Here is a 144,179-nt window from a genome sequence, read left to right on the forward strand (position 1 = left end):
TAAGACTTGATAATAGTTTTGTTGTAGGCTTGGTGAGTAGGTTTATGGATGATCAACAAAGAAATATGATACAGAGAGCATATGTTACTACGATGTTGACTAGTGTGGTGATAGAGTTCATAGGAGAGGCACCACTGGCTACTACTTTAAGTTTTTTGATTCATCAATTTCCTAGTGTTCAAGGAAAGAATATGTTGTAGCACTTTCATCATGTGAAGTAGAATACACAGTTGGATTATATGTTGCATATAGAATTTTGAAGTAGTTAAAGATTGAGGTTAAGAAGCCAATTAAGCTACAAATTGTTAACCAGACAGCCATCAATCTAGTAAAGAATCTAGAAAAGAATCTAGTAAGATTGGATATTGCACAGGTTGCGGATATGTTAACCAAAGGGCTGAAGACCGGCAGATTTTTCACCTAAAGGAATGCATTAGATGTGTTTTAAACCAAATTAATAATACAAGATTGAATTCTGAAAGCATGTTGTTAGTTAATTCAATCCTAAACCAATTAGAAGTTAATTAAGTTGGTTGTTATGTGTTATAACTAACTTTGTGAATAGTTTACTAGCAATGGAAATTAGTTAAATTAGTTTTGAGAGATAGTCGACAAATAATGTGAACCATTTGTATGACATCTCAATTACATTGAATAAAATTCACTGTTTTCTTTCATTTTTTATCTTATACTTTCATCATCATTTCCTTCCTTATAGTGCAAGTAAGCATCGGCTCTAACGCCTATATCTTTTAAGTGTCAGAGATCGAGTAGCATTTTCCCGAGTTTTGTACATTTTAAACAATGTCAGGCCGAGCAAAAAATATTCAATGCATTGGTAAAGAGCAGTTCGTCTTCGTAGCTTCTTTCATCATTACAATTAAAAACAAAGATTATAATTTTATCCCTTACAATGGTAAATATGGGAAAGGAAATTGAAAAATTGCTGCAAACAAAACTGCTTTAGGCTATTTTATGAATGGTTTTTACACTGACAGGAAAAATATCTTCTATCCCTCAAATTTTGACGCTGGTTCAATTGATCATGTAACCACATTTTGAACATGTTAGTGTGAATGAACATCGGTATCTTCCTTCGCACGTTTCTAATTCTGGTAGAATTGGGGAGAGTCTTATTATCATTTTTATTTGACCTCACTGAAAGGTTAGCATCTTTCTTGACAAACAAGGCAATGAAGAAACCCTCTCCATGCTTGGCAGGATCTGTTCGAACCAGGTTTTCCGCTGCAAGATAAGAAAACAAGCAATATTAAAATCCACCAAAAACTATAGAACAGAAATAGACCAGTAACTGAATAATAATAATAATAATAATACTTACAGCCTTCAAAAACCGGAAGACCGCGACACTGCCACTCGGGGAAGGGCTTTGCCAGTTGGAACCCATACGACTCGGCTATAGGCAGAACAGATTTCACAACATCTTCATTCTCAATTTGGTTTATTGAACATGTACTGTATACAATTCTTTCCAAAGCTGGAACTGCCAAAGAAACTATTCTTTCAAGTATTGTATGGGAACAAAATAAAATAGAATTGACAATGAGTAACGAACTAACTCACAAAGGAAGGCATGCTCAAGAGCTTTTCTCTGAAAAGCTGCAAGCTTGTTCAATCTTTCTGTGTCGATATCACCTGCCGCTTTAGATGGAAGCAGATGGTCTAGTCTAGAAGCGGCAGTACCAGAACCAGAACAGGACGGATCTAAAAGAATAGCTTTTAACTGCAATGATAAGTCTGATATCAGTTACACACAAAACGAACTAGTGACGGTTCAATCTGGTAGACGAAGTAACAGGAAATATACTTTACCTTAGAATATGAAGGGTCCTTGGGATTTATGTTCAAGAAATCGTCATTGAGAACCTGTATGTCTGAACTTAGAGTTAAGTTAGAAGCATGGCAACACAAACTGAAAATTGATCGAAGAAATGGTATCAAAATTTATAGCGTGTTGCTCTGCTCGAGAGGCATCCCAGTACAGTGTGCAGAAAAAAGATATGAACTACCACTAGCATGTATGATTAAATAAAACCATCGTTTGTGATTATTGTAACATTGAATTAACTATTGTTTGAAAAGCATATTAATGTTATAGACATAATATTGGATACTAGAAGCTCCGGATAGCTTTATGGTGTCATTCAAGCGCTTAATCCTTTCCTTTTTCAGCTCACATGCTATAATCCTACCCTTTCTCTTCATAAGGGCGGCAAGGTGGACAGTTTTGTTGCCTGGTGCCGCGCATGCATCAAGAACCTTGAAATACATTTAAAGTGAAAAACTAATAAGGACCGAAGTAAAACATATTCTCATTATGTCCATTCAATTCTCAATTATGCCATAAATATTTCATGCTAACGTATTAACTAAAAGCAGTAGTGTTCAAAAGTAATACATTTTAGATGCCTTATAACTATGTAGCACCAACGCTTCAAATTGAAGGCGTTTCATAGCCCCGACATGATAATAACGCGTCAAGTAACATACAATCACTTCCATTTTCACAATTATTACTAGTTTCTATGTGTCAATTGTTCATCATTACAATTGCTTAAAAGCAATTTACATTTATTATCCTAAATTTCCAATAGCATGATTAGTAATCTCAAAAGGAACCAATCCATATGATAAAACAATATATTGATCAATGAATAAATATGTGTGTTTAATCATTAAAGTTTAGTCTCGACTCTCGAAGTGCAAGTGGTTTGACTACCATACTAGTCCTGGTTTTCTTTCTACTCAGTTGACATACCTCTTATTTGATTACCAAACAACTATGAAAAAACTAGAAAGACATAAAAAGAAAGTACTCCACAATGTATCCATTAACCATATACTACCAAAAGCAAGATACAGCAAACTTTTTTAATAAGAACTATTTTTTGGGGAAATTCAAACAAAATGAACATGTGGCAGGTTGCAGGTTGCAGTGTAATAAAGCTCTAGACCCAGAATAATCAAGAAATTAGACAGTAAAAGATGATGTTTACAAGGGTTATGAGGATCTAAAGTGGAGAATACCTATGAAATATATTATCTTAAATCAGATCTATATATAATCATACGTAATAATGTAGCAATAACTCACCTCCCATCCAGGTTCAGGGCTAAGAGCCGGTGCCACCATTGAACTCGCCTTACCCTAAGTTAATGAATAACAAACACCAAGAACTGCCGTCAGTAAATTTCTTAAATAGAAAAAATCAGTTTTTTAGTCGCTTAAGATCTTTATATAGATAAAGGAACAAAGGAGGGTCGATTCCTACTTGCAGAAATATGCTTCCGTTCTTGACAAGAGGATGATCATGTAAATCAGTTCCTGGAGGGAGTACTAACAAGTCAGGCAGTAAATCATCCTTTTGAACCTAGTTGCCACATCAAAAACATAATCTCATCAAACAAAATGTAGAGCACTAATTTGAATCAAGGACGGACACTCTCAGAGGCTTTTTTAAATTCATTTCCGTAAAGAAAAATAACAATGTAACGTGCAATATGATAATCAGAAATACTTTGACAAAAATACCGAGTATTTTTTCTGAAGTTCAACTAAGGCAGAATCAACATCCAGTTTAAGTGTATTCACACGAACATTTCGAGATACAGAAACATCTGCATAAGAAAATTTCAAACAATATACCAGTCATTATGACAGTAGAGCAGTAAACCAGAAACTAAAACAAATAAAGAATAATAACCTTTGAAAAAACATCCATTGAGAAATGATAAAGTATCAAATTCAAAAAATTATCGAACTCACAATTAACAAAGTACGAACGGTAAAGAGAGAAGACTAACCAGGAACCTCTTGTAGAGCAAACAACTCTTTAACGGTCGTCACATTCTTCCGTGACAAAACCTTTTTCAGATGTAAATGTAGCGGATCCTTGTGGCGCATGAGGTACTTCTCTGCATCACCAACCAGTGGAACTCCCTACAACAACCAAACCTCATTCACACTACAAAATTTACTAATGCTGAGGAAGGCAGTTCAATATCTGAAAGTAAGATTCCTTAGAAGCTACGGCGGAAATTCAATTTACTGACCTGACCGAAAAGGATATCATAGACAATAATATAAACCAACTCTTGTTGCTTCTACGAAACCAAATGTATATGAGATTGTTAATATTGTGTTATAAACTTATCAAACAATTAAACAAAATGTGAACAGATTCAGAGTTAATGCAGTTATTTATTACCTTCCACTTGGTGTTGAGAATAGAAGCCGCTTTCAAAACATCATTGATAATGGGAAGATCTGAGAATGCAAAGAAAACGAATGAACAACATAATTGTAAGAAATGAAAGAGAAAAAGTGAGATAGTTACGTTTGAGGGTTTGACAGATGAGAGCGAATGTGGCTTTCTTGTTTCTGACGGAAGGATGATAAACGAGGGTTTTGATGGAAGCAAGAGCACGGCGGTTAGCGTCTCCTTCGAGGACGGTTCTCAGTATTTTTGCGGCTTCTCTCCGTGCGAAGTACGCGGACCTCTCTGCGCCTTTCAATTTGGCCGTTTTTACTTCGTTTTCTTCTTTGCCGGCGGCGGCGGCGGCGGCGACATTCTTCTTGTTATTATGAGGCTTTCTGATTCGCATCGCAGGGTTTAGGGGTTTTGGTTTAGCTCAGCTTATGGAACACTTGCACACGAATGCTGTATCTGTTTCGTGATAATCGTAATATGTTGTGTTTTCACTCACCATGACTAATTATTTTTAAATGTTTTACTCTGTTATTTTGATGTTAATATAATTTTATGTCATATAATTTTAATTTTTTTTTAGTAAGGGAGAGGATCGAAGTCCAGAAATCAAGAAATTCCGAAATTATTTTGATATGATGATATATTTTTAGCGTATTTTAAGAAACTCTTCTAAATATAATTAGGAATCTTATCAAAAAAAATTTATGTTCTCTCGAATTCGTCATGCAACTTTATTTTGTTAATAGTATTTTATGATATTTTCAACTTGAAGAAAAATTTTATTTAGGCTATCCACTATCTAACTTAAAAATCATTAAATTTTTTCAAACCACTCATTGATATAACGGGGTGGTTATTCTACTTCTTCTAAAATTAGAGTGTCTAATATGAATTGGTATTAGATTTGGCCAAATCCAACTAAACCGGCTCACGTTACACCTATCTTTTACATTGGTTACTTAAATAAAATATTCTACCAACTTTTGTTTTATGATGTTATGGATTTTTTTTAAATAAAAGACCATAAATTTTATATTCATCTATCTTTCAATTAGGATTTTTAAATTTCTAATATTTATTATTCCTTTAGTTTCGAAATGAGTAATTTTTTAACGGATTAAATATGTTTTTAGTCTCTATAAAATGATCACTTTTAATTTTTAGTTCTATAAAAAAAATATTGACTTTTAATTCTTATAAAATTATTTTTTCACGAAGTTTTAATCTCGTTACAGAGACTAAAACTGCGTGCAAAAGTAATTTTATAAGGACTAAAAATCAATATTTTTTTTATAGAGACTAAAAGTTAAAATTAAAATATTTATAGGAAAAAACATATTTAACTTTTTTTAACAAATAAATATTAATTATTTTAAATACATTAAAAAAGTTAATTTAATAAAAATTTATTCTTTTGACAACTCTATTGTAATTTTTATTTTGCGTGCAACTGCATCAAATGACATTCATTATAAAATAGAGGAAGTATTTCCATGAGGATTTTTTCGAACTCCTATTTATTTAGTGGGTCTCTTTGTTGCATAGGATGAGTTTGATTTGGTGAAAAATATAAAATTGGACAGCATAACTCCAATTGTACAAGTTGTGCGGTGTTTAATTTTAAAAGTGTTCACAATATTGGACAAAATTAAGAATAAGGGAACAAAATTTGAAATTATTTTTTCCGCTTATTTGATACTCCTAATATGTTCACACACACAAATGTGATCAATGATATTGTTTGAATTGTCTAATATTCATTAAACATCTTACAAGCTAAAAAAAAGTTACCAAATACCTTCAAGAGAGAACGCCATTGCTAGAGGCTGACAACGAATTCAAAAATCTCTCTGATAAATCTTCGCCCGACAAATCTAAAAGGTAATTATTCTGGGCCCAACAAATGCCCAAAGTCAAAGCCTAATTCGATGTAAGTCCAATCCAAACAACCCAGTGTGTGAAAGCCAACACACATGATATTCAAGGTACATTTTTATGATTTCCATTTTTGTATTACATTCATCTTAAATTCTATCTAACTTCGTCAGTCTAGTGCTAACCTTGCAGGACCATCCCACATCATCGCATGGGAGACCAACACCATCAGTTTAGGATCTCTCACCATCGATATACACCTATTATGACTCCACCTAAACAGCCCCCGTTCCTTTATGAGGTCCTATCGGGATAGGTAGGCCCAGCCCAAGCCTTCCCCTCCCTCCATAAGACCCTATTTATCTTTCCCGCTCAGAAAGAGAAGAAAGGGTTTTTTTTATCTTCTTTCATATGAATGGCCCTATCTTGTATCGAAAGGTTTTTCGTGCTATACACCACGTTGAGATAGACCAACCGCCTATGTACCATACCAATTTTTATACCCCTGAAAGGGAGGTCCTCCTTATGATGCTATAACGCAATAATATTATCCATACTTCACTCCACTCTTTTTATATATAATTTAGCCCATTTAAACATTTTAATAAAATTTACCACATATTCTTTCTTTTATTTTTAATTCATAATATATTTAACATATATAGTGCGGAAAAATAATTATTTTAATTCATTTTGATGATTAAGAAAATTGTAAATGCGGGTTTAAATAGAGTCACAACAATAATTTATACAATCAATCTATGCCAAACAACCATGGACTAATTATTTCATATAGATGCTTAAATAACTAGGAAGGAAATAAGTAATGTTGCATCAGTACATGACAAAATTGCATGATTCTGTCTGAAATCCAAAATCTTTTGCATTATTTTACATTCCCCCTCAACTTGGATGATAGATGACTATCATTCCCAAATTGGTTCTAATGTCTTCAAATGTGCTTTTGGAAATTTGTCTTGTCCCCAAGATTTGATCTTGGGAGTATCCAGTAATGCTTAAAAGCTTTTATTATATTAAACTCTCAAAATTCCTTATACAAGAAAAAAAGGAAGTTTCAGGCAAAATTCCAACCAAACAATGAACAACGGAGAGAAACGGTTAGTCTTCCTTCCAAACACGAACTTGCGGAGATAAGTAGTTTGTCTTCTTCCAAATAGTGGATTAAAGCAATTAGTCTTCTTTCAAAACAATTGATTTAATCGATTAGTCTTATTTCCAAACAACAATTTGAAGTCCCCGAGCTAAAATGAGATTTTTTACGGACTTATCTCGAACCAATGTGAGCTTTTGAGTTGGGTTGAACTCACGAATTGAATGAGGTTTTGACTAGGCTCACCACGAACTAAGATGAAATTTTAAACCAGGCTTATCTTGAACTACAGTGAGATTTTAAGTTAGGCAGAACTCACAAACCGTTGATATTTTTAATCAGACTAATCTCGAATCGAAGTAAGCTTTTAAATTGGGCTGAGTTGACGAACCAAACTGACGACTTAGAACTTAAATCCCTAAACCATAGCTTTTAAAGGGTTTAGATTTGAACTTAAACAAACACTCCCTTGTGGATAAATTATTCAACCAAGACAAAATACTCCTTGGTGAATTTACAACAATGCCTTTTCCAATATACAAAAAATCTTCACTAAACAAAAAGACTTTCTTCAAGCACTACATGTAAAATTATGTGAGAGAAAGTTGATAATATTTTAGAGATAGAGAGATAGTGAGGAGTGAAATAGAATGCTCACGTTTCTAGATATGAAATTGTGAAGGGAAAAGCCTTTTTATAGGCTAGATGTTTCTACAAAAAAGGAAATTTTCATGGGTCAAAATTAATGTGGCAATCGATTGGCACACTTTTTCCAATCGATTGGAAGCTCCAAAAATAAATGATTATGAAAGTTTAAAAGGGATAAAGGATACAAAGACACAGTTTTTCATTAAGACTCTCTCACAAATGTTTAAGAATAGCTTTTGCACTAACCCATCATTTGGTACGAGTGCCAATCGTTTGGACAATACAATTTTTGTCCAAAATCATTCTTAAAGTTCCTAATTCAACTTGCACTACTCAAAGACATTTTTAGGGATTATTTTCTTAAGAAATAGAGGCTTAAAATTTTTTTAGTGTGTGGGTGTTATAGCTAAACAACTTTACGAAAAATTCCTTGTGGTCCCTTAACTCAAGGAATTTTTCGTAAAGTTGTTGCAACACAAGGAATACTTCAAAAAATTTCATATTGATCCTTTAACTATTCAAAGAGTATCATGTTGGTCCCTTTTAACTAATTAGCAACGAAAAAACTCACAAATTTGTCGCAAATATGATAAAAATGACCAAAATGGTACCTTTTGAAGATGTAAGGGACCAATATGAAAATTTTTGAAGTCAAGGGACCAAAATGAACTTCGAGGTTAATATACAGGACCAAAAAGAATATTTTGCCAAAAATATAATTCAAACATTTATTAAAAAAATTATGTGCAACTAACTTTTTAAATTGATGGATGGGGACCGTAACACGAAATATTATCACCTTAAAACTATCAAGAGACGACGCCATAATAAGATTCTTATGTTGAAAGAAGAGCATGGTTAATGGGAAGAGGACAATGATCAACTTGAATACATGGTTAACGAGTATTTCAAAAAGATGTTTGAGTTTAAGGATACAAGTAAGAATTAGAAGCAAACTAACATCAATTTCCCTTGGATTGAGGAGGAGGATTCCTTGTGTATGGCGTCTCAATTCATAGAAGGGGAGATCCATAAGGCAATTTTCTCGATGAGCCCATGGAAAGCTCCTGGCCTAGATGGTTATCATGTCGTTTTTTTTACCAAAACTCTTAAGGTACAATTGGAAACAAGGTTGTAGACATCTGTTTAATTCCAAAAGTTAACCATCCTTAAAATATGTCTCACTTATGTCGGATATCTCTTTGCAATACTTTCTATAAAGTGGCTAGTAGAGTGGTGGTCAACAGATTAAAGGATCATATGTCAAACTTGATTTCTCCAAATCAGTCTGGGTTTGTACTAGGGAGGGTTATTCAAGATAACATCATCATAGCAGATGAAGTCCTCCATAACATAAACAAAAATGAAAGGGAAGAAAGGAGGCTCTGTGATAAAGGTTGACTTATCTAAAGCTTACGAAAAATTAAGTTGGGACTTCATCTGGCGCACGCTCACTGAGATAAATATTCCTGAAAAGTTGATAAATGTTATCATGCATGCATGGTATCACTAATGTGAATTGGAAAGGTGCAAGAAATGCCTACTTTCGTCTTCAATGTGGTATTCGACAGGAATATCCCATTTCTCCCTATATTTATGTGTTATGCATGGAAAACTGTCTCATCTCATTGCAGTAAATGAAGGAGATTGGAGAAACAAATATTCTTATTTTTGGGGAGGCTACAGAGAAACAAATGACGTGTCTTTAAGTATTCTCCAAACCTTCTGCACCATGTTGTGGCAGAAAGTCAACAACGAGAAAACTAGCATCATTTTTCTAACAATGCATGTAACTAGAGCTACAAAGAACAAACTCATTCAGATGTGAAACTTTAAAGTTGTTAATCACCTTGGAAAATATTTTTGAGTGCCTATTAATGGGAAAGCTCTCAGGAAACATGATTATAATACAACATTTATCAAATTTCAGCAAAGCTTGCGGTTTAGAAAGCCAATCACCTCTCCTTTGCGGGTCATGTTACCTTGGTTAAAAGTGTAATGAAAGCCATTCTTGTCTAAACTCATGCATATGAAATTCATGGTCTCAAAAGAAGCTTCATTTTGGGAGACACAGAGAACAACAGGAAATATCATGCAGTTAGTTAGGAGAAAACCACTAATCCAAAAGAAGAAAGTGGCCTGGGGCTACTAAAACTTGATAACATGAACAAAGCTTGTATTATGAAATTGGGGTGGAAATTGCATCATAAACCTGATGAATTTGTGGCGCAAGGTTTTAAAAGGCAAATATAATCATTATACTTCTCTAGATTAACCTAATCATAAAGGTACTGATTGAAGCTTATGGAAAGGTATTAAGAAGATGGATCCCCACCTTCTCTCGACTGGAAGTTGGAGCTTTGGTGATGAGAGGAAGATTGATTCATGGAAAGATAGTTGGTTGGCGCCGAGAGTTTCAATAGAAGAAATGGGCATTCAAATTCCTTATAATCTTACAAGCATCAAACTATGCGATCCGGTTAATACTAATGGAGAATGGAATTGCCAGATTTTTCAAGGATGGATGCTAAATGATATTCAATGCAAAATTCAAGCTTGCATTCCATCAAGAGATCACTATGGAGAAGATGAGTTCATCACCTTAGGCACCGGTGCTGGAGATTACTGAATCAAAGCTGTGTATGAATCTCTTTGTTTAACCATAAATGGTAGAAGTGACATTATGTGGAAGACTATTTGGAAGCTTAATGTTCCAGAGCGTATTTGACATTTTATTTGGTTGCTTGCTCAAGACAGATTACTCACCAATCTAAACAAGAATAGAATGGGGACTAGCGATGATATATGCCAGATTTGTGGTAGGAGTGTGGAGTCAACCATGCATGCCTTTAGAGATTGCCCTTATGCCATGCAAATTTGGACAAACAAATTTCTTTCGGGTATTACTAACAATTTTTTGCAGGTTGACTTAACAGACAGGGTTAATCTCAACCTTAGAACTTATGACAAGGATGATAGCAGTTGGAGTGAGTTTTGGGCAGTGGCTTGTCACTGCATATGGTCGTGGAGGAACAAAGAAGCTCATGACGATAATTTCAACTGACCTCTCAATATGGCTCAACATATTTCACAGACATTCAAGGAATACGCAACTACCATAAATCAGAATAGAGTAGTTGCTAAGGTGGATAAATCATTGGTTATGATCTGTTGGAAACCTCCCCAAAATAATTATGTAAAGCTCAACAATGATGAAGCTTGCAGGGATTTGCTTAAAGCTATGTGTGGTGGTGTACTTAGAGATGCTAATGGAAGTTGGATAGGCGGGTTTTCCAAGAATATTGGCAACTGTGGGGCTTTTGTCGCAGAACTTTGGGGTGTTTTTGAAGGTCTCAAATATACCCACGGGTTAAGGATTAGAAAGGTGGAACTCAATGTGGACTCCGTGGAAATGGTGGAATCTCTTAGGAAATGTGTCTCTGAGAGCCTCTGAGGTCATATGTTGTTACAACAAATTAGAAGGATGATTGAGCTTCATGAGGATGTGCAAATTGTTCATACCTATAGAGAAGCAAACAAACGTGATGATGTCTTGGCAAATGAAGGCTGCTACTTAAGCCTCAGTTGTATATTTTTTTTTACAATGAGGCCTAGAGTCATCTTAGATCTTTGTTAGTTGATGACTCCATGAGAATCTCCTCCCCTAAATTAATTCATATGTAATCTATTTTTCTTACGGGCTTCGGCCCTCTCTCTTTTAAAAAAAATTAAATCCTTTCAAATCATATATTTTTTTTAGTTTAATGGAGATGCGTTGTTCAATAAGAATATATCACTCTGCCAAGTAATTTTAAAATTTCAATATAATTTGCTAGAATGCATGATCGTCGTTGGTTGACAGTGCAATTTATAATATCAATACATCATTTTTTTTCGTATTTTTTTATAAATAAAGTTTTGTGAGAATAATATTTTATAAAAAAATTAAATAAAAAATCATAATAATATTATAATTAAATAATCTACAACGAGTTGGAAATCAAAATCTCACACACTTATATGTGAATTTTTAATAGTTATTATATTATCAATCTACACATTAATCTATAATGTAAATAAATTAAAAGCTATGGTTCGAATAAACGCAGAAATCAGCATCACCATTGACTTGCAATTCCTGGTAGTGATAAGTCTAACCACGAGACTTGTTGCCTTGCCCCCATTAACATTTAACAACAAAATATCGTACCTTTGCTACAATATTTAAAACCACTTGAAAGTCTTCCATTAGTCTTTCCAACCATGCCCCACCCTCACGCCTTGCTCTATCTATCATACTTTTATTCCCACTCATTATTTTGTATATATATCAAAGACCCCTCGAAGTTTCCTTATATAGTTCCTAGGAAATTTACCATGAAGCTGCATCATCATTAAACTAAACCTATACAGTTTTATATTTATGTATATATATATACATACCATGATGTTTTTTTTTCTTAACTGTATACCAAAAAAAAATATGACAGATAAAAATCCATATTCACCTGATGACAGTGATTTCACCAACCTGTGGCCTTTGGAGCTTTCTGAGTACTTGAAATTCGACGATGATGAATGGCCAGATGATAATCCAGAGCCATTTTTTGCCGAACATGTTACCAACCAAGATAATGAATTAGTAGCTGATTTTGGAGGAAGTGGTAGCCGAATTGAAGGGCCAGCTTCTTCGAGCAGTGAACGTGAGAAGAAGGAAGTTAAAGATAAAGTTGCATTCAGAATAAAGTCAGAGGTTGAAATTCTTGATGATGGATTCAAGTGGAGGAAGTATGGAAAGAAGATGGTTAAAAACAGCCCTAATCCGAGGTTACTTGTAAACATTAGAACTTTTTATTTTCTATATTTTTTATGAGTAAAATAGTTGCTTCAAAATATTGAGAATTTGTAATTTGATTACAGGAACTATTATAAATGTTCTAAAGATGGATGCCATGTGAAGAAGAGAGTTGAGAGAGATGTGGAAGATCCGAGTTATGTGATAACAACCTATGAAGGCACACATACACATCCAAGTTTTCTCTAGAAGAACTTTTAGCATATTCATGGGGCCATAGCTAGCCACTAGTAGTTGTCTTAATTTAAGTCTTCTTTTTGGATTTTGGATGAAGTAAGTGATGTTTGCATGAGTAGTTTGAGTCATGAAAAACAACCACTTGTATTTGGTGTCAAAAATAGGTGTGTATCTAATATATATTGGATGTCTATTTATCACTATCCAAAAAAGTATTGTGTGATATAGTTATAAAGATGTTACTAATATTGAATGGAACTTAAATATAATTGACTAATGATGAAAGTTTTAAGAATTAGTGAAAGATTTTATCTCATTGAATGTTCATAAAGATATAGATGTATAATATAAAAATTGTCAAACAAAATATATTTGACATTCAGTGAGAAGAATTGGGTGATTTGTTGATTGGTATCATGAAGTAGAAAATGAGAATGATGTGTTTATCATGAAGCAAGAAGGAGATTGGAGATTTTAAAAAATTTTAGGGATGAACACGACCAACAATTGGTTGAGCAGAAAGAAATAATTGAAGCATAAAATCAAAGTACTAAAGCACAAAACCAGATTATTGATGATTTAAAATACACCCACTTATTTTTATGAAGGTGTGTTTTAGCAAGATTTAACTAAAAAATAGTTAAATACACCTTAAGATGCATGTTGCTAAAATAGACGTTCATAAAAATCAAGTGGGTCTATGTTAACAAATCTTATATATATATATATATATATATATATATATATATATATATATATATATATATATATATATATATATATATATATATATATATATATATATATATATAGTTACGGGTTTGGGTGGAAAGTTGTAGAAAAATTGTAGTAAAAATATATTTTATGTATTTTGTTATAGGTTCGAGTTTGGGTGCGGGTTTGGATAGTGTGAAACTCGCACCCGACCCGTTGTCATCCCTAATAGGAAAAACCCTCGTCCACTGCTTTATCATACTCGTAAGTCAAATAAATATTCTCAATGCAAGGTGCAGGTTTTGAAGACTTTCTTAAGCCTCCTTCATATATGCCTCGAGCTCCTCCACTCTTTCACAAGAAAGACCCTATAATTAGTTCGTCCCAATAAGGAGAGCTTCAATTGTAGGTAGTGACACTTGAACAGAAATCAAAGCCTCGTCCTATTTCATTATCTTTTGTACAAGCAACTTAAAAGTTATCATTGCAGCTTCCATTTCTATCAAAGAAGTATAAATCTCATTAAGCTTCTCTAGATACCAATCGCCATCGATGGTAAATTCTCGAACATATACTTACGTGTTTTTCCTTTCAAACTCGACCAGAGATAAAGAATTCTCCATGACCGGCTCCACCAAAATCCATGACAAAAAAAGCCCGACAGATATACTAAGCCAAGTTTGATAATTCCTCTTCGCGGGGAACCTCATTCAAAATGGTGAAGTAGGAATAATCTTCCTCTGAAATAGAAGCTAGGATATCTTTTGCAGTATGTGTGTCGAGGCAAGCTAAGAAAACAAGAAGCAAAATATTCTAGGCTGAAGTTAAACCTTGTAGAGAACTTTATCTCCTTCGAGTCCCCCCCCCCCCCCCAAGCTCTGGTGAGAACCAGTTAATAGTCTCCCTTCCCCAAGAACTTCGAATTTAAGGTTGAAGACCAAATTTTCTCCTCCCTTGACCGCGATGAACTTGGATTACCATCTATTGCGACCTTAATATATGAATCCTAGATTTCTAATGGTGTTAAGGATGGAGAGATTTGTATCATTGACCCATAAGAATCCCCCCAATCATGAATTAACCCAAGGGACGGGGTGTTTGAGATGTCAATCAAAAGGAAACGACACAGGAAGCCATTTCATCTCTCGAATTATTTCTTCACACTTTGTTGAATCTATACAATCAACAATAGAGTTGTTATGAAATATAATGTGCAAGTAAGCAATTAAGAAGAGTTAAGCACTTATAACACTCACCAAAAATGGCCTTCATATCATATTTTATGATGGTATCCACCAATAGGCGAGTCTTGGTGAATTGTTTCAGCCGCTTCTTTGAAGTTGCGGTTGAGAGAGTGTTGTCATCCACATAATCCAATCCCTTGAAAAAAGCAATTGATTTACTTTTTACGTAAAACTCTTCCTGGGACAGGTCTTCTTTCTTGTAGATGTAATACCCATTTCCCATCAGGTAGTGGCTCTGACTTCATATCTTACGAAATAGATCCATACATTTATAACCTGGATCAGTTTCTATCCTATAAACCTTAACATGAGATTCTTCTTTGGGGGGATAACTAAAAGAACCGGTCCTTGAAATTCTTCACATTATTAGAACAATCGTTGAAAATCTTGGTAACCTGCCTTAAAGAAAACAAACCTTGACTGTAGACAATATTTATCATGTTGTTATGAGCCTTGCAATTGTGAAAGAAGAGAGACAAGACCGACACACCCCCTAATACTCACACTAATGCTGAAAAACGTTGATGAATACTTAGCATACCCGGTTAAGTTATGAATGAGAAATAAATAGATGGTTTAAGACGTCAACTTCAAGTTTGTTGAAAGGAAGGTTGAAGCCCATGGAGGATAAGAAACATTCATAAAAAGGGATGACACGGTTATCATATTTACAACATATCCTCTTATGTTATGTCCAGTGTCAACACCCCTTATTCAGATGGAAGACCTACTGTAGCAAAATTATGATTAAGACCCTTATAAGCAAAGACATATGCAATTTCTATTAGCTTTGGTTCCACCCAGTCGACAGAAACATCCATGTTCGCCTTTCGACATATGGTAGACGCAATCTCCATAACAAAGAACTTCCCAAATGAATAAGTGAACAAATTCAAGCGCAAGTGAAAATAGACCTATCAAAGAATCAACAAAAAGAAGCCTATGAGAATGTTAAAAGCACCTTTCCCCTTCAAAAAATGTTATTAAGCAAAATTGCCTCCTTGAACATCATTACATTATTTCCCAAAAAAACCCTAAGTAAAGCGATAAGAAAAATAAGAAGAGGAAAGCAAATGTTACCACAAGGATGACGAGACTAGAGGTAAAGTAAGGAGGAAAATGTAGGAAGTTCTATGTTCTCCATATAACAAAAGAGTAGAAAGTGTCAAACTAAGATACTTTTATAAGTACTCTTAATACGAAGAAGTAACATGATCTCTTACAACCGAAGAGAGAGAACACACTTCCAACGGTCCATATTTTCTTGAAGATTATTTCAGATACTCAAATTTCTTAGGATCAGAAGTCATCATTAGTAACAGAGGAATGGGCACAAATCAAGGGCTCGAAATGAAACAACATATATAATAGGTATCACATTTAATATAAAAATTCCCAATGATAGTGATGTCCCATCAAGACTCTTCACTTGATTTAAGCGAGAACAAGCCTGGGAATATAATCAACAAAATTGTTGCTCTGCAAAGCAGGGGCAAGGGCTTGGGAAAAACTGTTTTGGGACACCCATAAGGCTTAATAAGGGAAGCCCAAAAGCGAATGTTAAAAGGAAATCACACACGGGACAGGGGAACCTATGATCCTCTTGGTAACTAACGATCTCATCTCTTTAAGCATCATATACCATCTAGATCAATCAGATAGTTGGTCACGTAACATGTCACGTTCTACACAAACGATTTTAATTTTCCCCATTATATAATAGGAAGAGCGCATTATTTTACAAGTAATTCAAATTCATCTCCATTACACACTACTTCACATCTTCTCTCTGACTTGGGCGTTGAGTGCTAACCTTGCAGGTACTCTCTCATGCCGTACATGAAAGCTCAGAGCACCGTCTCAAAGGTTCGATCTCACCTATTCATCTCCCATTTTTGGTTCTCTTGCGGAACAAATCACAATAAAAAACAAACAAAAATTGTGTCTTGCACAATCAAGACTAAAAATCACGGTGAAGGAAAACACTAAAAGAGCGAAACACGCAACAAGAGCAAAACACGTTACAATGGCAACCAAGACTATGAAAATGGATCCGCTACAATCGGCTTTTCGTTGCATTCAAATAGTTACGATGTTATAAGTCGTTCGATCTTGATCGCAATGTTAAGAAAAAATAATGTGTCAGATTTTGATTAGTTCAATCTTAATCAAACAATCAAACAACTTTTGACACGAGAATCTATTAATGCAATAGATTTTGAGTACAACAAATCAAAATACCCAACATTATATAATGTTGATCAACCATACCAAACTCATACATGTCAATTAATTTGGTTTAATACTTTTAGTTATATTTCATCCTATAAATAATAATTACAGCATTTGCATTAATATGAGCATTAATCAAGAGAACAACTCAATTCCTAATCTCTCTCACCTATTCTAGAAATTTGATATACATAATTATAAATTGATACTATATCCTAATTTATATTAATTTTAAATCTATTTCCTATTTCACAAAATAAAAGATAAGGTTTATTAAAAATAAATAAAAAGATAAGTCTTCGGAAACCATGACTACCACCACGTGTCTCTGATAATTCTTACCACATTCACGCAAAAATCTCACACAGACACAAAAACAAGTGTGGTGTGGTGGTTGGAACTTTCATGGAAAAGATGGAAGGGATGATGCAACTACCGTACAACACAACAGTGAAGCTGATGCTTGGTTCACTCGAACGCAACCTGCTTCCTGACGCCGTCATCAGAAGACTCACACGCTTGCTTTTGGCCACTCGCCTTCGATCTTCTTACAAGCCTTCTTCTGAACTTCAGCTCTCTGATCTTCTCCAGTTTGTACATTGTACTTCTCTTTCTTATATTTGACCTTACGATTATTTCATATATATATAAGCATGATCTTGTTTTTATGTATACTGTTTGATATGATATGATAATCTTTCAGCTTTACAAGAGATGCCTATTGCAGTTAGTACTGATAAGGCGAAATCTCAACATTATGAATTACCAACCTCTTTCTTTAAGCTTGTTCTTGGAAACAATCTCAAATACAGGTACTTCTCAGTATGATTATAGATTCATATAGTATATGTTAGATGAATGGTATGGTATTATGGTATGTAGTACTAGTAGCCTTGTTAGTTGATATAGTTAACTTCATAGAAGCTATAAGCTGTTTTCATAAGCTATTCTGAAAAGCTTGTGGAAATAAAAGCTGAAAGCAGTTTATAGACTATAGGTTTAAATATGTGCATATAAGTTATAACCTTGTGATTTGTGTGAGATTCTGATGTGTGAACTGGTGCAGTTCTTGTTATTTCTCTTCTGCCTCGAAGACGCTGGAAGATGCTGAAGAAGAAATGTTGAAACTGTATTGCGAGAGATCTAATCTGAAAGATGGTCATAGGGTTCTTGATGTTGGATGTGGTTGGGGTTCGCTGACTTTATACATTGCCAAGAATTACAGTAATTCTAGGGTTACAGGAATCTGCAATTCCACTACTCAAAAAGCTTTTATCGAGGAGAAATGCGTGTATGTTTTTTGATATACTGTTATCATTTGCTTCGGGCTAGTTTATGATTATTTAATCAAACAGATGAATCTTGTTGCATGACATCAAAATCACTTTGTTGAATTGCTCTCTTGTCAGGGAGCTGCAGCTGCAAAATGTGGATATCGTCGTTGCGGACATTAGCACGTTTGAAATGGAAGCTTCTTATGACAGAATATTTTCCATAGAAATGTTTGAGGTTAGAGTTTGTTGGTAAACTATCTGCATTGAAGCTGTGTTTCATTGAATTTGATTTAAGATTTAACCTTGTCACAGCATATGAAGAACTATAAAGATCTTCTCAACAAGATATCCAAATGGATGAAAGAGGATGGTCTTTTATTTGTTCATCATTTCTGCCACAAAGCATTTGCCTACCACTTTGAGGTAAACTTCATATTTTGTCAGTTATTTTTGCTTGTGCTATTAGTCGATACCTTAATAACAGTACTCGAGTTCTCAAAGATACTAGTTATTTGATTACTGCTACTTATACATAAAGGACAAAAATGACGATGATTGGATTACGCGCTACTTCTTTACTGGAGGAACTATGCCTGCAGCAAATCTACTTCTTTATTTCCAAGTAAGCTTATATGACCTTGTTTGCACCAGCTTCGTTCTGTAATGCCTTTATATCGCCGTGATTTTGCTAACTGGTAATTGAATTCTTTGGTGATGTCTAAAGGATGATGTTACTGTCGTCAACCATTGGCTTGTAAATGGAAAACACTACGCGCAGACCAGGTTGGAATATGCTACACTGTCCAATAAGTTACACTCTCCAATAAGTCATACTTCATCAATAGTTTATTTGTTTACTAAACAAGATTTAACTGTATTAGTGAAGCATAAACGAATTTATTTTGCAGTGAAGAGTGGCTCAAAAGAATGGATAAGAACATGGCTTCCATCAAGCCAATTATGGAATCAACATACGGCAAAGATTCGGCGACTAAATGGACTGTTTACTGGAGAACATTTTTCATAGCTGTAGCAGAACTTTTTGGATACAATAATGGTGAAGAATGGATGGTTGTACACTTTCTTTTCAAAAAGAAATAAAGAAAGTCAAAACCACTCCTCTCTTGATTTGCGAAATGAGTCCAGATTGAGCTAGAGAGAAAGCGAAAGAAACTTTTCAACGAGGCTGCGTGCTTGAATAATTCTTGTTTTTATTGATAAACCAGTTTGATTTGGTTGTCTGCCTTTTTTTTTATTGTCAGAGTGAAATCTTCTCTAGGGAAATAGATAGCAGAAATCAATAATAAAAGACATTTGTAGTTGAAACAGAACTCGAATGGAAAAAAAAAAAACATTTTAGTATGGTTGATGATGCATGAGCATGACACAAAATTGCAAGTAAAATCAAGAAGAATCCATTTTAATGATTGAGTTGACTCATGTGGAATCATTCAAACTTGCACAAAATTGCAAATCAATAGTAGTTAAACAATCAATTCTAAAAACAAAGTTTAAATTTGCTCCCAATTGCCGCTTGTCAAAATGACATGGTTGCTAAGAAAACTGAAAACTTAGCTTGACATGGAGTTTTATGCCGGGGCTTTTGATTGAAAACATGGGGGAAGTGAAAATCAACGTAAACAAATATCTGTTTCAATGTTAACTCACCACCGACAATTTTGTCATGAACTCCAAGATTATTTTGAACTATCAATCTGTTTGTGATTGTAACTGTGAATTGTTGACTGACTAAATTCAGAGTTTGTACATACCTACACTATATTTAAAAAGTTGTCTCCTTTACAAGTTGTTTGTTCATGGAATAACTATGAGTCATGTTTTGTAACACGGTATACCACGGCAACCGTCCATTGCTTTTATCACAGATTTTGAGAAGCTGGTAAGTGTAGCTCTGTCTCACCGCAATTTTCTACCGAGATTTTAATGTTTTTCAAACAACTGCTTAAAATATGTATTGGAAAATCAATTTTACAAGTAACTGAATTTGAGAAAGGATCTATAATTTAAACAAAACAATGTTACAAATTATAAATACTACAAAATTGATGAGTGAAAATAGAACAATTTTCTTTGTGTCATTACATCAAACATGTGATATGCTGCTTATCTTCCAAGTTACTGAGGCGCAACAGCACTATCTTGAACAACCTTTTCACCTTCCAATATACGAATCATACGTTTATCTTCTAAATGCTCCTGTCATAATAATTAACATAAAAGTTATGATGAAAAACTGAAAGAATAAAAGTGGTAATCACAAAGGACTTACAGAAAGGCAAGCTCTGTAATTTTGCCACTCAGAGACGCATTCTTCTTTGTCATACTGACCCTTGACGAACTTCTCCGTATACCACCTTCAGAAACGAAATTAGGGTTTAATGGAAAAGACACAAACTATGGAAAAAGAGAGTTTTTTTAATCGAATTAAACCTGTGGAAGCAATTGTGGTATGCGTCTCTGAGAAGGGCACAGGGAGAGGTTGAAGGCTTGGAGCCTTTCTTCTCTCTCATGGACGAAACAACCGCGTCTTACGGCGGAGCATACAACAACTGAGTACACCTGTGAATCTGTGATGATGATTTAATATTATTTTTTAGTAGAAATAGAGGTTGTTCATTCTACCATTTTCTTCTTCTTTTTCTTTATTTGTTCTATCGTGTATATTAAAAGAAAAGAGTACTATATGTTATTTATTCAACAATCAAACCTCAGATGAAAATGAGTTTTTAAACATCCAAAATTTGAACGGTCACAAAGAGAGATTAATGATGGGGAGATAATTAGAATTATTCATAGGTTTGTTTCGTACATCTCAAGTGTCTGTGTGGATGACAATAATCTAGAGTAATCTATGTAGGTGTGAGTTAAAAATGACAATGATGTTAAAGACATAATGTCTGCACCAAATGATATTGTTTTGAATGTTACAATCACTTAGTTATTTTGCAGTGTTAATTGTTTATTTATTGTTTCGGTTGTTTTTTAGACACATTAGTGTTTATTGTGTTATAACGAAAAAGTTGTTATGAATATTAAATTCGAAGGTTACAAAAAATTTAACAACATAATTTAATCTCATCTAGAACTTGTACTGACATTGGGACAATGTTTTCGAGTGTGATTAGGAAGACCACATATTCCACACAATTTTTTCATTTTGTCAATAGAATTCATTTCGGTTCTAATTCTTGTGTTGGTGGAGCGACCTTTTTTGTTCCTTCTCATATTTTAATTGAGGTAAATTATGTCTGATTGATATGGAGGCCAATAGTCCTCTCTAGCTAACACTGGGAAGCTATTATTGTAGATATCGAATAAGTTTATGATCTTATAAACGTAACATAGTTGCAACAATGGGTCTTGACGAACATTGGAACATGTCTCAAAGACATGGGAACAACGCATACGAAAGGTTAGAAACTTTATGTTGTCGCAGAAATATTTATTTATTTCCACTCGATAGTATCCCATTGGCCGCCCCTCATTGTGTTCCTTTGTCTCATCGACCATAAAGTTATAATTGTGACAGTCAAATGTCTAACATGATATGAAGCAACTTTACTAGTTTCCTCCATAAATTTCTTGCAGTTTTCACGGAATAAATGCCATAATTATAACTGTGCTCCATTTTTTTACCTCTAGTAGCAAACAGTGATCAGTGATCACAACCTATAGTAGGTTGCTCTCACTAGTGCAATTATTGGTAGGTTTATGGTGCCTTTAATGACGTCGTTCATCGATTCCACAAGATTTGTTGTCATGTACTCATGTGGCCCCATCGACGTCCTTCACCAAATACCCTTGTCCATTTCTCCACTGAAATATTATCCACACATTTTAATGCCTTCGTATTTGATAATCTTATTTCCTCATGGTAATGCATGAATTATGGTTGGTTTAAAGCATACTAATGTTCATAACTTTTTTTTGAAGATTTCTTTGTTTTCCCGTATGAAGTTTTGTGCAGCGTGTCTTATGCAATATACTTGCGTAGAAGAAGGATTTTGCTAACCATTAGACGGATTATTTTACGTGCTCTCAATAGATGCATGTCTATCTAAAACCAAACATATAGGGTTGTGAAGCGACGTGTGTTTTGAGATTCCTTAGAAAGAATCCAACCTATACCAGTCTCACCTTTCACTAAAGCAAATGCAGTTGGAAATGTATTATTGTTTTCGTCTTGTGAAACTGCCACTAGTAATGTTCCCTTGTATTTCTCATACAACCGTGTTCCATAAACTTGAATAATATGTTTGTAGAATGCAAAACGTTTGATGCACGGTTGAAACACCCATGATAAAATATGGAATAGTCTACTTCCATTAACACAAGTTCCGTCATGCCTATATGCTGGCAGTGTCTCCATAATTACAACTGTACCACGAACATATTTATGAAGTGCTAACAAGTGTTATGGAAGTTCATTGTAAGATTTTTTTCCAATTGCCATATACATGTTCAACTGCCTTAGTTCTTGCAATCCATGCTTTCATGTATGATGAAGTGTAGTTGAATCGTGTAACGATATGAGAGATTATTGTGCTCACTTTTACAGATGGGCCTATGCCTTCAAAATGCAAAATATAATGGCATATTAATTGAGAGCATAGTTTACAATGATCTTATCAAAGAATGGTGGTATTGCAATTGTGAGATGGATCCATCGAATTTATCTTCCAATAATCACTTCTGGTATGACACTATCAACCAAAACATGAAAAGCTCGTTAGGACAAAGTATCACATGTTGACATGCATCTGTGCGATCTACAGTATAATCATAAGAATTTTTCGTGAGAAACTTTTTTATAGCTTGCACGCATTTTGATTTTGTGCAGTATTAGTTTCCCGCTTTTAACACACCCTCTAATTATTGAGAAAAATTGTCGAATAGACCTGAGGATGACACATCTTCATTCAAATTCAAGTTAGTCATGTGGTGAGGAGGACAATAAACATAAATTAAATGTGATGCCTTATTGATTTACATGTTTAGATGGATTGTGTGCAGTGTTCTTGCACGTCGCAAAAAATCCATCATATGATCAACATGTTTCTCACTTTCTTCTTCCTCATCGTCAACGACATCAACTTCATCTTGTTTCAACATTTGAGATTGATCAAATATCTGGGATTAATCTAATACTTGGGATTCCGAAAAAAATTGGGATTGTTGATATTGATTGAGTAAAATACACAACTCAATATAGTCGAACATATAATGTTCATGTATTTAAACACATGCTTTGAACATCTTCATCGTCTCATAAATAGAGGAATTTTGTCAACCCCTATATATAGAGGAATTTTGTCACCCCCTATATATATTTTGAAAACTGAAATATATATTATTGTTGTAAAATAATTTTGTTTTATTTTAAAAAATATCTCTTTCTTATAAAAATAATAAACTCTTTTTGCTAAAATAATTTTGTTTTTCTCATTTATATTTTGAACACAAAATTGTGCGTACCGCACTAGTATCCGTACGAACGCACAAGTATGTATACCAGAATCTCTGTGAACCCATAGGTTATTACATTTTTTATACAATTAAAAAAATAAAAATAAAAATATTTTAAATAATGTATGAATTCAATCACGGGCAAAATGTATTTATTTATGTTACTGTTGTTTACTTATACAATTAGAATAATATTTTCAAATACTATGTTATTAGTTGATTTATAAAACTAAATGATCGCGTAAATATTATTATAAATAATGTCAAAACAAATTCAATATTGACATACAGCAAAATATACAGTTGAAATAAATATTTGTATATATGGAAGAATTATATTTATGCTCCAAATATAAATAAAAATATGTTTTTATTTAAAAAAGTATAATAAACTTTGTCGGTAAAATAATTTAAGTTTTTTTTTTCATTCTTATTACATTTTAAAAATATATGCGCGTAACATATCAGTACCCGTATGAATGCACATGTATTCAGACTATAATCCGTGTGAACTCAAGGGTTCTGATATTTTGTATAATTAAAAATATATATATATATTTTAAATAATGTATGAATCCAAACACGAGAAAAATGAGTATTTATTTATGTTACTAATACTATTTTCAAATACTATGTTATTAGTTGATTTATAAAAATAAATGATTGCATATATATTATTATAAATAATGTCAAAACAAATTTAATATTTACATACGGGAAAATATACGGTTGATCTAAATATTTATATATATGGAAAAACTGTATTTATGCTGCAAATAAAAATAAAAATATGTTTTTATTTTAAGAATAATAAACTTTCTTGGTAAAATAATTTAAGCTTTCCGATTTTTAATTCTTATTACATTTTAAAAAGAAATACACGTAACACAACAGTATCCTGCGAATGCACGGGTATTTAGACCATAATCCGCCCGAACACACGGGTTCCGCTATTTTACGTAAATTTAAAAAAAAAATAAAAATAAAAAATATTTAAAATAATATATGAATCTAAAAATGGAAAAAATGAGTATTTTTTAATTATTTATGTTACTAATATTTTTATTTTATTTTGTTTAATTTAAGATATTATATTTTTTTAAATAATATATGAGAAATTAAAATATATATTATTAATGTATAACAATCATTTTTATTTTAAAAATAATAAATTACTTTAGTAAAATAATTTTGTTTTTTAATTATATTTTAAAAACAGCGCGAATGAACAAATGAGTTACGATCACAAAGTAAGATTGTTCAAAAATTGATTACCTCAGCTGTATCAACTTCACCACCATAGATTAGGATCCTCTCTATTTCTCTCTCTCTCTCGATTTTCTCCATTATTATAATTTTGTATATAAATAGCACGTATTTTCATGACATATGACATTTATTTCACATTTATTTAATTTTATATACTCAAAACTATAGTAATCGAGTCTTCCATTTCTTTTAAGAAATGGAGAGGATCTCTACCCCACCTCCATCCATCTTCGATTCAATATCTCAATATAACTATTTTCAATCAATTTTTAACTCAAACTACAATAATCTACTACTATAATAAGAAATTTGAAACCCCATCTAATTACATACTAATCCTAAAGTAATCCATGGATTAATCAATTTTTAGGGTTAAAAACGTCATTACGAGATTTTTAAATTTTAATAAATTCATTTAGTCAATATTAATCATTTTTATTCAAATTAATCATTAAAATTTATGTTCCATCATTAAGATTCACGTGCCCATCAGAATATGAATACAAAATTAACCCTATCAACAACTCCCCAATTCAATAAAATGCACGTTCCAAAGAAAAAACTCTCATGCTTGCTGCTCTGCACATTCAACGAGGCGGCTAAATTCAATTCTTTTTGTTGAAGGCTGTGCAAGTAATCCATTGATATTCCAACCTATTGATTCATTACTATTGAATGCAATTGTTGCATTGGAAATACATCAAAAATCTTTGGAGTCCCCATTCATTCAACCTATTGATTCATTACTATTGTTCCTACTAATTATTTCTTCTATTTTTCTTCCACGACCTTTCAAATTTTCATCATTCATTCTTATCTACCACGACTATTTCGTTCTCCATTTTCACTGTTCTTTGCAACGACTTTTTCATTGTTCTCTGTCCTTCACCTTTCTTTGTTCTATGCAATGACAATCAACCGTGCAACGATTAATTCAACATTCGATTTATTCTTCACTTCACTGTTCGTTATACTCCGTCTCTTCACCATCGTCGTATCTTTTCGACGGTCCTCTATTTACCATTACTTCGACAATCTTCGATAAAGGTAAGCTATGAAACACACAAATTATTAAATTTGTTTCATTCGTTTGGTCTTTATCTGTTTAATTTTTATAATACAATAATTTTGTGTGGTGGTGTTTTTTGTTGTTATGAAATGCACTTTAGATGTTTGATAATATGTCTGCATTATTTTTATGGTCTTTTTAAGCTAAATTTATCATATATTGTTATGGATCGTTAACTAAAGTTTAAATCATGTTTAAACTCCTATATAGTTCTTAATTTGTGAATGACATCAAATTGATTCTATAGTGAGAAAGCAAAGATGCTCAAGCTGATTTTTTTTAAATCTGAGCCTTAATTTTTCATTAGATGTTTTAAATTTTAAATTTTCAAGTTAAGCTTAATATGTTCTTGCTTAATCCTAAGGCTGCACAGGAGCATACCAAGAACCCGGGGCTGATGGACAAGATCAAAAAGACGTGTGTGGTATTGGGGAACCCTTAAGAGTAATTTCTCGACTATGCACCTTCAATATATTCTACAAAACTTTAACCTATATATAACTTTCTGTAACTTTTTTATCCTCATAGATATTTGAGATCATGTTGAGGTTTATGAAATTCTAATTTTTTTTATTTTGTTTTTGTTTTTGAAGTTCGTTGTTGAACATGGAGACGAATAAATTGGTTGCTGTTAAGAAGATAGTGAATAATTTCCATAATCACATGCATATGGAGCATACTATTTGATTTGTATTTGGAGTTTAAATTTGCTTTCTGCATCTTCTTTTTCATCGTCATTCATACATCTACCATTGTGCCATGCCGTCAATCATACAAATCCTATCCAAGGTATTCATCCTTGCCCTCAATCAAACAAATTGTGTCGTCCAATAAACAAACCCTCAACAAACAAACCTTATCCAAGGTATTTCGTCGTGTTGTCCAACAAACAAACCCTATCTAAGGTATCTTTCTTCCAATTAGTTTGTTTATCCAAGGATTATTTATTTTGCAGAGTTTTTGTTTTGTAAATTGTTGAAGATAATGTCAAATTTATTGTGCCTGAAGAGAGGGATTTTCTTCAGACCTTTTTGTTCACCTAAATTTAATTAATGTTGTGAGCTCTTTCTGTCACAAAATGCAAAGTTGTGTCACCTGAACTCCTCATTAGCCCATATTATCTAACATATGTGAATTACTATGCTTTTGTGTCCTTCATCACCCATACATGATAAAGTATTACCATTATGGGGTTTGAGATCAATATGTCTGAAATGCCAATTCGAAAGAAAAGTAGTTGAATCTACGGATACCGTCATTCAAAAGTTTTGTCAATTTAAGTCATCTGATACTTTTGATTTTTTGATGTGTATTTAATAAACATCATTTTGTTATAAATGAGTTTGAGTTGAAGTAATATATGTTTGAATGTTTTTAATCTTAATGTAAATTTGATGGGAGACTAATTTTCATATACTGTCATGAAGTGTATATACAGTGAATGAAGAGGCTTATTTGAATGGACTTCAACACTTTGAGCCGTATTTAGAAGATCTCGAGATTACAGCCATTTGTGCCTTCCTGGAATTACAGGCTCTTGGAATGAACTCCTCTTTTTAATTCTACTCACAATATACAAATTTTATAGCTTCTGTAAATTATTAATATCGGATATGGTTTTAATTTTATGGTACAAAGACATTTTTTTGCCTAATTAGGTATGCAGTTGCAGTAACTAACGATAGAATGTCATTACATGATAAAGGTTGCTGCTACTCAATAACAAAATACTCAAATCGTTATAGTGATTTCTATAGTTGGATACATCAGTAAACTTTTATTTTGAATTTGGTATCTTCTGACTGAACACTTTTATTTATTTAGTAGGATTGTGACAATGAGTAAGAATTGTTCTATAACAATAAAATAAAGTTATCTCTTCTTAAAAATAGAAGTTATAATATGTGAACACTAACCAATTTCAACACCGTATGTTCACCATACACTATTCTCTCTATTATAAAATGTGTTGTAATTTATATCTATATTGGCAACAACTTGCTATGTCATATAATAAGTTATGACTTAAACCAAATAGAGTAAAAAAGTAACCTTAAAGATAATTTGGTTTAAAGACAACGGATGTGCTTATTTATTTGTATTTAATCTCAAAGTTGCTCATTCCATCATGTTTGATGTGTTTCTATTTTGTATTGTGTTTACTTCTTGATATGTTTTCTTCCTTTTATTGTTGTTACATGATTGGATGGGGACCGAGTTCTGTCGAGATTGTGGAAGCACTTTGCAGGATGACAGCTTCGAAGGTGGTTCGATGGTAGCACTCTAACAATCAACTGTGGTTTTTACGACAACATCCTAACAGTCTACAGGGGTCAGGATGATGGCATGTATATTTATTTTAATTTTAATATTTATATAAACAAAGGAACATTGTATAGTTAATGAATCAATCAAGTTTGGAACCATATTCAAGTATGTGTATAAGTGCTTAAGCTAAAGCCAAAGTGTGTTTATAATTAAGCTTTATGTTGGATTTGCTTAAAATTTGGTACCTAACATGATGGAGTGAATTGACATGTTTTGTATTTGATTCTCACTTTATTTTTTTCAAATTTATATTTGTTTGTCTACATACTGTTACATTTGTTTTGCTTCTTAAATGGTTCAATATATATTTTCAATTTTTTTTATTAAATAGTTTGTGTGGAGCAAAAGTAAGTGGTTGACATCATCACAGTTTAATGAATAAGCAAACCAGTTGTCTTTTCTCCGGTCTATGAAAAAATGAAAGTGATTAAATGCAACAGAGTGGGTTGGTTGTTAGTAGAGAAAATACATTATCATGCTGTTTAAAGATGCTTTTTTTAGAGTTCGTGGAAGTTGAATGAAAATCATACTCTCGATGTTAGTTTACGTGAATGATATTGTATCTAAATTCCGAGTTCATAATAGGACTATCGCAAGTGCTGGAACATATGCCAATAATTTTTGTGTCGTTTCTGCAATATGAAAAAGAAAAGTAATAATCCATGCGACCGTAGCATGAGACGGGACTGTAATGACGGAATTCAAAGGCCTTTCATTAAAGTAAACCACTGATTATATTGTACATGAGCGCACATCAAACCAGTTCTATTCGTTTGATTATTATGTCTGCTGCAGGTGAAGTTGCAATGTCTTATAATACAACATGTATCTTTAAGAAATGTGCTACTGGAGATGGCTATTCTGAAGTTGCAATTTGATAAGATATTAAAATTGAGTTATTTAGACACTCTTCTAATTTCTAAACTTAATTTGCTGTGACATTTTTTGTTGATGATTCATGTATGTTTATATCATACATATATGTATTTACTTCTGATTATAATAAGGAATTACTGCATAAAATATTTGGATGTAAATCTCATTGTTCATTTCATTTGTTAAACAGTAAATATATACATATTGAAGGAGGTTGTCGTGAATTGTAATCAATGTAGGAACAAGTAACAAATTGGGAAAAGAAAAATCACACAAGTATGAAAAAAAAAAGGAAGAGATGAATGGCCATAATTTTGTTAAGGAAAAGGGGATGGATTTTATGATTCTTTTAAAGGTAGTAAAAATATAAGGATGTAATTCATGCATCACAAGCAGCTTTTGAGTCAGCTGCATTATGTTGCAACTAGAGCTGTCAAATAAGCCCAATTTTCCAAAGCCCCAATTTTTTAGCCCCACTAAAGCCCTAGTTTATTAAGCCCTTTATTAATGAGAAATTTTTTAGGCCCCATAATTTTAGGCCCCTTAATTAATATGTTATTTTTGGGCCCTATTGAGGGGCCTTATTTTGTTTCAAAAATTTCATTTCTAGTTTCAATATGGATTATCATCATCATCATCATATCATCATATCATACTAAATTATAATTTTAGAAGTTCTTCCACCAAAATTTTCCGCCAATTTTTTTAATAAATATAAATAATTAAATTAATTAAATGAATTAAAAACTCCCACTATTTCAAAAACACTTTCTTAATTATTATAATCAATTTAAAAACTGATTCAAATTATGTATTTTGTTTTCATAACTTCGTGAAAAAATCGATCCCACTAAAGAAACAACTATGGTTTATATGTTGCTGCCTTAATTTTTTTTATGTTCTTCTATTATTTAAAAATTACTTTTATTTTTTCCGAAATTTAATTTAGTTTTATAATTTTTTTCAATAGAAATAAACCGTCAGCTTTTATTTAACTTTTGGTGTCTAATTTGAGGTCAAGCAATTGATATTTTGAAGCACTAGCAGTTAATTTTTTAATAACAAAAAATTACTTTTATTTTATTAAAAAAATTTAATTTTTTATAAAAATTTTCAAAATTTGAAATGGATCATCGGTTTTTATCGATCTGTATAATATTTAGTTATTATTATAAACAAAATTTATATATTAGAATGAATGTCACCATCATGTGAATAAATCAAAGAAAATCAAGGTAAATCTTTCACGTTGAATTTGTCAGAAAAAGAATGAATGTCACCATCATGTGAATAAATCAAAGAAAATCAAGGTAAAATGAACTAAACACAAAATATATTTATTGATTCATTTATTCTTTTTTAAAATATAAAATGAAAACTAATTAAGTAGTATTCAAGAAAGCATTGCCAAATATGCTTATTTATTTATTTAAATATCTTCAAGATATTTAAATACATATGGAAGAGAATATACGCATGGCCCTATGTAATAAAGATAAACAATTCTTGAAATACTGAAATGAATTACTAGTAGATGATAACTTAACAAGTAGATGCTTTAAAATATAATCGTGTTTGAAATTTTTCAATGATTCAAGAATTCAACTTGAATTAAGATTTTATTTGATTTGGGGCCTAATGGCCCTCTTTTAAATTTTGGGGCCTTTTAAGTTTGGGCCCTATGTGTTTAAGGGCCTATTATTTTTAAATTTTTTTTAGGCCCCATTATTATGGGGCTGGGGCTCAAATTAATTGGTCCCATAAATTGACACCTCTAGTTGCAACTGCTGCTAGAGCAACATTAAAACTTGCAAGATAGCAAGATGTTGATGCTGATGAGGAATAAGAAAGCTGGAGAGTTAGAGAAAGCATGTTTTAAATTCAAATTCAGATGCTGGTGAGATTGTTGATTTAGTGGATGAAGAAATTAAGCTTGATTCTATTGGTATTAAGAGTGGATGATTTAATTTTTGCAAGATAGATAAGCATGTAATTGCCTCAATAATTAATTTTTTGTTTCGTAAGTTATCCTTGCAAAATTTTGTGTATTTTGGTTCCTATGAACAATATGGTTAGTATTTTTTTTTATAAATAAATTAAATTGATTATTATTACATATTAATCATGCTTCATTCAAATAAATTTTAATTATATTTATTCAAATAATTTGTAACTTCACTAATTTATTTTATTATTTTTTATAACTTTACTAATTTGTAACATTTTTTTTATTAATGTGTATATCTTTTATATATATTTCTTAACAATTAATATACTATATTTATTTACTATTTCTAACGACATTGTGCGATTTGTGGCGTACAGATAGATGATAATTTAATTCTTTTTGCATTTTATATACATTTTTAACCATCAGTTTACTATATTAATTTACTATTTATAACGACATTGTACGAACCGTGCGAACGCACGGGTAAATGATTTCTTAATTATTTATTTTATTTTTCTACTAAAATATACATTTTTCGACGGGACAAAGCTATTTAATCTGTATATATTTTATTTACATTTTAAACATCATTATATTATATTTATTTACTATTGATAGATGACTACTTAATTATTTCCTTTATTTTTATATGTACATATTAACCTATAACTAATATTTTTGAAAAAAAATAAATCTATTAAATATATCAAAAATTTTATTTGAAATAAGTGAGATTTTAAATGTTTATAATAAAATAGGGGTATGAGTGACATTTGGATAAAAAAAATTTAATACCGGTTACCAAATCAAATACATATAATCACATATATTATATTTATTTATTATTTATAACATTGCGCAATCTGTGTGTTCGCACGGGTAGATGACTACTCATGGTAGATATGTAACGTTATTGTATGATGCGTGTGAACGCACAGGTAGATGACTACTTAATTATTTCATTTATTTTTTATACTAAAAAATATATTTCTAACTATATTAAATTAATATTTATATAATTATTATAATTTCAAATGTTTTTTATTCGTGTATCTTTTATATATATTTATTAGGGGTGGCAAAATGGGCCGCCCGCCCCGCCTTATGCCCGCCAAAAAATGAGCGGGGCGGGCATGCCCGCCAAGTAAAATGGACATAAAAGTCATGCCCGCCCCGCCAAGATGGCGGGTTGGCGGGCGGCGGGCTTACCCGCCTATTTTTATTTATATTTTTTTAATAGATTAATAGGTTTTTTTTACCTTTTAATTAAACTTTTCCCTTATTTTTTAAAACAATTTTTTATAAAAGCAACTTTTTAACAAATTTACTTAAAAAAATATTACATATATTTATAAATAAATGTATAAAATAAACCATCAAGAATTAAAATTACTAGAATTAACTAAAAAAAGAGTGAATTTTGGAGGAGAGGCGGGTTTTGGCGGGCGGCAGGTATGGCGGGCGGCGGGTTTTTGCGGGGCGAACTTTGGCGAGCCGCGGGCCTAAAATCCCAACCCAACCCGCCATTTTTTGGCGGGTGACGGGCTGACCCGGCAGGCCACAGCCCGTTTTGCCACCCCTAATATTTATTATCCATTGTTATATATTTATTTATTATTTATATAGACTTTGCGTGTGACCCGTGCGAACGCACGGGTCCTTACTAGTTTCAACAAGGAAGCGTATGGATCCATTTTTAACTCAAACAAAAAAAGTTACCTTTTTATTCAAAAAAAAAAAAACTTCATATTAATGGAAGAAATGAAGATCCAACCTGGAAGAAATCAGAAGGAAGAAGTAACTGGAGGGAGGGAAAAGTGTACATCTCCTCCACCTTTGAAATTTTCCCCTTTCTTGATTTTAATAATTTTGTGTGGCTAAGACTACACTAGATTTTCACTTCATGGGAGAAAATCCCTTCCCTGAGACGGGGCCATATAACAGCCATTGTTTTAGTCAATTGTTTGACTCAATTCCAATTATCAAACGGAAGTATGGAACAAATTCATTCATCTGTGTTCAAACATGGAACAATTCAAACGACAACCTCGTCTTCCCAAGTTCGCTGTTCCAAACCGTTACGACATTAGGCTTAAACCTGACCTCATCGAATGCCGTTTCTCCGGTTCCGTCGCCGTCGATATCGACATCATCACCGCTACTCATTTCATCGTTCTCAATGCCGCTGAACTCACTATCGCTAACGACACCGTTTCATTCACCAGCCACGATTCCTCTAAGGTACTACTATCATTTCTCAACTCTTGAGTTTTTCTGTTACTATTATTTTTTTTTTCTGATTTAGGATTGATGAATGTCTATGTTGTAGGTTTTCAAACCTTCAAAAGTTGAATTGTTTGATGATGATGAAATTCTCGTCTTGGAGTTTCCAGAGGAAATACCTATTGGATTGGGTCTATTGAATATTCAGTTTGATGGAATATTGAATGATGGAATGAAAGGTTTTTTCAGAAGGTAACTCTTTTTTTTAGCTTTTCATTGCTTGATTTCAAAGTTCCACTAACAAGTTGAAAGCAAAATGATTTTCGGGATTGATGCTTCAGCTGGCATTGCATTTGATCACTGATTCATAAAAAGTTTCCAAAATGCATATTGGACATGCTTATATATGCAGCAAATACGAGCATAATGGTGAGAAGAGGAATATGGCAGTTACACAGTTTGAACCAGCTGATGCCAGAAGATGCTTTCCTTGTTGGGATGAACCTGCTTGCAAGGTTTATATCTATTCCCCTACTTTTCCCTTTTTAATTGACCTTTTGTTAAGCACACAACTAGAAAATATTCAAATAATAAGCTTCTTTTAGGTTCATGGCTTTGGTGGCAAGACCGTAACATTCTAGCTAACTGTATCTAATGATGATGAATGCCTTGAGGTTTGGATAACTATTCATTGTGATTAATATTGCAGGCCACTTTCAAGCTCACATTGGACGTGCCTTCCGACCTTGTTGCTCTCTCCAACATGCCTGTTGCTGAAGAAAAAATTGATAACAATCTCAAAACTGTTTCATATCAAGAATCACCAATCATGTCAACATATTTAGTTGCTGTCGTCGTAGGTTTGTTTGATTATGTGGAAGATCATACTCCCGATGGTAAAGTCATGTTTGCCATGCACATTTTACTTATTGCCCTTATTTTTTAGTTCTGACTTTACCTTTTCTTCTCGAATTCAACATCTCTACAGGGGTCAAAGTCCGAGTGTATTGTCAATTTGGTAAGGCAAACCAAGGGAAATTTGCACTTGATGTTGCTGTGAAAACTTTGGGACTATACAAGGAGTAAGCATTACAATCCTTTGGTTTTCTAGCAGGAATTTATCTATCACAAAAATTTCTGGATTTTATTTATTTTCAATTCCATTAATCCACCACCTTGTCGCGGGAAAATTGGGGTCTCGAGTGACAACTACTTTGCAAAAGAAGTGTAACCCAAAAAGAAGAGAAAAATTGAAACAAGACCTAGTAACAGGCAGATGAGACATGCCAAGCTACTTAAATACTCCACCAAGCATCCCATACTAATTGTCTGAGACTTAGGTACCTCATAATACCCAAGTATCCATCATACCACTACCCCTGAGAGCTCACGTCACGTCCCGGTTGCTGCATTTTAATTAGCCTTTCCGAGTCAGCCCCACCGTAGGTGCCCTTTCTAAGCCACTGACAATCAGCTCTGATACCAAAAGATATGTATCCAAGTATTAGGGGAACCCTCCCTAAAAATCTAGCTATCAAGGGGAAGAGCCAATCAAGCCACTTAAATACTCCACTAAGCATCTCATACTACTCAACGTGGGACTTGGCCACCCCATAATACCCAAGTCCCTATCAGTTTCCAGGGACAGTTTGGTTACTATCCTTTCATTACAAGTTTATGGCATACAACATCCTTTTTTGTTACGATTGGCTTCCAAAGCACCACTATCCACCCCCAAAGACTAACAGCCCTAATATTAATGGGAAAAATCCTTATCATGTAAACCTTTTTTATACATCCGTCAAGCCTTTTCGTGGTTGTTTATAAAGTCTTTCTACTTCCATATGACAATGCTATCCTTCATATATTAGGTTTGCAAGTGGGTAATGGTGGGTTATATATGTTAATCTTCATTTCATCTGCTCGTATTATCTATCATTCATTAGTCAATTAACTGTGATATTGAACAGTTACTTCGACACTCCTTACACCTTGCCAAAATTGGATATGATTGCAATACCTGATTTTGCTGTTGGAGCCATGGAGAATTATGGTTTGGTTACAGGTCGGGAGACTGATTTACTCTTTGATGATCAGCATTCTTCTGTTGCTAACAAACAGTGGGTAGTTTTCTTTCATAAAATTGTTTATGACTTGGTAGCTTAAGTTCCCCAATCTCAAATTCTAAACCAGTCTTTGTTATTAATAACCGGATGATAGAAAATATTTCTTACATTCTTTGGTTGCTTTTAAGGTTGTAGTTGTTGTAGCTCATGAACTAGCACATCAATGGTTTGGCAATCTTGTTACAATGGAGTGGTGGACCCATTTATGGCTGAATGAGGGTTTTGCAACATGGGTGAGTGTTGAACCCATTTTTGGTGCTTTCTAATTTTTGTATTTTATCTATAACTAATTGACAGTTTTCTTCTGCTCTTTCGTCTTATTCTTTTGGTGTGGTCAGGTGAGTTATTTAGCAGCTGATGGCTTGTTTCCTGAGTGGAAAATATGGTCTCAATTTCTCCATGAAAGTGAGGCGGGTCTTAGACTGGACGGGCTTGCCGGATCCCACCCAATTGAGGTAATCTCTAGTTTCAGTTTTTCACGGGTTCAGTCTGCCCCTATTAAGTGATTTGTCTCACTTTATCAGTATCTTATCTGGGATTTCACGCAGATTAATTTTGCATGCAATGCGTTATATACCATTGATTATATATTGTCTGTCTATTTTAATCTTCGTAAACTAATTTTGCAGGTGGAGGTAAATCATTTTCGCGAGATTGATGAGATATTTGATGCAATAAGCTATAAAAAAGGTGCATCTGTTATTAGGATGCTGCAAAGCTATCTTGGTGCTGAAAGCTTTCAGGTTGATACTTTGCCTTCTTACCACTTTCATATAAAACTTTATTTTCGATGCCAAATTTTATGGAATGAGAATTGAGAGCCCACAGTGAACTGCTCATATGGGGATGATAAATTATACTCCCTTTGTTCCTTTTAGTTGTTGTTTTAAGGTTTTTTTGCACATACCAATAAATTTTTTAATGGATTTTTTATAATACCTTAAACTATGTATTATCTCATTTTGCTTATATGTCTATGATAAATAGTTAAGGATATTGTAGACAAAATAATAGTTAATGTTGCATTGAACTTTGAAAATGACAACTAAATAGGAAGAATCTTTTTTCTAAAAAAGTGATATTTTGAAAGGAACTAGGGAGTATCACTATTCACAGCATAAGTAAAATATTGTTGCCAGTTTTTAGATTTTTCTCTCAATTTTGATTTTTCACTATGCATGGAGTGGGTTTACTAGGTAGGTTGCACAGTGTAGTTGGCAGGGCATCTTTTATGTATTCATATGCGGATGTAACAGAATTTGTGTATGGTACTAAATTATGTATAAACTAGAATATGGCCAAGCCACGTTATATATTGCACTTTTTGTGATTAAATTCTATGCATGTCCTTTTTATGTAAACAGAGGTCACTGGCTTTATATATAAAAAGGCATGCTTGTTCAAATGCTAAAACTGAGGATCTATGGGCTGCACTTGAGGAAGGATCTGGTGAACCTGTGAATAAGTTAATGGCCACATGGACTAAGCAACAAGGATATCCTGTTGTATCCGTTAAAGTCAATAATCAGAATTTGGAGTTTGATCAGGTATCATTGCATCCAACCTTTTCATTAGTTCCTTGTCGTGATTCTTTTCAGAGAGAAAACCCTTTATGTGTATTGTAACTTGGGAGCCTTGTATGTTTACTGGCAGTCACAATTCTTGTCAAGTGGTGCTCAAGGGGAAGGCCAATGGATTGTTCCAATAACACTATGCTTTGGCTCATATGATGTCCGCAAAAATTTCCTCTTCCAAACAAAATCTGAAACACGTGATGTTAAAGAGTTACTCGGTTCCCCGATTTCTGAAGACAACAAATCTTGGATTAAACTTAATGTGGAGCAGGCTGGTTTCTACAGGGTGAAATATGATGAGCTGCTTGCTGCTAAACTTAGATATGCAATAGAGAGAAAATTATTATCTCCATCAGATCGGTTTGGTAAATTAGATAATCTCTTGACAATTTAGTTCCAATGCTATAAGAGGAAAATATTGAGTTACTACTTCGACAGGAATTTTGGATGATACATATGCACTTTGTATGGCTCGCAAAGAATCATTGACCTCCTTGCTTAACTTGATGGCAGCTTATAGGGAGGAAGATGATTATACTGTGCTCTCTAATCTGTTATCTGTAATGCTATCTTCCCATTATTACTCATTAATTACATAGGTTATTTATTGGATCTAATTTCAATTCTTTTGTTTTATAGATAAGTCAAAAAGTTGAACGTATTGCAGCAGATGCAGTTCCAGCCTTACTAGATTATTTCAAACAGTTTCTTATCAATATTCTCCAGTACTCTGCAGAGTAAGTTGGATTTTATTGCAGTTAATGGTTTTTTTAGGAACTTGAGTATTTCTGCTACAACATTCCTGTTTATATTGCTTTGCAGGAGGCTTGGTTGGGATCTTAAACCAGGAGATACTCATGATAACGCGTTGTTGAGAGGAGAAATTTTGACTTCCCTTGCTAAATTTGGACATGATCTGACACTGGATGAAGCAAGCAAGCGATTCCAGGCTTTCTTAGAAGACAGAAATACTCCACTTCTTCCACCTGATATAAGAAGGGTTCGCTGGAGCATCATTTGAAATTTTGAACGCGGGAAATCTTATGGATTTTTCATTTGATGACTTTTTTTAATGTCGGCAGGCAGTTTATGTGGCTGTAATGAAACGGGCAACCAAATCTAACCGGTCGGGTTATGAATCACTTCTGAAAGTATACAGAGAAACTGTCCTAAGTGCGGAGAAAACGCGTATTCTGGGTATTGAAATATCTTCAACGAAGGCATAACACGGTATTTCTAGGTCTAGATACTAATATTTTCTATGCTTGTAGGCTCGCTGTCTTCTTCATCTGATCCAGACCTAATTCTTGAAGTTCTTAACTTTATGTTATCTTCGGAGGTATGTATCTAACTTTAAGATATTATTTGAACTCATAATACATAATTACATAATACATTTGGCATATTATCATATTATTAGTTTGGAGATTGATATAATGTCATGCGTGGATAAGGTTCAAATTCAAGATGCTCCTCATGGACTCGGTGTCAATCGGGAAGGAAGAGATGTGGTTTGGGCATGGCTTAAGGTATAAATAACACATAAAAGTACTGCAGTTGTCATTTGGAGTGTGAAATACGAAGAATAGAAATGAGAATACGTTGAACAGAAATGAAGTATACTACATATTTTGGTATAATTTTATCACTATTAGATTCCTTTTAAGGTTTAGGAAATTGATCATTGGATAAAGTTTAGTTTCGTTGTTGCTATTTGGAGAAAACTTAATCGTAGAACTAGTTTAAATACTTCCTTAAATCCTTTGCCAAGATTTCCTGTCATCTGTCATAGTTTATCTCTAAACCTAAAGAACATGCTAAGATTTTGGAGAAAAAAAACTGATGGAGATTATGATGTTTATTATCTGTTAACCGTTCTTCCTTTTTATCTTCATGTCTTACTGTTCTTTAATTTTATACAGGAAAATTGGGAACACATTTCAAAAACTTATGGTTCTGGATTCTTAATAACTCGCTTTGTCAGTGCAACTGTCTCACCGGTTTGTCCCGCCTTTATCTATTTTCTTTTTCCATTGGTTTCTTAGCAAGCTTGACACCCCCTAATTCCATTGTTTTTCTTGTTTTCTGTTGGTGCAGTTTGCTTCCCTTGAGAAGGCGAAGGAAGTAGAAGAATTCTTTGATAGCCATCCTATGCCCACCATTGTTAGAACTTTAAAGCAGAGCCTCGAGCGAGTTAATATAAATGCAAACTGGGTTCAGAGTGTTCAAAATGAAAAGGGTCTTGCTGATGTTATAAAGGAGTTGGCGTACAGGAAATACTAGACCCTACTTCCCCTTGTTTGAAGTGTAGTTTCATATAATAATAATGGTTGTGGCCTTCTGCCTTTCCTTTCTACGTTATGTGACTTTCTGAGACATGCTGTGTCTTTCGAAGGCCCTGAAACCTGCTGATCTATAAATTATGGTTAAAATACTTCATGTGCTCAAATTTGGCTTGTTATATAAGTGGCCAATTTCTTGTATTTCAATAATGCTTGTTGCTGTTCAAATTAAAGAGAATGACAAGGACATTCACAACACTCACTTTCAAGTCTGCATTTATTTTCTGCCTTTCTATTTTGTCAAAGTTTCAGAATCATTATGCCAACAATATGCTATCAAATTCATAGCTCATTCACCAAATACGTCCATAGATCAACATTATTGTAGCCAAGGATGGTCCTACTAGTGTGTACTCATATCTTTTGGATCTGCAAGTCATGCTTATGAAAATGAGATAAAAATCTAAGTGTTTCGCTGAACTTTTTCCCTTTTAAGTTTCAACCGTTTATTTCCAGAAAGGAAAATAAGTCCAAAATCCATCTCTAGATTCGGTCTGTTGTTTCAATCAAAATGAATATTCATTTTTTCAATATGTTTTGATGTTCTCTTCACTGTATGTTGTTGCTTGGTCAATTTGGTGGAAGGGTATCTCGCTGTGCTGGACTTCGTCTCAGATTGTGATTTGTTGTATTTTGATTTAATAACTTTTTTAAAGTTTGTTTATGTAGCTGCTAATAGCATCCCCTTCTTCACAATTGCTTTCTCCTTGTGCCACCTCAGGTGTTGCTTAAGACCGCACCGCCCATCGGAAGTGAATCTGTGATGAACTGAATTAACTCTACAAGATCCATGAAGTTATTCTATCAGTTTTGTCCAATAGTATTCTCCTGTGAGTTTTTTTTATTTATGATTGTTGTAGTTATGCTCCTAGTCCCGTTTTCACATCAGAATGAGAATGAGTATGTTCCACAGGGTAAGATACATGGAGATGCTGGCCAAAATCTATGAAGCACAGACCCCGACAAGTACACGACACGGACACTTCGACACCGATAATGTCAAAAACATCGGCATCCTTTAATAATCATGATGAATCAAATGAAACTGTGGCATTTGGTAACACCGACTCTTAGATAACTCAAGCGGTGTTCGAGTAGGAAAAAGGAGAATTTTTGGTAAAAGTTGTTAAGAAGATCATGTTGGTGAATGGAATGCGGTATGAGCTGCAGGAGATATATGGTATTGGAAATTTAGTGGAGAGTGGCGTGGATGACAACGACCACGGAAAAGAGTGTGTGATCTGCTTGCTAGAGCCTTGTGACGCAGTTGTTCATCCCTGCTGACATATGGTATATGCAACATCCCTTTCTTAATGCATTTTTTCTTTGATTAGTTTTTTTGATCAATTTGATTAGGGTCATTGAATGATACTGATGGTAGTCATCAATATAAATATTATTCTTGAAAATCTGTTTAATCTTAGGTTCTTAGAAAATTCACGATCATTGTCAAATTTAACAATTGAAACTGGTTATATTTGGTCCTCGACTTTCTTTGGATGGTTTTCTACTCTTTTTTGCAGTTCATGTGTAGCGGACGTGCAAAGGTTTAAATAGTTGCCCGATTTGCAGACAACCAATTGAGAGGCTTTTGGAGATAAAGGTAGGGACTGAAAAATTTCAGGGTTGGGTAAATTTTGTGTGGCCTATAATACTTCACCAATGGTTTCTGCAGTTTTAGTATACATTTGATACCCAAACAGTTTAAAGTCTATTGTTTACCATTTGGACTAGGGAATGACTCTCTCTGGGACCAAAAACAAAGCCAATTGTCCACTAATCCTTTATGAGTATATCGTTTGTTGGATCATGCATATGTATTCTTTGATTTTTATTATTCTTTCGTTGTTTTGCACTTAAGATTATACTGTTTATTGTTTATTTGTAATAATTTGATATGGTTAATTATATTTGTACCAAAGCTCATCTACAACATAATTTCAGTGTTAATTTAGGGCACATGACTTTGGTCAATTGGAGAATGGCATTTTTGCTTAACTTTGGTGCTTATATATGTTTATCTTGTTTAGTATTAGTAAAAGCAATGCTTTACTAAATCCAAGAGAATTCACATGAAATTACTGCATATGAAAACTACACTGTCAAACCAAGCGTTTGGGCTCGAGTGGCAAACGAGTCTCTGCAAAGAATGATATTCGGGAAATACCGAGTTCGATTCTTGGCAGAAACAACGCGATGTTTAAATATTAACAGCAAAATCCGCAGAAAATCTGTTTTCTAGAAAGAAAAATAAATATTAACAGCAAAATCCGCAGAAAATCTGTTCACTTTCTTTTTATGTCCTTGAAAACATTAAAAAAAATAGACTCCATTTATTGAAAAATGACATTTGTCACATGGTAAAATAAAAAAGAGATAATGTAACTAAGGCTATGTACAATGGTTTGCATATTTAACATCTCTTTTTTCACTTTTTATTCTCCACATCATCTTCTCTTTCTTCCACATAATAATTCAATATTCATTTAATTTTTACTCACTATAATGGTTTTGTTTAATAAAATTCAACACCCAATCCCACCATTTTTTTTTGACAGACCCAATCCCACCATTTTAAACAATCACAACAACCAATAAAATTTTGCAAAGTAATATATGTGAGCTCACACTTTCTCATTCAAAATGTTGAATGTTTTCAACATATATTAATCCATATCACTTTCAACTCTTTATTCAACACTTCATTGCACCTATTCAACTATTGAATAATTTTTTCAACACCCCCATTGTAAATGATCTAAGATGCTATTTTAAATCAGCTCAGCTGATAGTTCCGTAGGAACATCAGGTACAAAATCATGAGTTCGAATATGCGACATCTCATTTGTTCATTTTTAAAATGTGAACTCCAACTACTCAGCTGTCTGATAAAAAAAATACACTTTAATTTAGTTTATGCATTTTTAAAGATCTAATTTGAACAAAATAATGAAGAATATTATTTTAAATAACTAAGTGTTAAGTTTTAATACCAAACCAGTTAATCTTTCTCCATAATTTCTAAAATAACCATGTTAAAAAAAATAGAATAAAGATGAGAGGCAAATTGAACTTACACTTTCTATATTTTTAAATAATTTTTTCTAGTAACTTGCGAGTTTTTCTAAAATTATTTTCTGTAGATCCGTTTGTAAATTTTATGTTTTTTATCTGCAGGTGAATCTGCAAATAAATCTATTGATAATTAGGGAAGACAATGGATACCCATGAGTACGGATACTAGTCTTTCGCTACTCATCCGTTTAATAAAAATGATATCCATATCCGCTCCATACCCGTGTGGATATTTGCCGGGTGGATATCCGTGATATTTTAAATATCCGCGGGTATTTATGGATACCCATGGATACTGTTTTTAATTGAAATTTACTAATTTTTTATATATTGAATATAAAATTTATCTTTTTATTAATAGAAAAGTATGTGTTATACATTTACTATATTAAATTCAAAAGCATCATATAATGAATATTGATGTAGAATGTGAGAAAATGTTAAAAGAATATTTAATTATACTAATTGATATTAAAAAGATATTCAAGTATACTAATTTTAAAAGAATATTTAAGTAATTTTAATCACTATTAACGAATATGGATACCCGCGGATATGGATACCATCAAATCCGTACCCGTAAGTAAACGGGTAACTAAATATCTATTTATAATACCCGTGGATACCCGTTAAGCTATCTAACCCGTGTCCGTGACGGATTTTATCCGCGGATACCCGTGAGTATGGGTTTTTTTGCCATCCCTATCGGTAACATCAAGACTGATCTTTAATTTTTTTTTATTTGAAACATAAATATATAGAAAGTTATAGAGAAATATTAGTTAGTTTGGTATTAAAAAAATTTCTTTTAATTAAATAATGAAATTTTATAAAACTCCGGAAGATCTTGTAAGGAAAACTCAAACTATCAAATGAAGGCAAAGTAGTGACATTTCATTTTTTTTATAAATTTAAACTAGTAATAACTCGTGCATATGCACGGGTTGTGTTCTGTTACGCACATTTGAATACATCATTTACTTTAAATAAAATATTAAAAAAGAAAAAATATTTAGATAAATAATTAATTATTTCGTATATAAAAATATTTAGATTAATAATAGATTTTTTCCGTATACTATTTTTTAATCAAAATTATTTGATCTTAAATATCATTTTCCGTATATAAAAATATTTATATCAATAATACTTTTTTTTTTCGTATAAAGACTTCATTTTTGTTTAGGTATTATTTACAAAAATATTTGAATCAATAGTAAATTTCATATATAAAAATATTTAGATCAATAGTAAATTTTTTCCCATATATCATTTTTGAATAAAAAATATTTTTATCATAAATACCATTTTTCGTAAATAATAGATTTTTTTCCGTATACAAATATTATTTTTGTTTAGGTATTATTTACAAAATTATTTGGATCAATATTAAATTTTCGTATATAAAAATATTTAGATCAGTAATAGATTTTTTCTCGTATATCATTTTTGGATCAAAAATATTTGATCATAAATATTATTTCTCATATATAAAAATATTTAGATCAATAATAGATTGTTTTTCATATACAGACTTCATTTTTGATTAGGTATCATTTACAAAAATATTTGGATCAATAGTAAATTTCGTATATAAAAATATTTAGATCAATAGTGGATTTTTTTCCGTATATCATTTTTATATAAAAAATATTTGGGTCATAAGTACCATTTTTCGTAAATAAGAGATTCTTTTCCATATACAAATATTATTTTTGTTTAGGTATCATTTACAAAAATATTTGGATCAATATTAAATTTTCGTATATAAAAATATTTAGATTAATAATAAATTTTTTTGCCTATGTCATTTTTGAATAAATAATATTTAGATCATAAATAATATTTTTTGTATATAAAAATATTTAGATCAATAATAGATTATTTTCCCGTATAAATGTAATACGGTGAACTGACTTTTTATCGATCGAAATGTCGCGGTTAAGCATGAGTCGCCACCGACTTTTATTTTATCCAAACAAATTCAGAAAGGCTAAAAGAAACAGAAAAAAAACCTTTTAAAGAAATCTAAGTTCGGGGGTAATTTATGCAAAGGGAAGGTGTAAGGCACCCTTTGCATCCATGGTTTTCCATGGGCTCTTAATTGCTTTGCTTGCTCGTTTTCAGAAAATGTAGATGAAAGAGGAAAAATGGACTTTAGCTCGTAAATGAGCGTAGCTAACTTTTGAAGAATTTTGAGAAAGAATATAGAAAATAGAGCATGGCAAGGCAATTAGGGGCAATTACCTTAAACTTAGATGATAGGTCTCTTTTTAGCCTTTCAGAATGAAAGGGTCTATCCTTGCCATAAGAGGGCAGGAAGCCTTTCGTTTGGAGGTAGAAGGGTCATCGAATTATCATTCGCTCAAAGACTGACCCATGCCATAAAGAGGCAGGTAGTCTAAGAGGAAGGACCAGAATAGCCTTTTTCGTAGGCAACCAGAAGATACCTCAGCCTTTTTCGTAGGCAACTTTCGAGGGTCGAGGTCATGTTAGTGTATCGAAGGCAGCATCATTAGGGACCATGACCTTTAATCGAGGCAACATGGCTGAGGTATCCTCGTATTCGAGGGACTGACTATTCTGCACAAAATACAAGGCAACAGGCAACAGGCAACAAGGCAACAGAGAGGTTACCCAAAAGTGTGCGTGTGTACCAATCATGTGATTATATTCAAATATATTATCTTGTAAATTTAGTGATTCTATGTTCAATTCAAAAGTTGCACTCCCTAGGATTACTAACCACGCATTTAAATAATATAATCACAACAGATATGGGGGAGGGAAATTGAAACCAGCGGATCCCTTAATAGGGTTTGACACAAGTAATAATAAAAAACAGAAGAATAAAAGGTTAGAGTTTAGGGTTACCAAAAAACGTAGCTTTGGCGGTCGACAAACCCTGGAAAAGGCAAAAAGAATAGGGTGAGTGCATTATCAATTCAGAGTCAATTACAGTTAACCTTAATTAATTAAAAAAATAATGATAAAAGAAGAAGGGTAAAAACACTTAGCTTCGATTGGTGAAGGTTGACGGGAAAAGGTTTGTCTTGAGATTGACTCTGATCGTCTGAGAACGGATAAAAAATATATGGGAAGAAGTAAGTGTAGGAGGAATTCCATTGACAAGGGGAATTAAACCCTAATAAAATAAAAGGTAAATAAATATTTAAATAAGAGAGGTTAGAACTTAGCTTTGCATTTGCCGTGGCGCGTAGTCGGCATGTATCTGAAGATTGCCCTGAAAAGAATACACAAATAAATATTTTTTAGTGTAGGCATCATCCTCGTAAATCCTGATTTTTTGGTATAAGTTACGCTAGTTAATAGAATAAAAACAAATCAATTATTGGTTTTCAACCCAATTAAGTAAATCGGTGAAAATCGAGTTTCGATTAAATTACTAACCCTAATTATATTTTAATCAATTGATAAAAATTAATTAACAATTTAAGCAAATTATTCAAATAAATTAAATTGATTTTAAATAAATAAAATTATAATAATAATAATGAAAGTAAAATAAATATATATTTTTTATTATGTATTAAAAAAATCAGTTAAAAAACAAATGTTGTTTTTCTAAAATGTTTTTAATGAGTAACAAAAAAACAACTCATGTAATAAATAAAAAAAAAACGAAAATAAAAATAAAAATAGAAAAGGAACTCAGCTGGATTCTGTGTGGTGCGGACGTGTGGATGCATGGTGGACTAGCGTCTTGTTAGGCGTTGGATTAGTTTAAGAGATAACCTGATGGTTGGATGATGAAGACGCACTCTAGTCCCTCTCTGCAAGCGCGTATAGGATTCGTAATTGGAAATTTCGTGAAAAAATATTATGAGGCGCGGGATCGAACACACGGCCTTGGCTTCACCAGAACTCGCCTCCACCACTTGAGCTATTTTCCAAGTTTGATTAACATACGCTTTCAAAACATAATATATAATATATGTCCATGGATCCAAGAACGCGCGCCAATTTTGAAATCGTCCAACCACGTGAGGACACGCACTCATCTTCCTCATACAACCGTCGGCTTAGGTTCAGCTCTATACCTACAGACAGGTATCTGTCGCCATAGCTCCTGTAGATAAAAAATAATACAATACGCCATAGAAATTTGTCGCGAACATATAGACGCGTTCGTCCAACATCCATGAACGTGATGGCACCTGCAGTTTCAATCAATTTCACCCAGAAAGAAAAGCCCTCTTTCGAGCTCCTAAACCCTAATAATGGTGATTCGTAGAAAGGCTTATGAAAACTCAATTAAATTTCCAGATTGGATCAGAATAACATCACGAATCAAAATATGCAATTAAAATAGGCAATGGATGCGTAAATCATTGGGATCGATTCAATTTAAAACCAAGTAAATCGTGACTTACAGAGGCTTGTTCTTGATGATATAAGACCTGGTACGGAGTGGTATAGCTTCAGGAATGCCCAGGGAGTATGTTGGAATGGTTAAATCTCCTTGAATTGGACTGCTATCAAGAATTCGATGCTTGAGTTTTTTGGTATTTTTCAAGCTCGGTTAAGGTTCCACTCTCCAGAATTTTCGTCCCAAAAACCCACCCCTAATGCTGAGCCCTATTCTGTACATATATGTGTTGAATTTAGGGTTCTGAAACTTGTTTAAATCTCTACCAAATCAAATATTGATTTTGATTGAGACTTGATTTGTAAATGTTTCTATACTAGTCCAATTTCAATCTTTTTTTCCTAATCACACTTAGCATGAATTTGTTATGAAATAATGCATATTTTGGTGATTGATTATGGTTAAAAAAAGATCAAATGAAATCTTTTTTATTTTCCTTCCATATATTTGATTAAATTGGCTTTTTTAATGAATAAAAATTCATATAAAATCAAATAATCAATAATAATTCGTGGAAATCAGATATGGAGTCTTGGGTAACTTGAGGATCAAGTTTGGGCCATAAAAAGTTGGGCCTCTTTGCAAATAAATTCATTTTGAACCCTTCTCCTTCACATTTTTCTTCTCAAAATTGTCTAACTTTGACAAGGCCTTTCTCTCTCAATTTTTGAGGTATGGAAGTGTTCTAAGACTTTTTAGAAACTTTAGAGAGTCCTCTAACCAGTGTCTTTGGTCTCATATCAAAATTATTTTCCATGCTCATTTTATACTCTTTTGAAAAAAGTGTCTTCTTGTTGACTTTTGAAAGGGATCTCTAATGTTTTAGTCCATATCTCTCAAATGAAGCATTTTTAGACTTGGCATGTGAGAGACAAAATTGTAGAGAATCAAATTTACTTAAAAATGAGCATTGGATGGAAAATTTCTGATGTTCCGTGTGAGAGTTATGGCTGGTCAAAGTTCAGTTGACTTTTCCTAAACAAAACCCTAATTTAAAAACTTTTTGATTTGTTGATTCTTGATTTTTCCTTGATGAACCATGATTAATTCTAGATCAAATGGTGAATGATACTTCAATATGAGAATCTTGACAAAAAAAATCAGGAGTTTTGACTTTACTTTGACCACAGTTGACTTTTTAGGTCAAGTAGTCGACTGTTGATTTTCTGAACAATTGAGTGTCCAATTCTTTGAGATGAGCTTTGATACTTGTCATAGAGATAGTTTGAAATGTATTGAGCCATATGAGATGCTTTGGAGCCATTGATTCACTGATTTTCCTTTGAATAAGTCAAACCCTAGTTTCTGTGCTTTGCTTAGGAGAACGTGTCTAGGAGCTTTGTGCATTGATTTGAACTTGCACATGAGAAATAGTATGGGCAAATTTTGGGGTATGACAATAAAGACTTAATTTTTGTTTAGGATCATTTACAAAAATATTTGGGTCAATAGTAATCTTCGTATATAAAACTATTTAGATCAATAGTAGATTTTTTCCCGTATATCATTTTTAAATAGAAAATAATTCGATCATAAGTACCATTTTTCGTAAATAATAGATATTTTTTCGTATATACATATTATTTTTGTTTAGGTATCATTTACAAAAATATTTGAATCATTGTTAAATTTTCGTATATAAAAATATTTAGATCAATAATAGATTTTTTGAATAATTTTTTTTTTGTATACAATTTTTGAGTAAAAAATATTTGAATTATAAATACCATTTTTCGTTAATAAAAAATATATAAATTAATAATAATTATATTTTTTGGAAGAAAAAAGTGAGAAAGTGATGAAAGAGAAAAAAAATAGAGAATGGAGAGAGATTTGATAAGTTTGATAAAAATATAAAAGTTGTATTATTTTAATTTTATATATATATATATATATATATATATATATATATATATATATATATATATATATATATATATATATATATATGGAATTAAATTATTAAATTTGAATTTAATTAATAAATTCCTTATTTTATTGAAACTAAAACAAGAAACAGTTACATTTTGTTGAAATTACTTTATACTTAAAAATTCTTAATGTTCATCAAAATATACGTTAAGATTTTGTTTAAATTATTGAACTTCTTTTATTAATTCATGTAGTATTATTTGTATATATTACCTAAACTTAAAAAAAGTATACCACCTAAACAAATTATATTAAAAATGTATACCACCTAAACAAATCTTATTAAAAAAGTATACTATTTAAACAATTCATATTAATAAAGTATACTACCTAAGCAAATCATACTAATTTGGAGTTGCAATAAAAGAGTTAAGGTCACCTATTAAGCCAAAACAACGGATTAAGACCCTTTTTTGGAGAAGAGGGGAGATGAGACTTTTGAAAATGAAATTTTAAAAAAATATAGAAAAATATTTAATTTAAAAAAAATATAGAAAAATATTTAATTTAAAAAAAATGATTTTATTTAGAATAATAAAACAGTCATTATCACCTAAATTTTTAATTTTCAAAATATTATAACAACCTAATAGATATTTGAAAAATTTATGAATGTCTTCCAAAACCCTCATTCAATACAATTTTTGAGTTCCCTATTTTATGGGGGGTTTTTGGTGTTATGAATAAAATCAAACCCTTCAAAAATCTCATACCAAAAATCTTTTTATTCTTTTCACCCAATTATTCCTATTTTCCAAAATTTCTCCTCCAAATTCGTAAACAAAGCCTAAGAAAAAAGATTTCAGTATCAATCAACTATTGCAAAAAAAAATTGAGACTCAGGATCATTTTTAGAAATGTCTTTAAAACCCCCCACCGAACAACACCTTAATTTTACATAACAAATACACCAACAAACCGAGAGTTAAATAAAACCCCTTTTCCCTTTAGAAACTTTAGCTTTAGGAAGGTCAAAGAAAGAGAAGAAATCGTTCTCCAAAGCAGTGGCGGAGTCAAAAATTTTAGGGAGTTTAGGGAAAAAATTTACCCCCTCTATTTTGCCTTTGATTTTGTTTAAAAAATTTGTCCTTGATTCTGTCCAAAAATTTCACACCCTATTTTTACTAATTTTGTCTAAAAATTACTAATTTTGTCCCTCGTGTTGTCTAAAAATCGACTATTAGGTGGAAAGTATACAACGAAAAGAGACGAAAAGAGGGGTTGAGCCCAGCGCCCCGGCTTGTTGGAGTGTAGATCCGCCCATGCTCCAAAGAGTCTACTACAATTCTAATATCCACCTCCAACCAATTAAGAACAAAAGACCACAAAGCTTTGACTGCCGGACACAAATAAAATATATACAACATAGATTCTTCTTATTCGAAACAACGAGGAAAATAAACTTTAATCTCTATATGTCTTCTAGATAACTGATGACAAAATCACTATAAGTCTATTAGTGTTGCTATCGAAGTAATAAAAATTAAATTCGTCTCCATAATAATTGCAAGCTTTAAATAAGGAATATTATGCGATGTAAATTAAAACAGTAATTGGGGGATTTTTCAAACTTTTAGTTGAAACGCAAGAGAAGAATTTTATAACAATAGTGAAAAAAGCGGCCAGGTTTTGTTGTCAGAACTCCTTATTTCTACTTGATTGATGAAACGCGCATTAACAGACATGTAGTGAATACAAAGTTACACGATGAATTAACACTACCATTACACCCAATCCCTTGCTGTGTAGTTCACTATCCTAAATGTCAATTTTCCGATCCCTCTTGCCAACTGTATCGTCAGGCTAAGGAACATAGCTCGTTAATCCCTAACTTACAATTCCTAATCATATTATCCCTAGTCAATTAGAGAATTCAACAATTAAAGTACGTCAGATAAATAGTCATAGGACTAGTAGTCACTGTTATCAAGATCAATTCGAATGTCCTAACAAACAAAAAGCAATGCCGACAATCATTAACTAAATAATAGCAAAAATTCAAAGAAATTATATTAGCATCATTCGATGTTATCTCTCAAGTCTCAACAATAGGTTCATCATAAAATAAAACAAAACATAAGAGGAATCTAACTACTCATGATGAAATTAATCAATACAAATAGTTGGCGGCAAACGGTTTGGAGAGTCGACGTTTTCGGGTTTGCTGTTGAGTTCAGCGAGTTTTTGAACAATTTTGAGTTCAGTGACTTTTCGTTACCTTTTTGATAAGTTTAAGAGTCAAATTTGTTATGTGAGAGCTTGTTAGAGTTGTTATGGAGTTGTCAGAATTTTTTTGAGCAGTTTAGAGTTATATTTTTGTTTATTTAGAGTTCTTTGACTTATTTAGAGTTGGAGTTGAAGGTATTTGAATCTTTAGAATTTTTCGAGGCCAATATTATTATTTGTTTCATGCAGTCAAAATAAAAGAGTTATGAGTTGAGTTGCTAGAGTTAAAATTTGACTAACTATTTATGCTTAAAGTTGTTTTGTTATGCATGTGAATAATTGTTTATTACTAAATTGATGTCTTAGATGAGTTAATAATTTTGCTTTGTTGATGAGTATTTGTGAATAATAATATAATTATTGAGTTGTAATTATATGATATGTTTTTTTTTGACAATAATTATATGATATGTTAAGTTAAGTAATTTAGAGAGAAATTATAGTATTGGCTTTACATCGGTAAAATTTTGTTGGTTCAGAGATGAATATTGTTGAGTATGAGATATTTATTGTTGAATATGAGTTGAGATGTTAATTATTGTTTCAATACGCGTTATGAAATGTTATTACTATGATTCATGCATTCATGTATATCAGAGAGGTAAACGAGACGAGGAACCAATGGCAGTCTTAGGTTCACTGAGGAACACGGTTCAGAAAGAGACCATAGACGTGGATAGTTTAATAAAATAACTGTGACATCCGAAAACTTGGTACCATATGCATTTTGGAGGAGGATTATATAGCATATTATACTTGCATTGTAATTGTTTGTGGGTGTGAATTAATATGTGTTTGATGTTGATGTTATGTTAAAATTATCCTTGCTGTTTAATATACTATTAACATTTGTGAAGTTATTCTCAACCTTGTCTTTATTTGTAATGTTATGTACTCTTCTAAAGTACAAATAATCAGGTAAAGGAGTATATGCTATATAAGTTGGAAGATGGCATTGAGGCGTCTTCGTTTATTTACCTTTTCCGCATTATTTAGTTTTATCTTGGTGCTCTTTGAGTTTGAGACGCTTTTATCTTTTTGAGTTGATGTTTGGATTATTTAATTAATTTAGCATTTTATTTTTTGAGACAATTTGAAGTATGTTCATAGTTGAGTTTATGATATTATCTTATGTTATCCAGGTAATTTTTTCCAAAATCTAATTTTTTGGGTAATTTTTTTTTAAAGTTGGTTATTTGCATTTATATATATATATATATATATATATATATATATATATATATATATATATATATATATATATATATATATATATATATATATATATATATATATATATATATATATATATATATATATATATATATATATATATATATGCCATGTATGTCTTTCTCATGCTATATATGTGATTAAAACTCCACGAACTTCCTTTTATCAGCATGTATGATGACCAGCATGTAGATCTCTCAGCATACTTCTCCAAAGCAGGATCTCCACTTGCAACCTTATAAGAGATGGTAACAAATCATTCGTTTTACCATCTCAAAAAGATTTTAATCGTCCATTTTATTTAGTAAGTTGTTGTTAAAAAATATCACATTTATTGAATATGATCTATTTTTGCAGTTATACTATAATCAATAGTTGTAAACAAAAAAAACAAAAAAAAGTAGATAACGTAAATAAGAAATAAATAAATTTATAGTAAATATATTTTATTTTAAAAACAAAATTACATAATTAGAAAATAAATAAATTTATAGTAAATATATTTTTATTACTTTAAAAACAAAATTATGCAAATAGGAAATAAATTTATAGTAAATATATTTTTATTACTTTAAAAACAAAATTTTTTAAATACAAAATTATGTAAATAGGAAATAAATAAATTTATATTACCTCCTTTGTATTATAAAAGTTTTTAAAGGTTATTTCACCCTTATCATACTTCATACTAAATTATAATTCTAAAAGTTCTTCTCACCAAAATTTCCCGCCAAAATCATATCATACTAAATTATAATTCTAAAAGTTCTTCTCACCAAAATTTCCCGCCAAAATCTTTAATAAATATTAAATTAATTAATAAAATAAAAAAAGTAAATATTACTTATTAATAAATAATAAATCAATAAAAAAACTCCATTTACTCATTTATTAAATTTTTGAGCGATAAATGTTAGAAGATTAATTGAAATAAATATTATCTTGGATAGAATATTTTAAAGTTTTAGTCTCTTAAATAATGTTAAATTCATTATTATGATATATTTCTTTTTTTATTCTTATTTATCTTTAGTCTTAATTGTATTGATGTTTTTTAATTTTTATTATGTGTTTTTTTGTGTATGTACGAACTTTCATGTATGACAATATATATTTTTAAATAAATATAGTGTTGAAGAAGTTGATTTGTGATATATGAATGTTACAAGGTGAATTAATTGAAGTATATATATATATATATATATATATATATATATATATATATATATATATATATATATATATATATATATATATATATATATATATATATATATATATATATATATATATATATATATATATATATATATATATATATATATATATATATATATATATATATATATATATATCATGTGTAGAATTTTCATTTTTTTCTCTTTTACAAATATAGTTATATTTATACTATACTTTTGTTTGATTTTGAGATATTACAATGCAATTTTTGTTGACTCTCTCCATTTACTTTTAAAAAATAGAATTCCTATTGATTTTGAGATAAATAGGTTAATGTGACAAGGTTATGTATGTAGGTAATGTTGATGTTGGTAGGTTGTGAATGGAATGAATCAACAAGATTCAATTCTTCCAAGGTTATTCTTTGATTATATTTATATGTTAGTGTAAACATCATGTTGATAATTTATAAATCAACATTTTTATTATAAATTAATTTTTATAATTTTATTACATTTTCTAAATTTAAAATAGGTGAAATGGTCTATTAAATATCAACTTTATACAATTTTATTATTACTAAAAAATTTATAGCACTAAAATGTGCATGACAACATATAAATAATTTATTATTCTTATATATTAATTTTATATAATTTTTATTATCAATAAAACTTAAATAATCCGAAATCGTGCATAGCACGGGTAGACGGCTAGTTAAAAAATTAATGAATAAAAAAAATAATTGTAACAATTTTACAAAATTGTCTTTAATTGTTATTGATTTCATACTTTATTACTTCAAAAAAAAAATTAATTAAATTAAAATGAAATAAAGTGTGAAGTGCAACTGATTCCAAATAATTTGAAAAAGTGTGACAGTTAGAACAATCTATATAACTAGCCATTGTTTTTGTCATTTCGAATTATCAATCATGGATGAATTCAAAGGACAGGCTCGTCTTCCTAATTTCGCTATTCCAAAACGTTACGACATTAAGCTTAAACCCGACCTCATCCAATGCCGTTTCTCCGGTTCCGTCGCCGTCGATCTCGACATCATCACCGCTACTCATTTCATCGTTCTCAATGCAGCTGAACTCACCGTCGCTAACGACGCCGTTTCCTTCACCAACCGTCATTCCTCTAAGGTACTACTCTTTTTTGTCAACTCTCGATCCCTACTTGAGTTTTTCTGATTTAGGATTGATAAATGTGCATGTAGGTTTTCAAACCTTCAAAAGTTGAATTATTTGAAGATGATGAAATTCTCGTCTTGGAGTTTCCAGAGGAAATACCTATTGGATTGGGTCTATTGTCTATTCAGTTTGATGGAATATTGAATGATAGAATGAAAGGTTTTTACAGAAGGTAACTCTTTTTTCTTTTTAGCTTTTCATTGCTTGATTTCAAAGTTCCACTAACAAGTTGAAAGCAAAATGATTTTCGGGATTGATCATTGAATCGAATTTACATAAGAACTGAACTTAAAAAGTTGGGATTTTACTGGTTTCTAAATTGATTGTTTGATAGTTCTATTGGTTACTATATATCATATGGACATGCTTATATATACGCAGCAAATATGAGCATAACGGTGAGAAGAGGAATATGGCAGTTACACAGTTTGAAGCAGCTGATGCCAGAAGATGCTTTCCTTGTTGGGATGAGCCTGCTTGCAAGGTCCTTTTCCCTTTTTAATTGACCTTTTGTTAAGCACACAACTAGAAAATATTCATGGCTACTGTATCTAATGATGAATGCCTTGAGGTTTGGCCAACTATTCATTGTGTTTAATTAATATTGCAGGCTACTTTCAAGATTACATTGGATGTGCCTTCCGACCTTGTTGCTCTCTCCAACATGCCAGTTGCTGAAGAAAAAATTGATAACAATTTCAAAACTGTTTCATATCAAGAATCACCAATCATGTCAACATATTTGGTTGCTATCGTCGTTGGTTTGTTTGATTACGTGGAAGATCATACTCCCAATGGTAAAGTCATGTTTGCTGCGCATATTTTAGTTATTGCCCTTTTTTTTACTTCTGACTTTCCCTTTTGTTCTTGAATTCGACATCTCTACAGGGGTCAAAGTCCGAGTGTATTGTCAAGTCGGCAAAACAAACCAAGGGAAATTTGCACTTGATGTTGCTGTGAAATCTTTGGGACTTTACAAGGAGTAAGCATTACAATCCTTTTTTTTCCTCTGTCGGGAATTTATCACAAAAATTTCTGGACTTTATTTATTTTCAACTCCATTAATCACCTTTTCGTTGAAAAACATTATTTGGGGTCTCAACTTACAAGGAGTAAGCATTACAATCCTTTTTTTCTCTGTCGGGAATTTATCACAAAAATTTCTGGACTTTATTTATTTTCAACTCCATTAATCACCTTGTCGTGGAAAAACATTATTTGGGGTCTCAACTGACAACTACTGTACTAAAGAAGTGTAACTCTAAAAGAAGAGAAAAAATTGAAACAAAATCTAGTAACAGGAAGATGAGAGATGCCAAGCCACTTAAATACCCCACCAAGCATCCCATACTCCTTGTCTAAGACTTAGGTACCCCAATGATACCCAACCCAAATCCCTATCATACCACCACTCCTAATAGCTAAAGTCCCGGTTGCTGCACTCTACAATACTTTAACTGGCCTTTACGAGTCAGTCCTACTTTAGGTAGCCCTTCCCAAGCTACCAACAATAAGCTCTGATACCAAATGATATGTATCCAAGCATTGGGGGAACCCTCCCTTAAAATCAAGGGTAAAGAGCCAATCAAGCCACTTAAACACTCTGCTAAGCATCTCATACTACTCAACTTGGGTCTTGGACACCCCATAATACCCAAGTCCCTATCGGTTTCCAGGGGCAGCTTTGTTTTCTATCCTCTCATTACAAGTTTATGACACACAACATCCTTTCTTGGTACATTTTCCTTCCAAAAACTAACAGCCCTTATATTAACGGGAAAAATCCTTATTTTGTAGACCTTTATACATCCGTCAAACCTTTTCGTGGTTGTTTATATAAAGTCTTTCTACTTCCATATGACATTTCCATCCTTCATATAATAGGTTTGCACGTGGATAATGTTGGGTTATATATGTTAATTAACTGTGATATTCAACAGTTACTTCGACACTCCTTACACCTTGCCAAAATTGGATATGATTGCAATACCTGATTTTGCTGCTGGAGCCATGGAGAATTATGGTTTGGTTACATACCGGGAGAATGCTTTACTCTACGATGATCGGCATTCTGCTGCCGCTAACAAACAGTCGGTAATTTTCTTTTCAAAAAACTGTTTTTGTCTCGGTGACTTAATTTCCCCAATTTCAAATTTAAATCCAGTCATTTTTATTAATATCCGAAGGATAGAAAATATTTCTTACATTCTTTGGTTGCTCTTAAGGTTGCAATTACCGTAGCTCATGAACTAGCACATCAATGGTTTGGCAATCTTGTTACAATGGAGTGGTGGACCCATTTATGGCTGAATGAGGGTTTTGCAACTTGGGTAAGTTTTGTTACTCACATCATATTGTTACCGTTACAGAGTCTTGTTATTCTTGATGCTTTTTAATTTTTATATTTCATCTATAACCAACTAGCAGTTTTCTTTTGCTCTTGCGTCGTCTTCTTTTGGTGTGGTCAGGTGAGTTATTTAGCAGTTGATGGCTTGTTTCCTGAGTGGAAAATATGGTCTCAATTTCTTGATGAATCTGAGGGGGGTCTTAGACTGGATGGGCTTGCCGGATCCCACCCAATTGAGGTAATGTTTAGTCTCAATTTTTCATGGGTTCTGTCTGCCCCTAATAAGGGATTTGACTTACTTTATAAGTATCTGATCTGGAATTTCACGCAGATTAATTTTGCTTGCAATGTATTATATACCATTGATTATGGTATTAATTTTATATATATTGAATTAAAGGAAATAAGCAAATTGAAAGTTAATTATATTGTCTGTCTATTTTAATCTTCGCAAACTATTTTTGCAGGTGGAGATAAACCATGCTAGCGAGATTGATGAGATATTTGATGCAATAAGCTATAGCAAAGGTGCATCTGTTATTAGGATGCTGCAAAGCTATCTTGGTGCTGAAAGCTTTCAGGTTGATACTTGGCCTTCTTACCACTTACATATAAAACTTTATTTTCAATGCCAAATTTTATGGAATGAGAACCCACAGTGAACTGCTCACATAGGGATGATAAATTATAATCGCTTTGTTCTTTTTAGTTGTTTTAAGGGTTTTTTACACATGCCAAGCAAATCAATAAATTTTGTTCCTTTTCTACAAAAGCGACATTTAGAAAGGAATGGGAGTATATCTATTCACAGCATAAGTAAAACATTGTTGCCAGATTTTAGATTTTTCACTTTGAATGGAGTGGGTTGACTAGGTAGGTTGCACAGAATAGTTGGCAGTGCATATTTTATATATTCAATGATTCATATGTAGATGTACTAGAATTTGCGTATAGTATTAAATTATGCTAAAACTAGGATATGGCCAAGCCAAGTTATATATCGCACTTTTTGTGATTAAATTCCACACATTGCTTTTTTTACATAATCAGAGGTCACTAGCTTCATATATAAAGAAGCACGCTTATTCAAATGCTAAGACTGAGGACTTATGGGCTGCACTTGAGGAAGGATCTGGTGAACCTGTGAATAAGTTAATGACCACATGGACTAAGCAACAAGGATATCCTGTTGTATCTGTTAAAGTCAATAATCAGAATTTGGAGTTTGATCAGGTACCATTGCATCCAACCTTTTCATAAGTTCCTTTTTGTGATTATTTTTAAGAGAGAAAACCCTTTATGTTTTTTGTAACTTGAGAGCCTTGTATCTTTATTGGCAGTCACAATTCTTGTCAAGTGGTGCTCAAGGGGAAGGCCTATGGATTGTTCCAATAACACTATGCTTTGGCTCATATGACGTCCGCAAAAATTTCCTCTTCCAAACAAAATCTGAAACGCGTGACGTTAAAGAGTTACTTGGTTCCCCCATTGCCGAAGACGGCAAATCTTGGATTAAACTTAATGTGGAGCAGGCTGGTTTCTACAGGGTGAAATATGATGAGTTGCTTGCTGCTAAACTTAGATATGCAATAGAGAAAAAATTATTGTCTCCATCAGACCGGTTTGGTATATTAGATAATCTCTTGCCAATTTAGTTCCAACGGTAGAAGAGGAAAATACTGATAACTTGTGAGTTACTACTTTGACAGGAGTTTTGGATGATACATTTGCACTTTGTATGGCTCGCAAAGAATCATTGACCTCCTTGCTTAACTTGATGGCAGCTTATAGGGAGGAAGACGATTATACTGTGCTCTCTAACCTGATATCTGTAATGCTATCTTCCCAATATTGCGATAGTTAATAGGTTATTTATTGGATCTAATTTCAATTCTCTTGTTTTATAGATAAGTCAAAAAGTTCAACGTATTGCAGCTGATGCAGTTCCGGACTTACTAGATTATTTCAAACAGTTTTCCATTAACCTTCTTCAGTACTCTGCAGAGTAAGTTGGTTTTTATTGCAGTTAATGATTTTTTTAGGAATAAGAGTATTTCTGCTACAACATTCCTGTTTATATTGCTTTGCAGGAGGCTTGGTTGGGATCCTAAACCAGGAGAAACTCATGATGATGCGTTGTTGAGAGGAGAAATTTTGACTTCCCTTGCTGAATTTGGACATGATCTGACACTGGATGAAGCAAGCAAGCGATTCCAGGCTTTCTTAAAAGACAGAAATACTCCGCTTCTTCCTCCTGATATAAGAAAGGTTCGCTGTTCGCTGCAGCATCATTTGAAATTTTGAACGCGTGAGATCTTCTTATGTATTATTCTTTTGATGACTTTTTTTAATGTTGGCAGACAGTTTATGTGGCTGTAATGAGACGGACAACCAAATCTAATCGGTCGGGTTATGAATCACTTCTGGAAGTATACAGAGAAACTGACTTAAGTCAGGAGAAAACACGTATTTTGGGTAAAGATATATCTTCAGTGAGTGCATAACATGGTATTTCTTGGTCTAGATACTAATATTTGCAATGCTTGTAGGCTCACTGTCTTCTTCATCTGATCCAGACCTAATTCTTGAAGCTCTTAACTTTATGTTATCTTCGGAGGTATGTAATTTTAAGATATTATTTGAACTCATAATACATAATCATGTTCAAAAGATGTCATATTATCATTATTAGTTTGGAAATTGATATGTGTTCACGAGTGTACAAGGTTCGGAGTCAGGATGCTATTTATGGACTCCGTGTCAGTCGGGAAGGAAGAGATGTGGCTTGGTCATGGCTTAAGGTATAATTAACAAATCACAGTACTGCAGTAGTCATTTGGAGTGTGAAAAACCTTGAATAGAAATGAAGTGTACTGCATATTTTGGTTTAATTTTCTCGCTGTTAAATTCCTTTTAAGGTTTAGGAATTGATCATTTGAAAAAGTTTAATTTCGTTGTTGCTATTATGAGAAAACTTGATCATAGAACTAGAGTATAAATACCTCCTTAAGTCCTTTGCCAAGATTTCTTTACATCTGTCATAGTTTATCTCTAAATTTGATATGATTTACTCTGCGCTTTGATATTGAAGAGAAAAATTTGATGGAGATTATGATGTTTGCTTTCTGTTAACTGCACTTCCTTTTTATATTCATGTCCTTACTGTTCTTTATTTTTGTACAGGAAAATTGGGACAACATCTCAAAAATTTATGGTTCTGGATCTTTATTAACTCATTATGTCAGTGCAATTGTCTCACCGGTCTGTCTTCTGCCCTTTCGCTATGCTTTTTCCAATGTTTTTCTTAGCAAGCTTGACATCCCGTAATTCTGGTGTTGCATTATAGTAATAGAATGCTCAATAATAATTCCATTTCTTTTCTGTTTTCTGTTGGTGTAGTTTGCTTCCCTTGAGAAGGCGAAGGAAGTGGAGGAATTCTTTGATAGCCATCCTATGCCCGCCATTGTTAGAACTTTAAAGCAGAGCCTCGAGCGAGTTAATATAAATGCTAATTGGGTTCAGAGTGTTCAGAATGAAAAGGGTCTTGCTGATGTTATAAAGGAGTTGGCTTACAGGAAATACTAGCCCCTGTTTACCCTTGTTTGAATATAGTTTCACTTAATAATAATGGCTGTAACCTTGTGACTTTCCTTTCTACACGATGTGATTTTTGGAGACATGCCGTGTCTTTCAAAGGCCCGGAAACTAAATAAATAATAATAGTTGAATATCTTTTGAACATGATACGATAGTCTGTTTAAGGTGGACCATTTTCTGAATAATGCATTTATAATAACCGTGAGATTTATAGTAATCTAGTGAGAACGGTAATGATTGATAATGCTAAGATTTCTTGTATTTCAAATAATGCTTGTTACTCTTCAAATTAAAGAGAATGGCAAGGGCACTCACAACACCCACTTTCACGTCTGTATTTATTTTGCGTTTCTATTTTGTCAAAATTTCAGAATCAATATGCTAAAAATGCTATCAAATCCACAGCTCATTCACCAAAAATGTCATGTTCATAGATCAGCATTATTGTGGCCAAGAATGGTCCTACTAGTGTGTACTAATATCATCTGGATCTGCGAGTCATGCTTATGGAAATGAGATAAAATTCTAGGTGTTTCGTTGAATTTTTCTCTTGTATGTTTCAATCATTTATTTCTAGAATGGAAAATAAGTCAAATCTGTATTATGAGTATCTTTATTATTTGATGCAGCAATAAAGTAGCTGAGTTTAATGACAAGTCTTGGCAAGTCTGTTCATTAGTCATTTTCATCCACTTTTATTCCATTGCAAAACATGAAACAATGACACTGATGTGGTGTTTGTTGAAATACATATGTGAGATAAATGTTGTTGATTTTGTTTTGTTTTATGCATGAGAGGTTCGGAAACTGAGGCAGAAGCAAAGACTAGTGGATGAATTCTTGGAGAATTCTTTTGTTTTGTAAAATACAGAGAAGAAGAAATTATGAACCTCTATCAGCTGAATCTGATAGAATTTGAGTTAAGCTTGGAGGGACAATGAAAGAATTTGAGTTTGAAAAAGTTTTTTTTATCAAGAAACAACTCAAGTTAGTATCAAATCCATTTTGTTGTGTTACCTAATTTTAGTACCAAATTTTACTCTTTTAAATCAATGTAATGGAATATCAATGTAATGGAATAGAGAGAGAACTAAAGTAAAAATCAATGTAATGGAATAGGAAATATATAAATTTATAATAAAATATTTTATTACTTTAAAAATAAATTTAATTAAATTTAAATGATTTTTTTTTAATATATGTGGTATCCAACCAGATAGATCGACTAATCCACATAGAGAGTTTTTACCCCGCACAGCCCTTGAGGGTTTCGGATTTTTTTTCGGTCTCGGGTACCATAGAATTCAAGACCCCAAGGGGAGCAAACCCTTGGGACCCGAGCTCTAAGTGCAAGAGTTAGAACAATCTATATAACTAGCCATTGTGTTCAAATTATATCTAACAAATTTATTCATGCATTCAAAGATGGATCAATTCAAACGACAACCATGTCTATCCAAATTCGTTGTTCCAAAACTAACAGCATTAGGCTTAAACATGACCTCATCCAATGTAGTGTCACTGGTTTCATCACCATTGATCTCGACATTATCACTGCTACTTATTTCATCGTTCTCAATGCTACTGAACTCACTATCCCTAACGACGCCATTTCATTTGCCAACCCTGATGCCTCTAAGATACTCCTATTTTCCACTTGGTTGAACTCCTTTTAATTGTATCTAATACAGTTGTTGAATATTGTTCGTTGGTTGAACAACTCCTTATTTGAATTCTTCGTATGGATTGTTCTCAGCTATGCTTCTAAACGTATATAATCTTATTATAATTTGTTAAGTTAAGTTCAACATAATGTTTTAGCAATTGGATATTATATTTTTTTCATTGCACCTTATTAATATAGAACATGCATCTCGCGTTACGTGAAATCTACATTATCGATACTAGTCTTGATGAGTGCTTAGAAAGCTTAAACTTAATATTTGATTTGACGAGATTTTGATTAGTTTGATCTCACCGACTTATTTATCATATAAAATAAAATGATACGAGTAAGAACTCTAGCGCAATTGTTCTCTCAAACCAATGAAATAACCTAAGCTAAACCTGATAAAGATCTATCCTTCTCCAAGATAGATCTCCATGGTTGTCCTCCCTTAATTTTGTCTTCTTTTTTACTTCATTACATTACGTCAAAGAATAGTTGTTTTACATGTGGAGTGAGATGAGAAAAGAAACTACGTAAAGAGAATATAAAGAAAGACACCTTATCGATTAAGATCACCACAATTTAACATTAATAATCATATTTTATTATTTATTATTATTATTATTACTAAAAATATATTAATTAATTAATTAAAATTAAAATTTGACAATTGATCACATTATTTAGAATTATCTCGAGGTTCCGCTGAGCGGTTAAAAAGGTATATTATATGATTTAAAATAAATAATAATACCACTTTATTTATTAAATAAATTAAATATTAACATCATAAAACAATTAAGATGTTGTATGGCATGAACTTTACATTACCGGCTGCGTATCCATTTCGTTACTGACGACACGACACTGTGTATCAATTTTTATAACAATTATAATCCATACGACATGGTGTATACGTGTCATAATATATATCAATTTTTATAGCGATTATAAATATACTCCTTTCATTTAAAAAAAAAAAAAGTATTTCAGAGTGACAAAACGGATCCGGTCCGTTGAGCATGTCATTTTGCCGGCTCTTTTGTGCGGGACATATTAAGGATTTAGATTATCACATTCTAATGTTCGTTATTATTTTTTTTCGGGTTTATACAGACATGTGAATTAACACAATTTTATGCTTTTTTAGGCCTACAAGGTAGGGCATGTGAATTAATACAATTTTATGTTTTTTTAGGCCTAAAAGGTAAGTGTCTGCTGACATTGCTCACTTCCTCGCACTTTTATGCGGGGTGAAATAAAGTTTTAGGTCCGCAACCTCAACTATGACTCCCCTGCCTCGCTCAATTTTTTTAAGGACTTTTGCAGGACAGATATGTTCGTTTGCCACCCCTAATTTGAGTGGTGTAACCGACAATAAATATATATATATATATATATATATATATATATATATATATATATATATATATATATATATATATAATAGAAACTTATAATAATAATAGTTATTAGAGAATATCTCAATACACCCCTTGAATATCTTAAGTACCTGGCGAAATTTTAATAATGCCCTCTGTTGTAGATGCATCTCCAGAAGCACATTTTTTTTTAAAAAATTGTTCTTTCCGTAAGTACATCTACGGAAGCGTTAAAACCATAGTAAATGTTGGAAAAATTCAAATTATTTCATTTCAGCAATTCTTCCATAAATGTTGTGGGAAATATAATAGGGTGACCTAGTGTTGAGGCAACTGGTTCTGTCTTCGTAGTAGGGAAGGTTGCAACCCAACTGGGAAGGACTATATAGTATATTCCAAGAGCTTCCACATGGAGCATATCAGCGAGAATGTATTGGATGGAGACTCATCCCTAGGACTTGAAACTCTATCCGTTTAAAATATTATTATAGTTAAACTATTCATGAATTTTCGAGACGCCATATCGCCCACCTATGTATGAACCTTGGAATATTTATGAACAATGGGAAAATTTTGGTTTCATTATTAAGTATGTCGGAGTTCCACACTAAGATATTTGCCGCCCATTTAGGCAATATGAATATGTTGGACATCCACATAAAGGTCCTTGTCGCTCCTCAAGGCAATGCAAATATGTTGGACTTCCATAGAGATATCCTTGCTCCCTTAAGGGAAATATGAATAGGCTATACACAAGGGATTACCTTATCCAACACCTTGTCTGGCTGACTCAAAGTTAAAAATTTCCAAAGAAAACACAGTTAACAACAAGCAAAGTTAAAAATAAAAAATTAGAAACTGAGGACAAAAAAAGTAATAAGTAAGAAGTCTAATAAATTATACCTCTCCGTCTGAGATATGTGTGGCTGAATGATCTGCATACCCTATTAGCAAGGATAAATCTGAAGGACCCCCTGGATAAATGACAGGCGCCTCAACCGCATCAGTCTCCTTGTGCAGCTCAGGAGGTGGCACCGGAGATCCAGCATCGGCCAGAGGTGGCACAAGAGTAACATTTCACATAGTTGGAAAAATTAATTTTCACCCCCTGATCATCCGTTTTACACATCAAACAATACCTACATTGTCTCTAAAGTCTGTTTTTAAAAGTAACCAATGTTTTCAACTCCCAAAATTCTACTCAAACTCTATTATGGGAAATACTCTAAAATAACTCGAAAACTTACCGATTAAATTGAGTTTTGAAGTTTTTGGAATGCGTTGAACGTTGATGTTGACGTTAACGGCTGAACTCGAGAGAAAAAAAGGCAATTTTTGTAACACCCCATATTTTCTCTATATTAATTTAATTATGATTTAAATTAACTAAATGGAAGTGTTTAGTATTTTAATTGAATTAAGTGGAGAAATTGAGGATTAATGTAATTGGGCCAAAGTTGTGGTTAGTAAAGAGGGGGTATGATTGTTAGGCCTTTTTACTAAAGTTATACTCTATTTTCATAAAATAAGGAATTGGAAAATAGAAAAGGGAAAAAGAGCAAAAGAGGAGAAAAAGAAGAACGTGAAAAAGAGGAAGAAGAGCATAGAAAGAGGAAGAATCAAGTTTTGAATCAAGGTAAGGGGGGACTCTTCCTATTAGTATCTCTTATGTGTTTTATAGGTGATAGGATTGATTATATATTGTTTGTTTCGATTGGATATGTGAGGGTTTGGGATTGTTAGGTTTGGGAGTTTATGGTTAGGGCGATTGAAAGTATGATTTTAATTAGTATTGAGGTTAGATGATGATTGAAATTATGATAATATGTGCCTAATTGATGTTTAGACTGAGTTTTGGGTGAGGGATGTTGGATTTCGCAGGACTGTCACAGAGGTGAATTTCTGCAAAATCGCACGTCCGCTAAGCGGATGCTGTTTGTTTTTCAAAAATTAATTGAGCTCGCTAAGCGGACCTAGCCCGCTAAGCGGAGGTCCCAACGTAGTTATCTACTATATTAGATCGCTTGAAGCGAGGTTATTGGAAATTGATTTCCATAAGCGCGCTGGATGGTCGCTAAACGGACCCTGCGGTGCAGAAATTTTCTCAACTTTGAAACAACGTATCTTTTGATCCGTGTATCCTTTTTAGGTGCCGTTTTGGGCATTGCAAAGCTAATTAAATATTTTATATGATAATTTGGTGAGATGGGCACTAACCCGATTTTATTTTAAAACTCGATTTAATTGCTTTGGTGAAATGAACATTGTGCGTATATGTGATTTTGTGAGTATGACAATGTATTGGTATAATGATGGATGAATTGTGATTATTACTATGTTGATTATTATAAATGTGTAAATGATTGAATGATTACGGAGACATGTGCATACTTGTTGGTGATGATAATGGTGAGTTATGGTGAGACAATGTATTTCATCGTATCGATGATGTTGTATGTATGTCATATGTGTGCATTCATTCATAAATCATTTTGGTGATGGATCCCGACGATGTTTGGATCAATGGTGCGGATAATTCCCATTGTGTGGAATTTGTGCCGGTAGGGCCGTATCTCGGTGATGTTTAGATCGGTCAGGTGGATTAATTGCATGGCTTATTGGTACCACATGCATAGTGTTAGTTGGTTCATATGCATTTTTGTCATAACATGATTGAATGGATTTCAGTGTTATGTTGGGTGATGTATTTGTTGTGATTGATGAATGCTAATTGAAAATCTGAATATGCTACAAATTGGGTGAATGATATATTATGATGTTTTGTTGCTTATGAATGCATAATATTTATTAATTGTGAATGAGACTCACCCTTACATGTTGATATTTTCATATTGAAGAGTAGCGGCTCTTGATTGGTGAGGATAGCTTATAGGCTAGTCCGTTTAGTTCGCGTCCGTGTCATGCTCTGATTTGTAACACCGGGGAACGTTAGACTTAGAGTTTAATTATTGTACTCTAAATTTTGTTGGTTTGGATTATGTTCCATTGGGTTATATTTGGTGATGTTCATGCTATTCCGCTGTGATGAATATGGTTTTGTTATTTTGGTGAATCGTTCGTAATAAAGCATGACAAATGACTTATAATGTGGTTTTATTTTAAGGAAAATGCTAACCAGTGCCCTCAGGGCAATGATTAAGACTTTAAAAATAGTAAATTTATCTCGGTAATCTGCGTATTTAATGCCTTGAAAATTGAAATGTTAAATTTCTTATAAAATATTTTCTTTTTTTGGAATGATTAACCATTGCCCTGAGGGCATTGGTTAGCAAGACCCTTATTTTAATTGTGGAACCCTTGTTTTATATTCACTCTGATTATTTCATTAATTGTCGCGGGGGTTTAGAAGGGTGTTACAACTTTGGTGGAAGTTTTATTTTTGAGTTGAGATTTTGAGAAGATGAAGAGTGAAAAATGAGAGAAGAGAAGAGTCTGACGCGAATATAACATCAAATGCTTCTGTAGATGCATCTAAGGAAGTCTTTCGTAGATGCTACCACAGAACAAAACAACTTTGAAATAAAAAATGTGTTTTCGAATGTACATCTACGAAAACAGATGAGCATTTTTGGCAACGCACATGGTGCATGAGAAACTCAAGGGATGAGGTTAGAGATTCTAAAAAATTATAGAAAAATATTAGTTAGTTTGGTATTAAAAATTATTATTATTTTTTAAAATAATGAAATTTTATGATAAACTCTGAAAGATCTTTTAAGTAGAACTCAAACTATCACATGAAGGCAAAGTAGTGACATTTCATTTTTTTAAAATTTAAATTAGTGAAATTCTGTCAATGTTAGAATTATATATATATATATATATATATATATATATATATATATATATATATATATATATATATATATATATATATATATATATATATATATATATATATATATATATATATATATATATATATATATATCAATTGTTAAAATATTTGATCAAATAGTGATACTAAATAGCCAATTTTTTAGGGGGAAAATATGCTATATATTTTATTATTATTATTTTATTTCATTTAGTATCACCGTTTAATCAATTATTTTAACGGTTGAGATTTGGTGTCCAATTAAACTTTGACACCTTTGTGTCATTTGATCCTATCCCTTATATATATATATATATACTAGTACTTAGACCCGTGCGAGGCACGGGTTAAATATTTTATAAGTAAAAATTTTTATTTTAAAAACACTTATAATTTATAAATTTTGCTTATAATTAAATTACTATTATATAGATAAAATGTCATTGTTATTAATAATATACATAAAAAGTTTACTTAGCTAATTTATTTTGTAAATTATAAAATAATTTGGACATTTCTAATTTATTAATAATTTGTGTAAATTTTTTTAAAAAAATTAACTCGTTAAATAATTGTATCAATAGTTGCCTTTTTCCGTTTATAAAAATATTTTCAACTTATTCCTGTTTATAAAAATAATTGTATCATCAATTGATTTTTTCCCGTTTATAAAAATATTTATAACTTATTACAGTTTATAATAATAATTGTATCAACAGTAAACTTTTTCATATTTGTAACTTATTCTCTTTTATATAATTGAATTAATTAATTAATATTTTAAATGTCTCCCATAAAATTAAATATGAGTAATCAATTAAATAATAATTAAAAATATAGTATAAATCTTTAAATTACATAAAAGAGTTTAATAAATATGTATTGATACTGGGAAAACTTGTTAAAGAAGGAAATCAAAAGATAAAAAAATCATCAAATCTATTTGGATGACGGCGGGTCGCACAACGTTATTATAAGTAGTAAATAATTATGTTAGAGTAATGATTAAAAAAATATAGATAAAAAATATACTATTAAAAATAATAAATAAAAATATATCAATTCGTGCTTGTGATCCAAATATGAATTAATTGTATAGTGTAGAATTATTTTATTAATTTTTAAAGGGAAATTGTGTTAATTCAATAAAATTAGAAATACAAATTAAGTAGTCTCGGCTCGTATGTATTATCTATTTTAGTAGAAAAAATAAATTAAATAATAAAAAATTAAGTAGTCCTGATCCCTAAGGCATGTTTATTTTAAGTAGTATTGACCCGTAAAAAATGTATAAAATAGATCTTTTATTTAATATATAATAAAATAAATTGAACAAAAAGAATGACAAATTTGTGTTTTTTATAAGAAAGTTACGTTTTTCACACATCATAATTGTCTCATGTCTAAATTAAATATTTATAGTAATTTTTTGTATAAATACAATTTGCATAAGTATATAATTATATGTAATTTCAATGTAAATATTTCTAATATTAAATTTAAATATACCATAAATATTAAGTTGTATTTTAGTTATAAACTAAAACCCGTTTTAATATGAATCTATTCAATAATAATATATAATAATATATGGTTTATGTAATAAAATTATATCATCTCATTCACTAAAACAAAAACAAAAATGTCAAACTACATTAGCCTCTAAAATATTTTACTAACACAAATGAAAAATGACTCTTACGATATTAGAAGATAAAAAAATTGAATATAATAAAATATATCAAATTAATTTATTGATCTTTATTAAATATAGTAAGAGAATATAAATTGTCCAAATTCTACAATATCAAATTTTATAGTAATAAATTTATGTATTATTTTATTTATTTTATTTATAGATACAAATTATTATATATTATTTTATTTATTTTTTAATAAGATAAAATTTACTTTTGATGCAAAGTAAATTTTATGTTAAACAAATTTCAAATTCTCAAAATAATATTAAATTTAATAAATTATTTAATTATTGCTCTAAATTCATACTTTGGTTATAGGTTTAAAAGAATAAATAGGTAAGTTAAACTAAGTTTCTATGTAATATGGTCAAAAGAAGAAAAAAAAAAAACTTTGAATATAAAGAAAGGATAATATTGAAATAAACGAAGTAAAAAGATAAGATACAAAGATCTATTTCAATTTAATACAAAGTAAATAACTTGACACACAAAAATGATAAGGATGGATTATTGTAGATTTTAAATATAATAGTAATTAGTATAAATATTGAAATGATAAATGTAATAAGATGGAGGTATATCTACATCGTAACGACAATAAAGCTAAGGATGGATTATTGTGGATTTTAAATATAATGGTAATAATAGTAATAATGAAATACATCAATGAAATACATGTATTAAAAAATAAAATAAAATAAAATTTCGTTTTTATTTTTTTTAATTGGAATACATGTATTAAAAAAAAATGAACAATCTTCATCTTCAAGTCTCAAAGTAACTGAACATTGCTATCAGTAATGCTATGGAACCCACCATTAATCGAACTATCATCTCCTCTCAGATTCTTCACGGTTCACACACACAAAATCAAACATTTTTAAATCTGAAAAATTTTAATAATCAAAAAGTTATCTCCCGAAAAAATCAAAAAAGCAACCAATGATGTGAACTTAAGACACATCACATACTTTTTTTTTTTTGGTAAAAGGGAGGGCCTAAGCCCAAGACACATCACATACTTATAACAACAACCTTTGATATCCTTACCCTTACCGAAGTCAAATATTTTATACATGATTCAGAAAATCAATATCTACTAACAATTGCCCAACCAAACACCCAACCCAAACCTTTTCAATTTCATCCCATTGCGAAACCACCTAACCACCACAAACTTCGGGCGGCGACGAATTCCACAGCATAACCCTTCGGCAGATCTGAAACAAAGAGAGAAAACCTGGATTTACTGGATTTTCAGAAAAAAACTCAACATGTTTAGATCTCTAAAACACAAAAATAATCAAGAATCAAACTTTACCTTTGTTGTTCAAAAACTTTAAAAGTTTATGAACTTCACAAAAAAAACCAATATGTATTAAAGAAATGGCTCTGAAATGGGATTAGGGCTCTCTAAGGTTTATATAGGAATATGTTAGAATTCAAAAAGTTTGTATTTTAATGTAGGAGGAAAATTCAAAAGCCTTGTTTGAATTTGAATAAATGAATATTTTGATTAATATGTGAAAGAAATATCAAAAGGCATGAAAATTGTTGGAAATGGAAAACTGAATTGATTTAGCGTAAAAGTCTATCATATTGGAATCATTGAAACTGATGAATTGTGAAAATGAGTTGGTTCACGTGAAAAAAATTTGGGGAAAATAAATGGTCCATAATTATTATAAAAAATCTATAAATTAAATAGACTGATAATTAATTATTAATTATTAATTATAAATAATATTGATAAGACCTAAGTAAATATATAATAATTTTTTTAAAAATTGAATTATTAAATTAACAATTATAGTAAGATTTCCTAATGTAGAAATAATAAAAATAGTTAGCTCTCTAGAACTGTGACATTTGTCAAAATTGCCAAAAATCTCATTTTGCTTTATTATATTGTATGATATATATATATATATATATATATATATATATATATATATATATATATATATATATATATATATATATATATATATATATATATATATATATATATATATATATATATATATATATATATATATGGAATTAAATTATTAAAATTGAATTTTTGGAATTTAATTAATAAATTTCTTATTTTATTGAAACTAAAACAAGAAACAGTAACATTTTGTTGGAATTACTTTATACTTAAAATTCTTAATGTTCATAAAAATATACGTTTATGTTATGAAATAAGGAGAAAGAAGATAAAAGAGAAGAGAGAAAGATGAGAATAATTCTGTATTATTTCATTGATGTAATCGTATACAATGAGATTGGTCCTATTTATAAGACATCATATAGACAATATAGTAAATACAAATGGATTAAATAAGGAATGAAGTTAGTGAGACACAAATCATTCAATTATTCATAACACTCCCCTTGGATGTTGTGGATATGCCTCGTTAAAATCTTACTAGAAAAAACCCAGTGGGAAAAAAATCTAGTGAAGGAAAAAGAGTACAATATCCTTTGAATGAGAACTTCCTCGTTAAAAACCTTACCATGAAAATCCAGTGGGACAAAACCATGGTGAAGGGAAAAAGAGTGCAGAACATATTTATTTCTCCCCCTCATGCATACATTTATATGTGAGACAATATTCTTTGTAATAGTTGCTTAAAAGTTTTTCTTGAAAGTGACTTCATGTAGTGCTAATAGTTATGAAGGATTTGATGAAGCTGTTGCCATGAGTTGTTTCTTAGATCTCCATGAAATTGTTGTACCTCCACAAGTAAACAAGTGACATATTTGTGATATACCATTATAAGGATATGATAAGTAACATAAACCTCTGCGGTGACAAAGTATTTGTCTGACTTTGTTTCAACTTCTTTGTGTAGGCGAAGAATTGTATCTTGCTAATAAATTGACTGCAAATGATATATTAGGACGTGTATAATTAGCAAGGTACATCAGTGTTCCAATCACACTGACACATGGTACTTCAGGACCAAGCTAGTTTTCATCCTTTTCTCGAGGGCTGAAAGGATCTTTCTCTTCATCTAATGATCTAACAATCATTGGAGTAGAAACTTAATGAGATTTGTCCATATAAAAGCGTTTTAATACTCTTTTATATAACCTTCATGGTGTACAAATATTCCATTGTCCAAATGCTCAATTTGTAAGCCTGGACATACTTTTGTCGTTCCTAGATCCTTCATCTCAAACTCTTTCTTTAAGCAATTTATAGCTTTTGGAAGCTCTTCAGGAGTTCCAATAATATTTATGTCATTTACAAATACAAAGACATATGAACTTATTTGTGTATCTCTCCCTTAGAAAATATTCATTGAGACACACATGTCCATATTATTTTAACTCATAGAGAGACTTGTTCAATTTGATGGAGTAGCTTTCTCGATATCCAAAATTATCTATATCTGAGATATTAAACCCTTTAGCGAGTTTCAATAAATATCATTATCAAGTGAGTCGTATAAGTAAGATGTCACAACATCCATCGTGTTCATATTAAACCTTCATATGCTACAAGGCTAATCAAACGTTGAAGAATTAATTAAATCCACTATAGGTGGATATGTTTCATCAAAATCAATCTTAGGTCTCTGTAAAAATCATTGAGCAACAAATCAAACTTTATGCCATTCTTATTTTGATTTTTCACAAAAACTCATTTATATCCGATTGGTTTTACACCTTAAGGTGTTGGGACTACATGTTCAAAATCGAGTCACTTGTAAAGTGAGTTTAATTCTTCTTCAATTGAATATATTCATTTGGCTAATTATCACTTTGTCTACAATCTTTGATAGACTTTGATTCATGATGCTCGTTATCATTTATCATCTTTAGCGCTATATTTTATCCGAAGACAATGTCAATATTGACTTTATTTTGGTTATCTTACTTTCGATTCCATCGCATTTCATTCATGACATGATTTATCGAGATCTCTTTATTTCATATTTCAAGTACTTGATTAGTTCTTCTGGAACTGAAAAATAAATTATGTCATAGTGCTCTTAGAATTTTCATATACTCACTTGGGTCATCTTTAACTTTAGTTTCTTTTCTTAGTAGAGGACTTTTAACATTGGAACCGACTTTCATACCACGCTTCAGGCGCGGCTACAACTCATTTGCAATATGAGCTTTATCCAGTTGGAGAATCCACCTTGAGTGGAGTATTAACAGCTGGTAATTTATTTCATAAACTTTGCAAATGAATAATATTTTGAACTTTTTGTTCATATTGGTTTGTACGAGGATCAAGATAACAATTTATTTTATCAATTGAACTTCTGGTTCAGATTTGAACTTTTGGTTCACACTTTCAGCTACTTGTTCTCTCCCCATAATATTGAGAAAATTAATTTACCAATTGATAGTCAGCCTACTAGGCTTCAAACGAGTATCCAATTATTGGATCAAGATACATCCTCAAATATGGGATTCATATAAAAGATATTTTCTCAATATTATTTCAAAACTCATTTTAGTGTACTATATTGGAGCAATTGAATAATCACAACACATCTGATATTTTACTTAGATGAGAGATATTAGGTTATTATCCTAAAACAATTTGTTGGCTTAATGCGAATGAATATATTAATATTAATATTTTGTGTTTCAAATATCTAACTTATAACTTATGATCTTACAATTATCAATCATACAATTAACTTTAGACGTCTAAAGAATGGATCTTCAGGTCCATTTTTTTTATAAACATATGCTACAAGATGTTTGATATTAATTTTAATAATATATGTGATACTTATCAATAAAGTTCTGAAAAATTCAGAAACTGAGATCTTAGTCTGAGAAAATAACTTCACAAACTTCTGGTTATGGTGAGTAGACAATAAATATTTACATAATATTTTAGTCGATGCAATAATTAATGTCATGACAAACTCAATTTCTCAGATTTTTATTTTCCTTTAGAAACACACAAAATTTATTGGATTGAAGAAACGTCTGGTTCTTCAATACTAGTTTTCGCATCATAATACATTCGGGATTGAAGAAATTTCTGGTTCTTCATTGCTAGTTTTCACATCATAATAAATCATAATAAATTCGGGATGACCCAACCGATTTTGCCAACATTCTTAAATTTGATTTGTAAACTTCTGGTTTACAATTATGCTTAGGGGTGATCAAAACCAAACCAACCCAATAGAAAACCGCAAACCAAACCAAACCGAAACCGCAAAAAACCGCATTTGGTTCGGATTAGTTTGGGTCATTTTTTAACAAAACCGCACGGTTCGGTTCGGTTTGCGGTTTGTATTTTGTAAATCGAACCAAACCGAACCAAACCGCATTATGTTACAACCTAACTTTTACTTATCTCACATTCAACCCAAACTTAAACATATGATTTTAGTCCCGATCTTCTTAAATCTCTAATAGCATGATGGCGCCTTCTTTGCCACATACATCTTTCCTCATTTTCTATAATCTCTACTCTCTTATATTCTTTCTTTTTCACCTTCTCATTTTTATGCAAATGTTCCCTATTTTAGTTTCTTTTTTATCGCACATCTTCTTCTCTAATCTCTCAACTCTTTTGTTTTTTCTTTTTCACATTCACTAACCTCTCGTCTCTTCTATTTTTTTTCATTCTAATAATTTTTATATTGTTTTATACTATTATTTTATGTTTTTTATTTCACTTTTGTCTAATTTAATTTTTACATATTAAATAGAAAGTTGTTGTCAAAAAATGATGAGTTTTGTTGTTATTTGATAGTGTATGAATGTCTAAATACAAAGTTATGTTGTCATCTATATGTATATGTATGATTCAATAAAATATTTGTAAAAAACCGAACCAACCGAACCGAACCAAGCCGCATTAGTTTGGTTTGGTTTGGTTCGGATTTTTTTTAAAATCCAACCGAACCAAACCAAACCGCACGATTTTTTCTCTTGCGGTTCGGATGATTTTTTTCGTCAAAACCGCCCAAACCGCACCGCGAACAATTTATGCTTATGTTTTATGCTTGTTTAATTTATCAAATTTGATTTGTAAACTTCTGGTTTACAATTATGATTTGTAAACCGATTATGCTTGTTTACAACATATATTGAAAATATAATTGAAATTTTGTTGTTATCAAAACATCAAGATAAAAATAGATATTTTAAACAAATGATTAATTTTCATTTTATTTAATTGTTATAAACTAAATCTAAAGAATAAAAAAGAATATTCATTAATAACTAAATAAAATAAAAATATCATAAGCAGATTTCAATAGAATAATATAAGTAATAAATAAGAATCAGGAACATAATATTTTAAACTATTATTGCAATATAATATTTTTAACTGCTATATTAAAAATAACTAAATATGGTAAAATATTTCAAAGATATTCTTGAGAGTATTTCCTTGATTGTCTGACTCTTATAGAATTCACCAAAAAAATTTAAGAGACAACGATCAACACAAAATTATAACTCTTCAAAGATGTTTGATATTAAAATATTAGTTCTTTTGAAACAATTGCTCAATCATCATAAAGGATGATATATAAAAAAAATAGTTGGACAATCCTTCAACGAACGATATTATTGAAAATCCTTCTAGGATGATTAGAAAAAAAAATACAATTTTTGAACAATCCTTCAGGGATGATGTAATCTTTTTGTTTATTTTTCAAATCATCAAACAAGATTAAAGAGAAAAAATTGCGCAATTGTCAGATCCTTTTGAGATACTTCACTATTATTGATGCAATATTTTTTTAAAAAAAAAATATATAATTGATGAAATCCTTCTAGGATTCATTAATATTATAGATCAAATCTTCCGTGATTCGTTAATACTACATTCGTTCCTTTTATAAGAGACAATTCACTTTTTAGGTTCATTGAATAATCAATGTATCTAGTCTATAAACAGACCAAATGCATTGGTTATTCAATGAATCTAAAAAGTGACTTGTCTCTTATAAAAAGGAACAGAGGTAGTAATATAAATTATGATCTAAAAAATATAATCATCCTTCTGGGATGAATTAAAATATTTGTTATAAACGATGATCTAAAAAATATAATCATCCTTCTGGGATGAATTGAAAAATTTGTTATAAACAATCTAAAAAATATAACCATAACCATTCTTTTGGTATGCGGTAAAATAATTGGTGTCATTCTTCTGGAATGACAATCTTTTTATGAACATATTACAAATTAGACCAATTACAGTGGGGGTGTTGAAAAAATTATTCAATAGTTGAATAGGTGCAATGAGGTGTTGAATAAAGAGTTGAAAGTGATGTGGATTAATATGTGTTGAAAACATTCAACATGTTGAATGAGAAAGTATGGGCCCACATATATTAATTTGCAAAATTTTATTGGTTGTTGTGATTGTTTAAAATGGTGGGATTGAGTGTTGAATTTTATTAAACAAAATTATTGTAGTGAGTAAAAATTAAATGAGTGTTGAATTATTATGTGGAAGAAAGAGAAGATGATGTGGAGAATAAAAAGTGAAAAAAGAGGGTGTTGAATATGCAAACCATTGTACATAGCCTTACAAATTTTTAGATCGATATAACAAAACAATCTTTATGAAATATTTCGGGGATATTTTAATATTCTTCCTGCAATCCTTCTGGGATGCATAGTAAATTCTTCATGAACTATATACCAAACACATTGTTTTGTAATCCTTCAGGGATTATTGATAATTTAATAAATTATATTATAGAAACTTACAACAGGTTATGAAAATTAAAAAGAATAAAATAATAAATTGATATTACCTCTTATAGTTAATTCTTCAACTTTTGTTCTTCAATTTTTGTACTTTTAAAAATTTGGTAGAGTTTCGTGCTGATAACGTGTTATGAAATAAGGAGAAAGAAGATAAAAGAGAAGAGAGAAAGATGAGAATAATTCTGTATTATTTTATTGATGTAATCGTATACAATGAGATTGGTCCTATTTAAAAGACATCATATAGACAATATAGTAAATACAAATGAATTAAATAAGGAATGAAGTTATCGAGACACAAATCATCCAATTATTCATAACAGTTTAGATTTTGTTTAAATTATTAAACTTCTTTTATTAATTCATGTAGTATTATTTGTGTGTATTACCTAAACTTAAAAAAGTATCCCACCTAAACAAATCAGATTATGAAAAGTATAGTACCTAAAGAAATCATATTAATAAAGAGTTAAGCAAATGATACTAATATGGAGTTACAATAAAAGAGTTAAGGTCGCCTATTAAGCCAAAACAAAGGGTTAAGAAAAGATTACATTATCAATCAACGCAACAAATAAAAAGAGAGACTTGGGATCATTTTCCGAAGTATCTTTAAAACCACCACCGAACAACACGTTATTTTTACATAACAAAATAACAAATACACCAACAAACCAAGAGTTAAATAAAACCCCTTTTCCCTTTAGACCATTTATAATGGGGTGTTGAAAAAATTATTCAATAGTTGAATAAGTGCAATGAGGTGTTGAATAAAGAGTTGAAAGTGATGTGGATTAATATGTGTTGAAAACTGTAAGTTTATTGAGTGCGCCTAAGAGGGGGGTGAATTAGGACTTTGAAGATTTATCCAGTTTTTGAATACTTGTTGTTCTTATTTTTCTGGTTTGGTGCAAGAGTTTAGAAATATGTTACTTTCTTTTCTGGTTATGATTTGTGAAAGCGGTAAATGCGGAAAAGTAAAGAACACAATGATGTATACTGGTTCCCCTCACAATCCGAGAGTACTCCAGTCCCCTTTCAACATGAAAGAAATTTTACTATCGTTTGTGACTTACACAAGACACACCAAACACCAAGAACAATCCTCTTGGATTTTCACTAAGTACATTAAGAGAACAATCCTCCCTTAATGACTCACTTGTTTCCCACAATCCTGGACAACAAGATTTCAACCACTAAGAACAATCCTCTTAGATTTACTAACTTGATTATGAGAACAATCCTCTCACTAATCAAAAACCCTTGCTTCCAACAATCCTGGATAGCAAGTCAATAATAACCAAATATATTTGAGTAGTAATATTGATGAACATATATCAATCACTAGGATGAAAATATAGTGCTCAAGTGTTTATGAGAATTATATGAATTTTCTAGAATGTTATGAACATACATGTAAAAAATTCTTTATGAAATATTAAGAACAAAAACACTTGTTTGAAAATTTGAGTAAAAAGATATGATGTTAAATTGCAATGGAAGAGGTGAATTGTAATTTGAAATTTATTGTATTTATAAGAGCATAACACCTTTATGAACCATGGTGAAGTCATGAAAAAATATCATGAAAAAATGTCAATTTAAAATGAAAAGGTTTCATGAAGAGTGCATGAAAATGTGTTAAAAAGTTGCTGTTTTTTATTAAATCCGTACAGTACTTTTTAAGTCGGTTCCAATGGTTACCTGACTTAAAAAGTTGGCAGCAAATTTCAAAATTCAAATAAAACACTGTTTCAAACCGGTGTAAATTATGGCAGTTATTAGTGCTATTACGGCCGCTGAAAACACCATTATTTACCAAAATCTGCATGTTTGAAAAATAAAAAATATTTAAAGAATTGTCTAAATATTTGAACAAACCTTAAGCAATTATCTATTGATTTATCCAAGTAAATATATTATATTTGAAAATAATTTATCATGGTTCAAACATGAAAAATAATATATAATACATGATAAAAATAAGCATTTTATGCTTTTGAGTCAAATATTTTGATGCATGATAATTTGAGAACTTTAACATAAATAACTTATGCATGCAAGTGAATTATAGAAAATATTGAGCACTAAGTTATCAACATAAATTGCATGCTTATACCTCAATAAATCAAGATCAATGCTAGTCTTCAAAATATAATTCTTGATATATTTGTTGCTAGCTTTCACACATGATGAGTCTTGAACACTTGAATTGATACATTGTTCTTGAAGCCTTTTTCCATACTTTTTGATATGATTATTTGACATTCATTTTGTCTTCATCAAAACACATTGGATTGAGAGTCTTGACTTCACAGAAAACATTCAACATGTTGAATGAGAAACTGTGACCCCACATATATTACTTTGCAAAATTTTATTGGTTGTAGTGATTGTTTAAAATGGTGGGATTAAGGGTTGAATTTTATTAAACAAAACCATTGTAGTGAGTAAAAGTTAAATGAGAGTTGAACTATTATGTGGAAGACAGAGAAGATGATGTGGAGAATAAAAAGTGGAAAAAAAAGGTATTGAATATGCAAACTATTGTACACAGCCTTATAAACTTTAGCTTTAAGAATTAAGAAGGTCAGAGAAAGAGAAGAAATGGTTCTCCAAAGAGTCTACTACAATTCTGATATCCACCTCCAACCAATTAAGAACAAAAGACCATAAAGCATTGGCTGCTGAAGATAAATAAAATAGGGTTAAATATATTTTTTGTTTTTATAAATATCTCAACTTTTATTTTTAGTTCTTATTTTATATATATATATATATATATATATATATATATATATATATATATATATATATATATATATATATATATATATATATATATATATATATATATATATATATATATATATATATATGAGGAGGGATCAAATTACACCCGAAGAGTTACACCACGAGTTACACTCGTTCAATAACTACATCTCGAAATAATATTTTTTAAATTCAACCGTTGGATTGCAACATAATATCATATAGATCATACCTATAAAGTTTGAGCTTAATCTATAATGATTTACTATATCATCAAAATATCCAAAGATTAACGTCAAAATGAGCTTTCATATAACGTTAATTTTGATGTTATTCAATGACATAGTAAATCATTATAGATTAAGCTCAAACTTTATAGGAATGATCTATATGATATTATGTTTCAATCCAACGGTTGAATTTAAAAAATATTATTTCGAGATGTAATTATTGAACGAGTGTAACTCGTGGTGTAACTCTTCGGGTGTAATTTGATCCCTCCTCTATATGTATATATATATATATATATATATATATATATATATATATATATATATATATATATATATATATATATATATATATATATATATATATATATATATATATATATATATATATATATATATATATATATATATATATATATATTTTAGTCCCTCCAGTTAAGCTAATGTGTATTTTTGAATGGTTATTTTGAAGATATGTTTACAACGTTATAAAAAGTTCCTCTGAAAAAAAGAAACTCAAATTTTGTTTTCTAAGTCGAGTTCTTTTTTAATATTTTTATCATTATCTTTTGAAATTTAAAAAATTCATATTTATTTCTTCTTATTTTAAAAAATTCTAATTTGAAAGTTTAAGGATAATTAAATAGTTTTTAAAATTTTAGAAAATAACAAGGACTAAAATTGCATGCATGAAATTTTTATAGAGATTAAAATATATTTTTTTTAATAGGGACTAAAAATGAAAGTTGAGATATTTATAGGGACCAGAAACATATTTAACCCAATAAAATATATACAACATATATTCTTCTTATTCGAAACAAGGACAATAAACTTTAATCTCCATATGTCTTTTAGATAATTGATGACAAAATTAAAGAACATGAGACATGAAGTGTTTCATGTCAACTATTATAAAGCATATTTGCTTATGAAACAATTTTTTTACAATTTTTAAAAAAAAAAAAAGCAACAATATTTATAGAAGTTGCACATAGCATGTGGTAATTTTAGGAACGTGGAATTGAATCAAACATTAACTATGGTTATTTTTGCTAGTAGGATGATGATGAAGTAGTGGGTTATTTAAATAAGTTATTTTTTATTAATTTATTATTTATAATTGAAAAATGGGGAGGGTATTAAAAACGTGAAGTAAGTAGTGGGTTATTTAAGTAAGTTATTTTTTTATTAATTTATTATTTATAATTGAAAAATGTGGAGTGTATTAAAAATGTGAAGTGTAAGTTTTTTATTTTTATCCAATTAAATAAGTTATTTTCTATTAATTTATTTTTTATTTTATTAAATTATTATTATTATTAATATTATTTTGGCGGGAAATGTTGGTGGGAAGAACTTATGTGGAGTGTATTAAAAATGTGAAGTGTAAGTTTTTTATTTTTATCCAATTAAATAAGTTATTTTCTATTAATTTATTTTTTATTTTATTAAATTATTATTATTAATATTATTTTGGCGGGAAATGTTGGTGGGAAGAACTTATGTGGAGTGTATTAAAAATGTGAAGTGTAAGTTTATTTATTTTTATCCAATTAAATAAGTTATTTTCTATTAATTTATTTTTTATTTTATTAAATTATTATTATTAATATTATTTTGGCGGGAAATGTTGGTGGGAAGAACTTATGTGGAGTGTATTAAAAATGTGAAGTGTAAGTTTTTTTATTTTTATCCAATTAAATAAGTTATTTTCTATTAATTTATTTTTTATTTTATTAAATTATTATTATTAATATTATTTTGGCGGGAAATGTTGGTGGGAAGAACTTCTAGGATTATAATTAAGTATGATATGATATGATGATATGATGATGATGATATATTTATAGTAAATATAGTTTATTTTAAAAACAAAATTACATAAATAGAAAATAAACAAATTTATAGTAAATATAGTTTATTTTAAAACAAAATTACATAAATAGAAAATAAATAAATTTATCGTAAATATATTTTTATTACTTTAAAAACAAAACTATTTAAAAAGAATTATGTACATAGGAAATAAATTTATAGTAAATATATTTTTATTACTTTAAAAACAAAATTAATTAAATTAAAATGAAATAAAGTGTGAAGTATAACTGATTCCAAATAATTTGAAAAAGTGTGACAGTTAGAACTAGCCATTGTCTTGGTCAGTTCTTTTTCATTTGGAATTATCAATCATGGATGAATTCAAACGACAACCTCGTCTTCCCAAGTTCGCTGTTCCAAAACGTTACGACATTAAGCTTAAACCCGACCTCATCCAATGCCGTTTCTCCGGTTCCGTCGCCGTCGATCTCGACATCATCACCGCTACTTATTTCATCGTTCTCAATGCCGCTGAACTCACTGTCGCTAACGACACCGTTTCATTCACCAACCACGATTCCTCCAGGGTACTACTCTCATTTCTCAACTCTTTTTCGTCCACTTGAGTTTTGAGTTTTTCTGTTACTATTATTTTTTTCTGATTTAGGATTGATGAATGTCTATGTTGTAGGTTTTCAAACCTTCAAAAGTTGAATTGTTTGATGATGATGAGATTCTCGTCTTGGAGTTTTCAGAGGAAATACCTATTGGATTGGGTCTATTGTCTATTCAGTTTGATGGGATATTGAATGATAGAATGAAAGGTTTTTACAGAAGGTAACTCTTTTCTTTGCTTGATTTCAAAGTTCCACTAACAAGTTGAAAGCAAAATGATTTTCGGGATTGATCGTTGAATCGAATTTACATAAGAACTGAACTTAAAAAGTTGGGATTTTACTGGTTTCTAAATTGATTGTTTGATAGTTCTATTGGTTACTATATATCATATGGACATGCTTATATATACGCAGCAAATATGAGCATAACGGTGAGAAGAGGAATATGGCAGTTACACAGTTTGAAGCAGCTGATGCCAGAAGATGCTTTCCTTGTTGGGATGAGCCTGCTTGCAAGGTCCTTTTCCCTTTTTAATTGACCTTTTGTTAAGCACACAACTAGAAAATATTCATGGCTACTGTATCTAATGATGAATGCCTTGAGGTTTGGCCAACTATTCATTGTGTTTAATTAATATTGCAGGCCACTTTCAAGATTACATTGGATGTGCCTTCCGACCTTGTTGCTCTCTCCAACATGCCAGTTGCTGAAGAAAAAATTGATAACAATTTCAAAACTGTTTCATATCAAGAATCACCAATCATGTCAACATATTTGGTTGCTATCGTCGTTGGTTTGTTTGATTACGTGGAAGATCATACTCCCAATGGTAAAGTCATGTTTGCTGCGCATATTTTAGTTATTGCCCTTTTTTTTACTTCTGACTTTCCCTTTTGTTCTTGAATTCGACATCTCTACAGGGGTCAAAGTCCGAGTGTATTGTCAAGTCGGCAAAACAAACCAAGGGAAATTTGCACTTGATGTTGCTGTGAAATCTTTGGGACTTTACAAGGAGTAAGCATTACAATCCTTTTTTTTTTTACTCTGTTGGGAATATAGCACAAAAATTTCTGGACTATATTTATTTTCAATTCCATTAATCAACCTTGTCGTGGAAAAACATGAAAAATTATATATTTTTTGGGGTCTCAACTGACAACTACTATACTAAAGAATAGAAAAAATTGAAACAAGATCTAGTAACAGGCAGATGAGAGATGTCAAGCCACTTAAATACCCCACCAAGCATCCCATACTACTTGTCTAAGACTTAGGTACCCCAATAATACCCAACCCAAACCCCTAAGAGCTCACATCCCGGTTGCTGCACTCTACAATACTTTAACTGACCTTTACTAGTCAGTCCTACTTTTGGTAGCCCTTTCCGAGCCACAGACAATAAGCACTAATACCAAGTGATATGAATCCAAGCATTGGGGGAACCCTACCTTAAAATCAAGGGTAAAGAGCCAATCAAGCCACTTAAATACTCTGCTAAGCATCTCATACTACTCAACTTGGGTCTTGGGCACCCCATAATACCCAAGTCCCTATCGGTTTCCAGGGACAGTTTGGTTTTCTATCCTTTCTTGGTATGTTTTCCTTCCAAAAACTAACAGCTCTTATATTAACGGGAAAAATCCTTATTTTGTAGACCTTTATACATCCGTCAAACTTTTTTGTGGTTGTTTATATAAAGTCTTTCTTTCTACTTCCATATGACATTGCCACCCTTCATATAATAGGTTTGCAAGTGGATAATGGTGGGTTATATATATGTTAGTCTTCATTTCATCTGCTCGTATTACTATCATTCATTAGTTAATTAACTGTGATATTCAACAGTTACTTCGACACTCCTTACACCTTGCCAAAATTGGACATGATTGCAATACCTGATTTTGCTGCTGGAGCCATGGAGAATTATGGTTTGGTTACATACCGGGATAATGCTTTACTCTATGATGATCAGCATTCTGCTGCCGCTAACAAACAGTCGGTAATGTTCTTTTCAAAAAATTGTTTTTGTCTCGGTGACTTGAGTTCCCCAATTTCAAATTTAAATCCAGTTATTTTTATTAATATCCGAAGGATAGAAAATATTTCTTACATTCTTTGGTTGCTCTTAAGGTTGCAATTACCGTAGCTCATGAACTAGCACATCAATGGTTTGGCAATCTTGTTACAATGGAGTGGTGGACCCATTTATGGCTGAATGAGGGTTTTGCAACTTGGGTAAGTTTTGTTACTCACATCATATTATTACCATTACAAAGTCTTGTTATTCTTGGTGCTTTTTAATTTTTATATTTCATCTATAACCAACTAGCAGTTTTCTTTTGCTCTTACGTCGCCTTCTTTTGGTGTGGTCAGGTGAGTTATTTAGCAGTTGATGGCTTGTTTCCTGAGTGGAAAATATGGTCTCAATTTCTTGATGAATCTAAGGGGGGTCTTAGACTGGATGGGCTTGCCGGATCCCACCCAATTGAGGTAATGTTTAGTCTCAGTTTTCATGGGTTCTGTCTGCCACTAATAAGGGATTTGACTCACTTTATAAGTATCTGATCTGGAATTTCACGCAGATTAATTTTGCATGCAATGCATTATATACCATTGATTATAGTATTAATTTTATATCTATTGAATTAAAGGAAATAAACAATTTGAAAGTTAATCATATTGTCTGTCTATTTTAATCTTCGCAAACTATTTTTGCAGGTAGAGATAAATCATGCTAGCGAGATTGATGAGATATTTGACGCAATAAGCTATTGCAAAGGTGCATCTGTTATTAGGATGCTGCAAAGCTATCTTGGTGCTGAAAGCTTTCAGGTTGATACTTGGCCTTCTTACCACTTACATATAAAACTTTATTTTCAATGCCAAATTTTATGGAATGAGAACCCACGGTGAACTGCTCACATGGGGATGATAAATTATAATCACTTTACTCTTTTTAGTTGTTTTAAGGTTTTTTTACACGTACCAAGCAAATCAATAAATTTTGTTCCTTTTCTACAAAAGCGACATTTAGAAAGGAACCGGAGTATATCTATTCACAGCATAAGTAAAACATTGTTGCCAGATTTTAGATTTTTCAATTTGAATGGAGTGGGTTGACTAGGTAGGTTGCACAGAGTAGTTGGCAAGGCATATTTTATGCATTCAATGATTCATATGTAGATGTACCAGAATTTGCGTATAATTTTAGATGATGCCTAAACTAGAATATGGCCAAGCCAAGTTATATATCACACTTTTTGTGATTAAATTCCACACATCGCTTTTTTACATAACCAGAGGTCACTAGCTTCTTATATAAAGAAGCACGCTTATTCAAATGCTAAGACTGAGGATTTATGGGCTGCACTTGAGGAAGGATCTGGTGAACCTGTGAATAAGTTAATGACCACATGGACTAAGCAACAAGGATATCCTGTTGTATCTGTTAAAGTCAATAATCAGAATTTGGAGTTTGATCAGGTACCATTGCATCCAACCTTTTCATAAGTTCCTTTTCGTTATTATTTTTGAGAGAAAACCCTTTCTTTTTATTGTAACTTGAGAGCCTTGTATGTTTATTGGCAGTCACAATTCTTGACAAGTGGTGCTCAAGGGGAAGGCCAATGGATTGTTCCAATAACACTATGCTTTGGCTCATATGACGTCTGCAAAAATTTCCTCTTCAAAACAAAATCTGAAACGCGTGACGTTAAAGAGTTACTCGGTTCCCCCATTGCCGAAGACGGCAAATCTTGGATTAAACTTAATGTGGAGCAGGCTGGTTTCTACAGGGTGAAATATGATGAGTTGCTTGCTGCTAAACTTAGATATGCAATAGAGAAAAAATTATTGTCTCCATCAGACCGGTTTGGTATATTAGATAATCTCTTGCCAATTTAGTTCCAAAGGTAGAAGAGGAAAATACTGATAACTTGTGAGTTACTACTTTTACAGGAGTTTTGGATGATACATTTGCACTTTGTATGGCTCGCAAAGAATCATTGACCTCCTTGCTTAACTTGATGGCAGCTTATAGGGAGGAGGATGATTATACTGTGCTCTCTAACCTGATATCTGTAATGCTATCTTCCCAATATTGCGATAGTTAATAGGTTATTTATTGGATCTAATTTCAATTCTCTTGTTTTATAGATAAGTCAAAAAGTTCAACGTATTGCAGCTGATGCAGTTCCGGACTTACTAGATTATTTCAAACAGTTTTCCATTAACCTTCTTCAGTTCTCTGCAGAGTAAGTTGGTTTTTATTGCAGTTAATGATTTTTTTAGGAATAAGAGTATTTCTGCTACAACATTCCTGTTTATATTGCTTTGCAGGAGGCTTGGTTGGGATCCTAAACCAGGAGAAACTCATGATGATGCGTTGTTGAGAGGAAAATTTTTGACTTCCCTTGCTGAATTTGGACATGATCTGACACTGGATGAAGCAAGCCAGCGATTTCAGGCTTTCTTAGAAGGCAGAAATACTCCGCTTCTTTCTCCTGATATAAGAAAGGTTCGCTGTTCGCTGCAGCATCATTTGAAATTTTGAACGCGTGAGATCTTCTTATGTATTCTTCTTTTGATGACTTTTATTAATGTTGGCAGACAGTTTATGTGGCTGTAATGAGACGGACAACCAAATCTAATCGGTCGGGTTATGAATCACTTCTGGAAGTATACAGAGAAACTGACTTAAGTCAGGAGAAAACACGTATTTTGGGTAAAGAAATATCTTCAGTGAGTGCATACCATGGTATTTCTTGGTCTAGATACTAATATTTTCTATGCTTGTAGGCTCGCTGTCTTCTTCATCTGATCCAGACCTAATTCTTGAAGCTCTTAACTTTATGTTATCTTCGGAGGTATGTAATTTTAAGATATTATTTGAACTCATAATACATAATCATGTTCAAATGATGTCATATTATCATTATTAGTTTGGAAATTGATATGTGTTCATGAGTGTACAAGGTCCGGAGTCAGGATGCTGTTTATGGACTCCGTGTCAGTCGGGAAGGAAGAGATGTGGCTTGGTCATGGCTTAAGGTATAATTATCACATCACAGTACTGCTGTAGTCATTTGGAGTGTGAAAAACCTTGATTAGAAATGAAGTGTACTGCATATTTTGATTTAATTTTCTCACTGTTAAATTCCTTTTAAGGTTTAGGAATTGATCATTAGAAAAAGTTTAATTTCGTTGTTGCTATTATGAGAAAACTTGATCATAGAACTAGAGTATAAATACCTCCTTAAATCCTTTGCCAAGATTTCTTTACATCTGTCATAGTTTATCTCTAAGCATGATATGATTTACACTGCGCTTTGATATTGAAGAGAAAAATTTGATAGAGATTATGATGTTTGCTTTCTGTTAACTGCACTTCCTTTCTATATTCATGTCCTTACTGTTCTTTATTTTTGTACAGGAAAATTGGGACAACATCTCAAAAACTTATGGTTCTGGATATTTATTAACTAACTATGTCAGTGCAATTGTCTCACCGGTCTGTCTTCTGCCCTTTCTCTATGCTTTTTCCAATGTTTTTCTTAGCATGCTTGACATCCCCTAATTCTGGTGTTGCATTATAGTAATAGAATGCTCAATAATAATTCCATTTCTTTTCTGTTTTCTGTTGGCGTAGTTTGCTTCCCTTGAGAAGGCGAAGGAAGTGGAGGAATTCTTTGATAGCCATCCTATGCCTGCCATTGTTAGAACTTTAACGCAGAGCCTCGAGCGAGTTAATATAAATGCAAATTGGGTTCAGAATGTTCAGAATGAAAAGGGCCTTGCTGATGTTATAAAGGAGTTGGCTTACAGGAAATACTAGGCCCTGTTTACCCTTGTTTGAATATAGTTTCACTTAATAATAATGGCCGTCTCTTTCAAAGGCCCAGAAACTAATTAAGTAATAATAGTTGAATTTCTTCGGTTGAACTTGATATGATAGTCTGTTTAAGGTGGACCATTTTCTGAATAACGCATTTATTATAACCGTGAGATTTATACTAATCTAGTGAGAACGGTAATGATTGATAATGCTTAGATTTCTTGTATTCCAAATAATGCTTGTTACTCTTCAAATTAAAGAGAATGGCAAGGAAATTCACAACCCCCACTTTCACGTCTGCATTTATTTTGCGTTTCTATTTTGTCAAAATTTCAGAATCAATATGCTAAAAATGCTATCAAATCCACAGCTCATTCACCAAAAATGTCATGTTCATAGATCAGCATTATTGTAGCCAAGAATGGTCCTACTAGTGTGTACTAATATCATCTGAATCTGCGAGTCATGCTTATGGAAATGAGATAAAATTCTAGGTGTTTCGTTGAACTTTTTCCCTTGTATGTTTCAGTCATTTATTTCTAGAAAGGAAAATAAATCAAATCTGTATTTTATGGGTATCTTTATTATTTGATGCAGCAATAAAGTAGCTGAGTTTAATGACAACTCTTGGTAAGTCTGTTCATTAGTCATTTTCATCCACTTTTATTCCATTGCAAAACATGAAACAATGACACTGATGTGGTGTTTGTTGAATTAAATATGTGAAATAAATGTTGTTGATTTTGTTTTGTTTTATGCACGAGAGGTTCGGAAACTGAGGCAGAAGCAAAGACTAGTTGATGAGTTCTTGGAGAATTCATGTGTTTTGTAGAATTCAGAGAAGAAGAAATTATGAACCTGTATCAGCTGAATCAGATAGAATTTGAGTTAAGTTTGGAAGGACAATGAAAGAATTTGAGTTTGATAAGGTTTTTTTAATCAAGAAACAACTCAAGGTTAGTGTCAAATTCCATTTTGTTGTGTTAGGTAATTTTAATTATTTGATTTTAGTACCAAATTTTACTGTTAAATATAGTCTAAACAACTTCCGAAAATGTTTTTGTTGAGGTGGAATCAATTCTAAGGTCTGCAATGGAAAGGCAGAATGTATGCAATTTCATTTATGGTCAAACCGACATAAGCAAAACATTTACCATGGTCAGTGATGTCAAAATTGTGTACATTCTGTGTTAATCGCTGCTCAAAGTGTGCCCGTGTAGCAATAGTGAATACAGAGTTACACGGCGGATTAACACTAACAAATACAATGGATGTGTTGTCCTTCTTTATATTGCATGATTAGATACATTACAGCTCCAACCCTTTTGAAGCCTTTTCCATGATGCAATATGTTTTTGAAAAGTGGCAGATGAAAATGGTTTTGAAAAGTGGTAGATGTTAATGATTTTTGAAAAACAGGTTTGTTTATTTGTTAGCTGGTGATAAATATAGTCATTGTTGGATTTTATTCTTTTGTTCATGCTGGCATTTCTGTCCTATCTATTTTGTTTCCTTCGTTTTTTTCTTTATTAAACTGTGTTTTCAGTCCACAATTTGTGGAAGTTTTCATGATTTACTACTGCTTAAGAGTGACAGGATCATGGCTTAACAGAGATGATGTTTTGCAGAATCCTAACACCAAGAGAGAGATTTTTTGGAATGAAAAGCGGAAGACCATTTTCGATGAGAAAGAGAATCTTAAATGAAAGAGAATAAAAGGTTGTAAGTTACCTTATGATGTGCAGTAAAGACAAAAAATTATACCAATGAATTACACGTTATTATACCAAGGCATGGTTTAAAGTCATTCATGATTATTAGATAATGTAGCATCAAATTATAACAGGTCTTTTAACCATTTTGAGAAGCAACCTTGCATGCAAATATTATTATATATTTGAAGACAAAGCAAAACCAGGTCTTTTAACCATTGTATCGGTCTGGTTTATTAGGAAACAACAAAGAAAAAATTTGAAGATGTCATTTCCAATCTTGAAAGGGTAAGTTACATATTATGATATCAAAATCAATTTATCATCAGTTTGTTATAAGGTTGCATGTAATTGTTTAAAACAGTTTTATACTCATACCCGATAGTTTTTTCTATACAGATTTGTGCCTCTCAACACTGATCAACTTTACGGGATGCTTGCAAACATTAAGGAAGAACCACGTGATGTTACTGAGCATGCTCCAGCAGAAGTGTTGTTTCCTGAGATTAATGTTTTACTGAAAGAAGTCAAAAAGGAAAGAGAAGCTGGGGAACCTTCCAATGCGAATAACAGTGTTGGAGGGTTGCAGAAAGAGTTCTCTTGGTTGAAAGAAATCAGCAAGTCTGGGAAGAGAGGCAACGAAGTATTTGTAATGAATATCCTTAACTGATTGTGTCAATTAAAATACTACATGATACTATTTCTCTTATGTGATAGTGTGGCATTATCAATTATATTTACTGACTAAATGCGATCGTGCAGCATTTCCGAGCTGAAGCGGTACATAAGGTTCCCCGTCCCGACATTACTTCGTCTCTTATTCGGGATTTCGACACAGGTGAGCATCTTCCATGTAAGATAATCAAATCAAACAAGTCAAATATGGAAATGTATCTTGGAAAAGGATGATATTCTTTTGCTAAATTCAAAAAGCTGAAAGCTGGAGATAAGCTTCATTGCATATACAGATTAGAGGAAGCAATTTTGTATGTCAGGTTGTAGAGAAAAGGAAAATAGAAGGACATTTGGAGTTGATAAATGTAAGATGTTTTGTTAAATCTTTTAGTAATATCTTTTATAATAATATTTTGAGTGACAAAACGGGTCCGGTCCGTTGAGCATACCATTCTGCCGGCTCTTTTGTGCGGGACATATCAAGGATTTAGACTCTCACATTCTAATGTTCGTTATGTATTTTTTTTGCGGGTTTATACGGGCATGTGAATTAACACAATTTTATGTTTTTTTAGGCTTAAAAGGTGAAGTGTCTGCTGACATTGTCTGCTTCGCTCGCACTTTTATGCGGGGTGAAGTAAGGTTTTAGGCCCGCAACCTCAACTATGACTCCTCTGCCCTGCTCTATTTTTTACGGGCTTTTGCAGGACGGACATGCCCGATGCCAGTTTGCCACCCCTAATTTCAGTGGTGTAACCGACTATATATATATATATATATATATATAACATTTACTATTATATTTAAACTTATAATAATAACAATTATTAGAGAATATCTTAAGTACCTGCTGAAATTTTAATAATGTCCTCAGCTTCTGTAGATGCATCTCCAGAAGCACTTTTTTTAAAAAAGAATTGTTCTTTCCGTAAGTACATCTACGGAAGCGTTAAAACCATAATAAATGTTGGAAAAATTCAAATTATTTCAGTTCAGCAATTCTTCCGTAAATGATATGGAAAATATAATAGGGTGACCTAGTGTTGAGGCAACTGATTTTGTCTTCATAGTAGGGAAGGTTGCAACCTAACTGGGAAGGACTATATAGTATATTTCAGGAGCTTCCACATGAAGCATATTAACGAGAATGTATTGGATGGAGGACTCATCCCTAGGAATTGAAACTTGTTTAATATATTATTATAGTTAAACTATTCATGAATTTTCGAGAGGGCATATCGCCCACCTATGTATGAACTTTGGAATATTTATGAACAAGGGGAACATTTATGTTTCATTGTTAAGTATGTCGGAGTTCCACACTAAGATATTTGTCGCCCATTTAGGCAATACGAATATGCTGGACATCCACATAAAGGTCATTGTCGCTCGTCAAGGGAATGCAAATATGTTGGACTTCCATAGGGAGATCATTGCTCCCTTAAGGGAAGTATGAATGGGCTATACACAAGGGATTACCTCATCCAACACCTTGTCTGGCTGACTTAGAGTCTCATCAAAAAGGCTCAAACACGTAAACTCGCTCGAAGGACTTATAATTAATCAAATATGTTCACCTAAACGACTCACCTCAGGGACTTGAGGCCTCCTTAAACATGACCTAGTCTTAAGGTCTCACCTAAGGGACTCGACCAAAGTATGGCCCGAGAGACTTAGCTTAAAAATCTTGCTTGAGGGTTTGGACTAAAGTCTTGACCGAGAGACTCAACACCTTGCATGAGAGAATTAGCGTTACATCAGACGTGCTCAACATATAATCTTGATTGAAGGACTTAGAGTTCCATCAAACAAGCTCACCTAAACGCCTCTCTTGAAAGACTTAGAGTATCGTTAGACATACTCAAACATTTAAACTTGCCTGAAGGAATTAGAGTTCCATCGAATATGCTTACCTCAGCGCCTCGCTTAAACGACTTGAAGTCTCCTCAGACATGATCCAGTCTAAGGTCTCGCTTGAGGGACTCAATTGAAGTCTGGCCTAAGAAAATTAACTTGAAGTCTTGCCCGAGAGACTCAACGCCTTGCCTGAGGGCTTATACTCATATCATACATGCTTAAAGTATAATACCACTTGAAGGACTTAGAGTCTCATCAAACAGGCTCACCTCAACACCTCCTTTAAGGGACTTAAGATCTCGTTAGACAAGCTCAAACACATAAACTCGCCTCAGGGACTTAAAGTCTCCTCAAACAGGGACTCGATCGAAGTCTGCCTCGAGAGACTTAACTTAAAGGTATTGCTTGAGAGTTTAGACTGATGTCTTGCCCGAGAGACTTGACACTCTACTTGAGAGATTTAGAGTCTCATCATACAGACTTAAGGTATAATCTCGCATAAGGGATCGAGAAGCAATTAAATCACTTCGCTCTTTATCAAGCCCTTGTGCTTGATGAACTGTGAAATGATATATTTGTAATTATCCACCAGGGGAGAAGAAATCGTGGCCGCCAGTAAGGGGCGACACCTTTCTACCGCTCATAGTGAGGCAACCTCGCCATAAGCTATCCTCACTCGCCTGCTTAGGGAAACCCATGATAAAAAGAAGACATGTCTTGCTCAAAGAGAATCCAAAATCAATAGACTAAACCACGTCTTTCTAAGAAGTGGAGATTCAACGATCAATACTATAACTATGTGGACGATTATCTTTCCTGAAATACCCTAACTATGGGCCCATGAACCTCTATAAATACTTCATCTCTAGAATAAAAAAGACAACTGAGATACACACGAAATACCATGTGAACTCGTTCTTCCATAACCAAAAACACCATTGAACATGATTTCTCCCCATAGTGAGCAAACCCCACACCACTGAAAATCAGTAAGACATATGGGCATCCATACCAGCACATGGGTGCCACATATTCTATATATTTTTTTTGACAAGTACAAATGTTTATAAAGATATAAATTTGTTCGTATATTTGATTTTGCGGTTAAAAAAATTGATCATGGATAAAATTGAGTTGAATATAAAATAATTTATATTTAGATAATTTTATGTAAAATTGAATTCATGTGTAAATTTCAATAAAAAAAATCACTACAACTAAACACGTTATTATACACTTAATCCATTTAAGAACAAGAGTACACGTTAGACAAACGTATACACTTAACTTGATCCATTTCGTGCAAGTCAGACAAACGCAACGACGTCGTATCGGTTAGTTCATCATCACTACAAGTAGTAAGAGTTAAGCCATCTGTGTTGTTTGTATCAATTCGAATCATCAACCCAACAAATTTCATTCATCTGTTTGTTTCCGTCGCAATCAAGATGGATCACTTCAAAGGGCAACCTCGTCTTCCCAAATTCGCCGTTCCAAAACGTTACGACATTAGGCTTAAACCTGACCTCATCGAATGCCGTTTCTCCGGTTCCGTCGCCGTCAATCTCGAAATCGTAACCGCTACTCATTTCATCGTTCTCAATGCCGCTGAACTCACCGTCGCTAACGATGCCGTTTCGTTCACCAACCGTGATTCCTCTAAGGTACTACTCTCATTTCTCTACTCTTTTTCGTCCACTCTCAATTTTTATTTATTTGATTTAGGATTGATGAATGTGTCTATGTAGGTTTTCAAACCTTCAAAAGTTCAATTATTTGAAGATGATGAAATTCTCGTCTTGGAGTTTCCGGAGGAAATTCCTATTGGATTGGGCGTGTTGAATATTCAGTTTGATGGAATATTGAATGATAGAATGAAAGGTTTTTACAGAAGGTAACTCTTTTCTTTGCTTGATTTCAAAGTTCCACTAACAAGTTGAAAGGTTTTTAAATGGATTTTTTGGAAGTCTTATTGCTAACTATATATCATATGCAGCAAATATGAACATAATGGTGAGAAGAGGAATATGGCAGTTACACAGTTTGAACCAGCTGATGCCAGAAGATGCTTTCCTTGTTGGGATGAACCTGCTTGCAAGGTTTATATCTATTTCCCTCCTTCTCCCTTTTTAATTGACCTTTTGTTAAACACACGAAAGAGTAGGACACTAGAAAATATTCAAATATTAGGTTTCTTTTGGATTCATTGCTTTGGTGGTTAGACTGGAACATTCTAGCTACTGTATCTAATGGTGAATGCCTTGATGTTTGGCCAACTATTCATTGTGTTTAATTAATATTGCAGGCCACTTTCAAGATCACATTGGATGTGCCTTCCGACCTTGTTGCTCTCTCCAACATGCCAATTGTTGAAGAAAAAATTGATAACAATCTCAAAACTGTTTCATATCAAGAATCACCAATCATGTCTACATATTTGGTTGCTGTCGTTGTTGGTTTGTTTGATTATGTGGAAGATCATACTCCTGATGGTAAAGTCATGTTTGCTATGCACATTTTAGTTATTGCCCTTATTTTTTAGTTCTGACTTTCCCTTTTGTTCTTGAATTCAAGGGGTCAAAGTCCGAGTGTATTGTCAAGTTGGCAAAGCGAACCAAGGGAAATTTGCACTTGATGTTGCTGTGAAAACTTTGGGACTATACAAGGAGTAAGCATTACAATCCTTTGTTTCTATGGCAGGAATTTTTCACAAAAAATTCTGGACTTTATTTATTTTCAATTCCATTCATAAAACTTGTCGCGTAAAAACTTGAAAAAATATATTTTTTGGGGGTCTCAAGTGACAACTACTTTACAAAAGAAGTGTAACCTGAAAAGAAGAGAAAAAATTGAAACAAGACTTAGTAACAGGCAGATGGGAGATGCCGAGCCACTTAAATACTCCACCAAGTATCCCATACTACTTGTCTAGTAGCCGAGTCCCTATCATACCACCACCACCACCACCACCCCTGAGAGCTCATGTCCCAATTGCTGCACTCTACAACACTTTAATTGGCCTTTCTGAGTCAGCCCCACTGTAGGTAGCCTTTTCTGAGTCACCAGCAATCAGCTCTGATACCAAACGATATGTATCCAAGCATTGAGAGAACCCTCATTTAAAAGCTAGCTATCAAGGGGAAAGAGCCAATCAAGCCACTTAAATACTCTACTACGCATCTCATACTACCCAACGTGGGACTTGGGCACCCCATAGTACCCAAGCCCCTGTCAGATTCCAGGGACAGTTTGGTTTTAAATCCTCTCATTACAAGTTTATGGCACGCAACATCCTTTCTTGGTACATTTGGATTCAAAAGTACCACTATCCACCCCCCCATAGACCTACAGCCCTAATATTAATAGGAAAAATCCTTATTAAGTAGACCTTCTTTATACATCCCTCAAAACTTTTTGTGGTTGTTTATATATAGTGTTTCTACTACCATATGACATTGCCATCCTTTATATATTAGGTTTGCTAGTGGATAATGGTGGGTTATATATGTTAATCTTCATTTCATTTGCTCATATTATCTATCATTCATTAATCAATTAACTGTGATAATCAACAGTTACTTTGACACTCCTTACACCTTGCCAAAATTGGATATGATTGCAATACCTGATTTTGCTGCTGGAGCCATGGAGAATTATGGTTTGGTTACATACCGGGAGACTGCTTTACTCTATGATGATCAGCATTCTGCTGCTGCCAACAAACAGAGGGTAGTTTTCTTTTCGGAAAATTGTTTCTGTCTTGGTGGCTTAATTTCTCTAATCCCAAATTCAAAACCAGTTTTTTTATTAATAACTGGAGGATAGAAAATATTTCTTACATTCTTTGGTTGCTTTTAAGGTTGCAATTGTTGTAGCTCATGAGCTAGCACATCAATGGTTTGGCAATCTTGTTACAATGGAGTGGTGGACCCATTTATGGCTGAATGAGGGTTTTGCAACATGGGTAAGTTTTGTGGCTCACATCATATTATTACTGTTACAGAGTCTTGTTATTTTTGCTGCTTTTTAATTTTTATATTTTATCTATAACTAATTGGCAGTTTTCTTTTGCTCTTGCTTCTTCTTTTGGTGTGGTCAGGTGAGTTATTTAGCAGCTGATGGCTTGTTTCCTGAGTGGAAGATATGGTCTCAATTTCTCCATGAATGTGAGGCGGGTCTTAGACTGGACGGGCTTGCCGGATCCCACCCAATTGAGGTAATCTCTAGTCTCAGTTTTTCATGGATTCAGTCTGCCCCTAATAAGGGATTTGGCTCACTTTATCTGATCTGGAATTTCACACTGATTAATTTTTATGCAATGCATTATATACCATTGATTATATTATTAATTGTATACATAATTGTCTGTCTTTTAATCTTTTTAAACTATTTTTGCAGGTGGAGATAAATCATGCTCGCGAGATTGATGAGATATTTGATGCAATAAGCTATAGAAAAGGTGCATCTGTTATTCGGATGCTGCAAAGCTACCTTGGTGCTGAAAGCTTTCAGGTTGGTACTTAGCCTCTTACCTCTTCCAAAAAACCATATTTTCAATGCCAATTTTTTTATGGAATAGAACCAACAGTGAGCTGCTCATATGGGGATTATAAATTATACTCCCTTTGTTCCTTTTAGTTGTTTTTTTAAGGTTTTTTTTTATGCATACCAAGAAAATCAGTAAGTTTTGTTATTTTTTTATGGATTTCTTTATAATACCTTCAACAATGTATTATCTCATTCCACTTATTTCTCTGTGATAAATTGTTAAGTGTAATGTATTGTTGACAAAATAATAATTACTGTTGCATTGAACTTTGAAAATGGCAACTAAATATGAACAATTTATTTCTACCATAGCGGCATTTAGAAAGTGGTGAAGTTAGTAGTTGTGATGTTGGAGTTTGTTAAGTCCCACATTGCTTAAGTTCCCGGGCTGTTGGGTGTATAAATATGTGACAGAAACCTCACAATTTGATCTAGCTTTTGGGGTTGAGATCCAAGCATATTTAACATGATATCAAAGCCGAGTTAAGGACTGCAACGTGGGCATTTGACCTAGGCCCAAGCTAAGTATGAGGGTGGGTGTTGAAATTGGTAGTTCCGTAGTTGTGGTATTGGAGTTTGTTTAAAGTCCCACATTTTTTAGGTTCTCAGGCTGTTGGGTGTATAACCTTTGAGCTAGCTTTTGGGGTTGAGATCCAAGCATATTTAAATGAAAAAAACTAGGGATAATCGCTATTCACAGCATAAGTAAAATAATGTTGCCAGTTTTTTCTCTCAACTTTGATTTTTCACTATCCATGGAGTGGGTTGACTACGTACATTGCAGTGTAGTTGGTAGGGCATCTTTTATGTATTCAATGACTCATATGCAGATGTACTAGAATTTGCGTATAGTACTAAATTATACATAAACTAGAATTTGGCCAAGCCGAGTTATATATTGCACTTTTTGTGATTTAAGTTCTAAACACTGCATTTTTATGTAATCAGAGGTCACTAGCTTCATATATAAAAAGGCATGCTTGTTCAAATGCTAAGACTGAGGATCTATGGGCTGCACTTGAAGAAGGATCTGGTGAACCTGTGAATAAGTTAATGACCACATGGACTAAGCAGCAAGGATATCCTGTTGTATCTGTTAAAGTCAATAATCAGAATTTGGAGTTTGATCAGGTACCATTGCATCCAACCTTTTCATTAGTTCCTAGTCGTGATCATTTTCAGGGAGAAAACCCTCCATGTGTTTTGTATTGTAACTTGGGATTCTTGTATGTTTATTGGCAGACACAATTCTTGTCAAGTGGTGCTCAAGGGGAAGGCCAATGGATTGTTCCAATAACGCTATGCTTTGGCTCATATGACGTCCGCAAAAATTTCCTCTTCCAAACAAAATCTGAAACACGCGACGTTAAAGAGTTACTCGGTTCCCCGATTGCCGAAGACAACAAATCTTGGATTAAACTTAATGTGGAGCAGGCTGGTTTCTACAGGGTGAAATATGATGAGCTGCTTGCTGCTAAACTTAGATATGCAATAGAGAAAAAATTATTATCTCCATCAGACCGGTTTGGTAAATTAGATAATCTCTTGACAATTTAGTTCCAATGGTAGAAGAGGAAAATACTGATAATTTGTGAGTTACTATTTTGACAGGAATTTTGGATGACACATATGCACTTTCTATGGCTCGCAAAGAATCATTGACCTCCTTGCTTAACTTGATGGGATCTTATAGGGAGGAAGATGATTATACTGTGCTCTCTAACCTGATATCAGTAATGCTATCTTCCTAATATTGCTCATTAGTTACATAGGTCATTTATTGAATCTAATTTCAGCTCTCTTGTTTTACAGATAAGTGATAAAGTTCAACGTATTGCAGCTGATGCAGTTCCAGACTTACTAGATTATTTCAAACAGTTTTCAATTAATGTTCTCCAGTACTCTGCAGAGTAAGTTGGTTTTTTATGGCAGTTAATGATTTTTTAGGAATTAGAGTATTTCTGTTACAACATTTCTGTTTATATTGCTGTGCAGGAGGCTTGGTTGGGATCCTAAACCTGGAGATACTCATGATGACGCGTTGTTGAGAGGAGAAATTTTGACTTCCCTTGCTGAACTTGGACATGATCTGACACTGGATGAAGCAAGCAGGCGATTCCAGGCTTTCTTAAAAGACAGAAACACTCCACTTCTTCCACCTGATATAAGAAGGGTTGGCTGCATCATCATTTGAAATTTTGAATGCGTGGAATCTTCTAATGTATTTTTCTTTTGATGACTTTTTTTAATGTTGGCAGGCAGTTTATGTGGCTGTAATGAAACGGGCAACCAAATCTAACCGGTCGGGTTATGAATCACTTCTGAAAGTATACAGAGAAACTGACCTAAGTCAGGAGAAAACGCGTATTCTGGGTAATGAAATATTTTCAGTGACGGCATAACATTGTATTTCTAGGTCTAGATACTAATATTGTCTATGCTTGTAGGCTCGCTGTCTTCTTCATCTGACCCAGACCTAATTCTTGAAGTTCTTAACTTTATGTTATCTTCAGAGGTATATAATTTTAAGATATTATTTGAAGTCATAATACATTAGTTGGCATATCACCATTATTAGTTTGGAGATTGATATGCTGTCATGCGTGTACAAGGTCCGAAGTCAGGATGCTGTTTTTGGACTTGGTGTCAATCTGGAAGGAAGAGACGTGGCCTGGGCATGGCTTAAGGTATAAATAATACATCACAGCACGGCAGTAGTCATTTGGAGTGTGAAATACATTGAATAGAACTGAAGTGTACTACATTTTTTGGTTTCATATATCACTGTTAGATTCCGTTTAAGGTTTAGGAAATTGATCATTGGATAAAGTTTTGTTTCGTTGTTGCTATTAGGAATAAACTTGATCGTAGAACTAGAGTTTAAATACTTTCTTAAATCCTTTGCCAAGATTTCCTGTTATTTGTCATAGTTTATCTCTAAACTTAGAGAGCATGCTTAGATTTACTCCTTGCCGTGCTTTGATGTTGAAGAGAAAAAACTGATGGAGATTATGTTTATTATCTGTTAACTATTCTTCCTTTCTATCTGTCTTACTGTTTAATTTTACAGGAAAATTGGGAACAAATCTCAAAAACTTATGGTTCTGGATTTTTAATAACTCGCTTTGTCAGTGCAACTGTCTCACCGGTTTGTTTCCCACCTTTTCTCTATTTGCTTTTCCCATTGGTTTCTTAGCAAGCTTGACACCCACTAATTCCATTGTTTTTTCTGTTTTCTGTTGGTGCAGTTTGCTTCCCTTGAGAAGGCGAAGGAAGTAGAAGAATTCTTTGATAGCCATCCCATGCCCGCCATCGTTAGAACTTTAAAGCAGAGCCTCGAGCGAGTTAATATAAATGCAAACTGGGTTCAAAGTGTTAAGAATGAAAAGGGTCTTGCTGATGTTATAAAGGAGTTGGCATACAGGAAATACTAGACTCTGCTTCCCCTTGTTTGAAGTGTAGTTTCATATAATAATAATGGATATGGTCCTATGACTCGCCTTTCTACATTATGTGACTTTCTGAGAAATGATGTGTCTTTCGAAGTCCCTGAAACCTGCGGATCTATAAATTATGGTTAATTATAATTCATGTGTTCAAATTTTGCTAATGAACGGTAATGATTGATAATGCTTATTGCTTAGATTTCTTGTATTTCAATAATGCTTGTTGCTGTTCAAATTAAAGAGAATGACAAGGACATTCACAACACCCACTTTCATGTCTGCATTTGTTGTGTTTCTATTTTGTCAACGTTTCAGAATTATTATGCCAAGAATATGCCATCAAATCCATGCTCATTCACCAAAAATGTCCATGTCCATAGACCAACATTATTGTGGCCAAGGATGGTCCTACTAGTGTACTAATATCTTTTGGATCTGAAAGTCATGCTTATGAAAATGAGATAAAATTCTAAGTGAACTTTTTTTCTTGTTACACAATAATTCATTTTTAGAAAGGAAAATAAGTCCAAAATCCATATTATGGGTATCTTTTATTAATTGATGCAACAATAAAGTAGCTGGGTTTAATGACAACTCTTTGCAAGACATTTTAGTCATTTTCAACCACTTTTATTCCATCGCAAAGCATGAAAGAATGACACTGGCAGACACGTAGGACCTTTTATTTATTGCTTCCAGCAATCGGAATCAGAACAGCAACATTGTTGGATACTTATGAAATCATCAATCATGTTCACATAAAAGCTTAATAAAATAAAAGCCTTATAAAAAATATTGCTGCACCACAAGCATGCTGAATGTTTGAGAATTTTAGTTAGCAAAATATCTTATGTTATCTCCAAGAATCTTTTTACTTGTTAAAGAGGAAGAAACAAGATGATATATGAGTTACTTAAGTTTGTGACTGAAAATCACAGTTGAAAACAACGCCAAATAGCTACCACCTTTTTTATAAACAGCACAGATAAAAACTATATGAAGCAAATACCTCACAGAGCCTTTGTTCTCTAAGAGGCTTAAAAACGAATACAATATGCTGACACTGAGTCGCCGACACATGTGAAAGACACATAATCCTATATCTACAATAAGCAGCAAAGATTTACATAGCCCCAATGCAGCAGTGTACAATGAAACTCTTAATCAATTGAGAGTTCTAAAGAAAGGGGAATCTATCATTTAGTGCAGAGTGCTCAATCTATGAGCCCAGATGAAAAATTACTGAGCCAAACTATATTGGATTGAATTCAGCTTTTTATGTATTCAAACACCTAAGAGCAGTTCATTAAACAATCATGTTTTACTCTTAAATTTCCGTTGAGCTTTCAAATCTACCACGATGACAGTGATGTTATCTTTGCTTCCTTTTTGCGAAGCACGGTTTGATAGGTATTCTGCAGCCGCCTGTGCAGCAGGATCGATTCCCTCTCCCCTTACTGAGGACAGCTCTGAGCCATTTTTCTTATGCCAGAGAAGTATGCGTCTTCGAGCTAAGTCGCATGCCTCTTCATTCGTCATGACATCCCACAAGCCATCACTGGCCAGAATGAGACATTCATCGTCTTTTGCACGAGGGAGGAATGTAACTTCTGGTTCAGGAATAATCCATGGCTTCAAATATCTATCACCTGAAAGCCACAACAATGAAGAGCAAAAACGTTTTAGTCGAACTAACTAAGTATCATGCAAACCTCTAATTAAGTTAAGGATTTAGTACATACCGATAGACCTTGACATTGCAAGAACTCCAAATACACGATGACCATTCCATTGTATCACCTTGCCACCAGCTGCCTCGATTCTTGCATATTCATCATCTCGATTTGGCTACCACATCACAATCAGACATCAATTTATGTAAATCAGTAAATAATTTTTTCCCCAAAGAATGTGCAAAACTATAACTGGAGGTAAGCTTACTTTATGATCCACAGATAAAGCCATGGGTTCTTTTCCACGGCACAAAACCGCTCTGGAATCACCACAGTTAGAAACTATAATATGGGATGAACAAACAATGGCTACAACAGCAGTGGAACCAACAGTTTCTGGTGCAACAGGTTCACAATTAACTTTCCCCCCAACTTCATTATCAACCTTCAAAAAACAATTAGTGAAAGCTTTTTTCCATAAGTCTTGACAATCATCCTTGGGACTTCCAATTATTAGACTTTCCTTGAACAATTCTACTTCCTCAGCTAAAGCCAAATGCATACGATCACGACAATAATTTGCCACCTGAACAAGAAAGCAAGCTCGATGTGAAGATTTATAGACAGAAAAATGCTAAAATTGGAGACAAGAATTACATTTATGTCATGTTTGCATAAATAGCTTAATTAGGCATTTATAGCAACAACAGAAAAATAAAGTCAAATTATTTTCATTAAGCTATCGTAAAGAGTTTACAAAAATAAGTTTAAAACAGCTTATTTCATTAAGTTATTTCCATAAGTTCCTCAAAACTGTCTCACAAGTGTTTATGTCAATAGATAAACTCATATAAGTCAAACCAAACAGACCCTAAAAACAATAAAATTTTACCTGCAAGCCACCGTGGCCATCATATACTCCAAAGAAATGAACTGTCTGCTGATTAAAATCCTTGTTAATTCCATCATATCTCTTGTTACCATTTAGCATTTGAATAGGAATTTTCAACATCCGAGGTACAACCGCAACGGCATCTTCCATCTCAGGTCTTTTTCCACACACTGATGTAAATCCCCAAAGTGGGGTACAGTCCAATTCAAAAACACTCCGACCGACTGTTCCACTCACCCCTTTTTCAAGAGGTAGTTGATGAAGAACAGCTGTAGTAGGCACTGGGACGGATCTAACTCCTGTTTCGTCTCCAAGGCTCGATGCTACAGCAAGGGGTTCACTAATAATATCTTCCTCCGCATTTGAATTGTCAAAAACAGCAGCCCTAGTAACAACTTCGACAGAAGAGATGTTCTTATCTATGTCCATCGAGTCCATCGAACTCCTTGTCCTAAAATCTGAGTTATCTTCCGAGCTGAAGAACTCATCTCCACAAACACTACTATTCTCACTGGCTATTGATAGAGTGCTGTAAATAATCGGATCTCCTTCTAATGACATCGAATCATCCTCATCAACTTCTGGAACTAGAAGTTCATCGCTACCTTGAGATATCATATTCAACACAAGAATTTCCCTTTCTCTCCCATGCAAAGGTGTTGCGACTGCCGAAACACCAACCTCATTGTCCATATTGTCACCAATACGATCCTCCTCAGAACCTATAAAACTGTCAGCAGATATCGTAGTTATAGCATTCGATATCAACTCTGCATTTGCCATCAACTTAAGTCTTGAAACATCCATATGGTTAGCTATGGTTGAATTATCACAAACTGAATTACTTGCTCTTAACGGCACAGCAACCGACATTTCTTCCATCACAACCTTTGTCTAAGTAATACAAAAAGTCACAATCCCACCCTTCTAATATCACACACCTAGTCATATTTTCATCGATTTCCCACTCGATTTTCCAATCGAAAACAATCCAAGAACACGGGAAGTAAATTCTAAAAGCTGATTTTTCATATCTAATAAAAAACAAACCCAATCATCCAAAGCATGGACTAGCTAAAACGCAGCGAACCCGAAATTCAGATCTTGCCAACAACAACACATCCGAACTTCCATTTTTCTAAAATTTGACCAAAAATAGCTACCTTACACCTTTCAAACTTCTACTATATTCCCATCTGTCTATCTGTGTAAACTCTAGTGAAAAACAAACTGCTTGAAAGCTGAAACTTGAAAGAAACAAACTTTATCTGTAAAAACAAAAATTGCACAAAAAAGAAAGATTAAATCCTCAAAAACTTAGAAAGATAGATACATACATATAGATTAAATCATACAAGAAAGAAAGAAAAAGAAACCCATGACCCTAAAAAGATAAAAACACGATTTTTCTACATAAAACAACCAATTGCCTGGATCTGAGGTAACAATTACACAATAAAAAAAAAGGTAAAAGATTTCATTACCTAATTTGATTCTTTCTTGTATTCACAAATTCTCAATTTCCTGCAGAAATTGAAACAAGAAACCATTAATTAGATTGAAGAAATGAACAAAGAATGAAGAAAAATTGAATTTTTGTGATGTAAGCATACCTGGGTGGGTGAGAGTTGGAATCGCCAGAGAGAAATTGGGGAAGAAGAAGAAGAAGAAGAAAGAGAGAGAGAAAAAAATAATAATAAAAAAAGAAACTTTTTAATGAAAGGAAAATGGGTTGAAAAGAAAAAGGAGAGGGACACGTGTCGAGTAATGAGGGAGGTGTTAAAGCATCTCCACCCATCCATCCATTACCAATCAATCGTCACTATATTTTAATTTGTTGTGAATGGATTCATATTCATATGCAACGCAACAGTGCATTATGTTTTGTTAATGCTGCCATGTATAGTAACATGTCATCACTAATAATAATGTCAACATCAACATGAATATTGTTTTATCATATATGGAGGACTTTAAACTTTAAAGCATATTTTATAAGGAAAAAGAAAATATGTTACTTAACATGAAAAAAGGTTGGATTGATGGTTAAAAATTAAAGGCCAAAGAGGTTTTAAAGGCAATGGGGAATCATCTATTCAACATGTATAATTGTGAATTGCAATTGTATTTATTTGTATAGTTAGTTTCATCCATTTGATTTGAGTGATTATTTGGAAGATAGAAATCTCACATTATTTAAAAAATTATTTATTTTATTGTTTCTATTTTATAATAAGTGACGCTTAAGATTTTTTCACATATAGATTAAGAAATGTAATAATAATGTCATAAAACAATATATTTTTATTAAATTGAAAAATAGAAATTATTGTATTAAAGAATACAATTAAAAAAATAGCAATTATTTTTACATTAAAAAATGAGTTGACGTTAGAGATGAGAAAGGGAACTGGATGTGCAGTTTCTCGAAGTTAATTGGTTCGTGCAATGCTTTTTTGGCTGAGGCTTGAGGAGTGTTTGAAGGGCTCAAACTCTCTCTTTCGAGAGGCTTTAGGGGAGTTATTATTAAAGCCGACTCCAAACAAGTTATCAATGCTATTTTGCAAGTTGAGAATAATGGATACTCGAATTTGTCTTTAATCCGCCAAATTTGTTCGTTAATGGCCAAGCTTGTCAGGATTGAACATTCTTTCCGTGAAGCTAACTGTATTGCAGATGGGCTAGAAAACATGGGCGGTCATTGTGGAATGATCATAAATTCTTTGAGGAACTCCCAAATTTTTTTAAAAATCTTCTTCAGCAAGATTCTCTTGGTATCTCTACCTCTAGAGTGGTAGAGTTGTAGTTTTCTCTTCTCTTTTTGGACTTAGTACCTCTTGTTAATAAAAAAAAAGTTGATATTCATTTTGAAACAATTTTTTTCCTCTAAACGACACTCATTTTGAAACTGAAGGAATATACTTTTAGTGGTATTTGCGCATCCTTGCAAAAAAAACCAAAAATATATAATACAAAAATCCATTTTCATATGCACCACATCCATTAGTAAGTGACTCACGCCCTCATTTTGCCAAAAAAAGTATGGAGACGCATCTCCGTAATAAATGAAAAATATACCTCTAGACGGTTTTTTAGTCTAATATGCGTCAAACATGCCTCCTTCCTCATTTCCATTAAAACTTTCCAAACCACTTCTCTAATACTCCCAAATCCACCAAATTCAATCCAAGTGCTTTATCAATCACTTCTCAAGTCCATTCAAAGTGCTTTCACTATACATTTGATAAGTTTTTCATTTTTCTATTTTTTTCCTCTTCATGGCATTACTAAATGAATACATTAGGTTGTTTAAGGTACATTACTAAATAGGTTGCTACACTCATAGTTAAATAGTGTATTGAGACGTGCATTTTCTGTCATTTTTATGTTCCCTGCATTTTTTCCATTTTTGTTACATTTCGTACGATGATCACTGTTAGATGCGTCCTTATGATGACATAACCTTCTGCTCCAGATGGTTGGGTTGTTAGTCACGTCTGATGTATCTACATCTGTCAGAGCAAGTCGTGCCCTAATTTGGGTTTCTATACTATAGGTTATTCTAAGAAACCCTTCTGTGTATGCTTCTCCTGTTATGGTCAGTAGAGATGTTGATGCATTGTTTGATGATTTATATAATCATACGGTATCAAAAGAAGCAAGAAGATTGTCAGCCCTTCAGCCATGGAATATTGCATTTGACTACAACCAATGGTATTTCTGAGTGTTATATCCTTACATGACACCAGATGCTCACAGAGATCCATCCAGGCTAGCTTATTAGGAGATATTAGAGGAGGAGCAGGTTAGGGAAGATTATGTCACTGATGTTTTACTTGTATGTTGTGGTATTATGGATATTAAGAGCGAGTATAGAGAGAATAGAGTGTTATTCCTTTTGATTGGTTACATTACGTAAACAACTTGGATAGTACAAGATGTATTTTGGTGAAGTTGCAACATGTGGGACAAGATTTTCCTGCATGTGTGCAGCTTCAGGCGCCAGTGTGTAGGACAAGGTTTATGAGTAAATCAATGTGTGAATCTAATTATTTCCAAGGAGATTTGTTGTTTATGACTTGTATCTTTTAGCAAATATATTTTTAGAAATTTTTAATAAAATATTCTTCATCCCATGTTGACACGAGACTTTTCTTAACTTTGTTTCTGAAATTGTCCTTTTGATAGCTACCTTTCTTTGACTTGACCTTTTGAAACTATGGACAGTCAGCAATGAAATAACCAGGCTTCTTGCAGTTGAAGCATCCCTTCTGGTCTCCTTTCTTGTCTCTAGAATTAGATCCTCTAAAACCATTGCTTCTTCCTGAAGGTCTTTTGTTCTTCTTGGATAGACACTGAAATCTCTTGATCAAGAATGTCATTTCTTCATCATCTGAGCCTTCTTTAGAACCTTCAGGAGTCGTATCTTCTTCATATTCCCAAACTTGAGAAGATTTGGTAGGTTGGACAACAGATCTCAAGGCAAGAAACTTTAGTTTCTTAGCAGGTTCATCTCCAATAAGCTCCATCTAATGACTCTGGAGATTGCTTATCAGACTTTCAAGATTTATTGTGTTCAACTCTTTAGCTTCTTGAATGGTTGTTACTTTTGGTATGTATTTGTCAGGAAGACTCATAAGAATCTTCTTGACATGATCAAAGTTGTATGGCTCTTGTTCTGAGCCTGAAGTCTTGAAACAAGAACTTGAAACCTTGAGAACATGGTTTCAATATTCTCACTATCCTTCATTCTGAACAGTTCATATTGTTGGACCAGAAGATTTGTCTTTGCCTCTTTAACTTGTTGATTTCTTTCATAGGTAGCATACAGAGATTTAAAGATGGTTTTACTAGTTGATTTATCAATAATCGTGATGTACTCAGAGTGAGGTAAAACATCTACCATAATACTACGCACTCTGATATTTTCTATAGATCTTATTTTGTGCAGGTGTGAGAGTTTTTATGTCAGCAACCAGTCCTACTCCATCATCTGGAATATAAATGTCATCTTCAAGAATATTCCATAACTCATCATCAATACCTATGATATGAGCATACATATTAATTTTCCACCATTCAAACTTTGTTGAATCTCCATTGAAGGTTAGAGGTTTAGAAATATAGTTATTCTTTTCAGAAGTACTATAATCATGTCTAACATTATGGAGACCATTATCACCAAATTCACCATTAGACATGATTTTCTTTCAGGATCTTTTATGCACCACTATTAAGTGTTATAGCACAGAATATGCACTCTAATGCCAACTAAAGGTGATAAAAACACGAGAAGGGGGTTTCAATTGGGTTATTAGAGTTAGAGAGTCAAGGAAAGAGCGACACAACGATATATCCTGGTTCCTCCCACAAATCAGGAGTAGTGCAGTCCCCTTGCACTTCCAAGTAATTTCACTATAACCAAATATGAATTCAAATGCTCAAGCACATAAGCAAGAGACTTCCAATGCTCAAGCACACAAGCAAGATACTTCTAATGCTCAACCCTCAAGTAATAGATTTTTGTTGCTCAATCACACATGCAAGAGACTTCTAGATCCTCAAGCACACACACAAGAGACTTCTGATGCAAGCATACAAGCAAGAAACTCCTCATAATATAACTTACATATGAGATTGTTTAAGAGTCACACTTGATATACAATCAGAGATGTAAACAAGATATAATGCAAAAGACTCTTAAGACTTAAGAATATATAAGAATATTTAAGAATGTACAAATGCTAAGAAATTCTAAGTTGAACTTGTGCTTTTGACTTGACAGAGTAACTGCTATTTTTTTGTCAATGGTTTATTCGATTACTTTTCTTAAGTCTTCAATTCCTTATATCGAGAAACATAATAGAGATGTTGGAGAAGAATTCTTGCACAGGTGAGTCTTGGAGAAGTTTTGATCAGAGATATTGAGATGTTTATTCAAATCGTTAATGCCTAGCAAAAACACATTTGAAAAACCTTTGCTTCAAAAGGAATTATTTGTTTCATCCCTACTGTCTTTGATCTTGAATCTACACGTGATCAAAAGATGACAAATTGCTTTCTGAGTATGATAGTGACCTATCAGAGTTTCTTGATCCTGGTGCTTTAATTGACTTCAAGTCTGAGTCTTCAGTTCAGATTTTGATCCTTCAGATTTAAATCTTCAAGCTTATCTTTAAATGCTCATCTTCAGTTGTTAGAATAAGATTTGTTCTGATCAATATTCTTAGTTTTGATGATAACAAGTATATGAATTTTGTATGAGATAATGTGGTACTCTAATACTATGCAAATTCCGTTTCAGGAATTATATAAAGAGTATGCACAAAATCAGCGCAAGAAGCACTGACTCAGAAGGTTCAGCATGCAACATCGAAACATGGTCTGGCAAGACATCAGAAGATGGTCAAGCAAAATCAGAACATGGGTCTATGGAAGCATCAGAAGAACTTGAGATCAGAAGCAGAAGCACTGAAGTTCTCATGGTATCACGCTCAGAAGCACTTCAAGGTCAGAAGACAAGAAGAAGCTCTGCACCAAGCTGTTTGACTCTGATGACATTCAAACGTTGTTTACACAAACATCAGATCAGAAGCAAGTACTAGACTGGAAGGCTATGCTGACTAACAAAAGGAACGTTAGAAGCTATTAAAGGCAACGTCAGTAGACACAGCGGAAACAAGGCTCGAGGTAGTTGACAAAAGAGTGAAACATTAAATGCAATGCTGTACGGAATACGCAAAGCATTAAATGCTCCCAACGGTCATCTTCTCAAGTGCCTATATATATGAAGTTCTGATGAGAAGCTCAATACAACACTTGCGCATTAAACTGAAACGCTCTCAAATTCAAAAGCTCTCAAACTTCATCATCAAGCTCACTACATTGCTGTTGTAATATCTTAGTGAGATTTAAGCTTAAACTTACGAGAAAATCACTGTTGTGATAATAGCTTTATAAGAAGCATTGAAACTCTTAAAAGAATTTAGTTACATTAAGTTGTAAGAACTAGAGTGATCAGGTTGTTGATCAGTATACTCAAGCAAGTCTTAGTAGTTGTCTAAGCAGTTTGTTCCTAGAGTGATCAGGTTGTGATCAGGATACTATAGAAGACTTAGCAGTTGGCTAAGTGGAAAACCATTGTAATCAAGTGTGATTAGTGTATTAAATCCTCAGGTGAGGTAAATCACTCCGAGGGGGTGGACTGGAGTAGTTTAGTTAACAACGAACCAGGATAAAAATCATTGTGCAAATAGTTTTTATCTTACTAGTTTTTAAAGCTACACTTATTCAAACCCCCCCTTTCTAAGTGTTTTTCTATCCTTCAATTGGCATCAGAGCGTCGGTTCTAAGGTGCAAGCACTTAACCGTGTTTAGAAAAGATTCAGGAAGAGAAAAACGCTTCAGTAAAAGATGGCTGGTGAAATTCCAACAAACACACCTACATCTACATCTGGCTCTGCTGAGCAATACAATGGAAATGGTAACAATGGTTGTACTAGACCACCAGTATTTGATGGTGAAAACTTTGAATACTGGAAAGATAAACTGGAAAGTTACTTCCTTGGTCTAGATTGTGACTTATGGGATCTTCTGGTGGATGGTTACAAACATCCAGTGAATGCTACTGGCGTAAGGCTTACAAGACAAGAAATGAATGATGATCAAAAGAAGCTTTTCAAAAATCATCATAAATGTAGGACTGTTTTGCTGAATGCTATCTCTCATGCTGAGTATGAGAAGATATCTAACAGGGAAACTGCCCATGATATATATGAGTCATTGAAAATGACCCATGAAGGAAATGCTCAAGTCAAGGAGACCAAAGCTCTTGCTCTAATCCAGAAATATGAAGCCTTCAAGATGGAGGACGATGAAGATATTGAGAAGATGTTTTCAAGATTTCAAACGCTAACTGCTGGATTAAGAGTTCTGGACAAAGGTTACACCAAGGCTGATCATGTAAAGAAGATCATCAGAAGCTTACCCAGAAAATGGGGTCCAATGGTGACTGCATTCAAGATTGCAAAGAATCTGAATCAGGTTTCTTTGGAAGAGCTAATCAGTGCCTTGAGAAGCCATGAGATAGAGCTGGATGCAAATGAGCCTCAGAAGAAAGGTAAGTCTATTGCATTAAAATCTAATACTAAAAATGCACTAACGCTTTTCAGGCTGAAGAAGTAGATTCTGAAGAATCAGAATCAGAAGAAGAAGATGAACTGTCCATGATCTCCAGAAGGGTAAACCAACTCTGGAAGAGCAAACAAAGGAAGTTCAAAAGCTTCAGAAGTTCAAAGAAGTTTGAACGAGGAGAATCTTCTGGTGGCAGAAGATCTGACAAGAAGAAGGTCGTCTGCTATGAGTGCAATGAGCCTGGACACTTCAAGAGTGAATGCACACAACTTCAGAAGGAGAATCCCAAGAAGAAGTTTCATAAGAAGAAAGGTCTTATGGCAACATGGGATGATTCTGAATCAGAATCAGAATCAGACTCTGAAGGAGAGCAAGCCAACTTTGCACTGATGGCTACAGTGGATGATGGATCAGAATCTACATCAGAATCAGATTCTGAAGAGGTATTTTTTGAACTATCTAGGGAAGAGTTAGTTTCCAGCTTAACTGAACTTCTGGAACTCAAGGCTCATCTCAGTATCAAATACAAAAAGCTGAAAAAGCAATTTGAATTTGAAACTAAGAAGCTGGAAGTGGAAAATTCTGAACTGAAGGAAAAAGTTTTAAAATTATCCAAAGATAGTGGATCTCCTTCTGAATCAGAAAAATCCATTCCTAGTCTCAATCATATTCTGAAAGAATATGACTCGAGCTTCCGAAAGTTCCTATCTAGAAGTATTGGCAGAAGTCATCTTGCTTCTATGATATATGGTGTCACTGGAAACAAAAGGTTTGGTTTTGGCTATGAGGGTGATACCTCACATAAATTTGAACCTGTTGATGATTTGAAAATCAGATACAAGCCATTGTATGATCAGTTGAAATATGGCCACTCACATGATATCAAGCTCCCATCACATGCACAGAGTTTTAACACAACACACACCAAGAAGCATGTGACACAACCTAAAAGATATCATGCTGACAAACCCAAAGAATATCATGCTGTTCCTCCTGTTACTTATCATGCTAAACCCAATTTCAATCAGAACTTAAGGAAAACTAACAAGAAAGGACCCAAGAAATTGTGGGTACCTAAGGAGAAGATAATTTCTGTTGCAGATATCCTTAGCAGCAAAGAAGGCAAAGCACAAAATGTCATGGTACCTGGACTCTGGGTGCTCGCGACACATGACGGGAAGAAGGTCTATGTTCCAAGACCTGGTGCTTAAGTCTGATGGAGAAGTCAAGTTTGGAGGAGATCAGAAGGGCAAGATTATTGGCTCTGGAACCATAAGTATTGGTAACTCTCCTTCCATAACTAATGTACTTCTTGTAGAAGGATTAACGCATAACTTATTGTCCATAAGTCAATTAAGTGACAATGGTTATGATATAATCTTCAATCAAAAGTCTTGCAAGGCTGTAAGTCAGAAGGATGGCTCAATCCTATTTACAGGCAAGAGAAAGAACAACATTTATAAGATTGATCTTTCTGATCTTGAGAAGCAGAAGGTGACTTGCCTTATGTCTGTTTCTGAAGAGCAATGGGTCTGGCACAGAAAATTAGGACATGCTAGTTTGAGAAAGATTTCTCAGATTAACAAACTAAATCTGGTCAGAGGTCTCCCAAATCTGAAATATAAATCAGATGCTCTTTGTGAAGCATGTCAGAAGGGCAAGTTCTCCAAACCTGCATTCAAATCTAAGAATGTTGTCTCTTCCTCAAGGCCGTTAGAACTTCTGCACATTGATCTGTTTGGACCAGTCAAAACAGCATCTGTCAGAGGGAAGAAATATGGATTAGTCATCGTAGATGATTATAGCCGCTGGACATGGGTAAAGTTCTTAAAAGACAAGGATGAGTCTCATTCAGTGTTCTTTGAATTCTGCACTCAGATCCAATCTGAGAAGGAGTGCAAAATCATAAAGGTCAGAAGTGATCATGGTGGCGAATTTGAGAACAGATTCTTTGAGGAGTTCTTCAAAGAAAATGGTATTGCCCATGATTTCTCTTGCCCTAGAACTCCACAGCAAAATGGAGTTGTAGAGCGAAAGAATAGGACTCTACAAGAAATGGCCAGAACCATGATCAATGAGACCAATATGGCTAAGCACTTCTGGGCAGAAGCAATAAACACTGCATGTTATATTCAGAATAGAATCTCTATAAGACCTATTCTAAATAAGACTCCTTATGAATTGTGGAAGAACAGAAAGCCCAACATTTCATATTTTTATCCTTTTGGATGTGTGTGTTTTATTCTGAATACTAAAGATCATCTTGGTAAGTTTGATTCTAAGGCACAAAAATATTTTCTTCTTGGATATTCTGAACGCTCTAAAGGCTACAGAGTATACAATACTGAGACATTGGTTGTAGAAGAAGCAATCAATATCAGGTTTGATGATAAGCTTGGTCTTGAAAAGCCAAAGCAGTTTGAGAATTTTGCAGATATAGATATTGACATATCAGAAGATGTAGAACCAAGAAGCAAAGCTCCAGAAGCTGAAAGTCTAAGAAGCAAAGAATCAGAAGATCAAGTTGCTGCATCTTTAGAGAATCTCAGAATTTCTGAAGAGCCAACAATCAGAAGATCTTCTAGACTCACCTCTGCTCACTCAGAAGATGTGATCCTTGGAAAGAAAGATGATCCCATCAGAACAAGAGCATTCCTTAAGAACAATGCAGAATGTCAATTAGGTCTTGTTTCTTTGATCGAGCCAACTTATGTTGATCAAGCTCTAGAAGATCCAGACTGGATAATTGCCATGCAAGAAGAACCAAATCTGTTTACAAGGAATGATGTATGAGATTTGATTCCTAGTCCTTCAGAAGCAGTGATCAGATTCAAAAGATGAAAAGCTCTATTCAGTGCAACACAGCTGTCATCAAGAGCATTCTGATGGTGAACACATGTATGTACTGTTGGTAAAAGCGTGAGTTAATCTAATGGGACGCCGCCCTATGTAACTGTGTTAAATCATTTCATTTACCACGATCACTCATCTAACGTCACTCATCATTTAATGCAATTGATTTCATTTGATTCTGTAACTGTTCATTCTCATAACTTCATTGCATTCATTTTCAAATCCGTCTCTATAAATACATTTCAAATCATAACGTTTATCTTTTTCGCTCCCATTCTCTCTTTCTTCTTGCATGCATTTTTGCAACCTTTTCAGTCTCTTCTCAAACCCTAAGCGCAAACCCAGATCTTGTTCTTCTAATTTCTGTTTTGTTTCAATGGCCGCTTCATCATCTCACAATGTTGGCTCATCTGTCCCTCTTCATCTTCAAGAAGAAGAAAATCAGCAAATCACTTCGGTTGTTGCCTGCTCTATTCCTAAGAAGGATCTAGAAGTTATCTGTGAACTCATGGTCGATTTTGATATCATCGAAGAACATGAATATCATCTTAAAGAAGATATCATTTTTCAAGGATGGACTTCATTGTTTGCTGAGTTCTGTGGACCGGTCTACCCAGATCTTGTTAAGGAATTTTGGGTGCATGCAGTTGTTGCCCCTAAATCCATTCTGTCTTTCGTCCATGGGAAGTTTGTGGTAGTTACTGAGAACATTCTGAGAATGATGTTCGATCTAATAAACCCTGAGGGTGCTTATGAAATTGATCAAAGGGCTGATTGGGATGAAGTGTTGTCTACCCTTTACACAGACGTTAAGAAGACAAAGCATGTCAAGGACATGAAAGACCTCTACAAAATCTGGACCAAGATTCTTCTGGGGTGTTTCTATCACAGGAAAGGAACACATGCTGCAGATTTCGTCAACAATGAGCAGAAATACATTCTGTATTGCATTGCCACTAAGAATAAGGTTGATATTATCTACATAATCTTCAATCACATATGGAATGCTGTGAGGGATTCTAGAAATGCCTTCAGAGTGAAAAATTGTACTATCATTCCTTTTGGAAGAATCATTACAAACCTTCTGGTTCACTCCAAGATTGTTAAGAACCTGGAAGCTGAAGGTACTATCAAAGACCTTGTCATTACCACTGGAAGTTGCTTGAATGCTCTCACTTTGAGAAAGATGAAGGTTATTGATACTATCATCAAAACCCCTCAACCTCTTCCTGGAACAAGAAGCAGAAGAGATCCTTCTTCAGAAGTGAGGTGCCAGAAGTCAGAGCTAGATATCTGAACTCACTCAAAGAAGATGAAGGAGTAAAAGATCAAGAAAAAGGTGCTCCTGCTAAAGGAGGTCGCAGGAAAACTTCTACTTCTAAGGATGCTGCCTCGGAAGATGTTTCAGAAGCTATTCCTGAAACTGCTGTGAAGAAGGAAAGAAGGACCAAAAGAAAATTTGATCATCCTTCTGATAATCAGGTGAAGGTAGTTCAGAATGTAGCTGCTGCTACTGTTGAAAAAGTTGTTCCAGAAGAAGTTATTGCTAAAGTTGTTCAGGCTGTTTCAATTGACTTTGAAAAGAATAAGAAGGAGGCTGCTGAGAAGAAGAAGAAGTCAAATAAAAATGTTGAAATTGTTGAGAAGAAGAAGATCAGAAAAAGGAAGTTAATAATTAATGCCTCTGATGAAGATGAGGATGTTCAAGAAGCTGTGAATCAGCAAGCAGAATCTGTGAATCAGCAAGCTAAAATCTCTCAAGGACCAACAACTCAAGCAGTTGAAGGTCAGAAGGTTGCTGTTAATAAGAAGAAAGCTCTGGAATCTGCCAGAAGGAGAGAAATCTCTCGTGGAAAGGCAAAGATTGTGGTAGAGCAGAAGAGTAAGAAGCAAAAGAAGCTTGAGGCTGTGTTCGAAGCTGTTCAGAAGGTATCTAAAGGTATACATCTCTCTGAACCTGATTCTGTTCATGTTTTACGTTCAGAAGTTGCACCAATAGCTATTGCCCAAACCCCTGAACCAGTAAATCAACCAGATAAAGCCCCATCAGAATCACCCATAAAAGTTCATGTTCTCACACCTCCCTCTTCTCCTGTAACCAAAACCCTTACTCCTCCTCCTTCACCCACTCCAGATGTTCCCACTCTTTCCTCTCCACCCGCAACCAACCTTGTTTCTGACCAGGCCCTTGAAAACACTGTTCTTGATATACCACCCCTACAAACTCTCTTTCCACCTCACACAAATATATTCACCTCTCAACCACCTCTTCATGCAAATTTTGAACCCATTCCTTCCGCCTCTCAAAACAACCCTAGTGGTTCTGATCTTCCAGATACTGCATCACATGAGCAATTGCTCCGTGACTGCAATTACACTCCCAAGCCTCGTCTTGAAGCTGAAATGGTAGTGTTAGATTCTAAGAACGAAGCAGAATCATCTTTTAGGTTGGATAGAGAACCTCAACCCTATTCTATCCCTAACCCTGACTCTCCAATAACCAAAATAAAATCCCGCCAGGAATACCCTATTGGTGTAATTTTTGAATTGGTAAAGAGGAATCTTAGAAGAGTCTTTGATACTCTCAGAATCGCTGAAAGTGCTGGCCTGAATGATGTTGCTATGCGAGAGTTCTGGAGAATCTTCCGAAGAAAAGCTGATGCTTGTTTTGAAGAACTTCAGGAAGTTTGTGTAGAAGCTGCTCCACGGCCTTATGGAATTCTGAGAAGCTATGAAGATTTTTGGTTCGCTCATCTCGGAGGTAGATATATCTTTGAAAAGAAGATATTTGTGGATGAGCTGGAAGAAGCAAGAATTGCTGCTGCAATGGAAGCTAACCCTTGCAGGGAGATTGTGGTCTGGAGACCTCAATATCCTGTTCTGATTGGAGACTTCAGGACTCTCTTTGAATTTCTGAGGGAAAATCCTTCTGAGGAAGATCCAAGCTTGGTCATTCCAGAAGTTGTTGACCCACCAGAAGTTGAAGGTCCTTCTGCTCCACTGAATCTGGTTGCCATTCTTCAGGCTCTTGAGAATGGAGATTCTGAGGTTCCTGCTGCAGAGTATGGAGATGCTTCTATGGAAGAAGCAGATGGTGAAGATCATGTTGCTGAAACCATTCCTGTTGAGGAAAATCCTGCAAATGATGTGACTATGGAAGCTACGGATCCGCATGCCATCCCTCTGGAAAGAAGTTGTGAAGCTTCTTCTGATGAACCTTCTCGTCTCGCAAGGACTCTGGAAGTGATTCAGAAGAACCAGGATGAGCAGAGATCAATCAACGTTGAGTTTCGTGCTTTCATGGAGAGGCAGAATGAGAGCAACAATGGGATTCATGATATGCTGGCCAAGATCATGTCAAAGCTAGGGTCATCTTAGTATAAAATTCTGTGTGTGCTCTGATACATAGTATAAAATTCTGAAACACATTCTATGATCTGATTCATTCATGCTGACTTTTGTCGTTTAGTTTGTTCTGTAACATTTCAGGATGTAGAGATGCTCTGATGATGCTCTGGTACATTCAACAATGTTCTGATACAATCTAGCATGCAATGACTCAAGAAGATATTCAAGCTCTGAAGCTGTCCAATGGAAGCAAGAATCAGAAGCTATGAATATTCTGAAGATCTAGGAAATTCAAGTTCTGAAGCTGTCCTATGGAAGCAAGAATCAGAAGCTGTGAATGTTCTGAAAATCTAAGCATATGTGAAAGTCTCTACTGAAATACTCAGGGAAGTCTTTTATTTATAAAAATTCTTCTAGTATTTATTTCAGGGGGAGATTATTTATCTCAGGGGGAGATTGTTAATCTCAGGGGGAGACATATTCACACATTGTCTATATGCTTATGCTATAGCTGTGTAATTGTCCTTAGCTGTCTGTCTTTTCTGATCGCAAATTCATATCATTTATGTATGTTTTTGTCATCATCAAAAAGGGGGAGATTGTTAGAACAAGATTTGTTCTGATCAATATTCTTAGTTTTGATGATAACAAGTATATGAATTTTGTATGAGATAATGTGGTACTCTAATACTATGCAAATTCCGTTTCAGGAATTATATAAAGAGTATGCACAAAATCAGCGCAAGAAGCACTAACTCAGAAGGTTCAGCATGCAACATCAGAACATGGTCTGGCAAGACATCAGAAGATGGTCAAGCAGAATCAGAACATGGGTCTATGGAAGCATCAGAAGAACTTGAGATCAGAAGCAGAAGCACTGAAGTTCTCATGGTATCACGCTCAGAAGCACTTCAAGGTCAGAAGACAAGAAGAAGCTCTGCCACAAGCTGTTTGACTCTGATGACATTCAAACGTTGTTTACACAAACATCAGATCAGAAGCAAGTACTAGACTGGCAGGCTACGCTGACTGACAAAAGGAATGTTAGAAGCTATTAAAGGCAACGTCAGTAGACACAGCGGAAACAAGGCTCGAGGTAGTTGACAAAAGAGTGAAACATTAAATGCAATGCTGTACGGAATACGCAAAGCATTAAATGCTCCCAACGGTCATCTTCTCAAGTGCCTATATATATGAAGTTCTGATGAGAAGCTCAATACAACACTTGCGCATTAAACTGAAACGCTGTCAAATTCAAAAGCTCTCAAACTTCATCATCAAGCTCACTACATTGCTGTTGTAATATCTTAGTGAGATTTAAGCTTAAACTTAAGAGAAAATCACAGTTGTGATAATAGCTTTATAAGAAGCATTGTAACTCTTAAAAGAATTTAGTTACATTAAGTTGTAAGAACTAGAGTGATCAGGTTGTTGATCAGTATACTCTAGCAAGTCTTAGAAGTTGTCTAAGCAGTTTGTTCCTAGAGTGATCAGGTTGTGATCAGGATACTCTAGAAGACTTAGCAGTTGGCTAAGTGGAAAATCATTGTAATCAAGTGTGATTAGTGGATTAAATCCTCAGGTGAGGTAAATCACTCCAAGGGGGTGGACTGGAGTAGTTTAGTTAACAACGAACCAGGATAAAAATCATTGTGCAAATAGTTTTTATCTTACTAGTTTTTAAAGCTACACTTATTCAAACCCCCCCCCCCCTTTCTAAGTGTTTTTCTATCCTTCATCAGTGTCATAACTTAACTTCTATCACAAATTTTTAGTCTATAGTCCTGCACACTTGAACATAATTTAATATAATTGTTCTTTAAATACTTTGTTATCATGAAAACCTTGGGATATGGTACATACCAATTTTGTTCTGACAAATAAAAGAAAATGGAATAGAGAAATGTGGAAGCTTTGAGCGAAGAACTAAAGTTATTCTAGTAAATACTTTCAGAAGGGAAGAGAGGAAGACACTTGCAAATAGAAATGCTTGTGAATAGAAACTGACTTTCAAGGATTACGAAAAGTTTCATCAATATTCAGCATCCATATACATAGGTGAATGTAAGCAACGAACCATATTAACTGCAAAGAGAAGTTATAAAATTAACGGCTGGATTTTTCCTTGGAAACATAAAACAAACTCAAGTGCACTATACGGAGCGTCATGCCCTAACTAGTCACCTCAAGCCACACGTCAGAAATAAGGAGTGAAACGTTTTAATGATGAAAAAGAATTTAATGTGCATGTTCCCCACCACTTTCTCAACTGACTCCAAACCTTTCTCAATTTAGTGTGACTTGTGCGAACGCACAAGTAGATGACTACTTAATTATTTCATTTATTTTTCTATTAAAATATACATTTTCGATTTGACGATACTACTTAATTTGAGTATCTTTTATATGCATTTCTTAACCATCACTATACTATTTTTATAACTGGTAATAAGTTGCAAATATTTTTTATAAACGGGAAAAAGTTAACCATTGATATAAAAAAATTTATAAACAGGAAAAAATCATTTGTTGATACAATTATTTTTATAAACGGCAATAAGTTATAAATATTTTTATTAACATGAAAAAGTAAAATATTGATACAATTAATTTTATAAACGGTAATAAGTTACAAATATTTTTATAAATGGACACACGAATTCTAAGACTTTGCCCCGCCCTGCAAAACTATGAGTGCGGGGCCGGGGAGAACTTGCGGGCATTGCACTTTTATGTCTAAAAGTTGCAAATTTTCATGTAAATGTCTGCACCCGCAAAAAACAGTGTTTGGCGGGGCACACCTATTAGAGTGTGCGAGCCTAAAATATTGACTCGTCTGCATAATAAGTGAGGGCAAAACGGGCATGCCCGACAGGCCGGGCCCATTTCCCCCCCAATTTTTGGTTTAATACCAATTACAAAATTATATCAAATATTATCAACTATTCACTTGATTCAATAAATTGAATTATACTTTAATACAACCATGTTACAACATCATCAATACTAATTTAATTGATTTTATATATGTGTATGTGTGAAGTGTACTACACCATATAGTCATATCTTTTTTAACGTAATTTTTATGTATATCCTGACAACTACTACAATCTGATAAGTTAAATTAATATTTATATGACCATCATCATTTAAGATATTTTATCTTAATTCGTACATATTTTTACATACATGTCTTAATTAACCATAATTATATAATATTTATTTAATATTTATATCAACTTTGCGTGACCCGTATGATCGCACGGGTCTCTTACTAGAGCTAAATAAACCTAATGAATAAACCTAAAACCTAAGTAAATCACTCACATTCCTTGATCTTCTTTAAATATATACACAATTCACAAAGCTACTTGATGTTAAACTGAAAAACTTTTTCACTTCTTCAAGATCTCCAAGATCTCCAAGTTCCTCACAATAAACTCACAATCCCTCTAAGTTGAGTAACAATTTCAACTGTAAGTTTACTTTCCAAATTTGACATGTGGATTTGGAAAGGAAGAGTGGAGATGAGAACTTTTTTAAAGTTTTTTTTTTTTCATTTGAAAAGTTGACATATTTAACGTGCTTGTCCGTATCTGCAAGTAATTATCGCGTGATAGATTAGTGGTGCTAGAGAGATCAAACTAGATGTATAATTTATGTTAAATATGTTTATATCTCCTTATTTGTTTCATTGTTTTTCACCTCAATTTGGATTTTACATAAACAATGGAATAGTCTTGCTCCCTCTAAAGTAACTAATTAGCATAACCTTAGTTTAACCTCTTCTTAATGCCACTTTTCTCTACCTCGTCAAGCATACTCCTTAGAATATATTTTTTTAATATACTTTTTTAATAGCTCATATTTTTTAACATTCTTTACTTGCTAGAAGACCAACTTTCTTTGTTTAATTTGTGTATGACAACTCTCTTTTAAAATAAATCTCTTGGATCCAAAAGACAACCAAATAGGAACCACAATAATAATACTAGTAGTAAAACCACTTGATCTTACTAGAATCAGATTTAGTTAAACCACTAGATCATTAACACAATATTCCAGCATGTCTTATGTAAGATAAAACCATGACCAAGAAATGACAATAGAGCATGTTCTGAAAATAAAGAAATAAAGATCAAATTCAAGCTTTCAAATAACAGTTTCATTTTCACTTATTATATCTGTGCTAACAACCAAAAAGATGTTCTCTTGGAATATAGTTATAATTATTGACCAAAATATGCAGCTTTACTTTTTTGAGCATATTAGTGCGCTAATGTGAGTCCATCTAAAGAATAAGCATGGTGATTTACCTTTAGTAAAATAACAGACCTTAGGGCTTCAATATGTTTGGTTCTAGAAGATCCGTCAAAAACAGCACGAGCTCTGCCTATTTCAGGATAAAGACCAATCAGAAGACACTAATTGCAGCATCCTTCAGACCAAAAACTACTATAAATAGGAGGAAAACCCCCAAGTATGATCTCTTCATCAAGTATAATAAAACCATGTTTCAAACACCGTCGTCTTACGTCAACATCAGAGTGCTTTGCACGTACCCTCACATTGGAGAGGCAGCAGCATGAAAGCATCCGAGAATAAAGGACCCATCACCTTCACCAGCCAGAATTAATCCTGCATTTTTTCATTCAATAATTGAGAACTAAACATTAAAAGAAAATAAAGATAAAGTACCTCACACAATACAATGCAATGTTTCTATGGTTGATAACTGAAATTTGATAAATGCAACACATATAAAAACCTTACCAAGTAAGCCATCCATGCAACTTTTCCACCAACCAAGGACAATTCTTTCAAACGAGTCAGACAAGAATTGAAAAATTAAAATACCATAAAGGTCATAGAAATATGATAGTTTAAACTCGACTGTAACCAAATTTAACTGATCAAATGAGCTATTGATACTACTGATCACCAAAAAGTATAACATAGAACAGCACAAATACAAAGTTCTTGAAAGCCATGGGGGAACACAGATTGTCTGAACCATAAACCAAGCTAAACACAACAGATTTTCAGTTAAAATTTCACTCAAAATAAGGTTAGTGGAGTCATTTCGGTTTAGTTATAAGAGACAAATTAATATATATTCACAAAGTTTTCCTTACAATCTGAAAACCTAAACCTAAAAACTCTACTTTATTAGCTTCTCACATGATCCAAAATAGTTACTAAGCAACATGAAAGATTAAAACTTGCCTTGAAATGGTGTCAGACAACTGCATTGACACAATCGGATCTACTTCAGCAGGTTTGCAGGCCTAAGAATCGGAGAACAAATCGAAGGCATGTATGTGGAAGTCAATAGCTCAAATAATAGATATCAACACATCAAAATTTCAGCCTATATGTCATCACAACTAAATAATCAACACAAGTGGCAAAGCTGATAATGGTTGCAAACCTAAACAACCCTCGTCCAGTGACTCCAAGGAATAAGTCATAACTTCCATCATTTTAATAGCAATCAACATAGTTTGAGCAAAGAAAACCTAATGAAATCAGTTCATTCTAGTTCAATAATAAACAAGTAAGGAAATCAGAAGAAAGTAAAAACAAGTAACTAACCATGGATCTAGTCTTCACAAGAGCTGACCCATTAGCAGATGCAACGGTACCTAACCAAAAAGAGAAACAACCACCTCAAAACTCCAATTGAGAGTATTTAACTAAAAATCAACGCTTAGATTACTCACGGCGGGGGAGATTGGAAAGGAAGACGCTGCTAGCAAATGGACATAAGGCGCAGGGGGTTTAAAGGGCGCGGACGAGCGGATGGTGACGGTGAGGCCGTCGTCAAGTTGGAAGGTAAGAAATTTGAATGTCTTCTGATTGAAAAACTCATGTCTATTGTTGGAAGCTGAGACACAGATGCCCTAAAATGAGAAATACATAAGCGAAAGAGGTACAAATCAGAAACAATATATTGTTGAGAGAGAAATGCGTGAGCGTCGCCGATAGAGTAAGAAGGAAGGATTTGTTTCGCCGCGGTACAATGAGAAGGGAGGGTATGTTTCGCCGCCGAGAGTGAGAAGGTAGGGTTTTTCATAGAGAGAAGGAATTGTTTTTTTTTGTGTGTATCTTTGTGATATGGAGAAAAAAAAGAGGGAATACTTTATGTTTACGCAGAAAAGCGAGGGACCTAATTTTTTTTTAATTATAAAAAATTCTTTTTAAATCAGGTTAACCAACTTAAATTATATCCCTAAAAAATAAGCTCCGTGTGTCCTAGCTTTTCAATTTTTTTAATCAAGTGGATAGCATCTGATTTAAAATGTATGATTTAAAAAGTGTTTTTTGCACTAGTGATTCAATAAAACATTAGCACTTTAATAAATTCCTCACAATAAACTCACAATCCCTCTAAGTTGAGTAACAATTTCAACTGTAAGTTTACTTTCCAAATTTGACATGTGGATTTGGAAAGGAAGAGTGGAGATGAGAACTTTTTTAAAGTTTTTTTTTTCATTTGAAAAGTTGACATATTTAACGTGCTTGTCCGTATCTGCAAGTAATTATCGCGTGATAGATTAGTGGTGCTAGAGAGATCAAACTAGATGTATAATTTATGTTAAATATGTTTATATCTCCTTATTTGTTTCATTTTTTTTCACCTCAATTTGGATTTTACATAAACAATGGAATAGTCTTGCTCCCTCTAAAGTAACTAATTAGCATAACCTTAGTTTAACCTCTTCTTAATGCCACTTTTCTCTACCTCGTCAAGCATACTCCTTAGAATATATTTTTTTAATATACTTTTTTAATAGCTCATATTTTTTAACATTCTTTACTTGCTAGAAGACCAACTTTCTTTGTTTAATTTGTGTATGACAACTCTCTTTTAAAATAAATCTCTTGGATCCAAAAGACAACCAAATAGGAACCACAATAATAATACTAGTAGTAAAACCACTTGATCTTACTAGAATCAGATTTAGTTAAACCACTAGATCATTAACACAATATTCCAGCATGTCTTATGTAAGATAAAACCATGACCAAGAAATGACAATAGAGCATGTTCTGAAAATAAAGAAATAAAGATCAAATTCAAGCTTTCAAATAACAATTTCATTTTCACTTATTATATCTGTGCTAACAACCAAAAAGATGTTCTCTTGGAATATAGTTATAATTATTGACCAAAATATGCAGCTTTACTTTTTTGAGCATATTAGTGCGCTAATGTGAGTCCATCTAAAGAATAAGCATGGTGATTTACCTTTAGTAAAATAACAGACCTTAGGGCTTCAATATGTTTGGTTCTAGAAGATCCGTCAAAAACAGCACGAGCTCTGCCTATTTCAGGATAAAGACCAATCAGAAGACACTAATTGCAGCATCCTTCAGACCAAAAACTACTATAAATAGGAGGAAAACCCCCAAGTATGATCTCTTCATCAAGTATAATAAAACCATGTTTCAAACACCGTCGTCTTACGTCAACATCAGAGTGCTTTGCACGTACCCTCACATTGGAGAGGCAGCAGCATGAAAGCATCCGAGAATAAAGGACCCATCACCTTCACCAGCCAGAATTAATCCTGCATTTTTTCATTCAATAATTGAGAACTAAACATTAAAAGAAAATAAAGATAAAGTACCTCACACAATACAATGCAATGTTTCTATGGTTGATAACTGAAATTTGATAAATGCAACACATATAAAAACCTTACCAAGTAAGCCATCCATGCAACTTTTCCACCAACCAAGGACAATTCTTTCAAACGAGTCAGACAAGAATTGAAAAATTAAAATACCATAAAGGTCATAGAAATATGATAGTTTAAACTCGACTGTAACCAAATTTAACTGATCAAATGAGCTATTGATACTACTGATCACCAAAAAGTATAACATAGAACAGCACAAATACAAAGTTCTTGAAAGCCATGGGGGAACACAGATTGTCTGAACCATAAACCAAGCTAAACACAACAGATTTTCAGTTAAAATTTCACTCAAAATAAGGTTAGTGGAGTCATTTCGGTTTAGTTATAAGAGACAAATTAATATATATTCACAAAGTTTTCCTTACAATCTGAAAACCTAAACCTAAAAACTCTACTTTATTAGCTTCTCACATGATCCAAAATAGTTACTAAGCAACATGAAAGATTAAAACTTGCCTTGAAATGGTGTCAGACAACTGCATTGACACAATCGGATCTACTTCAGCAGGTTTGCAGGCCTAAGAATCGGAGAACAAATCGAAGGCATGTATGTGGAAGTCAATAGCTCAAATAATAGATATCAACACATCAAAATTTCAGCCTATATGTCATCACAACTAAATAATCAACACAAGTGGCAAAGCTGATAATGGTTGCAAACCTAAACAACCCTCGTCCAGTGACTCCAAGGAATAAGTCATAACTTCCATCATTTTAATAGCAATCAACATAGTTTGAGCAAAGAAAACCTAATGAAATCAGTTCATTCTAGTTCAATAATAAACAAGTAAGGAAATCAGAAGAAAGTAAAAACAAGTAACTAACCATGGATCTAGTCTTCACAAGAGCTGACCCATTAGCAGATGCAACGGTACCTAACCAAAAAGAGAAACAACCACCTCAAAACTCCAATTGAGAGTATTTAACTAAAAATCAACGCTTAGATTACTCACGGCGGGGGAGATTGGAAAGGAAGACGCTGCTAGCAAATGGACATAAGGCGCAGGGGGTTTAAAGGGCGCGGACGAGCGGATGGTGACGGTGAGGCCGTCGTCAAGTTGGAAGGTAAGAAATTTGAATGTCTTCTGATTGAAAAACTCATGTCTATTGTTGGAAGCTGAGACACAGATGCCCTAAAATGAGAAATACATAAGCGAAAGAGGTACAAATCAGAAACAATATATTGTTGAGAGAGAAATGCGTGAGCGTCGCCGATAGAGTAAGAAGGAAGGATTTGTTTCGCCGCGGTACAATGAGAAGGGAGGGTATGTTTCGCCGCCGAGAGTGAGAAGGTAGGGTTTTTCATAGAGAGAAGGAATTGTTTTTTTTTGTGTGTATCTTTGTGATATGGAGAAAAAAAAGAGGGAATACTTTATGTTTACGCAGAAAAGCGAGGGACCTAATTTTTTTTTAATTATAAAAAATTCTTTTTAAATCAGGTTAACCAACTTAAATTATATCCCTAAAAAATAAGCTCCGTGTGTCCTAGCTTTTCAATTTTTTTAATCAAGTGGATAGCATCTGATTTAAAATGTATGATTTAAAAAGTGTTTTTTGCACTAGTGATTCAATAAAACATTAGCACTTTAATAAATTCCTCACAATAAACTCACAATCCCTCTAAGTTGAGTAACAATTTCAACTGTAAGTTTACTTTCCAAATTTGACATGTGGATTTGGAAAGGAAGAGTGGAGATGAGAACTTTTTTAAAGTTTTTTTTTTCATTTGAAAAGTTGACATATTTAACGTGCTTGTCCGTATCTGCAAGTAATTATCGCGTGATAGATTAGTGGTGCTAGAGAGATCAAACTAGATGTATAATTTATGTTAAATATGTTTATATCTCCTTATTTGTTTCATTTTTTTTCACCTCAATTTGGATTTTACATAAACAATGGAATAGTCTTGCTCCCTCTAAAGTAACTAATTAGCATAACCTTAGTTTAACCTCTTCTTAATGCCACTTTTCTCTACCTCGTCAAGCATACTCCTTAGAATATATTTTTTTAATATACTTTTTTAATAGCTCATATTTTTTAACATTCTTTACTTGCTAGAAGACCAACTTTCTTTGTTTAATTTGTGTATGACAACTCTCTTTTAAAATAAATCTCTTGGATCCAAAAGACAACCAAATAGGAACCACAATAATAATACTAGTAGTAAAACCACTTGATCTTACTAGAATCAGATTTAGTTAAACCACTAGATCATTAACACAATATTCCAGCATGTCTTATGTAAGATAAAACCATGACCAAGAAATGACAATAGAGCATGTTCTGAAAATAAAGAAATAAAGATCAAATTCAAGCTTTCAAATAACAATTTCATTTTCACTTATTATATCTGTGCTAACAACCAAAAAGATGTTCTCTTGGAATATAGTTATAATTATTGACCAAAATATGCAGCTTTACTTTTTTGAGCATATTAGTGCGCTAATGTGAGTCCATCTAAAGAATAAGCATGGTGATTTACCTTTAGTAAAATAACAGACCTTAGGGCTTCAATATGTTTGGTTCTAGAAGATCCGTCAAAAACAGCACGAGCTCTGCCTATTTCAGGATAAAGACCAATCAGAAGACACTAATTGCAGCATCCTTCAGACCAAAAACTACTATAAATAGGAGGAAAACCCCCAAGTATGATCTCTTCATCAAGTATAATAAAACCATGTTTCAAACACCGTCGTCTTACGTCAACATCAGAGTGCTTTGCACGTACCCTCACATTGGAGAGGCAGCAGCATGAAAGCATCCGAGAATAAAGGACCCATCACCTTCACCAGCCAGAATTAATCCTGCATTTTTTCATTCAATAATTGAGAACTAAACATTAAAAGAAAATAAAGATAAAGTACCTCACACAATACAATGCAATGTTTCTATGGTTGATAACTGAAATTTGATAAATGCAACACATATAAAAACCTTACCAAGTAAGCCATCCATGCAACTTTTCCACCAACCAAGGACAATTCTTTCAAACGAGTCAGACAAGAATTGAAAAATTAAAATACCATAAAGGTCATAGAAATATGATAGTTTAAACTCGACTGTAACCAAATTTAACTGATCAAATGAGCTATTGATACTACTGATCACCAAAAAGTATAACATAGAACAGCACAAATACAAAGTTCTTGAAAGCCATGGGGGAACACATATTGTCTGAACCATAAACCAAGCTAAACACAACAGATTTTCAGTTAAAATTTCACTCAAAATAAGGTTAGTGGAGTCATTTCGGTTTAGTTATAAGAGACAAATTAATATATATTCACAAAGTTTTCCTTACCATCTGAAAACCTAAACCTAAAAACTCTACTTTATTAGCTTCTCACATGATCCAAAATAGTTACTAAGCAACATGAAAGATTAAAACTTGCCTTGAAATGGTGTCAGACAACTGCATTGACACAATCGGATCTACTTCAGCAGGTCTGCAGGCCTAAGAATCGGAGAACAAATCGAAGGCATGTATGTGGAAGTCAATAGCTCAAATAATAGATATCAACACATCAAAATTTCAGCCTATATGTCATCACAACTAAATAATCAACACAAGTGGCAAAGCTGATAATGGTTGCAAACCTAAACAACCCTCGTCCAGTGACTCCAAGGAATAAGTCATAACTTCCATCATTTTAATAGCAATCAACATAGTTTGAGCAAAGAAAACCTAATGAAATCAGTTCATTCTAGTTCAATAATAAACAAGTAAGGAAATCAGAAGAAAGTAAAAACAAGTAACTAACCATGGATCTAGTCTTCACAAGAGCTGACCCATTAGCAGATGCAACGGTACCTAACCAAAAAGAGAAATAACCACCTCAAAACTCCAATTGAGAGTATTTAACTAAAAATCAACGCTTAGATTACTCACGGCGGGGGAGATTGGAAAGGAAGACGCTGCTAGCAAATGGACATAAGGCGCAGGGGGTTTAAAGGGCGCGGACGAGCGGATGGTGACGGTGAGGCCGTCGTCAAGTTGGAAGGTAAGAAATTTGAATGTCTTCTGATTGAAAAACTCATGTCTATTGTTGGAAGCTGAGACACAGATGCCCTAAAATGAGAAATACATAAGCGAAAGAGGTACAAATCAGAAACAATATATTGTTGAGAGAGAAATGCGTGAGCGTCGCCGATAGAGTAAGAAGGAAGGATTTGTTTCGCCGCGGTACAATGAGAAGGGAGGGTATGTTTCGCCGCCGAGAGTGAGAAGGTAGGGTTTTTCATAGAGAGAAGGAATTGTTTTTTTTTGTGTGTATCTTTGTGATATGGAGAAAAAAAAGAGGGAATACTTTATGTTTACGCAGAAAAGCGAGGGACCTAATTTTTTTTTAATTATAAAAAATTCTTTTTAAATCAGGTTAACCAACTTAAATTATATCCCTAAAAAATAAGCTCCGTGTGTCCTAGCTTTTCAATTTTTTTAATCAAGTGGATAGCATCTGATTTAAAATGTATGATTTAAAAAGTGTTTTTTGCACTAGTGATTCAATAAAACATTAGCACTTTAATAAATTCCTCACAATAAACTCACAATCTCTCTAAGTTGAGTAACAATTTCAACTGTAAGTTTACTTTCCAAATTTGACATGTGGATTTGGAAAGGAAGAGTGGAGATGAGAACTTTTTTAAAGTTTTTTTTTTCATTTGAAAAGTTGACATATTTAACGTGCTTGTCCGTATCTGCAAGTAATTATCGCGTGATAGATTAGTGGTGCTAGAGAGATCAAACTAGATGTATAATTTATGTTAAATATGTTTATATCTCCTTATTTGTTTCATTTTTTTTCACCTCAATTTGGATTTTACATAAACAATGGAATAGTCTTGCTCCCTCTAAAGTAACAACTTTTGTTTGGCAAATGATTCTAAGAAAATTTTCATCAAAGTTAAATATCTTTAGAAGAATTTTCACTATTAACTCAAATGCTACTTGTTGTGTTTTAAGTTCTAACAGCTAAGAATCAAAAGTTCAATACAAGGAGGAATTACATTCATGATACTACGCCTAGCTCAAGAATTGGCCGCCTTTGCTAACGAGTGAATAACCATATTCGCTTGACGTTTGACAAGCTTTACCTCAAAGTTGAGAAAATTTTGTAATAACAACTAAATATCTCTTATTATAGTATAAAACTCTAAAAATCCTACGGTAACAGAGTGAAAAGCTTGCACCACTTGAAGGAAATCACTTTCGAAAATAACCCGATCGATCAATATTTAACGGAATAACACCTTGGATAGCTTCTTTGAGGGCTAAAGCTTCCGCTTCAAGAACAGAAAGATTACCTGGATCCCATGCCACTCCAGCTGCAATGAAATTACCGAATTCGTCTCTAATACACCAACCTCTATTTGTCGTACTTCTATTATTATTGTTATTGAAACCCGCGTCCAAGTTACACTTAGACCAGCCACGGGGGGGGGGGGGGGGGGGGGGGGGGGGAGGGGGATTCCAACTTATAAGCTGATGATTATCATTGTTACTATCCTGAACCCGTTGCGCCGAAAACCATTCGCACCAATTATGATAAGCAACCCAACCGACACAGGAGCCATCTTCATGCTCATTATTCCAAATAAGATCATTCCTACTTTTCCACATTGCCTCAATTGTAACAGCAACTCGACCCGCCGTATTCTTATCTTCCTTACTGCAAATATCAAGAATAAGCGACTTTACATCATAAAAAGAAAAAGTTCTATGATCAACAATATTGTTCAAACCTGTTGCTCCCCAACATAAGTAAGTATCTGGACAACCAAAGAAGACATGGCAGTCATCCTCATTATTAATATCTCAGAAAGGACAAGCTCCCGAACACTGAACATGGTGTTGCTGAAGGCGCATACGGGTAGGCAAACATCCCTAACTCGTTGTTGAGGTGTCAAGTATCGTTAAACTGATTAAAAGACAAACTTAAAAATGATGGATGGCAAAGACAAATGGTAATCCCAAAGTCGATCCACTAAAATACAAAAAATGTTGTAATTCTACTCTAAAACTCTACACTAAGTCTCCCAACGTCAAAAATGAATAACGTCTATAATTGCTCTTCATATATAGGACATATACCACCACCGTGTCAATCATTTCACCATGCATTTCTGGTTCCCTATGGTAACACTATCTATTTTTTGAGTGATGTGTTATCCTATGGATTGAGTAATGAAGATATGGTTCTTTTAACTTTAGGGGAGTTCTATTATGCATTTTACTTTCTCTCTAATTCTGTTTAGTTATTTTGTTAAGGATTTACTAAGACTACATTTCTTTCATTGGTGTTTCATGTCAAAAAGCCTGTATTTCTTGAAGAAAAACCTATATTTATTGAAGAAAAACACCAATTAACGGAAGAAAAACAGACCACAGCCAACAAACTGGGTGGCTAATCCTTTCAAGCTCAAATTCTTACATGTAGATAGGTTTTTTAACATTGGTGTTGATGACTAATCTATGCGGAGGAATCTGACTAACCCACCTTTTCAGTATGGTTTTTCTCTAAACCAGCACGAGGCTTGAACTCGAGATCTTACTTATAAGGATTCTTCAAGCATCAACCAGTGAACACAATCAGGGTAAATTTATAAAACAAAAACAAAAAAAACTAAGCATTAACCAGTGAACACAATTAGGATGGCATCACCAATTGCACTCATAAATATACGCACAATATTCATAATCCATCCTCAAACAGTCTTTCTATTATAGTTATATTGTTTGCAATGTCCCAATAAATGTACACATCACATAATGTTACCGGGTAGCTTTGTCCATAACTAACATTTAACCAGCAACTGCCACTAGAGAAGGCAAGTCTTCCACAGCCAACCTGGGCAGCCAGCACAGGATCACTCAGTTGCACAAGATTCAGTTCCTAATTTGAAATTTCAAATACACACACAGTTGCCCTATAAGCTTGGACATACTGTTCAACTACTTGCTGTACACATTGTTCTTCCAAATGCATGGGAATTGAAGTACTCTAACAGATGTTTTCGGCCAAATATATAAAGCCAAAACTATCATTCAAACTCTACACGGCGGGCGGGTTTCAGTTTGCAGGAACTTTATGTTATGGTAACATGGGGTCTCCAGACGACGCGAGCATTTGCAGGCCTGTTTCATCAGCTGTCCGTTTGGAAGCATAATCTTGCATGGACTCACCTGCAAGTTCAAAATAGATTAGAAATTATTATAAAAATTCAGTTTAACTTCAACAAGCACAAGCTCAATGAGAGTATAAAATGATGATAGTTTGCATGAAAATAGCTGAGGACATGTTCCTATAACTACCCTATGCTACGACTAGATTCTCAATATGCATGAAATAAAAAGTTGTCACGTTACTTACTTAAAGACTGGCGAAGGCCTTCTTTTACAGCATCGAAGTTTTTGTAAGTATAACCAACAAAGTTTAGATCTTTGGGAGTTAGAAGCATCTGCAAGAATCAGATGTAAGTTAGAAAACAAAAACACACCACTTTGCTAACTATAACAAAAAACTGTATGATAGATACGTTGAAACCAAAAAGACGAGTAAATTTCACTGAGTTATTATATGTAAAACGGATATTATATGATAAGAAAGGGTGTAATGATAAAAATACTCCTCGTTCTCGACCAAAATAATTAAATAAATTTATAAGACTTCTGACTCTTGATATTTAGGTTTACCAATCAAAGAGCAAAGCCCAAGGGCAAGAAAAACTGAGAAGGTTCAACTGAAAAAACTAGCTAAGTATTTTGTAGTGAATATATGGACCTGGGATCAAATTTTATCTACACCAGAGAGGGAATTAACCTCTTGTGATGTAACCAACATCAATGAAGCAAAGATGGAAAAACAAAACATTGGGTAGAATACTAGAATCATTTTTCAATTTAAAACCAAAAGTGGAAATGAAGGAAAATTATTAAAAAATAACAAGAAGGCCTAACCACCATGCATTTGTCTTCATCAATGGTAAAAAAGGAAAGCAATTTAAAATAAATTGCTGTATTTTCCCAGCTTTAGGAAAAGTATAAATAAGCAATTCATAGGCTGGCGCAACATACATAAATCTATAGTACAGGCACCTGAATAAATTTTTCCGTATGTAAATATAAATTCTTTCATGATCACCTTTGAACCATATAAGTAAACAAAGCTAACTGAAAATAACCCATCTAATTTTGAAAAGGTTAAAAATAAACTAACTTTTTAGCCATTGAAACAAATGGAAAATAAATATATCTCAAGATGCAGAGAGGGTAGCCTGGTTAATAAATCTATTGAAACAACAGTTGTCATTTTATAGTGTTTTAATATACAACATAAACATATAACTATAATAACAATCAAAGCCTTCTCCCATTGGATCGGATCAGGTAGATAATCTAACAGCACAATCTTTAGAACTTGTTATCACCTATCAAAACTATGTTTTGAAATATCACATATCACGATATAACTGAATTGGCCATGATAAAAACACATCACAATGTCTTATAACGCTATCTAAGTATGAATGTTGGTAATAGGAATAAAACAACACCATAATGTCATACGAACAAACACAATAATTTGAGATAACCTTAAAACATTTTCTTGTTTCTTAACGTGTAGCATTTCATAGAGATTTAACTGATAATAATGATGCTGGTATGCAAAGCAGTACAAGTGTACCTTTCTTGAAGATCCGGACCCAGCTCTTGCTGCATCTGGTGGTTCTACCTACAAATTTACAAACGAAAGCAATGAGTGAGTCTTATGGCCAAGGTTTAACAGCTTATCACACAGCATAATCAATGGACTTCATAATTAATAAAGAACACGTCAATAAATACCATTAAAGAAGTAGGAAGATTAAACTAGAAAAAATATTCAAGATTCTAACTGCCTACAGGATTGCTAATGCATAAAACCGTTGGTACAAAAAATCTCACAGACTACAATATATCATCAAAGCATAGCTTATAGAAATTACCCGAGGAAAGAGGTTGGGTGAAATCTCCATTTATTATATAGAAAACACAAAATGGGACACAAAGTAATAAAATTTACAAATATATAGCCCAAAAATATCTAGAAGGGTTAAATATGTTTCTAGTCCGTATGAATTACAGATCTTTCAAGTTAGTCCATATAATTTGACCATTTTTAGTCCCTACCTTTTATAAAAGCATGTGATTTTAGTCCCTGTAGAGAGCCTAAAACACCCGTTTTTACTAAAGGTGGGGACGGGACACCCATATTTATAAAAGGTAGTGACTAAAAACTGGAAGAAAAAAAATATAGGGACTAATAGGTATTGTGTAATGACTATACATATTTAATGCTAAAATTATCAAGGGAAAACCATAATATCAAGAAAACTCTTATAGCAAAAGAATATGTAAAATGAAAAAGAGTCGGGTAGAAAAATGATGGTGATTTTATATTTATACCTCATCAAACTTCATGAAGTTTTGGGTATCCAATTCCCCATTAACTTGTGGTTTAAATGCTGCATCCATTTCATATAGTCTATCCCAATCTACACCCTTGAACCATGGATGAGCCTGAAGTATATAGAATGTATATAAGTCGATGAAAAAATAAAAGTCGCGGTATGGCCCTAATTTGAGGCACAGTTTTCTTTTATTTCTGCAGATTGGTTCCCTTGTTTAGAACCAATTCTGCTTCTATATTATGTTGTTGTATTTCATGGTATTATTTATCAAAGAATAAGAAAATTCCACTCTTTGTTCTTTCAAAATTGAAAGTAGACACACCATTACAGCAGAATGTAATAATAAGATGAACATCTTACCTTGATTTCTTGTGCACCTCGAGTACCTAACCTATGATCAACATCACACATCAATCTGTAGATTAGATCCTTAGCCTCAAGTGTCAATTGAGGATCTTCTGGAAATCTTAAATGGGTTCTCCAATGAACAATCTGACAGCATGGTGAATTTAGTGTCAACAAAAAATAAAATCTGAACACTGACTCTGGGAAATATAACTAGGAGGGCTTCAAATAATATGGTTATGGATAACAAAGGCAATGACATTATGACAGTAGTATAACTCACCAACAGCTTAAACTACAAATAAAAAAAGAGATGCAAGAATACTTCTTGATTATTTTAAGATGCTACCTTTCTGCATGTGGTTATTGGGTCATCAGAGTAAAATGGAGGGTACCCAACCAGCATTTCATACATTATCGCTCCTAGTGACCACCTGTCCATATGATATATTTACGTGTCAAATGTAATAATACAAAAACGGAGACAATAGAGTTTTTATAAAACTTACAAGCAAACTAAGAATTGAACAATTTTTTTCACAATAAAAATCAAGTTTAAATGATCAGTCAAAAGTATTACTTCAGACTAAGCAGAACTGCAGCAGGCAAATTAAATTAAATAAACTTCAATGAATTGAACCTTCGTGACTGATAGATCAGAACGCCTAAAGCATAAGGTAAGAACTAACCAATCACATTCCATCCCATATCCTTTTTTCAAAAGTACTTCAGGAGCAATGTAATCTGGCGTCCCCACGGTTGAAAATGCCTTGCAACAAGAAACAAGGAACTATGTGAACTGAAAGGCCTTCTTATCTTAACAGCCATATTAGCATATAAACAAGTGCACCAGTATTTGTGTGATGATGCCAGTGAGAAACATTACTTGCGTGCAGTGGATACAAAAGAAGCTATAATTTGGGACTATGGTTTTATACAAAATAGAATAACATTCAATTTTTTAAAAATTTCCTACATTCATAATAATATAAATGTTTGAACCCTTCAAAGAAGAACTATTTTCCTTAAAGTACTCTTAATCATTTTGTAGTCTCCCTCCTCAAAAGAAAGGTTTTAATCATACCTCTGTACACTTAAGTATCATCCAATATGAGGAAAAGGAGTCATATAGCACTATCAATTTAGGTTTGATTTATGTAGCAGAATGCAAATCCAGATCAAGAAACCAGACAGATACATGTTAATGAAAGCTCAGACCATCTTTATGAACATTTATTTTTAGGTTTAATTAGCAATTTATAGTAGCTTGCATTCAGAAAAGAGAGCTGGAAGAAAGCATTTAGGTACTGAAGCAAATAGACATATTATTGGACTGATGAATTACGACATTTTAAGTATAAGCATAATGTTTAGAAACATGATTGACAATTTTTTTTTTCAATCTCAACACTAATGTATCAGTAAAATTGTCAGCATACCAACTTCCTCCTGTTCATCTGCCAGTGTTGGAGCTGCTCACGCGGGCTTCTCCAGTTTTTCCGATTCCCATCAGAAACACTGCTATCGATATCCATTGGCTCAGCCAAAGTTTCATCATCCATGGTTTGATTTTCATGCAGTGTAGGCAAGGTAATGCAATCTATAGGCTTGCAGAGTCCAAAATCAGAGAGCTTCATGTGACCATTTTTATCCAGAAGTAGATTATCTGGTTTAATATCTCTGAAAGATGAAAAATTATGTAGTTAGCACATTAAAATGGCCCATATAACCATTCAATAAATCATCATCAATGATTAAACAAATTAAGCCAACAGCTACATAGGCACAGCCAAACTGAACCTGTGAATGTAATTATGTTTGTGAATAGACTCTATGGCAAGAACACTTTGTGCCATGTAAAATCTAGCCACATTTTCACTTAAGGTGTCTTCCCTCATCAGCAGAGTCATAATGTCACCCCCGGGCAGATACTCCATTATTAAATACAAGTATTCAGTATCCTGAAATGAGTAGTAAAGTTTCACAATGAAATGATTGGCAACTTCGGCCAATAAGTTCCTCTCAGCTCTAACATGTTCCACCTGTAGGAACAAAAATGATCTCTTGTAAGCAAAAGAGCAACTAAGCATTCTTCAAGACATCCAATGAAAAGATGGTCCATCCTAGATGGAGACAGTATAACTGTTAATGTGTCTAGAATAGATTGATTTCAGCCCTAACGTTAAACTTGAAAGTACTATAGTGCTTAATTTTGGGCCTACGATTTGCATCCACTAGTAACTTCTAAATTTTATTCTATTCAGCGTGTCTATATATATCTCACCTGGCCTCTCTTAAGCATTTCAGATTTCTTCAGCTTTTTCATGGCATAGACATTTCCAGATTTCTTCTCCCGACACAGTCTAACCTGTAATTGAATGAGATGGCAGATAATAATATCAGAAATAACCCTTACATGGTAAGGCATGCAGAGATTTTCTGTTTCCAAACAACACAATATAATTATTCAATGCATGTCCAACATGAAATTTTCATGCACAAAAATAAGCAGACGAGAGTCTGTTCTGACCTCCCCAAAAGCCCCTCTTCCAATGATGGTCAAGAGATCAAAATCATTAACACAAATCTTGTGCCTTTTCAATCGCATATATTCAGTTTCCTTCCTCTCTAAATCTTTGATGAGGTTGAGCCGTTCTTCAGTCGGCACATCTGAAGAAGCTAATTTTCTTTCCAAAATCCAACGCCTGCAAAAAAAACTTTGAAGATCAGAAATTTGAAAACCCAAGGTGATCAAAACATCTGCATCAGACAAAATGAAGAACATGTGCTGGTTTGTTTTACATGATCAAATTAGACCAAGCCATGATGTCAATTGAAACAACGCGGTAGATACTTCCTCCAATCTTAAATAAGCCAAAATAAAAATGTATTTGGTCCAATTTGGACCGTGGCATTGGGCCATAATTCACGACAATCATAACTAACAAAACAATAAAGATTCATAAGGACTTAAGACTGACAAAGTGACAAAGAATGACATAGATTGTTCTGGTATGTTTTAACTTTTAAAGAAAAGAATGACAGGAAGCCCTAATTTTCAACTTCCGATGTATTTAATGGCATTTAAGCAGGCACTCATGTGACAGCATGACAGCACCGTGATTCCTGCCAATTTTTGCCACAACATCCTCTAAACTGAAACACTAAAGCGAAGGATGCAGTAGTGCCATCCTCCGCTAAACTCCATGCTGTATACGCGCTAATAATAACACTAGAAATGAAAAACAGAAACTAAAATAAGTAGGTTGTAAAAGCATATGCATCAATTATAGTTATCCATTTACGTAATGTAATCTACCCTGGTCCATAATTTTTGTACAAAGTAACCCCACCCTCAAATGCACCATTCACGGTAATGAATTTATTAACAGATTTCCGGTTCCACAAAAAAATTATCAGGTGTACAAATGTAGCATGCCATATAAACACTGAAAATTTTCAATTCAAAAATGAAGTAATTAAGTTCTGGATAACATTTACTACTAAACTACAAATTACAAGCTTCCGTACTGTAAACACCAAGTCAATCAAGTACAACTACAATTACACATTTACACCTCATATATTTACTTCAACTCCATAATCACATCTTCCAAATAGAGAAAGTGAAAATCATTAATTAAAACTCACAGATTCAATCTAGGTTTAGTTAAATCCAGAAATTACGTCAGTTATCACTACAAAACCCCAATTACAACGATTTAGCAAGATTCTACCGTAATTAAACAACAAGATCTACTTCAGAATTCGCATTATGCTCAATAAAACCAGAATTCAAAAACGAAAATAAAATAAAATCAAACAATCTATACCTTTCTTTCCGATCTTGGATATTTTTCATCTGTGCCCTATAATGATTCTCAATGAACTTCTTAGCAGCTGCTACTTTCTCCATAGTCAAGCTTGAACCAAGCACCTCTTCTTGTCCATTCTCTCCCTCCTCGAGATCCTCCATCTCTCTCTGTGAGTGTTGTTGTTGAGTGTGAGTGACTGATAGAGAGAGAGAGAGAGAAAGAGAAAATAGAGAGAATAATGTGTAACTCCAACTCAGACTGTAATGTGTATCTATTTATATATCTATATTTCAATAAATATCTATATAAATCTAACCTGTCTGATTCTTCTCATGCTTTTTCTCTCTCTAACTTTCTCTCTCTAAAAAACACCCTGGAGTATATCACATTTTCACATTCCATCATACCTAATCAACAGCCACGTGGCACAATCTTTAAGATATCGTAATCTAACGCTGCGGAACACGGAAGTATAGCGTGGGTGATGGTGTAGATGAACATTTTCATTGGAAATTGTAATTGCGGGGTTAAAGTAACGCGCTTGAAATGCGAGTGATAAACACATTGCGTTGTGGTAGGAGAAAGCATCGCTGTCATATTCATAAATGAGTATTTACGCATTTTTAGAAGTATATGAAAACAACGAGGGATGGCCCACAGTTTTATGGATTTGATTGGTTCGTGAAGCTCACGCGCTTTGGTTGTCTCCGAGTCTGTTGGCGTTGTATTCAGCTCCAATGCTTTGCGTTTGGGTTTAGTACGTTGGTCGCCGTATACATGTTTTTTTATCTCTGGATCTGAGCTGTCCCACTATATTATTCATTTTAAATTAAGAAAAAAATAATGGATTACTAGGAAACAGTTAAAGTTATTGCATTATAATGATTTTATAAGATTTATTTATTGCTTTTTTTAATGGAACAAAGTTTATTTATTGGAATATACTATATCAGGGTTTTTTTATAAAAGTAATATCAACAGAAATTTAGAAATTTATGGATTTGAAATGTCTTTTATAGAAAAAGATTAGAAAAGTATTCCTTAATTAAAATTAAAAGTAATATCATATTTTAAAATTAATATCAACAATTTTTTATTTGAATGTCTTTTATAGAAAAAGATTAGAAAAGTATTCCTTAATTATAATTACTAATTTAAAATTATAAGTTACTACTATTTGACGAAAATTCAATGGAATGAAATTTTCTGTTTTTATCTTTTTTTTATTTTGCTTCGTATTTATCTTTTAATTAATCTTTTCATACTTTATTATTAAAAAATACTTTTATAATATTATTCATGATAAATTGATGACAGTTTTTGTATGGTCTAAGAGCTTGCTATCACGTAACCTTATAATATTTGGCATCATTATGTTGCGATTATTTATACCATTAAAGAATTTTTCTCTAGAAAATGATAAGTGCAAATATTTTATACTCTCTTAAGGAGGAAAATATTTCTACATAATTTTATGTTTTATTTTTTTCTAAATTTCTAACTTTTAAATATATATATATATATATATATATATATATATATATATATATATATATATATATATATATATATATATATATATATATATATATATATATGTTTTTATACCAAAAATAATAATTTTGAATAATTTATATACCAAAAATATGCAATATACCAAAAATAATAACTTTTAAAAAATTATGCATTATACCAAAAACATAATTTTGAATAAAAACAAATTTCTAACTTTAAAAATAATTGTATGACGTTAACATAATTTATAAAATTTAGTATGAAAATAAATAGTATGTATTATTGATAAAAAGTAATTAATAAAACAAAAAATAACTAAGACATATAAACATAGATAATAAAACATTTAAAATGGATGTATTTTCATTCTTTTTCATTTGAAATGTGGTGTCACTTTGAAATGTGGTGTCACGATTAATGGTCTGAATATATCAGACCAACTAATAATAACATAGACCAACTAATAATAACACACAGTTTAGTCTAGCCAAGTCTAGGTTAGACCATACTTTGTTTTAAATATAAAAGACTTAGATTTTTGTAGAAGCATATTAGTTAAGGGAATTGTTCATTACACTTTATATACTACTCACGCACCCTTGCGAAATTTCAATAATATCCATAAAATTGTGACGCACCAAATACATAATACTCTCTCAAAAACATGTCAATAGTGCCTACTCGTCAAAATTAAGACATGCGTCATCAACCGCAATAAACCCAACCTCATAACCACGCAAAATCAAAATTAAATAGTTTATCCAAATTTCAAAATTCAAATGCACCTCATTTAAGTATTAACATTCAAACATTTCCCTCTTCCATCTCTTTCATTTCTTCAAAGTTATGCACAAGTGAAAACAAAACTCAATAGTGCCTACTCGTGTTCCAACGAGTTATCAATATTTCTCGCAGTATATGAGGCAAAAGAGGAACAAGGGCGTTAGATATATCCAATAGGGATATGAAGGTTGAGAAACACAAAAAATGGGGGGTTTGAATTAGGTTTCACTTTTGTCCCCATTTGCGGAATTTCAAAACACAATGTTAACAAGTAAATAAATATAAATTGGCACAATTCTTTTTTGCCTGGTTCACTGTTAATGAAGCCACTCCAGTCCACCTATCTGGTGATTTGCCTTAGACTAGGACTTAATCCATTAATCATCCACATGATTAAAACCTCTAAGCAACCTTCTTAGCCCTCTCAAGCATCTGGGCTATTCACTCTAGCTGCTTGAAAAAGCAACACCTTTAGAAAAAGGATTTTCATGTGTGCAATGTATGCTTCTTTACAAGGTGATTACACAAATTAAAGTACATAAACACCTAAGTATTTATAACAAGATTTGAGAAACAACTTCTTGCTTTCTAATACAACACTAATGTTGTGACTGGTCTTTTTGAGAATTGTATGATATCAGCTTCAGTTTTGTATTGCTTAAAAGTTTTTTTATGTGAACACTACGACGTCTTATCATTCAGTTTCTAGCTTCTTCCTTGAGCTCCTTTCTTGAACTTTAATGTTTCTTCCAGTTTGACCAACAAGTTCAACTAAGCTATTATGCTTCACTCGTTGATGTTTCACTTGACTAGATTCACTTGGCTTTAGCATGTTGCATCGTTGTAAACACATATAATAGTTTTGACTTCAACTTCTTCTTCTTCTTTGAGCCAAAAATTTTCTTCAAATTGTATCTTGATATTCAATTTAGCTTCAGTTTGCATCAGCATTTCACCAGCACTTTGGCTTTGCACAGCAGTACCTAGCTAGCGGCACACGCACCAACCTCTTCTTCAAGCTTTCAGATTTTCAATTTATAGAGCTTGAGAGAATAGATCTGTTGAAGGGCAGTTTTGGAAACATATTCCAACAAAAAAGTTCTGACGGTCACTTTGAAGGAATGGCCAACATCACAGTATAGAAAAGTTGTCCTCGCGCCACCTTTTCGAGGTAGATGTCACAAAGTTTTTGTACTTTTATATTCAGCTCAGAACCTTTCTGATCTCTAGTATTTCTAATGTCTTCAGAGGCTTCAAATATAAAGTTGATGAAGCTTATTATAGAGGATTCAATCTTTTGCAACTTCAAAACCTAGTCTTCAAAACTCCAAGATCTTCATTCAGCGGAAACTTATCTTGAGAATCTTAAACACTTGTTCTATTAGAAGTAATATCTTCAGAGTCTTCAGAACCCGTTCCATCAGAATCATGTTTTAAACTCTTCAGAATTTGACCTTCATATATTATGTCTTCAAAATCTTGTAACGTTAGAGGCGCATCACATTAGAAAGCCTTATACGCTTTTCTTATAAAGTCTCAATTAAAAGCTTCAGAACAAACATTCATTAAAACTGTTGTATTAGAAGCATTCCTGAATCTTAACTTTATCGTGTGCACATCATTGTTTTCTTCTAGAGTGTTGATATCAGAGTCTGATGACATCACACATCTTCCTATCAGAGTCATAATCATTTTGACAATAGCCACGCACTAGACATAACCCATATCATACAAAATTATTCTCTTAGATAACATGTGCAGTTATCATCAAAACTTAAAGGTCGTATGTAGAATCAAATCTTGTTCTTGATGGATATTTTAATTCGTATTTTGATATAATTTTGAAATTTTGTATGGTTCGTTGTATTTTACGAACGACTGATGTATAGTTTACCAACATTTTGCTTAATTTATAACGTATGGTTTAATGTTATGAGTGATGTGTATGATTTACAATGGGAAGAATTTACAAATGGCATTTTATTTTACTCATTAATGAATAACTTATAATGTATGGCTTAATATATATATTATGAAAATTTCTTTTAAGTTACTGTCAAGGGGTATAAGTATTGTCATTGGGTTGGTCCGAAATTCGAATATTCAAATTCTGATTCCAATAAGGTATATATGGAGATTGAAATCTACATATATTTTTTTGTCAAAATGGGATGCCTCTATGATAAAGTGATTAGTTGTATAACAAGTGAGTCTAGATCTCAATAGTCTAATGGTGAGTAAGGACTATTATGGATCAATGTGCTTGCATGTATACAGTTAAAAATCTCACAGAAGATTCATCCAAAGTTTTGATAACGACAACAGTTATTAAAGTCGGTGGCAAAAACTTTCAATCTTGATGATGATGACTTAACCAGAGAAACATCTCATGGCTCGTCAACAAAAAGAGACTCAAGATTAAAGTGCTTAAATAATCAGGAGCAATTTAGTAAAGAATCTTGAAGCCTCGAATAAAGTGTGAATGCTCACGATGTCGTGTCTTTTTCGCTGCCTGAGTAACCCGGGTTTTGTAAAAGTTCTTGTAGAAATTAAACCATTAATTTAATTTGATCACCTCTGCTCGTGTTAATAACAATCATTTAACCTACAAAGTAATAAACTATTAAACAACCTGAGGCGTATAAAAAAATTGTCTTTGAGAATTTATCATCTTCATATGCACAAATCTCCCAGGATTCAACGAGCTCTTATCGATATGAATAAGAGGTAACATAACAACAAGAAAGAATCTCCAAGATAACGGGAAGATGTGACGAGGAGTAAAAGAAATAAAGAGGTTTTCAGATTCTATGTATCAATATTTTTTCGTTTCTATATCTTGTAAAAAATGGTACAAAAATAGTTATGTAAGAGAGAGAAAAAATGAGTAGAGTGATCTGACTAAGTCAAGTCAAACGAATTAAATTAATTATTTGACCAAGTCAAAATATTATAAATAATAATAATTTAAATTGTAAGAATATATTTCTCAAAATTTATTTATAGCTTTTGATATTTAATCAAACTTTGCAATAACCCTCCATATATTTCAAGAGTTATGAACAAAAGATAA

At 32.9% G+C, this 144,179-nt stretch overlaps 11 protein-coding genes across 15 annotated transcripts; 7 read left to right on the forward strand and 4 right to left on the reverse strand.

The window, feature by feature from the left end:
• Nucleotides 1-835: 835 nt before the first annotated feature.
• Nucleotides 836-4,720, reverse strand: LOC131655243 (25S rRNA (cytosine-C(5))-methyltransferase NSUN5). The gene is made up of 12 exons (XM_058925133.1): nt 4,359-4,720; nt 4,230-4,288; nt 4,075-4,125; nt 3,826-3,961; nt 3,554-3,639; nt 3,294-3,392; nt 3,116-3,169; nt 2,136-2,280; nt 1,834-1,895; nt 1,585-1,744; nt 1,343-1,504; nt 836-1,245 (listed from the first exon to the last, which is right to left on the reverse strand). The coding sequence occupies exons 1-12, from the start codon at nt 4,624-4,626 to the stop codon at nt 974-976; spliced, it is 1,554 nt and encodes a 517-aa protein (XP_058781116.1). The 5' UTR covers nt 4,627-4,720; the 3' UTR covers nt 836-973.
• Nucleotides 4,721-12,237: 7,517 nt separating this feature from the next.
• LOC131655244 (probable WRKY transcription factor 45) lies at nt 12,238-13,282 on the forward strand. Its single transcript, XM_058925134.1, has 2 exons — nt 12,238-12,693; nt 12,787-13,282. The coding sequence occupies exons 1-2, from the start codon at nt 12,290-12,292 to the stop codon at nt 12,908-12,910; spliced, it is 528 nt and encodes a 175-aa protein (XP_058781117.1). The 5' UTR covers nt 12,238-12,289; the 3' UTR covers nt 12,911-13,282.
• A 4,115-nt stretch (nt 13,283-17,397) lies between these two features.
• LOC131655245 ((S)-coclaurine N-methyltransferase-like) lies at nt 17,398-19,597 on the forward strand. The gene is made up of 8 exons (XM_058925135.1): nt 17,398-17,689; nt 17,792-17,900; nt 18,155-18,379; nt 18,498-18,597; nt 18,675-18,785; nt 18,901-18,984; nt 19,087-19,145; nt 19,271-19,597. Exons 1-8 carry the CDS (start codon nt 17,494-17,496, stop codon nt 19,461-19,463), a joined length of 1,077 nt encoding a protein of 358 aa, XP_058781118.1. The 5' UTR covers nt 17,398-17,493; the 3' UTR covers nt 19,464-19,597.
• A 712-nt stretch (nt 19,598-20,309) lies between these two features.
• On the reverse strand, nt 20,310-21,074 carry LOC131655246 (uncharacterized protein At4g33100-like). Its single transcript, XM_058925136.1, has 3 exons — nt 20,814-21,074; nt 20,653-20,737; nt 20,310-20,579 (listed from the first exon to the last, which is right to left on the reverse strand). Exons 1-3 carry the CDS (start codon nt 20,891-20,893, stop codon nt 20,499-20,501), a joined length of 246 nt encoding a protein of 81 aa, XP_058781119.1. The 5' UTR covers nt 20,894-21,074; the 3' UTR covers nt 20,310-20,498.
• An 11,964-nt stretch (nt 21,075-33,038) lies between these two features.
• LOC131660761 (aminopeptidase M1-like) lies at nt 33,039-42,006 on the forward strand. Of its 4 annotated transcripts, none has more exons than XM_058930072.1 (21): nt 33,039-33,583; nt 33,672-33,817; nt 33,978-34,080; nt 34,275-34,461; nt 34,554-34,647; nt 35,536-35,689; nt 35,820-35,924; nt 36,030-36,146; nt 36,321-36,434; nt 37,056-37,238; nt 37,345-37,630; nt 37,704-37,825; nt 37,905-38,002; nt 38,088-38,265; nt 38,348-38,462; nt 38,537-38,604; nt 38,720-38,794; nt 39,188-39,265; nt 39,363-40,437; nt 40,521-41,210; nt 41,342-42,005. In XM_058930072.1, exons 1-19 carry the CDS (start codon nt 33,368-33,370, stop codon nt 39,546-39,548), a joined length of 2,625 nt encoding a protein of 874 aa, XP_058786055.1. In that variant the 5' UTR covers nt 33,039-33,367; the 3' UTR covers nt 39,549-40,437; nt 40,521-41,210; nt 41,342-42,005. The 4 variants fall into 4 exon arrangements, with proteins under 4 accessions (XP_058786055.1, XP_058786054.1, XP_058786056.1 ...); XM_058930071.1 differs by having other exon boundaries at nt 40,521-40,897; nt 41,131-42,001; XM_058930073.1 differs by lacking the exon at nt 33,039-33,583 and having other exon boundaries at nt 33,678-33,817; nt 33,907-34,080; nt 40,521-40,897; nt 41,131-42,005.
• A 12,509-nt stretch (nt 42,007-54,515) lies between these two features.
• Nucleotides 54,516-60,929, forward strand: LOC131660763 (aminopeptidase M1-like). The gene is made up of 19 exons (XM_058930077.1): nt 54,516-54,793; nt 54,868-55,013; nt 55,223-55,325; nt 55,452-55,638; nt 55,730-55,823; nt 56,782-56,935; nt 57,067-57,171; nt 57,310-57,426; nt 57,656-57,769; nt 58,239-58,421; nt 58,529-58,814; nt 58,898-59,019; nt 59,096-59,193; nt 59,279-59,456; nt 59,549-59,663; nt 59,738-59,805; nt 59,915-59,989; nt 60,372-60,449; nt 60,588-60,929. The coding sequence occupies exons 1-19, from the start codon at nt 54,578-54,580 to the stop codon at nt 60,771-60,773; spliced, it is 2,625 nt and encodes an 874-aa protein (XP_058786060.1). The 5' UTR covers nt 54,516-54,577; the 3' UTR covers nt 60,774-60,929.
• Nucleotides 60,930-82,227: 21,298 nt separating this feature from the next.
• LOC131660762 (aminopeptidase M1-like) lies at nt 82,228-90,075 on the forward strand. 2 transcript variants are annotated; one of them, XM_058930076.1, is made up of 22 exons: nt 82,228-82,491; nt 82,596-82,741; nt 82,936-83,038; nt 83,165-83,351; nt 83,443-83,536; nt 84,368-84,521; nt 84,653-84,757; nt 84,896-85,012; nt 85,241-85,354; nt 85,823-86,005; nt 86,111-86,396; nt 86,480-86,601; nt 86,678-86,775; nt 86,861-87,038; nt 87,131-87,245; nt 87,320-87,387; nt 87,497-87,571; nt 87,954-88,031; nt 88,170-88,985; nt 89,122-89,311; nt 89,424-89,774; nt 89,984-90,075. In XM_058930076.1, exons 1-19 carry the CDS (start codon nt 82,276-82,278, stop codon nt 88,353-88,355), a joined length of 2,625 nt encoding a protein of 874 aa, XP_058786059.1. In that variant the 5' UTR covers nt 82,228-82,275; the 3' UTR covers nt 88,356-88,985; nt 89,122-89,311; nt 89,424-89,774; nt 89,984-90,075. The 2 variants fall into 2 exon arrangements, with proteins under 2 accessions (XP_058786059.1, XP_058786058.1); XM_058930075.1 differs by lacking the exon at nt 89,424-89,774.
• On the forward strand, nt 89,790-92,952 carry LOC131660764 (uncharacterized). Its single transcript, XM_058930078.1, has 5 exons — nt 89,790-90,074; nt 90,308-90,355; nt 90,467-90,716; nt 90,830-90,905; nt 91,318-92,952. The coding sequence occupies exons 1-5, from the start codon at nt 90,058-90,060 to the stop codon at nt 91,389-91,391; spliced, it is 465 nt and encodes a 154-aa protein (XP_058786061.1). The 5' UTR covers nt 89,790-90,057; the 3' UTR covers nt 91,392-92,952.
• A 935-nt stretch (nt 92,953-93,887) lies between these two features.
• Nucleotides 93,888-100,757, forward strand: LOC131660765 (aminopeptidase M1-like). The gene is made up of 19 exons (XM_058930079.1): nt 93,888-94,263; nt 94,348-94,493; nt 94,596-94,698; nt 94,905-95,091; nt 95,174-95,267; nt 96,175-96,328; nt 96,459-96,563; nt 96,699-96,815; nt 96,998-97,111; nt 98,096-98,278; nt 98,390-98,675; nt 98,759-98,880; nt 98,960-99,057; nt 99,143-99,320; nt 99,406-99,520; nt 99,595-99,662; nt 99,760-99,834; nt 100,218-100,295; nt 100,396-100,757. Exons 1-19 carry the CDS (start codon nt 94,048-94,050, stop codon nt 100,579-100,581), a joined length of 2,625 nt encoding a protein of 874 aa, XP_058786062.1. The 5' UTR covers nt 93,888-94,047; the 3' UTR covers nt 100,582-100,757.
• Nucleotides 100,758-101,506: 749 nt separating this feature from the next.
• LOC131660766 (protein phosphatase 2C 53-like) lies at nt 101,507-104,879 on the reverse strand. Its single transcript, XM_058930080.1, has 6 exons — nt 104,772-104,879; nt 104,643-104,682; nt 103,159-104,426; nt 102,535-102,852; nt 102,336-102,441; nt 101,507-102,242 (listed from the first exon to the last, which is right to left on the reverse strand). The coding sequence occupies exons 3-6, from the start codon at nt 104,038-104,040 to the stop codon at nt 101,908-101,910; spliced, it is 1,641 nt and encodes a 546-aa protein (XP_058786063.1). The 5' UTR covers nt 104,041-104,426; nt 104,643-104,682; nt 104,772-104,879; the 3' UTR covers nt 101,507-101,907.
• Nucleotides 104,880-131,851: 26,972 nt separating this feature from the next.
• LOC131660767 (uncharacterized) lies at nt 131,852-139,070 on the reverse strand. The gene is made up of 12 exons (XM_058930081.1): nt 138,827-139,070; nt 137,524-137,698; nt 137,278-137,361; nt 136,794-137,035; nt 136,433-136,673; nt 135,683-135,762; nt 135,343-135,427; nt 135,009-135,140; nt 134,644-134,757; nt 133,883-133,930; nt 132,569-132,656; nt 131,852-132,381 (listed from the first exon to the last, which is right to left on the reverse strand). The coding sequence occupies exons 1-12, from the start codon at nt 138,967-138,969 to the stop codon at nt 132,290-132,292; spliced, it is 1,524 nt and encodes a 507-aa protein (XP_058786064.1). The 5' UTR covers nt 138,970-139,070; the 3' UTR covers nt 131,852-132,289.
• Nucleotides 139,071-144,179: the final 5,109 nt, after the last annotated feature.

This window comes from Vicia villosa, linkage group LG3 (assembly GCF_029867415.1).
Source record: "Vicia villosa cultivar HV-30 ecotype Madison, WI linkage group LG3, Vvil1.0, whole genome shotgun sequence".
Lineage (NCBI taxonomy): Eukaryota > Viridiplantae > Streptophyta > Magnoliopsida > Fabales > Fabaceae > Vicia > Vicia villosa.

What these genes read in the sequence shown, in the direction of transcription:
- LOC131655243 (XM_058925133.1), bottom strand. Translation starts at nt 4,626, where the DNA reads ATGCGAATCAGAAAGCCTCATAATAACAAGAAGAATGTCGCCGCCGCC. An exon ending in ACGGAAGCATATTTCTGCAA is followed by an intron (nt 3,170 to 3,293) that starts GTAGGAATCGAC and finishes TCATTAACTTAG; the next exon opens with GGTAAGGCGAGTTCAATGGT. An exon ending in AAAGCTATCCGGAGCTTCTA is followed by an intron (nt 1,896 to 2,135) that starts GTATCCAATATT and finishes CTCTAAGTTCAG; the next exon opens with ACATACAGGTTCTCAATGAC.
- LOC131655244 (XM_058925134.1), top strand. Translation starts at nt 12,290, where the DNA reads ATGTATATATATATACATACCATGATGTTTTTTTTTCTTAACTGTATA. An exon ending in AAAAACAGCCCTAATCCGAG is followed by an intron (nt 12,694 to 12,786) that starts GTTACTTGTAAA and finishes ATTTGATTACAG; the next exon opens with GAACTATTATAAATGTTCTA.
- LOC131655245 (XM_058925135.1), top strand. Translation starts at nt 17,494, where the DNA reads ATGGAAAAGATGGAAGGGATGATGCAACTACCGTACAACACAACAGTG. An exon ending in GGAAACAATCTCAAATACAG is followed by an intron (nt 17,901 to 18,154) that starts GTACTTCTCAGT and finishes GAACTGGTGCAG; the next exon opens with TTCTTGTTATTTCTCTTCTG. An exon ending in AAACACTACGCGCAGACCAG is followed by an intron (nt 19,146 to 19,270) that starts GTTGGAATATGC and finishes TTTATTTTGCAG; the next exon opens with TGAAGAGTGGCTCAAAAGAA.
- LOC131655246 (XM_058925136.1), bottom strand. Translation starts at nt 20,893, where the DNA reads ATGAGAGAGAAGAAAGGCTCCAAGCCTTCAACCTCTCCCTGTGCCCTT. An exon ending in TACCACAATTGCTTCCACAG is followed by an intron (nt 20,738 to 20,813) that starts GTTTAATTCGAT and finishes TCGTTTCTGAAG; the next exon opens with GTGGTATACGGAGAAGTTCG. An exon ending in ATTACAGAGCTTGCCTTTCT is followed by an intron (nt 20,580 to 20,652) that starts GTAAGTCCTTTG and finishes TTATTATGACAG; the next exon opens with GAGCATTTAGAAGATAAACG.
- LOC131660761 (XM_058930072.1), top strand. Translation starts at nt 33,368, where the DNA reads ATGGAACAATTCAAACGACAACCTCGTCTTCCCAAGTTCGCTGTTCCA. An exon ending in GGGATGAACCTGCTTGCAAG is followed by an intron (nt 34,081 to 34,274) that starts GTTTATATCTAT and finishes TTAATATTGCAG; the next exon opens with GCCACTTTCAAGCTCACATT. An exon ending in GGAAGATCATACTCCCGATG is followed by an intron (nt 34,462 to 34,553) that starts GTAAAGTCATGT and finishes ACATCTCTACAG; the next exon opens with GGGTCAAAGTCCGAGTGTAT.
- LOC131660763 (XM_058930077.1), top strand. Translation starts at nt 54,578, where the DNA reads ATGGATGAATTCAAAGGACAGGCTCGTCTTCCTAATTTCGCTATTCCA. An exon ending in ATGAAAGGTTTTTACAGAAG is followed by an intron (nt 55,014 to 55,222) that starts GTAACTCTTTTT and finishes ATATATACGCAG; the next exon opens with CAAATATGAGCATAACGGTG. An exon ending in CTGCCGCTAACAAACAGTCG is followed by an intron (nt 56,936 to 57,066) that starts GTAATTTTCTTT and finishes GTTGCTCTTAAG; the next exon opens with GTTGCAATTACCGTAGCTCA.
- LOC131660762 (XM_058930076.1), top strand. Translation starts at nt 82,276, where the DNA reads ATGGATGAATTCAAACGACAACCTCGTCTTCCCAAGTTCGCTGTTCCA. An exon ending in ATGAAAGGTTTTTACAGAAG is followed by an intron (nt 82,742 to 82,935) that starts GTAACTCTTTTC and finishes ATATATACGCAG; the next exon opens with CAAATATGAGCATAACGGTG. An exon ending in GGGATGAGCCTGCTTGCAAG is followed by an intron (nt 83,039 to 83,164) that starts GTCCTTTTCCCT and finishes TTAATATTGCAG; the next exon opens with GCCACTTTCAAGATTACATT.
- LOC131660764 (XM_058930078.1), top strand. An exon ending in AGAGAGGCAACGAAGTATTT is followed by an intron (nt 90,717 to 90,829) that starts GTAATGAATATC and finishes GCGATCGTGCAG; the next exon opens with CATTTCCGAGCTGAAGCGGT. An exon ending in TATTCGGGATTTCGACACAG is followed by an intron (nt 90,906 to 91,317) that starts GTGAGCATCTTC and finishes ATGTTTTTTTAG; the next exon opens with GCTTAAAAGGTGAAGTGTCT.
- LOC131660765 (XM_058930079.1), top strand. Translation starts at nt 94,048, where the DNA reads ATGGATCACTTCAAAGGGCAACCTCGTCTTCCCAAATTCGCCGTTCCA. An exon ending in ATGAGGGTTTTGCAACATGG is followed by an intron (nt 96,564 to 96,698) that starts GTAAGTTTTGTG and finishes TGGTGTGGTCAG; the next exon opens with GTGAGTTATTTAGCAGCTGA. An exon ending in TCAGTGCAACTGTCTCACCG is followed by an intron (nt 100,296 to 100,395) that starts GTTTGTTTCCCA and finishes CTGTTGGTGCAG; the next exon opens with TTTGCTTCCCTTGAGAAGGC.
- LOC131660766 (XM_058930080.1), bottom strand. Translation starts at nt 104,040, where the DNA reads ATGGAAGAAATGTCGGTTGCTGTGCCGTTAAGAGCAAGTAATTCAGTT. An exon ending in ATGGCCACGGTGGCTTGCAG is followed by an intron (nt 102,853 to 103,158) that starts GTAAAATTTTAT and finishes TTTCTTGTTCAG; the next exon opens with GTGGCAAATTATTGTCGTGA. An exon ending in CTTTATCTGTGGATCATAAA is followed by an intron (nt 102,442 to 102,534) that starts GTAAGCTTACCT and finishes GTGATGTGGTAG; the next exon opens with CCAAATCGAGATGATGAATA.
- LOC131660767 (XM_058930081.1), bottom strand. Translation starts at nt 138,969, where the DNA reads ATGGAGGATCTCGAGGAGGGAGAGAATGGACAAGAAGAGGTGCTTGGT. An exon ending in GAGGTGCACAAGAAATCAAG is followed by an intron (nt 134,758 to 135,008) that starts GTAAGATGTTCA and finishes TATATACTTCAG; the next exon opens with GCTCATCCATGGTTCAAGGG. An exon ending in GGTCCGGATCTTCAAGAAAG is followed by an intron (nt 132,657 to 133,882) that starts GTACACTTGTAC and finishes TGATTCTTGCAG; the next exon opens with ATGCTTCTAACTCCCAAAGA.